This window comes from Hakea prostrata, chromosome 6, assembly GCF_041222555.1.
Source record: "Hakea prostrata isolate BN-2017 chromosome 6, UWA_Hpros_2, whole genome shotgun sequence".
In the NCBI taxonomy this organism is placed as follows: domain Eukaryota; kingdom Viridiplantae; phylum Streptophyta; class Magnoliopsida; order Proteales; family Proteaceae; genus Hakea; species Hakea prostrata.
This window is the reverse complement of record NC_142605.1, coordinates 21,690,520-21,808,170: the sequence shown is the minus strand read 5'-3', so window position 1 is coordinate 21,808,170 and position 117,651 is coordinate 21,690,520. Positions and strand designations below refer to the sequence as shown.

Below are 117,651 nucleotides of genomic sequence, written 5' to 3'. Positions count from 1 at the left end.
TTTTAACTAAAGGAAACTAATAATCAGAATTTTGAAGATAAGAGAAATGCTAACACAAAAAAAAATATATTTTTCTTTCCACAAGTCTTTCATTCTATTTATAAGGGATGACAAAACATATATAATCAATATGTCCATTTGGAACAATATGCCCATTTAAAACAATATATCAAATGAATGGAGGACACTTGAATCATTGTATCATTTTGAATCAATATGTCTATTCCAATCAATGTACCTATTAAAGAAGAGGTACATATATACATATGTTTTTTAAACTCGAAAGGTATATTGAACCAATATGACTAATTGAATCAAATTTATTTATCTTTTTTTGTTTAATCAAAACATTAATACTAACAATCCTCCACATTTACCCAAAAAAAACCCTTCAAAGAAACCTAAATGTGATGACAGAAGAACAATGCATCAAGATAGGTAGCTTTTGCTTTGAACCTTCTTTAATGAAAACCTATTGGAGTCACTTAACTAGTCGATCAACTATGACTGGAATTGCCAGTTGTTTATGTCAGCCTAAACAATAGATCTCATATAGAGCTCTTCCAATTATATATTTTTTTTGTTGGGTTCATCTTTTTGGTCCTAAACTTCTTAGAATTTATGTATGCTTTAGAAAATTTTGCCTTTAAAAGTTCTCTAAAGTCGACCAACTTTTTCATGCATGTAGGTGCATTTTTATCAGAATTATCCTATAATACTTCATTTAATGTTTCAAATTATATGGTCATTGAGCTATAGGAATAATTAATTGCATAAAGTACACGAAACTAGTGTAAGTAGCATTGATGCATCTTAAGAATGGAAAATAATGCTCAAACTAGAATTTGCATTGTCCCATTGACTTTAGTTAATGGGATCTCCAATTGCTAAATTAGGTTTCTACCTTAGAATCTCTTTATTTATGTTAAAGCTTTAAACTAGATTCCCCTCAATACACAATTTACTTGTTCTCTAGACAAGCCTTTTGTTAGCAGATCCACAATATTTTTATTTGACTTTACAAAGTCGATGGAAATACACCGTTTAAGAGCAACTGTCTCATGGAATTATGTTTACGATCAATGTGTCTAGATTTACAATTATACATCATGTTTTGTAGTCTTGCAATAGCCGCCAGATTATCACAATGTATGCAAATTGCAGGCATTGGTTTTTGCCAAAAGGAACATCCTCCAAAAAATGCCGAAGCCACTCTGCTTCTTCGCCAACTTTATCTAAAACAATAAATTTAGATTCCATTTTTTGAACATGCTATCAGAGTCTGCTTTGAGGATTTCCTTGATACTGCGGCTCCTCTTAGTGGGAATACATATTCATTAATTGATTTTGATTCCTCAGAATCTGAAATCCAATTGGTATTACTATATCCGTCTAATACAGTTTGATATTTATTATACTGTAAAACATAACTTTGAGTCCTATTCAATACCCAATATTCTCAATAAAGCATTCCAATATTCGTAGACTTGAATTGCTTGTATGTCAATTCAGTTTGCCAACCGCAAATGCAATATTTGGTCTAGTGCAATTCATGATATACATGAGTCTACCTATTTTGATTAACACTTTTTTCAATATTCTTATGCAGAGGTAGGTGTGATAAAAATGAATTATTTGCATAATTAGTACCAAATGCTTTAAATTTCTCTATTACCTTCTTAATTTATGAGATTGTGTTAATGCTAGCCCATCAAAATTCTTTAATTTTTAATGCCAAATATAATATTAGCAACACCTAGATCTTTTATCTCGAAATTCTTCTCAAAGATATTGTTGGTGTGCTTAATAATTTTTATATTATTACCAAAAATCAGCATATCATCAAAATATAAACAAATGAGTACATAACCATTTGAAGTAGATTTGATGTATACACATTTATCAAACTTGTTAATTCTAAAACCATGGTTCTTCATAACTTGATCTAGTTTCTCATGCCATTGTTTAGGAGCTCGTTTAAGTCTATACAATAATATGACAAGTTTACAAACTTTGTGTTCTTATCCTTTAACATTGAATTTTTTAGGTTATTTCATATATATTTTTTTTCAAAATACCATTTAAGAAAGCAATTTGAACATCCATTTGATGTACTTGCAAGCCATATAATGAAGTTATGGCAACTAACATGCTTACTGATGTTATTCTAGTTATTGGTGAATAAATATCAAAATAGTCTAAACCTTATTTTTGTCTAAATTCCTTAGCTACCAATCTCACTTTATACCAATCAATTGAAGCATCAACTTTACGCTTTATATTGAAAATTTGCTTGCATCCAATTAATTTATTTTCCGTAGGAAGATCAACCAATTCTTAAGTATGATTATTTAGGATAAAAGCAATTTCATTGTCTACAGGTTCTTTCCAAAATGGAGTATTTGAAGTTGATATTACCTCAATAAATGTTTGAGGTTTACCTTCTAACATGTATGTTAGATAGTCAATTCAGAATGACTTAATAGTCTTAACCCTTTTACTCTTTTAAGATTCAGACTCTTCTACCTTAACATTCACTATCATCAAATATAGATTCACTCGATCTTTTATGAGATGACACTTATTTATCTTGAGATGATTTCTATTTATTTCCTTTTAGAAAATATTTATACTTAAGAATTCAACATCTCTCGATTCTAAGATTGTATTGGCATGAACTTCTGCATTTTCAAATTTATGAATTAAAAATCTATATGCACTACTATTTTGTGCAGCCAATAAAAATACAATCAACTATTTTTGCTCATAAACGAACTTGTTTAGGAAGAGGTATTGCAGCCTTTGCAAGACATCCCAACACTTTCAAGTAGTTATATGATGGAGTCCTCATTTTTCATAATTCATATGGTATTTTACATATTTTCCTGTGATGTATTTTATTAAGAATGTAATTAGCAGATATTACCACTTCCCCACAAGTTTTAAGGTAAACCAGAACTTATAAGCAAGACATCAATCATTTCTTTTAAAGTTTTGTTCTTCCTTTCAGCAATTTCATTTTGTTGTAGACTATAAGGAGCGGTTGTTTGGTGTATTATCCCAAACTCTCACACCTTTTGAAGTTTAAAAGAATCATATTCTCTTCCTCTATAGGACCTCAAAACTTTGATCTTTTTATTAAGTACTTTATTTTTATATTCAATAAATATATTTATGGCCTCATACTTGCTATTTAATAAAGATACATAACAAAATTGAGTACAAGGGGTTGTATGGTAACGATTCTGGCACACTTATTCTGTGCCATTTGCCCACTTTGCCACAGAAGTCAACAAAAACTGAAATGAGGGGCATCGACGTCATTATGAACATAAAACAAAGAGCAACTCCTTCGCCATTTCTCACACTCACAACGGTAGGAAGAAGTTGAACGAAAGCAACTAGCGTGCTCTGGCCATCGAGTTCTGAGAAGATCTACAACTTGAATGAGAATGAAAGCCACTAGGTTTTGAAAAACCCTGATCGTTCATGCTCTTACCATGGAGTTCTGAGAAGATGCAACCTTGATCAAAACCCTAATCAAGTTTCACATGCAAATCAAATGATTTGAGATCTGCAAATTGAGTTTCACCTGCAATCCTAGATCTGCAAATCGAAAGCTTCTGTCTTCATACTTGTTTGGGCAAGTTCGTTTGGATCTCCTCCTCTTTCCATATTTGAGATCTTTGAGGAAGAAAGCGAGAGGTGCGTATGGGGTTCTTCTTCCATCTCTTTCTTTGGTTTTTGTTTCTCTTCTTATGTGCGTATGAGGTGCGCAGGAGACGCGTTTCTTCATCCCTCTCTCTTTCTCGTTGTGTTTTCTCTAGAAGTTACCTTTATTCAGTCTTTCGCGCTTGTTACCATTCTTATACTTCTTCCTCCCTATCTAAGATTTTGTAGGTGCATCTATTTCCACTAACCCAACAGTGGGATTCTTCAAGCCGAATCAAGAACTGCAATTCAAGGTGTTTATTCCCCATTATTTCTCTCACTCTGTTATTATTCTTCAAGTGTGTTTTTCTATTTGTGCATGTTGATTATGAAAGTAGTATTAAATCTATATTAAGTTTTTGTTCTTTGATGATCTATCGTTTCATTTTTGTTGATGCCCTTGTTTAATGCATTTTGTGTGTTTCAGTGCGTGGCAAGTTATGTTTACAGAAACCGCTTTTAGGATAACTCATCTCCAAGCATAGTCTCTTTATAGCTTAGCTACTTACAATTGATGGTTTGCGTGTGCTAAGCTTCTCATTCTTGGTACTGTTAGAAAGAGTGACAATACTGGGGATACAAGAAGGTGTTGTGTTTTTGTAGGTTTTTCAGTCTATTGCTGTCATTAGTTCTATATATATTATTTGTGGTGTGCTGGATGTATTGGATAGAAATGAAGAGTCAAGGAATTTGAGTTGGGTGAAAGATTTTGTCAGGGGATTGGTTTGGGTGTCATCGACTATTTCCTTGATTTTTCGGACGATCAGATGGGCGGGAGTTCTTGTTATTTTATGGTGGATCTCCTTCTCATTACTGGGGATTGCACTGAATGTGGAAGTGTGGCATTTTACCAGAATCAAGTCTCTTCCTGGATAGATTTAGAAACATATTTTAGATTGATAAGAATTGTAAATAAGGTTCTGGTAGGCACTGGTCAAACCATTAAAAGCAACCATAGCAGAATAAGGAGTAAGAGAAGTGATCTATAAAGGGCTTAAAACTTTTAAACGGATGAAAGTACAAGTTTGATCTTACCTTGGTTCTCAAGACATCATAAGCACCACTACCACGTTTATATCAGCACTTGAGGGAGGGATGACAGAATATAGCAAGTAAGAGAGTGATTCCCACTAGTTTCTATTGATGGATTCTCCATCATTCAAAAGAATTGCTATAGGCCAAATTTTCTCTCTACCTGCTTCTCCCCATTACAAGTAATAGTTTGATAAATGAAATATTATGAATGTCCCTGTACGCAATTGAGAAATAAAAGATGTTCTTCTTGTTCCCCTCAAAAAGAAAAAGGAAATTTGAAACCACAGATTCATGCAATGAGATGGCTAACTCTCTAGAACATGCACAACATTTTTTTAATACCAATTTGATGATAATATGAACCACAAGAATAGATTGAAAATATAGATTGGTTGGATGTAGACATGTATGATGTTGTTGGAAGGTAAAATGATCAAAATCATCCAAGTCTAATAAGACTTGGTGTTTTTACTTGAGTCATGATAAACTCAATGAGTTCAATCATTCTGTCAAAATACTATAGAATCAAATTACTTTGTAATTGAGTAAAAATTGATAAATCTACATTATAAAACAATAGGAAAACCTTAATTCCTTCAACCACCTTTTAGTACATATGCTATAAGAGCTAGAAAACGCCCTAGTACATATGCTCAAGAATTGAAAACTCTTGTTCCAGCAGGATTGTTAACAGAAGCTGAGATCCATAATATACAAATCATACTTCACAACAGATGATATACATGCTTAAAGAAAAATTACTTTTGTTAGTTTTATCGACTTCTTAGAAATTACAATTTAATCTTCCGTGGACTAACCACTTCAAATTTCCAATTATTGTTCTTAACAAACTCTATAATTTGTTTGTAACAAACCAAACTCCACTTTCCTATCTAATTGAATTACATCTCTCACATCCCGATTGAATTCAAATTGTACATATCCTGATGTAACTGAATCACTATTCTACTCTGCTCTGTTTCTGTTATAAATACTCATTGCTGCCCAGTATTTTGTGTAAGCATCTCATATTTGTTGGTTTTTGCTTCTTCTTTTTATTTTTGCTGGAATTTCTATTCGGTAACACTGAATCTTGATGGAGAAATATGGAGGGACATCACCTGCCAAGAAATGGTAATTGTTAAAGATGTTGATTAATTTGAAGTCTCATGAAAACCTTCGGTCTGGAATTTCGTTCGTTGACACTTCAAAAAGTGCATTAAGTGCGTTGGGGTCATAGTTGCAGCTAATGTTTCTGCTTTCGCTGTGTCGTTAGCTGGCTACTATTTTCATGGAAAACCGATGATGGGAATTGCGTTTTACCTTTGGAGTCATAAGGCCAGCTTGGGTTTGGTTTATTAATGTGGGAGCTCAAGTTGTGTCCTTTGGCATGGTCATTGGTTTCCAGTCTTTCGTTCTCCATCTGCTTAAAGGTCATATCAGCTCCGTCATCCTCAGCAAAGAAGTTGCTTAAAGCCTCAAAGACAATATATACATGGAAAAGTGAATAATATGTATGAATCCCTTACAAGAATCTGCTGGATATTCTAGTCTATTAGTATTGAGTTTCCTGCCACATTTCGATCATAAGTGTGTTGGTTTGAATTGTGGAAAATCAACTTCAGTGAAATTGCTTCAAGCAGAACAAAGTACAAGAGGAAGTTCAATCTACAATGTCACATAGGATGCTAGAGTTGCCAAAATATCAGCTATCGAGCAACCCTGAAGCTTACCCTTGAAAGGATCATAGAGAATACACAAGCCATTCACCTCATGTCATATAGTACTCCATGGGAAATATTTGCACTATGTATGAATTGAACAAGCATATTTACTTATTTTTAATTATTTTATACTTATATTTTTAAATATTTTATTAAAAAAATGTACCCATTTTGGCACAGAAGTTGTACATACCATACAAGATTCTGTGCCAAGATGAGCCAGAGAAACGTGCCCATCTGTATCAAACCATACAAGATTATGGCAATGATTCTGTGCCAAATTTGCCCACTTCAGCATAGAAGCATAAAAAGTGGATTCTATGTTGAAGTGGGAATTTTGGCACAGAATGCTGAACTGGGAATTTTAGCACAAAAATGATGAAACACTTATTTCCTCTTATACTTTACACAAATTTTAAATTACATAAATCACTATGGATTAATTGTGGAGGCTCAATTTATTTTGTCAATTGGATTAAAATATTTTTTTAGCTAATTTTGCTTCAACACAAATCTCACATTTGTATTCAATACTCAAGTTAAACTTTGGAATTTTATAGTGTCATAATTTACATGTCCTAATCTACAATGTCACATAAAAGGAGAAACAATCATGTAAGCTAAAGAATTTTATTTATTGATAACAATTTTTTTAGATACATGAACTTGTGGTCTACATTGACAACGACAACATTTGCCTTAAATAAATCATTACATAAATACAATTTTCCTACATACATACATCCTCTAGAGATCACAAACTTATCAGATTGAAAAATCATTATAAACCCCTTTCTTACTAAGTATGGGACCCAAAAAGAGTTTCTTTTGAATCTTACGTATATACAAGACATTCAATAAAGTAAACTATTTTTTATGTGAACTTCAAGACCATTTTTCTTCTTCTAACAATATACTGAGTTTAAGCTCGCCACATACAATTGCTCATTTTCTTTTGCTTTCTCATAATTTGAAAATCAATTATTGCCTACACAAATATGATTTGTAGTACACCTGTGTCAATCCACCGGTCCTTAGTGTTAGTAACTAAGGACACTTTAGATACAACTATAGCAGCAATAATTTTAGTGTCTTCCTGTTTAGTGAGGTTCACTTTTTTTTTATAGATTTGCCCTTATATTGTCTTTTATGCTCGTAGCAATTGTAGGCTCTATAGTCTAGTTTATGACAGACATAACGGTTTCCTTGAAACATCTTATTCTGCTCTCTTTGTTTATTTTTAACTTGATCAAAACTTTTCATTTTGTTATTAATTTTGACATTATAAGCTTCAATAATATTAGCCTTTAGTTCCTTAGAGAAACTTATTGCCCTTCTATTGTCTTCTTCAATTGTCAACTAATAATAAATCTTCAAGAATCATTTCTTTCCATTTGTGCTTCAAATAATTTTTGAAAATCTAACCAGCCTAAAGGAAGATTCTCAATTATGGCAGTCACTTGGAAAGCTTCATTCGATGACATACCCTCTGCAAATATATCATTTAAAATAATTTTCAATTCTTAAACTTGATAAACTATGGATTTTATAATCCATCATTTTGAAGTCAAGAAATTTGGCAACCACTTGTTTCTTGGTGCCAATATCCTTGGTCTTATATTTCTTTTCCAAGGACTCCTACAATTATTTAAAAGTAAAAATGTTATAATAAACATTGTTTAATGAACTTCCCAAACAATTCAGTATGTAATTTCAGCATAGGAAATCTCTGTGTTTCAAAGTCTCCACCATGTCAATCTTTGTGACCTCTTCTGATGCAATAATTGGACACATCTTCAACAAATATTTCACCAATTTTAAAGTGGTCAAATAGAAAAATTTATCTTGTTGCCACTGTTTGAATCTAATTAATACCATTAAATTTTATAGCTTTCAGTTGGTGTAATAGGAGGTGGTACTATTAATGTTAACATTGCTTGTTGAACAATTCCACTAGAAACATAACTAAATACCGTAAGATCTATATTTAATGAAATATTATTCCCAGGTCCTGCATTTCTACTAAAACCCGCACCACCAATTGTGGTCTCATTATTTGCCACATTAGCATTAAGAACATCCATAGGATCATCATCACTAATAATGTCCTTGGTGGCATTTTGAACATCAGAAAATTGTCAAACGTTTTCACTACCTTTATTTAGAGTGCAAACACAATAACTGATAGTCTTAATATCGTTGTAATGATAATACAATTTGCACTCAAGAGAGATATAAAGCTCAATTAAATTAAAATAAATTAATTTACAAAATAAATGAAGAGAGCTACATATTAAACTAAATTTCCTTAAGACGAACGCTCCACCTCGACTATAGAATCATTTGTTTTTGTACATTCTTTGAGCCTTTCCTTTCATATTCTATCAATGATAGCATCCCTTCCATTGGCTTCGTCTTCGGGTAAAGAAGGTAAGGAGCGGCCTCTTACATTAGGCTCCATTTTAGATAGGTTATTGCCTATGGTATTAGTAAATTGATGAACTTCGCTCCCAATACGCAAATCTTTGAACCAATTTGAGTAATACTTAAACAAATTAGATTCAATCGAACTTGATAAAACTCACCGCACTTGAAAATTAAAGAAAATAATTAATTTCTAGACTTTAACAAAAGGAAAATAATAGTCATAATTTTCAAGAGGAGAAATGCCAACATCAAAAGATTTTTTTTCTTTCTTTCCCGCTAGTCCTTCATTTTATTTGTAGATATGAGAAAACATATATGAACCAATATGTCTATTTGAAACAATGTCCCTATTTGAAAGCAATATGTTCAATTAACGAAAGACATTTGAATCAATATGTCTATTCCAAATTTCAAATCAATGTACTCATTAAAGAAGACGTACATATACACGTATATCTGTTAAACTTGAAAGACATTGAACCAATTTGACTATTTGAATTTTTTTTTAAAATTTTTTAAATAAAAACTTTAAATACTAACACTGCTTACACGCATACAAATAATATTCATGGATACTCAACTAACAATATGAACGAAAAAAATACTCAATAAAAGATTTCCATAGTCAGTTATAAATTTGGTTTGAAAAGTGGGTTGTTTACATAATCTACTTTTTTTGTTATTCGTGAATGAATTGATGAGGAAAGTGGTTTGTTAAAATGGTTCGCTCTTTTGTTATTTAAGAATAAATTGGTCAGAAAAGTGGGTTGAAAACAACTTTTGTAAAATATGTGAGACATATTCTTTTGGATGAAGAGAAACATGATAAGATGGTCATGACGACAATTGTCTCTTGACACCCCTCTTGTCGGCCTAATTAGGAAATATTTCTAAAATTGGTTTACGAAAACTCTTCCAAACTGAGAGTGGTCTTCTTGCACAGAAACATGTAAAAATTGTTTTTTGCAAGAACTAGATGAAAACATTACCAAAACCATACTTTCATTTTCAAATTGATTATTCACAAATAAATAGATTATAAATATGAATTTATAAGTTATATAAATATAAAAAAATAGATTATAAATAATTCTAGACAGAGATAAACTGGTAAATTAATTATATCATATTTGTGAAGGAACAAGATTCTGATCCAACGGGTTGTATTCAATAGCTTCTAGATTTCTTTTTTATGCGGAGATTTATTTATTTATTTTTGGATGTAGAACATTTGGGCTTTTGGTTAAGAGAGAGGGTAGTGAGCATCTGTGTCATCGGAGTCCCCTTGATACCCTGAGTTATAAATTTCTAATTTATTTCGCTCTTCTTCCTCTTTTGAAATCTCTTTCTCTCTCTCCGTTCGTTAAAAGCTTGAGCAGAATCAAAAGGCTATCGATTCTCCAAGTAGGCCATGGATCTAGATCTCTGGATTTCTAAAGTCAAAGAAGGGCAGCATTTGATGGAAGATGAGCTTCAGCTTCTATGCGAATACGTAAGCAGTTCTTCTTCAATTCATCTAACGAAGTAGGGATTATGTTCTGTGATAATTAGTGGTTTGTCAGCGTCTGTTACGACAGAATTAGGGTTTGCAAAGTTGCTGGACATGTTCTGTTTTGCGAAATTAGGGATTTCATCGCCTTCGTTTCCTTGGATGTACCTTTAACTTACTTTAAATTTCGTTTTCGTAGTTTATTATTTCATTATTATTATTTTTCGATCGGCGACATTGGGTTGAAGTGAAGCTTATTTGTGAACTCTGTTGGGGGAATGCAAATGACACTGATTTGCTCTCCTGCCGCCTAGTATTTTCTGTTTAAGAGAAACACGTTCTATAATTTCGTTCTTTTAATAATAAGTAAAAATCAGTATATGTGGTTGGGGCATAAAAGCAGTGATTAGGAGGATAAACATACTAGCATTCTCAATGAATAGAGATGTTAGTTGTGTTGTGACAGTTCTTACGTTACTGATTACACAACACCTTTAAATCCATAAAAGGTTGTTTAATATGTAAGGTTTAGTTGTGTGGAGTCCCCCCGCCCTCCCCCAAAAAAAAAAAAAAATGAAAAAAATAGTGGTAATATTATAATACTTCCCTGGGCAAGCATTCTGAAATTTTCTAATCAGATGAAAAAAGTACAACTGTGCCTGCTTGCCTGATAACCAAAACAATGCTTTTTGACTGGACGAGTTGGAACAATCCCAAGTCGGAGGACAAGTTTGAAGGGAGATTCTCAATGAAAAAACTAAGATAGACAGAATTGGCGGTTGAAAATTTCTAGGCTTTCGGATGCCTCATTAAGTAGCTAAGGAACATTGTTCAATTCCTGGAGGGTATGATCAATTCTTCCACTGGTTAGCTGAAAAAATTGTCTGTTTGTCAGTTCCTAATTTTCTGTTGAGTATGATAATTAGTTCCCATGTTATTTGATCTTTTACCAAATCCGCAGGGATTGCATTTTGGTTTTTACGTAGCTTTTCTTTGCCCCCCCCATTCTGATCTGCAATGGTTAGAAGTTTTACATTGATTCTTAACCCATCTATATGAGGTTGACTACATGAACCCGTGCTCTCCCATCACTTCTTTTTGAAGTCCTACATGATACAAGTACAACACCAATAACATAACCTTATCCCAACTAATTGATGTTGATTACTTGGATACTTGCCCTCCAATCAGTTCTATTTGAAGTTGCATGTGGTTCAGGGCCAAAGCAATGCATGCCTTTCCTCGCCCTTCTCCTTGTTACATTTTAGGTCTATCACTTGCTCTTTTAGTTTCTTCTCTGTGAATCAAATCACTTGTCCATATTGGAGTGCAAAGATCTCTGTTGAATATTGATATGCTATGCCATCTCAAATGATTTTCTTGTAGCTTTTCATCTATTGAGCTACTCCCGTCTTAGCTCTAATATGGCCATTCCTTATGCTATCTTACCTAGTTAAGCCACTAGTTTTTTTCAACACCCTCATATCTGCTACTAGTAGTTCATCTATTTGATGCTTCTTAGTTGCCCAACATTCACACATAACGGTAACTGATTGTATGACAGTTCTTTAAAATGTTTCTTTTAAGTTTTAAAGGATGAAAAGCTTTCATGCAGTCCTAGGTTGGAATAGTCAAAGACAAACCAGGAGTCAGTCCAAGATCTAATCTCAAAAGAGTGACTTGGTCAGGCTTAAACTAATGGAAAAGTTGATTTTAGTGTTAGGATATGCTGTTATGATTAAGGCTAGTAGATGTATGGATGCCATCTGGTGAAGGTTAATGCTAAGAAATAACAAGCCTTAGGTTGCTGGACAGAATCAGAAGTGGGGAATGGTGGATTAATGATACTTAGGCTTAGGCTGAGAGAAGATGGATGGTGTAAGACATCATGAACCTAGAGAACAATGGAAAATCAAATAGGTTAGGGATGGGGTGAAACATCATAATTTGTCAGGACAAAAATTACCTCCAGCCTCAACCATAGAATCAAATTCAAGTAAAGCAGTAATGGGGAGCTTCAAAAGAGAACTAAAAGAAACCAACTGGGCTTCCTGCAGCATGCTTTCAAAGCAATCCTGTTTTGGTGATGAATCTGCATCAAGTTTATTGATGCTTGATAATAAGAATGAAATGAAGTAAAAATGTAATCACTGCAGACTGAATTGTGTATGTTGGGTTGTATGGCATTCAACTTCTTCAAGAAATACTATCCACCTACCAAAGTCATCATCTTGACCCTGTAAACCTGTTAGAATCCTTGGCTACTAAGTTACGATGCAGTCTTTAAAAAGGAATAACATGGTTTTAAAAATTGCCTTTCATCGTTATTAGGTTGTTGCATGGAATTACTTTTTCTGCTGTTGACAGTTGTGTGCTGTACTTAACAGGTCAAAGAGATACTCATTGAGGAATCAAATGTGCAGCCTGTCAATAGTCCGGTCACTGTTTGTGGGGACATCCACGGGCAGTTCCATGATCTCATGAAACTATTCCAGACAGGAGGTCATGTACCAGAGACAAATTACATTTTTATGGTAAATTCTAGATGCTTTGTTATAGCTCATCTGCTCATGTTCTGGTGAATTATGCTGTTTTTCTCTATATATCATGTTTCCAATTTGTTTTTTTTTTGGGGTAAATCAGTGTTTTCAAAATCTGTGGATTAATTCTTTAAAGTTCCTTGTAGGGTGACTTTGTTGACCGTGGATACAACAGTCTAGAAGTTTTCACTATTCTTTTGCTTCTTAAGGCGAGGTAATGTTACATGTACATGTATTTGGTGGATTTGTATTTATTAGTTAAAGTGATTTTCCTCATGCATTTCTTTCTATGCAAATCTGCTGATAATAATATTGACACATTTCTTTTGCTTTTTTTCACGAGTCATTTGCCCATTCTGTAGAATGTATTTATTTACTGCTTACTGTAGGTGAAGTTGATTTAAGAGTTTATAAGTTTTTCACTTTTTATCATTCTTTTCTTTTGTATGTTAGGTGGTTATGATATTTGGTTGTGTCTATAATCTGCTCTTACTTACCCAACCATGATTTATGCTTGTAACTCTCAGTTTCAAAAGAGTGAGATTAGATAGCACTGGAGTTTAAAGTATCCCATAACTTGATGAGTGCTGACCAAATTTCCACCTGAATACATGTTTTCAATGTCAGCTATGCCATTAAACTTGAGAAAACCTATGTATAAGCCAGAACAAGCACTATATAAATCATTTATGCTCACATGTACTTATTTATGACAAATTTCATTTAAGTAATTCATTTAATACTATTTAGGGAAAATTTCAGACACCCCAAAAATAATTGGTAAAAAGCAGACACATCACAAGTATGCCATATTGGCAAATGCCCCGTTGCCTGTTAGAACCCTGAATTGGTTAGGAAAAAAGATGGAAACACCCTTAGTAGTATCTAATTAATGAAGGCAAAATCACAATTATGCCCTAATCTATATCTTATAACATTAGAAAAACCAATATACCCTCCTAATTTCCCTTTTCTTCAACATCAGAAATCACGATCTCCCTCTTTTGTTTCTCTTCTCTTCCATTTCTTTGTTCTTGAATCTTCACCATTTTAAATACTTTGAGACTGCTCACCTTTACATGCTTTGGAATCTGAGATCTTATGGAGTGCTTGTTCTTTGTCTCCTTCCATACATTTCTGGTTACTGAATTGGTAAGCAGAACAGAAGACGGGGGAAAATGGAAACAAAGTTATAGAAGAAGAAGAAGAGAACAAGAAGAAGAAGAAGAAGAAGAAGAAGAAGAAGAAGAAGAGAACAAGTAGAAGGAGATTCAGATTTGGGAAGTGGGGTTTTTGCAGTGGTTTTTAGTTATTGCTTTTTTTTTGTTGGTGGGTAGGCCAGTTTTATGTGTTTTCAGAATAACATGGCACACATGGCTTCTTGTTAAGGAAAAATTTAATGAGGATATATACTGCCCAAATGTTAAAATTTTGTTTTCTCTGAATATTTCCTTGTGAAATAAAGATCAAGAGCAAAGAAATCAAGAGTTTAAAGTAGTTCTTCCTCTTTCTGGCTATTGCCCTGGTGGAATTGATGCGGGTCCAACTCCATTCCCTTTGAAATCAACTTAGGGTTGATAGATGTGGTGTTGGACCTTTGTTCAGCAAGTTAATGTGGTCATGGGCCAATTCTATGGTCCATAAGTTCAGTGTTTAGGTCAAGTACAAAAATATGGTTTTATTCTAGTTTAATTGGTTTAATTGTATATTCTGCCCAACTTAAGTTATAAGGACAGAATAGTTTTTTTGTGTTCTATTTTGGTTGAAGTTTTTATTCAGGCTAGGATACGATAAGGAGTCCTTTTATAACCAGAGTCCTCTTTGAATTTGGATTAGTTTAGGAAGTTTCTAAGTCATAATTTCAGGACTTCTTTTGTAAGGCTATAAATAATGCCCTGGGCATGTAACAGATGATAGATTTCAGACTACAATTAATAAAGAGTGTCTTGTTGCCTAGTGGCAAAGTGTTTGTAGAGCTTCTCATCAGTGGTAAGGGACCTCCAAATGATCGAGTAAGCAACCTAGGGTTTTCCATTTGAAGAATTCTCCTTTTGACAGTGCTTGTAGCGTGTCTCCACTTCTTTCCATCTCCATCACACTCCATGACAAGGCTTGTGACAGGTAACAAGTCAGCACTCTGGCATTTTAGAAATTAGGAACTGAGTCACTTGTGTGACCTGTATTTGAGAACTTAGTTTCCCAACAATGGAATGATGCCATATACCTCAACAACCTCCCCCTGGGGGGGGGGTGTTGGGGGAATCAAATTTCCTCTTGTTTTTTGAAGTTTCTAATCATCCATAACAGATGGAGGTTGCCTCTTACCTTCTCTACTGGGTGAGGGTTTTTGCAAATTTTGGGTGTATTTTGATTGGTTACTGATTCTTTTTGTGCTTCACTGGGGCTTATGGAGGGGAAAGAATAGGAAATTTTAAAGAAAGCGGTGATAAATGCCTGATATTTGTAGGTTGGTAGTCTTGATATTAGTGGGCTGCTAGATATGCCCGCTCCTATTGATGATAATATAAGTACTTTAATGTATATTCTGCTCATTTGTGAGGTACTACTGCCTTTTTTGTCTCTTTCAGTATATTTTTTGGAAGAAGTTCTTGATGGGTGATGTGTGTGCCCTGTGCCCAGACATTTTTTTTTGGGTGCAGGGGTGGGGGTGCGGTGAGAAGACCACCCTGCCCATGAAAGGTGGTCTTTATTGTTCTCTTGATGCCTCTGCATGCACTTCCATTTGCTCCAATGCAGGGATTATGCTCTCTCTCCTTATCTCTGTCTGTGAATTCTTGGTTGCTTATAGATATGATTATCTGTTTTTGTTTTGAGACATTCATTAACTAATAAGTCACTACATTTCTATGTTCTGATCTTGGTGCTTCTTTATAGGTACCCGGCTAACATTACCCTTTTGCGTGGAAATCATGAAAGCAGACAACTAACTCAGGTATATTCTCATGTAATATTGGAATCGAAAGTTAAGGTTGTTTTGTTGAGCAAATGTTTTATAGGATACCTTAAAGGTACTTGTTGGGAGGCTTGCAAGGACTGGCTACCAGACTTGCTTGAAATGGGCCTATACATGATGATGGGATGAGATTTAGTATTTGGTTGCTCCTGATTTTTGTAGGCCTAGTTAGTTTAAGTTGGTTCATCCTGGTATTCAGAATAACATTCTTTCAGTATATTGGAGTCAATTGAGACAGGTTCTGATTTAGGGTGCATTAGTAATTGGTTCAGTGTATTGGGAAGATAGTCTTTAAATTTCAATTCATCAAAGACTTTCCTACTTTGTTTGTAGCCTCACTTACTTTTCCTCTTATTAGATAGCTTCATTGGCTTTTGCTTCATTAGACTAGACTGTTCTCAATGTCTGGCTTATCTCTGAGATCAGGTCTGACTTGGGCCTGTAGGTCATGTAGGATTTCTTTTGGTAGCTGCCTGTGAATTGAGCACCTTCCCCCCTACCCCCTTTTTTTTTCTGGGGTCTGATTTTGGTCTGCTATAATGTATAAGCTTTTTGTTGATAAGCTTTGTTTCTTACTTTGACAAATCTAGGTCCGAACTTTGAGGGGTAGTGATTTTCCTGCATAACCTGACAACTACCTTTTACTCTGGTCTGGTCATGCAATAACACTTAACTGGTTGGACCAGCATGACTAAGTTTGGAAGCCCAAGCCCAGACAGAAATGTTCCAACCAGGTTCTTTGGTCTACAAGGGCTGTTAGTAGTTAGTTAATCTTATAGTCTTTTATTTGTTTGAGTTGCATATGCAGGAGTAGGCTGCTTAGTTATTGTTGAATTGCAAGTTTTTTTTTTTAACACTTTCAGAGCTAATTGATGGTCTTCTTATTTTCCTTTATATAATTGCATTACCCAGCATTAGACACATAATTGAATAGAAGACTGAATTGGGTTGTGCTCTGCTCGCGTGTATGGTTGTCTGTTTCATCCTTTCCACCCTGCAAGTTTCTTCTCAGATTTCCACTCTCCTCTGTTAGGCCCTCCACCACTCTCCCCTCTCTCATCCCTATTAGTATCTTCCTTTTCTTACTTTTCCTCTTCGGCTAGGAAACTGCCAGAAAAGGATTGCTGGAAAGCTCTTTTGGTCGGCTTCCTTTCAGTGACTTGAACCCCAACTATTGTAGTGGTTGTCATCATCGAAACTCAGTGATCAAACTCCTCCTCCTTGTATTGCGGCCTCTCCATGTCATTGGAGTGCCATTACTGATTATTGTCTATATGTTGAAGATGATTTGGTCTTTGCGTACTTCCCTGGGACATTTCTCCATATATTCGTTATTTATTTAGTTCTTATTTCTTATTAGTATTTTCTTGGAATCAACTTATGTCATCCATGTTGGTATGTTCAAAAAGTTTGTTTTCCCCTATACACCTCTAGTGTTCTGTATCACCACTTTGTTCCTTCTTTTTCTCTTTTGGTTTAATTCTAAGTTTTCCCTTGTCGCCAACACATTTATATGCTTACAGTTGAAATTTTGTTAATTTTAGCACTTCCACTTCTCCATAGTGAACTGGAATAGGTTTTCTGGACAGGGTCACCACCAATTTGGAGATTCTATTGATTTCTTTACCGGCCTGGCCAATTCCCAGTAGCTCATTTCCTATGAAGGTGAGACTGATCCAAATAATTGACACCCTTACTGACCTTATCGGTACCTTTGCAGCAACCACAATTGTCAGTTCCTAACTATTATGACATCCATGCTTGCTGCGGTTGATTGACTGGTGGCTTCTGATAAAGGAAAGAATCCCATGTAATCTGCAGATTCTTTCAACTCCATCCCACAAGCTTTATATCAAGTTGACCTCCACCATCACTACCACCACCAGCACAGTGTGGAGTTGGTCGATAAATTGATACTATTCATGGAGTTGAAAGAGGCCCAAAGCTGGACATTCTTTAATTTGTGGGGATAACTCAGAGCAGTAGATTAGCAGAGATATTTTCCTTGATCATGAGAAAAAGGTTGAGAAAATCTGATCGAAATTGCTTGTTGACAAGGTACAGGAGTAAGTCAGTAACACAGTAGTTGATGTTTCCAAAGGTGGAAGAGTTATAAGCTTGGAGGGCTGTCTTGGTATTATGGAGCTTGTAAGCAAAAGCAATAACGGGGGTAGGAGAATTGATGACCAGACTGGGAAGTGGGTGAGACATGAGAGTGAGTTGTTAACATATCAGAGAATTTGAAAGGTCTGACGTCAAAGGAAGTAAAAGAAATTTGAAGGTGAAGATGCAAGTACAAAAAATTGATGTTTGAATCTCAGGCACATCTCTAGTTCTTTGTATCAAATACATCTCAGGCACATCTCTAGTTCTTTGTATCAAATACAACTAGAGGTCTAATTGGCTGCAAAAAAGGAATATAATTAATTAATGGTGCAGTACTCTGATTGTTGAGAGGGTTATGGAAGCTTCTCCTGGAGTTAATTCCATGGTTACCAGATGACAACTTTATCAAATTTACCACTGGCTTATGGTGAATATGATATATATGCCAGTATATTATCTATATTTTTACTAGATTTATGCGTTTCCGTAATGAATGCTTTGGGCTTAGGGTAAGTGCTGAAGTGCTAATAATTCTGTCTTGGTAGGTTTATGGTTTCTATGATGAATGCCAGAGGAAGTATGGAAATGCTAATGCATGGCGGTATTGCACTGATGTTTTTGACTACCTTACCCTCTCGGCAATTATAGATGGAACAGTATGGCCCTTTCCTTTTAGTTTTAGCTATATATTATTGAGTTGTATCAGTGGTCTTTTTTCCCCCCCTTCCAAAATGATCATATTAATTTTCTTTTGGAGCTTTAGGTGCTTTGTGTCCATGGTGGTTTGTCGCCTGATGTCAGAACAGTGGATCAGGTGAGTCTGCCTCTACTAAATGTATTGACAATTGTAAATTTATTTAATGCATTGTCTTCATCATTGTAACGATTTCTTTGCCTTTCTGGTTGCAAGATTAGAGTCTTCAGACTAAATGAACCCTGGAATAAAAGCTTTAGGAGGTGTCCCGCCATATACTGGCAGACCTCCCTTAGTGCTGCACCATTTTGTCTTATTGGTAAAAATTTGTCCAGTCCATCTAGCCATGAGCAACTCAATGACCACAAAATTCAAATAATCATGTTGGTTAACGTGTGTTAATAAAATTTTGATTTACTCTTCATTTCTTACAGAACTTAAAATCTGCTTCATGCCAATATTTGGCTGTTTCATGGAGGTGGTGTTCATTGTTTTGGTGGCAATGGCCACAACCACCATCTCAGGCTATGAAATAATGGTTCCTTACAAAATAACCAGTTGGACCTATTTCTGTTTGTATCCTTGTGTCCGTTGAGAGTAACGAATGGATGCAAAAACCCATGCATGAACAACCCCTTCCACTCTATCCCTTGGGTAAAAGAACCACACAGAAATGTAAACATATTCACATGCTTTATTATTGAAGTCTTCTCATATTATTTGGGCGTTGTGGGGATCATCCTTTTTAAGGCTGCATAACAGTGCATCATGTAATGATGTATTCTGGTTACACTATTTATTTCAAAAACGAAAAGAAATTCTTTTGACATTATTTGGTGTACAATTAGATGCATGCATGAACAAAAGTGGTGCCATTGTGTTGGTTTTGGTGGTTAGGGTATGATGGGACAGTTGGAAATCAAACAACACCGAACTGAGTGATACCTAAATCAATAAGCACACCAAATGAAATTGGTAAAAAAACCCGATAAGAGGTTATGAGATGTAGCTATAGGCTGAAGGTTTCACCTTAAACTAAGGACCAATGCTGCTAGGAAACTCCAAAAAGAAAAAAGGGAAAATTTCCCAGATTTATTGATTTTGAAAAATATTGACCTAATAAGATGTTTTTAGAAAAGTTTTACTTAATGGATTTTATTTTTGAAAAGAATTACCAAATCCCTAATTTAGTGCTAATCCAACCAATATTTTACTCTGAACAACCCAAGTTAGCATCCTTTTTAGAGAACCCCCGCTCCCTAATTTATTTCCTAAATATTAGTTACACAATCCAATTCGTAATTTGGTGAAAGCATTTTTTAACAACGAATGAATTTAGACCATTTGTTGGCAATTGAGATGAATTGCTGGATGATGATTCATCTGTTAATGAAATTCTTAGTTGTCTATAACTTTGAATTATTGGTTCGTATGGAGAACAATGCAAGTGGTGTGCTTTGAGAGCAACAAAAGAAAGATAGGAAATCATAACATTGGCATGGGTGATGTTAAAAGATAACTTAAGGAATGTCATTTGAATAACAATTACATCAAATTATATCAATGGAGACCATTTTTCGTTCTTTTAAATAAAAAAAGAAAACTATAGGATTCGTGAGAATTACCCAAAAAAAAAAAAAAAAAAAAGAAGAAAAAGAGAAAAAAAAGAGTCGTGAGAAATTATTAAAAATGTTTAATCTTTTTTGATAACTTACTCCTAAAAAATAGTTACTAGTATTCACAATTAATATTTTTTAATAATGTGCTCTAATTATTTTAATAATGTACTCCCCTAAAAATTCATTTTTAATATTTCTCACGACTTTTTCTTTCTTTGTTTTCTTTTTCTTTTTCTTTGTCTCCATTTTTTTTTTCGGGTTATTTTTTTGTTGTTGTTTTGATAATTCTCACGACTCTCTAGTTTTATGTTTTTATTTAAAAGAATGAAGACTGATTTGCATTAATATAATTTGATGTAATTGTTATTCAAATGACATTGCTTATGTTATCTTTTAACATCACTTTTGTTAATATTATGATTCTTTATCAATTTTTTGTTGCTTTCAAAGCAAGCCACTTTGCATTGTTCTCTTTAAGGTTTATAGTCTATAGTCTAATAAGAATTTCATTAGTAGAGGAATCATTATCAAACAATTCATCTCCATTGCCAACAAATTGTCTAAATCCATTCACTATTCAAAAATGCTTCACAAAATTAGGAATTAAATTGTGTAACTAACTTTTAGGAGTTAGGGAAAAAGAAAGTTCTCTTAAAAGCTAAAAAACAATTACTAAATTTATATGTATAATTTTTTTTTTACTAGGAGGGTAGTTTAGAGTAAAATATTGGTTGCACAGGGAAAATTAGCACTAAATTAGGGATTTGGTAATTCTTTTCAAAAATAAAATCCATTTGAGTACAACCTTTTTTAAGAACTTCTTATTAGGTAAATATTTTTCAAAATTAGTAGATCCAGGAAATTTTCCCAAGAAATAAAAATGAACTAGATGAGGGAGAATTTGGTTAATATTACGGTTTGCTGCTTTTAGTGTTTTCGAATTAAGGAATAAGATGAAACTAGGCTTGAGTGCTTAGAATGATGGCGATGTATTGATGCAACAATATATAAGATTGGAAAATGTAACATAGTCATTAACTTCTAATATAACAAATCAAAGTTCAAAGTTTAACAACCAAATTATCAAAACAACTAAACAACCTTACTGGGAGACAAAATGTAACTCAGACGCCTGCTGAATAAATAACTAAGGCATTATGCATTCACTTCCAGTTGATAACCAAGAAAAGTAACATAAAAAACCCAATATCAGAATCTCAGAGAAGAAATGCTATTTCAGAATCATAGAGATGTGATATTGGGTTTATTGTTGGTAGCCAAAAATGTGATGTACTAATATTGGGTTAAACGTAGTATTATTATTTCAGAATCTCAAAGAAAAATACAAAATTTTTTTTTTTTTTGGGGGGGGGAGATTAAAAAGAAAGCGCCAATAAAGCGGTGGTTGGGCAACCAAAGTGCCCGCTTGGATGCTTAAGCGACGCTTTAAGTGACAGAGCTACTGCTTTATTGACTAAAAAAAAGTGATGGTCGCTTTGACTGGGCAGGGACTACCCGGATGCTTAAGTGGTTGCTTAAGTGACGTCTTGACAACTACAGTTTTAATTTCTGGTTAGAGGAAGAACTCTTTTAATTCTGCTAACATAGTCAAGGACAGAATATTCTTTGCAGTTTTATTTCATTTATCTATTTATCAGTTTAGGTTTTGAACTTTATAAGGGGCTTCTATGTTTTAGAAGCCTGTTCAGTTTTAAGTGCCCTAGTCTACCTCAGTATGTCTAATAGGTTTTTGGGTCCTTTTTCTCTTAGGAGTTTGTTTCCTAGTCGTCCTCTAAGTTGTAAGGGTGTTTAGCAGGAAGAATACAATTATGGAGAGTTTATGCAATTTCTAGCTTTGGCCTTCTAGTTTGTTCCCTTTGTGGAAGATTGATGTGGTTTTTGAAGTCCAGGACTGTTATTGGGATTGGTGATTGCAATCCAGCCTTGGGATCCTAGGTGTAACCTTGGTGGTCATAGTCCAAGAATATTGTTTTAGGCTGTGGATTCTGCCTGCGATCTCCATCCTCAGTTCTTCTATTGAAGCACAGCAAGTTTACTACATCACAGCTCCGTCCTACCTTCTTTTCCCCTTCTTTTTCTTTTTCTGTTTGTTCTTAAGCCCAAAGTCTGGCTGAACCTTTTGCCCTCTAGATTCAAGCTCATGACTTCTGATTTAACCATCGGTTTTGTTCCACGGGGCAGCCACAGCCTGCTTCCATAAACCCTTGGGTTCAATCCTAGTTTGAAGCCTTATAACTAGCCAATTTCAAGATACAACAATTTTCTGGAATGTTCTTACTCCCTAAAACCCAAAATCAAGAATCCAGATGTAGTTTATCTATTAGTTTATCACCATACTTGGAAGATCACCCTATGCCATTACTTACAATCTGTCCAAGTTTCTGCCCATTCGAACACCAACAGATGACGCCTATGGACCGTCGATCCCTAACTCTGAGGTTTCATCCCACCCCCATGCCAAGATTCCTCTCCCCTCCTATAGGTCAAATTTCATCCTCACAATCCATGAGGATTTGTTTCCTATAAATTATTGGAATCCCTGCGACTATTATTTCTCTACTTGAAACAACCCACTAGCATGTTTGTCAAGGTGACAAGGCGACCAAACCGATTGGGGTTCCGCTTAGGCAATTAGGTGACAAAGCAGCGCCTAGGTGGCAATAAGGCGACCAAAGTGGTTGGGTCAAAATTTTTCAATACATTTACTACTTTTAAACTACTTTCCAATACAACTACTTTCTATATTAAGCTAAACAAATATTCAATAGTCACATTCATAAAAAAAAAGAAGCATTCAAGAATCATAATTATGAAAAATTATTCGAAAAAATAACACAAACATAAGTTCATTTCATCAAACCATGGTTGTCAAAGCATCCACCTAGACATTTACTGATTCATTGATTCTTGATGTTGAGTATGGCTCATGTTTCACATTCTGTTGCTGATGGGTATGGGTAGGTTCTATGTCACTTTGAGCCTTGGAGTTCCTTTGTAGATTGGGCGTCAATGAAGCGCTTCAAAATAAGGCTAGGTTGAAAAACCGCCACTTTGCTGCCTAGGCTGACGCTTTGACAACCATGCCCACTCAACTTTATCCCATAGACCCAATAACCGTTATTGCAAGAATCCCTCTCTTGAGCACATTTTGGTTGATTTTTGACAAGATTTTGGTTGTCTGGGCTACATCACCAATGCAGCAGGCATGCACTGCATGGTTGTTAAAGTGTTCGCTTATGCCCAGGTGCGTAGGCCCATTTTTGGGTCAAGGTGACCTGGTGTTGCCTTGGTTTTTGTTGCCCTCTATTGCTTCGCCTCACCTTGTTGCCTTGACAACCATGATAGCGGTAGATCAAAGATGTAGGCTGATTCCATAGTCAACTGTAGGAACTAGAGTTTGAACCATGGGATTCCTCTAGGGACTTCAATGGCCATATAATATGCTGGACTTAAAACACCAGCAGCGCCTACTCAGCTAGAGATTTCACAATCAATTGCTCAGCAAATAACAGAAACTTGAACCTTTCATTCTTGCAAGCCAATGGGGTGTAAAATAGAGGCAAATCAGCCTTAACAAGAAAGTTCTAACACTAACAGGTCTTGATTAACTGAAATTAAAACAAACTAAAAGTCTACCTGAGAAATTACTGATTAAATAAACTTAATTTTTGTACTAACTTTGTACACATGTTTGAGGTCAACGGGTGATGTAACCCAAGGTTTAGGTTAGATCTTCCAGGACCCTCTCTAATAAGAACCAGCAAATAATGAGCTGTCCAAGGATTAGAATATAGTTTGAGGGTTGACAAGGAAATCTTCTTGAGATATTGGGAGCCTTTGGGATAGCTAACAATTATTGGATACCTTATGGGATGGCTTGAGTGGGAGAAAAGGACTATTGTTTATGTATCTTAGATTGTGGGAATACCCAAAGATCCTAGGGAATGAATTAGGGTTAATTCGGACTAATAAAGGTAAGGTAATGGGAAAGGGAGAAGTTTAGTCAAATAATTTGGAGATAAAAGGAAAGAATGTTGGCTGTTATAGGCAAGTTGGGAAAGGAAAATATCTTGGATAAGGGAGGGCGAAATAGGGGATCTTGTGGCAAGAGGGGATGGATTATTGATTGGATCTTGAAGAATTCTTGGATCTTGGAATTCTTCAAGATCCATGATCTTTCTTCTTCTTTTCTTTCTCTTTCTGTTTCTGTTTTGCTGCAAGATAAAGGAAACAAACAAAATTAGAGAAACAGAATAGGGGGAGAGAGGGGCTGCTGCAAGAAAGAAGAAAAGTGGAACTGCAGAAAATTCTGCAATCCAAGAAGAAGCTGCGATGGATCTTGGGTTTCCTGTTTGCAGGAATCAAGAAAGAAAGATAGGGGAAGAAGGGCAATGGGGGTTTGCTGCTGCCCCAAAGGAGAAAAGAGAGGGGGAGGAGCTTGTGCAAGGTTTAGGGGAGGTGTGGAGAGTCAGGTTTGTACTTGGATAGGAGGACTTTAGGCTGCTGAGATGCTTGACTATAGCTGCTATCGTAGGCTTGAAGGTGATGAAGAATTGCAGGAATTATTCACACACAGCCGTGGGATTCCTCCTAGGAACCCATGACTCCACTCTTTCTTTCAAAATCTGATTTTATTTAATAACTCCAGTAGTAAGAGGGGCTATTTATAGCCTTACAACTTAAAGCTTATTTGGACTCAACTTGGATTCTAATTAACAAACTTGAACTCTAACTAATTACTTAGACTTGGACATTAACTTGGGAATCCAATTACGATTATAATTCACTGTAAAAGACAACACCAATCAAAAGGAATCTCCAAACAATCTTGCAAAAATAAATAGGTAATTATCCAGAAGGAATCTTTTTTGAATTAGATTCCAGCTGGGACTCTAGACTAGACTAGGACTCTGTCATATCTCATACAATACTAACCCAAATGAAAAAGTAAATGTAGATCCATGACCCTTGGATCAAGGGGATTCCAACCAGACCCCTATTAAGCCCTAAAAGGGTTTAAAAATGACAAAAATACCCCTGGGGTATTCAGCCAGTTTTAAAGTGGGCCTTTTGGGGCCCAATTATTTGTGGGGGGGGGGGACCTTGGTTACACTAACAGGGGAGACCCATTACTAAGTGAACCTATGGAAAAAAGTCCCATAGCTCTATATGATGAACCCTAGGTTTATTCCACTAATTAAAACCTCACTTGGGTGCTGGTTCATTTGGCTATACTGAAAGATCTTTTTTATTTTTTTAATCACTAATAACAGTTTTATCAGTTTTTCTTTTTGGGTAGAAAGTTTTATCATAATGTCTATGCACAACGATGTTATAGCTACAACACGGAGAAATATATAAACCTGAAAAGGCAGGAACAGTTTAGAGAGATTCTTTCACCCTCATTCTTAACTTCTTCCTCTTTCACTGAAACAAAACCTTAAAAAACCAGTTTTGTCCAATGTTCATATGCAGATCAGTGACTGAGGGCCACCACAGCTTCTTGCACCAATGGCTGTGTAATATACACAAAGTGATCAGCTTCTGTCTCTACTTGCTCCTAGCACTGATTCCCATTCTTTCCTTCCCTCATCTCCTTCACAAACCCAACAAACTTCCTCCAATTATCTTCATGGAACAACTGAGGATTCATTCTCAGATATGTGAAAGCACAAATCCCTTGTTCTCCTCCTTTCTTGCCTCTATTGTCACCAAGATTCAAAGATGGCTCGTGTAGTATCTGCTCGTGAGCATACTCATCATATTGAGGTAAAGCGTTCTCTCCTGCAAGTGGTACATTAGCCTCTCTAATTGCCAAAGACACTTGTGGAATGAGCTTCTCAGGGGCACACATAGCGTCTTGGGGCTGCTCATGGTCGCGCATCTCGATGCCGGTGAAGTTGAAAATTTCACCGTGGCGTGCCAACATCCTTGCGATGGGTATGTTGCCGTCTTTGTAGCAGGCGTTGTAGTACCCTACGGTGAGCTTTGGTGCGTGGGATCGGGTTCCATAGTGCCGATGGATGCCAACGATTTTAACAGAGGTCTTGACACCTGTGTCTCTGAAGGTTGATTGGGCTAATGACAATATCCGCTCTCCGTGGTTCAAAAGTATTTGTGAATACCAAGAGAGGAAGAATTGGGTGTTTTCAGGCCAATTGTTGTAGTGACCTACATCTGAGGGCCCTCTGTTCCCACACACTGGTTTTTCGATAGACTCAATTGCAACTTCCAAGCTACTGAGCATGTACTTGCCGTAGCACTGGAAAGCTCCAATTCTTGGGAATTTCTAGGGGTCCCATTAAGCTCCCCGGCTGGTCCCATCCCAACTTGTATCTCGACGATCGTGTCACCCAAAAGGTGTTGGAAATTATCCCCGAAAGCATGCATGAACTCGGAATAGCACTGGACAGGTGTGTGGCCCTTGAAGACAAGAAGGGTATCATAGTTGAGAGAAATGTACTCATAATTCCTTCCCCATTGATCCATGTTTGCGAGGTCCTCATCTTTGTTCATCTCCTTCACAACCCACTTTGGTAACGGAATCGTGCAAGAGTCACCAACGTTGCCACCGCATTGGTGGAAGGACATAAAGGTATGGACCTTGAGACCGTGTTTGTCGGCCATCTCAAGTAACTCGGTGTAGCCACCCTAGTTGTATGACCCGGGCGATTCTCTTTCCACCAAACCCCACCACACATCCATCATTATCCCTTCCACCCCGACGCTCTTTAGCGCCAGCAAACTAGTGTTCATGGCTTTCCTCCTATTAACACCGTTACTCATTGTAGTGGTATCTAATGGCATCATAACGTAAACTTGAACTCCGTTACCTTTAACCCCCTTCGTCAACGGCACAACTCCACCTTCCATATATTCCCTCACCTCCTCCTCCATTTCCAAATACGCCGATTCAGTTTGATCCGCCACCAAAGCTTGACACACTGCCGACAAATCCGGTGTCATCGTTCCAATCACATTAAAGGTAACGGAGTTCCAGTTTACGTTATGATGCCATCTCTATGCTTTGTTTCTTGATTCGGCAAGTTGCACCCATTTAATCTCAACAGACTTACAGTGGCGACAAAGCTTCCATCTCTATGCTTTGTTTCTTGATTCGGCAATTGAGTTTGGATGGCTGAGACTTCCACACAACCCCGTTGGACGTCAGTTTCCAACGGGATTGGCATCTTGGTGAGGGAACCAATCTGATGGGTTCTATTCAACGATGCCATCCCTGGAGGAGGTGGTTCTAAGAGATGGGAAAAGGAGAGAGACAGAGATAGAATTGGAAAGAAAGGGACTTTTCTCTTTCCCGGTTGTTATTGTTTTCCGCTGGTTGCAGTTATAAATGTTGCGAAGTTTCGAAAGATCTTTTTTCTTGAAAGCTCTTTAATTGGCTTTTCATTATCTCCCTTGATTTCAACATTAATGAGAAGATTTATAGGTGCGAGGGGAATTGTTAGCAATCAGTATTAGGTTATGAGCAAAAACGGCTTCTAACAATGTTTCCATAGATCTCCTTGGTCACTGCATATAACAAGTTGGGTAACTAAATGAATTTGATAGTAGAAAGTTATAATAGTAGCAAGAAGAGGTGGTTGAAGGGACTGCTAAGAAAGCTGCAACTTGCTTAAGCGAGTTAAGCTGCAACTTCCTTAAGCGAGTGGTGTAAACCCAGGTTTAGGGTTAGGGTTTCTAAGATGAATTCCCTAGAATTTAGGGTTCCCAGAATCTTCCAGCAAAGTAATTGTCAAATCTAGGTGTGAAGGATAATATTGTTAAATATTGTGGGATGAAGAATGAGATAAAATTGGGATTAAATGGGTAGGGTTTAAAGGACAAGATTTGGTTTAACAAAACTGAATGGGATGATAGGAAAAAAGTTAGGGTTTTATCAAATTCCCATGGGAAGAATTTGGGAAACTAAAATTTTTCCTAGGGTTGATAGGAAAAAATAATGAGATAATCTGGATCAAGATGGGTTGATTCTTGGAGATCTTGGAAGAGAAACCTTCAGCCTTGGTCAATCTTTTCAAATCTTTCTTTTCTTTTCTTTTCTTTTTTCCTTCTTTATTTTGTTTCTTCCTTCTCCCATGGGAATTATTTGGGAAACTAAAATTTTCCCTAAGGTTGATAGGAAAAAAGAATTAGATAATCTGGATCAAGATGGGTTGGTTTTTGGAGATCTTGGAAGAGGAACCTTGAAACTTGGGCACTCAATTCAATTCTTTCTTCCTCTATTTTTTTCTTCTTTCTTTCTTTGTCTTCTATTTCCTTGTTCTGCCTCATGAAAGAAAAGACGGGGGCCAAGAGGCTTAGGGAGGGGAAGGCGGGGTGCTGTGGGGTTGGGGAGGGGTAGGGGTAGGTAGGGGATGGGCTAGGGGGTCGGTAGGGGGTAGAGGAGGGGATTGAGAGTGTTGTGGGGGTCTAGGGAGGTTGCTGCAGCAGGGGAAGGGGGTGGGAAAGCCTGCACAGAACAGGGAGGGTGGGGAATGCCCTTGTGGGGGTTAGGGGAGGTGAGGGAGGGGGTGGGGGAATGCTGCAATGGTAGGGAAGAAGGGGGGAAGGGCTGGGATGGCTTCACTTACTCGGAAACTTGTTAGACACCTGTTGGAACTGTTGAAGAAGAGTGCTAGACAGAGTTTCTGATCTTGAAGAAGAAAGCTTGACTGAAAAATCTGCTGTGCCCCTCCCTAAACAGGAAACACGGTCTTCCAAACTCAATATTCTTTATTCAATAATCAAACTTAATTTACAAAGGAGGAGTGGGCCTTAATTTATAGCCCTACTGAAAGAACTTAACACCAGGTGAGAGTTCTTTATAGATTAGGATCCCACCACAATAATCATAACCATTGAAAAGAAATACGAAAGATCCCAGGGTCCCTAATGGACACATGCTGAGATAAAAGTTTAAAAACTTAAAACTCTAATAAGCACATGCTAAATTCTGTTTAATTAAAACTCTAATTGACACGTGTGCTAGAGTTTAAAAGAATTAAGGACTCAACTACCAACTCAAACCAAGACTCTTTAACCAAATTGAACAGAGTTAAACTAGAATCTAATACCATCAACTAATTGGGGCTGAAAATGCCTAAAATACCCCTTGTAGAGAGTTTTGCCAGCCTAGGGAGGCTTCCTAGGGGCATCTTGTGGGCCCCACTTAGGGTTTCAACCAAGGGGCAACATCATAGTCACATCAGCGAGTCTTTTCCCTTCATGATAGCTTTTTATAGTTAAAGGGTTAGAATCTAATGGAATAGAAACTTCTTAATTCTACTGGCACTAAATTGTAAAGTTAATAAATAGAAACAAAAACTTGCCTAGAGTAAACATTCACTAAGCATGAATACGTAACTTATTGAACTTAATGTTGCCCTAACATTGCAAGAGTCAGTAGCTCCTAGATACCTATAGTGCTAGCCACTAGGAATATTAAAGCCTCACTCGTTCCTCGACCGCAAGATCCACAACTGATTCAGCCTGACCAAAGCTGGATTGAACTGACTGTTTGACATGCTTAGATGCGTGCTGCTATATTTTTTGTTCATATTTTATACAAGTAGCTTACACTCTTGGAAATTTTCTGATTTAGTCTTTTTCGCTTCTCTTCTGGCAGATTAGAGTGATTGAACGAAATTGTGAGATTCCTCATGAAGGACCCTTCTGTGACTTAATGTGGAGTGACCCTGAGGAGATTGAAACATGGGCTGTCAGTCCCCGTGGTGCTGGTTGGCTTTTTGGGTCCAGGGTCACCTCTGAGGTAAATTAGAATTACCTCATGAACCTTGTATTGCATTTTTCGCTGAAGTACATTAACCCTTTTCTGCAGTTCAATCACATAAACAACCTAGATCTGGTTTGTCGGGCCCACCAGCTGGTACAAGAAGGCTTAAAATACATGTTCCAAGATAAAGGCCTTGTAACCGTGAGTCATTTATTTTCTACTTAGAATGCTATAGTGCACTCTGGGAGCCCCACTCCTTGTAAATGCTTCTGATTTCCTTTTTGTGCCTACTGAGGCATTTAGTTCTTTGCTTCTGTTGCAGGTGTGGTCTGCACCAAATTATTGCTACCGTTGTGGGAATGTAGCATCTATATTGAGCTTCAACGAGAACATGGTAATATACTAAAGAACTCCTTAATAGCGTGCTTTTATCAAAATTTAAGGCATTGGATTCTTTGTGGTGATATTGATGTGATAACTCGGGTGTTTGCTTATGGTTGGTGTTTTTATATACAAAAGGTGTTTAAGGTATCTGAAAGTTTTAAGTCCAAAATCCTAGATTGGTAATAGTTTAAAGTTTAATTTTCCAATTGATTGTTGGTATAAAGATATATGGAGGGAACAATTACTGAGGCAGTGGACTATCTTGGTAAGTGAACTATCTGTATTTAAAAAGAGGTGTTTCCTACTCTGATCATTATCTGGACTGGTTCTGAATCTTCTGCGCACAGCTAATTATAACTTTATGAGCTTTTTGAATATCTGATTGGCCTAGAGTTTTTGGTTATAAGAAATGTTTCACATTTGATACATTTGCACACCTCATTGTCAGAGTTGCTATGAGAATAGGTTACTACATAAATATGAGGTAGATTGAGTAATCTTGCCTTTAATTGGAACCCACCCACGTGAAGCTTGAAGTTGTCTTAATCTTTCTTTTTAAACATAGAAAGTCAAGTTCTTCACTAATTGTCTTCACTTTTGTTGACTTCAATAGGAGAGAGAGGTGAAGTTTTTCACTGAAACTGAAGAGAACAACCAGATGAGGGGCCCTAGGACGGGAGTACCGTATTTCTTATGAGCAAGGAAGTTTCTACTGTCAGATGTAAAATTATTTCAAAAGTTTGTTGATTCATTGCTGTCAAATGCGGGGAGAAAAGAGAAATATTATAGTGAAGAAGGAGCCTTCAATGCATCAACTTGCAATAGATCTTTATTTTTACGGCTTGTTATTTGCCAGAGCAGCTTTGGACCTGCCTGCCTATTTTGATATGGTTGTTGTATATTAAAGACTAGTCTTTTGTTGTTCTTAGTTGCTTACCTAGTTTCTTTCCGATCCATTTCTCTCTCTCCTACACAGGTCAGTTTCCCATGCTAGACTGATTCTGCTGACTGCTGCAGAATTCATGTGTTCAGCTCTATGAAATGTAAAGATTCTTTTAGTTAACTTTCTGATTTGTCAGTACAATTTAATTTTCTACTTTTTATTTGTTTATGGAGGTAGGGAGGGCGGGTGGAATGCTCCTCAACTGTATTGGGTCTCACCATCAAAGGATGGGAGGCTTATTGATATTCAAACGCCTTGTTAGACATTTTATTGGTTGCACCTGAAATCAATCAGAATGTATCGGTATACTGAGGTATCACACTACCTGATGTCTACAGTGCAAAAATACCGTATCGCATGGTAATGTAACACTTTAGTTATTATTATGCCTACAAGTCAGCAGATGTGAGATCCCTTCCTTTTTATTTATTTATTTAGAATTCTGGGGTGGTTATGTTTCTTCTGATGTTCAGGTACACTCCTAACACTGATGAGAGGGAAGACTTCCTCCTGAATGTGAATGTATAGTGGAGAGAGCATTGAGGGATGGTTATCCTCTACCCTCAAGGTAAGGGATGCCTCTGGTTGGAATGTGGCTTCTGGGGGGGGGGGGGGGGTGGTTTAACCATCCTTGCTGCATGACTTGTTAGTTTGTTGATTAGCAGGCACAATTCTTATTGCTTCCCTCCAGGATTCTTCCCATGAGTGTGAGTTCCCTGGTGAGGATAAGCTTATCCGTGAATTCTGCATCTAACAGGAAGGGTTCTTCATATTCTCCTGCAATGTCTGTGGCTGCAGGTGAAGGGGTTTCAGGGGTTTTAGGAGTTGATGTTGGGGATTAGCATGGAGTTTGATCAGGAATAACCACGGGTGGTGATGGTATTTTCCTTCTTGGGTTAGGATTCTCCATGCTTGTTAGAGGAAAAGTTGATAGGGATGGCAGAAATAGATGTTAGGCTTTAGAAAAGACATCCAGATGGATGGAAATTATCTCGCCTATTCATGGCGGAAGAAGGAAAAAAAAATGAGTAAGCTGTCACTGGAATCTGTTCTTTCTTCTTCTTCTTATTTATTTTATTAAATTGGTAGTTTTTTATATATTTATTCTTATATTAGAAAGTATGAACTTTACATATATTGCATGGAGAATCGAACCCAAGATTTTCACTAAGAGGTGCTAGTAATTACCGATTGAGCAATCATTTGATGGTAAAAGTTTAAATTCTTTGTGGGGCAATCAGAAGGGTCGAATCCTTGCTGAGGCATATTAATAACCCCATCCCCAGAATAGCTATATTTTTATGTCAGTTATAGTGACTGGGGTCTACAGGCTCAAGGAGGATGGGATAGAGAAAGGGAAAGGTTAGCCGTATCCGTATAGAGGTAACGATTGAGATTAATAGAGTGATTTTGCCAAATAAAATCCAAAGATGATACGGTAACTGAATATTGAGTTATAAGCAAATATCAAGGTCTCATGCATATGTTTAAAGTCATTATGTACTCAATACCATAAAATTGGTTCCCCATGGACTGGCTTTGGTTTTATAGCAAAAGCAAGCCTTAATACTACTTAAAAGTTCCTCAATTTGTCTTCTAGTTATTAAGTTCAAACCATGGAAATTGAAAATTAAATAAAAGGTCATTTTTTCTATGAAATTTACTTATTTTTACAGTCTTAAGTAAACACTATTTTTCAAAAGATAGAAATGACTAGTTTCATAGTTGGAAACCTTGTAAAAGTATGAGATTCACAACTCTGACCACGAGTAAAGCGAAGCTTACATCTTCATCCTTTTATCTCCCTTCTCAAAATCGTAAGAGAACTTGTAACAAGTTTGCTGATTTGCTCCTAGTAGTGTCTTAGATACCTAAACTTTTTTTGAGTGGAAGACACAACAAAATTGCTTCCAACTTGCAATATAACGGAGGGTTGCAATAAAAAGGTCAGCCCCTCTAAAATGAAATTTCATGGTTGGAAACCTTGTAAAACCAAACAAGTTAGTGAAACAAAGATTTGCTTTTGCAGGCGTGCCCATGGCCTCTTGGTCTACCTCCACTACATATTGTTGAATATGAAATTGTGCAAAGTAATGAACAAGGACATTTCTAACACTAGCATAGCATTTAGGAGCAAGGAGAGATACTAATATCAAAGAAGGATTTTTGTAGTCCATTGCAAAGTTGGATACTAATATAATGAAGGGTCAATACAAAATCGCCAAGAACCATCTTGTTTCCTTACCAACAATACTAGATTGTAGTACTTGGTCTAATAATGCTCTGCTCCAACATTTCCTTAGCCAAACTCTATTTCCTGTTTCTGAAAAAAAGGATATTGACATGGTTTCACAAACACATGTTTACTATCTGGTAACAAAGGAATCTGGTGATCGATGTCTCTTGGAGGAGGTAAAGCATAAATGCTTTGAAACACCTGTGGAAACTCTTCTTGCCATGAAGGGCAATCTTCACCTTCACATTTCCAAACCTCTCCATCAGCCACCACATCCTCGACAACTTGAATATGTAGCAACAAACCCTTGCCATGAGATTGGTGCGATGCCTTTAGTCATTTTCTTTGCACCCACCGGTTTAGCATTAGTAACTCCTAATCCTTCCAACTTCATCTCAACCCCTTTAACTGTAAAAGTCATTAGTATATTCTTAAAACACCAAACCACTGGACCAAGAGTTTTGAGCCATTGAGCGCCAAGAACCATATCACAACCCTCTAATGGAATAAAGAAAAAAAATTAGATGTAAAATGATAATCCTATAATTGACTGGAACTGCCCAACAACAACTTGAGCTTGTAAGTTTTTCACCATTGGCAACTATGATGTGCAACAGCTTTTTCTTTTCCACCTCTCGCCCTGTCATCCGACTCCACTAGTTGCCTAAAAAATTATGGGTTGAGCTAGTGTCAATGAGTACTGTTAACCAAGAAGTGCCCAATTTGGCTTTGACTTGCATAGTCTGTGGAGCTGTAAATTCTGCTACGGCATGGAGATAAATCTCCAAATCTTCTTTCATGAATTCTGCAAGAACCCTTTCTTTGCACCACTGATATCCTCATCATCATCAACTATTTCAATCTAGAAGAGCTTCTTGCAATTATGATTGAAAGAACATCACTCATCACAATGAAAACAAAGACCTTGCTCCTTACGTTTCAAGATTTCTTGAGGAGAGAACTTAAGTAGAGTCATCGAACTCATCTTCGCATCTTCGCTAACTAAACAGACTTCTCATCCTTGGTTTCTTAAAACCAAGATTGGTTTAGAGTCTTTCTTCCCTTCAAAAAACTTTGATTCATGAATCCTAGCCAAACTAATTGCAAAACTCAAAGAAGTTGGTCGCTAAACCTTGACATCCGCCCACAAGCCATCCTTGAGGTCACTGATGAACAATGAAGCTTCATGGGTCTCAGATAATGCTCTAACTCTGCTCAGAAGACGTTCAAACTGACTTTGATACTTTCGGACATATCCAATTTGTCGTAGCTTAGACAACACTCCAAATGCATCATCATATGATGTTGTACCAAATCTATCCATTAACCCTCGTTTGAGGTCTAGCCAAGTTATTGCCTAGTTCATCGCCTTCTTTCTTTGAAACCAAGTTTGAGCATCTTTCTCCAAATGAAGAAGCCAAATGAACCCAATCAAATTCCTCTGTCCCATGAAACTCAATGAATTGTTCTACATAGAAAGTCCAAGAAGTCGAATCATGCACCCCATCATATTTTGGAAAATCAAGTTTCATGAATCTTGACAAGAAAGAACCCTATGACAAAGTCTTTGTTCTTCCCAAAGAAAAATTGGACTCTGATCAGAATTTGGTTTCGATCTGCGCAAATCTTCCTTTGCCTTCAACATCTTCAAAACGCCCGTCAGTTGCATCAACATTTGATCTTGTGTTAGATGTAACTTCTGGTTATCAGACGCCATCTTTTGGTTCTCCATAAGGCTGCAACAGGGTCGAGCTGGGCCGGGCTTTTGCAATCCCAAGCCCAACCATATATATTATAATCTAAGTCCATTCTCACCCTGACCCTAATTTAGGGCCAACAATTATTGTCCTTGACCCTAAGCCCTACAGGGCCAAGCCAAACCCATTCCCACCCTGATTGGCCCTATCCCTGGCCTTGATTGGCCTTATCCCTAGCTTCCATTGGCCCTATCCCTGGCCTTGACCCTGATTGGCCATATCCTTATCTCTGTTCCTAATTCGTTGAGATCAAGTATCAATGACAAAATAAGGACCAGGATTAGGGACAATCAGGGCCAAGGTTAGGGCCAAAAATCAAGGACAAGTCAGGACATGCCCGACGAACCAAAGAGTAATCCTAGGCCCGCCCTTGGCCAAAAATATTTTGGCCCTGACCTACCCTCAGGGCTAGAATATTTTGGCCCTGACCCGTCCTCAGGGCCAAAATCTTGAGCCCAAGCCCTATTCGGGCTCAGGGCTGGTCAGGGCCACACTTGCACCCCTAGTTCTCTATAACCACGGATTCCATCTATTGTTTAAGTTGCTGAAAATGTTGATCATCGACCAACTCTAATACCAATGGTCCAACCAACTTTTCACTATGTAACCAAGAATTATGGGTCTTGCATCATGATAAAGGCAATAAGAGAAACATTTTCCCCCCCTACTTGGGACCATAAGGGAAGAATTATAGGACCTACACGCCCTAAACCTAACATTCCAACAATTCCATTTTTTGGGGGGTCAAATCCAGCAATTCCATTCGGTTGGACAATCCTATAGTTGCTATTTTGTAAGGCATATTGCAAGAATAAATTGTGGTAGGATTTCAAGCCTACAAAACTAGAAGGAAAACATAAAGTCTTTCTTAAATTTTCCCCACTATTGAGGGTCCAGAGGTAGAATGATGTCATATTCTAAATCCACAAGATAATGATTGAAAGCATTCCTGGATTGGAGTTCGGCAGGTTGGGTCACATGTGGAATAAAGCAAATTTTGAGAACTTTTTCATATGGAAAATTGGACTGCGATAGGTTGAAACAAGGATTACATTTTCATAGTGAACCCATGTTGTCTTACTTCCATTGTCCATCATCAAGAAATAAGGTAATCCTTTCCCATAAAATGACGCTGTATTCCTTTGGGTTACAAAGTAAGCACTTAAATGCCAATGATGGGTTAGTAAAGCGGTTAAAGGCCCAACTTCCCTAGGGGAGGTCTTGGGTTCGCATCCATCGGCATTAATTATATAAAAACTGCCTTGAGGATGTAATCGTGGTGCGTACAAGCTGGCCTGGATGCCTCATATCCACCAAAAAAAAAAAAAAAAAAAAAAAAATTATATATAACAAAAGTGGATGATGCTTTAGTAAAGCGGTTAAAGGCCCAACTTCCCTAGGGGAGGTCTTAGGTTCGCATCCATTCGCCGGCATTAAATATATAAAAGCTCCCTTCAGGATGTAATTGTGGTGTGCGCAAGCTCGCCCAAATGAACCTCATATCCAAAAAAAAGAAAAGAAAAGTAAGCACCAGAATTATCGATATTTTGTTTTGTTTTTTTGATTTTTATGCTATTCTTGCAAGCAATTTTTAGGCGATTTCTATTCTGATTCTATAGCAAAATCTTTAGAATCAATGGACAGTCTTACCAATTCTATCCCAATGATTTAAGACTTAAAGGGTAATGTGCTAAATGTAATTATTAGGAGGAGAATCTACATAGAATAACTTCTGAAAATAATTCAAATTAGGAAGTCATTTTATATAAAATCTTCAAAATTAATAAGCAATCTTACCAATTATATTCTAGGGATTTAATCCTCAAAAGTCAACATGCCAAATGTGGTTAGGGAAGAGTATATACATGAAATAATCTTTGGAAACAATTTAAATTATAAATGAATTTTGTAATAGAATCTTCAAAGTGAATGGATAATCATTCCAATCATGTCCGAATGATGTAGGCCTAGAAGTATATGTTAAATGTGGCTAGGTAGGAGAATTTAAATGGAATAATTTATAGGAAATAATTCAAATTTATTACATGTTTGCATCAAATTAGGATGTGAATCAAATTTACCAAAATTATAGACAAAAAATACCCCCAAAACTGGGGCTAAATTTTCCGAGGGGCAAGTAGTAGCCATGCATTTGAGAAGAGAGGAATTAGAGACAATAAAATCTTCATGAAAGCCATTTAAGGTTTTCGATGAAAAAAAATGTCAAGATTGGATTTTATTTCCTTATTTTAGGATCTGGGGACACCAATTTAACCTCAAAACCTGGAGGGAACTCTATAAATCTCACCCAGTTGGCCATGACATTCCACACTCTCTCAAAGAATAGCTTAAATGGCTTTCATGAAAGCTTTGTTATCACTAATTTCTCTCCTCTCAAATGCACTGCTACTATTTGCCATTGTTGAAAGTTCCAAACCTATTACTCTGAATCTCATTCATCCGTTCTCCCCCGACTCACCTTTCTATCCAGGAAACTTAACAGATGCAGAGAAGACCATTCTACTTACTCAACGTAGAGAGTTTCCTATGCATCATCTGTTCTCAACCAGGAGAGGAAGTGTCAGGAATGGTAGCGATCAGGTTGATGATATAGTGCCACCAGTGAAGTATTCTGGTTTTTACTTTGTAGTTCAAATGAATATAGGGAAATTTGCAGGGAACGCGTTACCTTATTTCTTAATGCTTGACACTGGAAGTGAAATAACTTGGATTCAATGTGAAGGATGCAATCCATGTTTCCCCCTAGCACAGCGTAATTACCCATATAAATCTTCTGTTACTTATACGTCCATTCCATGTGGTGATCCAACCTGCCCAACTCCAATCGGGGAATGTTATGAATCGACTGACTGTGGATTTGATATACAATATGGACTAGATGAGCGTGATGGCCCTTCAACACTTGGAAAAGTTGTGAGAGAGACTTTACAGTTTGTGTCTAGTTTTGGTGGCTTGGAATCCTACCACGATTTATTTTTGGGTTGTGCCTTACAGAATAGAAACCACAACTTTCTACAACCTAATCAAATTGCTGGAATTTTAGGGTTAGGGCTTGGAGGACCTGGAACTCTTCCCATTTGGGCCCAAGTAGGCAAGAAACGCTTCTCTTATTGCCTCAGTCTCCAGCCAGGATTTAGTTCTCGGTTATACGTTGGAGGTGAAACGATGGAAGGACCACAACTTCAAAGAACACCATTGCTAGGAGGAGAGAACCCTTCACTATACTATTTGAACTTACAGGATATTAGTATCCAAAATGTTCGCCTTGGAATACAAAAATCCTTCTTTGGAGATTGTTTTATTGATGTAGGAGCACCAACATCTAGAATTGCTGCTGATGCTTATGGTCAAGTCAGAGCTGGCATTATTCGGTACTTTGCACAATTTCGTATTCAACCATATGGAAGTACAGGTAGACCAAGAGGAGTGCCTACAGAACCAGATCTTTGTTTCCCTAACCCACCTGGTTTTACAAGATCTCCAACTATGACGTTTCATTTTGCAGGGGCAGACCTTGTTTTGCAATCGAGTAGTGTACTTCAAAGTGGGAATAATTTTATATGTATTATACCCATTTCAGGCCAAGATACAGCAATAGGAGCTTATCAGCAAACTCAATATAAATTCTCCTATGATTTTGAGTTGGGAGATAGAAGCCGAGGAGAAATAGGTGAGCTTCGCTTTGCTCCCGAGGCAAATTGTGAATCTCTTGCTAATTAGGATCCTAGTTGAGATTAGGAATATGTTGAATGCTTCCTCAGCTTGAAGAATGGACATGCAAAAAAGTAGTTTGTATTCACAAGTTAAAAATAAATAATTTCAATAAATGACCATTGATTCTTATATTTGCGTGGCTGTGATATTTGCTTTGATGCCATTTGCTAAGGACAATCCTGATTGATCCAACTCACATTGAAACATCTTAATGGTTTATTGCTTATTGTGGATATCTGCTTCAATGAAGTTAAATTTACCAATTATTTGTATTCCTGTATTGGTTTTGCAATTCAGTTGATGAAGGTGTCGAAAACAGAAATGAATCATAAGGGGGAAGAGAGAGAGAGAGAATCATGCCGAAATGGGCGAGAGAAGGCGGAGACAAGAGAGAGACAGAACATATTGGCAAGTGTGGATTGGATTTCCTATTCTTAGAAGAGATATGCCGATATTATACTGTGATATCCTAACTTTAGAATGAGATTTTTTTTCCCGGATGAAGAAGCAACAACTACTATTAAAAATAAGGAAGTATGTAGTTTCAGCTACTTAAAAGATGATTTTGACTATTTGAAACTGTGATTTTATTGTGGTTTACTTTCAATACTTTCAAATTTCTTGTAATCATAGTTTAGCAACTCCTTTTGTATTTTCTTTCATATAATGACAAGTTCTCTCGCAACGAATATATGTGGAAGCTTTCTCTAAGGACGTAAGGTATTCATGGCCAAAACTAGTTAATTGTTTGTGTTTGTTTTTGTTATTTGAAATTTAACAAAACGTTAGAGTGGGTGGGTTTCGGAATTAGAATTCTTATAAATAGAAAGAAGAATAAAATGGTCTTTATGCATTAAAATCTAACATGCAGCGACTTTTGAAGCATAGTTAGTAAGAGGTTGTATGGCAATGATTCTGTACCAATTTGCCGAATTCGTCACTGAATGAACTTTTTATGCTTTTGTGCCAATTTGGACAAATTGGGCACATAATAGGGACTTTAATCTTGTATGGTTGGCATAAAATGGGCACATAATCTTTTATGACATGTATAAAATGGGCACACTTTTTTTTTTTTTTTTTAATAAAACCAAAAGAAAACTAAGCTAAATACAAATACCACTTAAGAACATAAAAAACAAAGGAAAGATCACCAAAGACTTCATCTATTTATAGACAAATGGTATTCATTATTTGTCAAGATGTTGGAGGAAACAACTTCATAATGCTTGAGAACATCCTCAAGAAGGTTGCATAGGAAGCCGAAGACCTCCCAAGAAGGCACAAAAATACAAAGGGAAGAACCCCTTTGGGGGCTCTTCAACTCGATCAAACTCTGAGGGGAGTAGGAGAACATAGTCATCAGGGATATCGCAAAACTCCCTCACCACCAAAGATTAGGAAGCTTAAGGTCACAAGGGTAAAAATCAAGGCCCGAGAAACTCCTATTGTAGTCAATGTGAGAAGGGGTTCTTGCTTTATTCAGCTCTTCACGGAACTCCTCCTCTGAGAGTGAATCCCTATCAAGTTTTGGGGGCCAACGACCCCTAGATGTAGTGGGTCAGTAAAGTGGAGGACGAGGCGAAGAATGCCTTGGGAATGGCTTTAAAGCAAGTCGGAGAAGGTTGATCAATCATTTCCTCCTCTTGGCGGTGAGAAGGAGGGGAGTGCATGGGCGAGGAAGGCTCAAGACCAATCAGATAGAGGCCGAGGTCAAAGAGTAGAGGATCTTGACTAACGGGATCCTCCCTAGCTAGACTTATAGATGCTCTTAAAACTTATTGAGAATCTGCATTGTTGGGAAGGTCCCCTTCACTAGAAAAATATGTGGAGTGTGTTCGGGAAAAGGGCCCAGATACTTCACTAGCATGGGCTTCCTGAGGGGAGGACAGGTGAGAAATTTCCTTGCCTTTCATCGACCTATCCATAGGGTTACCCTAAAGAGGAAAAGTTAAAGAAAGGAAATCAAAGAGGGTTATAGGAAACTTACTGGTTGAAGAACTAGTTGAAAGAGTAAAGTCATTCGGGCAAACAGAGAGACTTGGGAGCGATGGGGAGTAAACGGATCGGATTCGGATTTGATAGTAGTAATACCATATCCGCATCCTATTATATTGGACGGATTCGGATAATATCTTACCGGTTTTTGAACGGATTTAGTCGGATTCAGATGATAATCAGATAATTATTTTCTTAAGTAAATTCTTCCAAATGGGTATGAATACAAGTTTTCGACTACCCTGTTGACACCTTTACCATTTTATTTGTGAGGGTTACATTTGAAATTTAAGAATTTAGTAACTTTGGTATTTATTTTAGTAGAGAATCTAGAAAAATAGTCACATATCTCAAGTAAAAGGTCTACAAAAAATAAGAAAATAAATTCAAATAAGTAATTTAATTGGATGGATCATAATCGGTAAGAAAGGGGTAACCATATCAGCATCCTATTAATAATTGGACATATTCGGATACCCCTAAACGGATGCGGATGCGAATTCAGAAGCGGTTTCGGTTATCCATGTACACCCCTAGCGATGACTGCAGTTTTGAAAAAAAAATGACAGCCCCTACCACCTCTATTAAAAGTGAGGGTAAGAAGAGGAATGGTCGCGATCTAATGGCTTAGGATCAAAGGATGCAATGGTTGAGATTAAACAACCTTTGGATTCCTCAAGTTGTAACAAAGAGAAACCATTACATTGAATCGACGTAATGTTTGAGAACTAATAAGCGTAACACTCAAAGACGATCATTGGAGAAGGGACCTTTGAGTTTCTTGAGTAACACTTGCCCGGGGGGCTTCCGAGAAAGGCTTAAGTCAAATTGATGCAAAAGAAGCATTCCACACGTTCAAGATGTCGATCTCATGGAATAGGGGGCTCTGTAGTGGAAGGTAGTCAACCCGAGAGCCCTCTCAGGGAGAATCACCAGCAACCCCCTCGAGACCTATAGACATCCCATCGGGAAGGAACAGGTGACCCCTCCAGGAACATACAAAGCACCCACTCGGGATAATTTGAAGAACCCCTCAGAGAACCCCGTAAACATTCCCTCAGGAAGTTGGAGAATATCTTCCCTGGAGGATCCCTCAGGAATCACTTGGGATAGGCTCAGGCATTGTGAGAACGCCCATCACCACATTCAAAGATGGGCATAAAGAAAGACTAAGTTAAAAGGGTTAGTTAGAGATAACCACCCACCATGCGCACTCCGAAACGTGGGAAAGTGGCTCATGGAGTAACGACTCCATTAGAGTCCCACTAAGAAGATGAACATACTTCCTAAGGCATCTCGCCCCACTCTTCAATTAGTGGGCGAGATCAACGGAAAGGCCACCTCGAGGTAATCACTATATAAACTCCATCATAAGATTGGCGAGGCATGAGACTTTACTCGTTGTCATTCTCTATGATCTAAGAACTCTCTCAAAGCCTTCTATTGTTGAGCCTAGACTAACTTGAGTGTCGGAGGTGGTCCCCTGACCAACACTAGGTCGGGCCACTCTAAATTCTTTTGTGAGCGTAGGTCGCTTTGAAGAAGCCCTTAAGAGGTCATCAAACTATCCGGGTGACGTTAAGAAGGTCTAGATGCAACAGTAAGACTGAAATTCCTGGTAAATAGTCAGTAGCCCAATTCCCCTCGCTATCCTTAAGAGCCAAAGCACGGTTAATTGAAAACGTACTATTTGCTGTATGGACTAATTAATTGATGTTGGTATCAATACCCAAACTTACTAACCATGCGATGTGACTGATAAATTGATTGATTTTCTTTTATGGTAACTTAGAAATGGGGCTGAAATTATTCCTTTTATATATCACATTAAATGCTTTCATTTATTTTTATTTCTTTTTATCAATGTAAAAAGTTTCTTGCCAAATCCTTCAACTATGCATTTACTTTCACTTTTTTTTCTTTATTTTTGGTATGGACGCATTTAATTTTAGGATTGTATCTGTATTTTTAGATCTTTGGGCACCTGCCAACCTCAAGTTCTGAACAGATTCACAGTTATAAATCTCATCTTCTAGGCCTTGACATTTCATGTTTTTTTTCGCAGAACAGCTTAAATGGCTGCTTTCATGAAGATTTTATTATCTCTAATTCCTCTCTTCTCAAATGCATTGCTACTACTTGCCGCTGTTGAAAATCCCAAAGCCATTACTCTAGAGCTCATTCATCCATTCTCTCCCCACTCACCTTTCTATCCTGGAAACTTGACAAATGCAGAAAAGGTTGATCTACTTACTCAGGACCAAGAGGCTTTTATGCATCATCTATTCTCGAATGGTAACAGTGAGGTTGATGACATAAATGCAAAAGGGAAATTCTCTGGTTTTTACTTCGTAGCCCAAGTGAATATAGGATCATTTTCTGGTTCTGGGTTACCTTATTTCTTGCTAATGGACACTGGAAGTGATATAACATGGGTTCAGTGTGAAAGATGCAATCCTTGCTTCAGCATGTCACGACCCAATTTTCCATATGAAAATTCCCAAAGTTTTAGGCCTATTCGATGTGGTGACCCAACCTGCCCAACTCCAAGACAGCAATGCTTTCAATCATCCTCTTGTGGATTCAAAGTCCAATATCAATCTAGACCTGGATCACAATCAGTGGAACCCTCAACAGCTGGAAAAATTATAAGGGAGACTTTACATTTCCCTTCTAGTTCTCGAGGCATGGAAACCTACCCCAATTTGTTCTTTGGTTGTGCCTTACAAAACCAAAACTACGCGTTTTCACGACGTAATGAAATTGCTGGAGTTTTAGGTTTAGGGCATGGAGGCCCTGGAAGCTCTGGAATTCTTCCCTTATGGGCGCAAGTAGGGAAAAAACGTTTCTCTTATTGCCTTCATCTGGAAGCAAGAGTTGGTACTTCTCGGTTATATATTGGAGGTGGAAAGATGGTGTTACCACTAATGCAGAAAACACCATTGATAGCAGGACCTAACCCTTCACAATACTATTTGATCTTACATGATATTGCCATCCAAAATGTTCCTGTTGGACTTCAGAGATCTGACTTTGGGGATTCTACCATTGATGTAGGAGCTTCTACAACTTCACTTGCACATAATGCTTATGTTCGTGTGAGAGCTAGCATTGTTCGTTACTTTGCACAGTTTCATATTCAACCATATGGTAGTCAGTAGACCAAGAGGTGTGCCTACAGAACCAGATCTTTGTTTCCCTAACCCGCGAGGTTTTACGCGGACTCCAGCTATGGCGTTTTATCTTGGAGGGGCTGACCTTGTTGTGGTACCTTCCATTGTATTTGAAACTGGAGACAACTATATTTGTCTATTACTTAAATCAGGCACGAAGACAAGGATAGGAGCATATCAACAAACTCGTTACATGTTTTCCTATGATTTTGAGGAGGGAGATATAAGACGAGGTGAAATAGGTGAGCTTCGCTTCGCTCCATTTTCTGCTCAGAGATGTGAATCTCTTGCTTAGGATTGCATTTGAGATTGGGAGCTGGATAGATATGTCTCTTCATCATGATGTCAACATGCAAAATCAGTCATTTGTGTCTTTTGGAAGACAGTTCTAGTTAGTAGAGAGCGAAAATAAATAAATTTCATGACCATTGCTCATTTCAGTTTCTATAAATTCGAATTTAATAACCAAAGACTAGATTGAGAAATGTTTTAGTCGTAATTTTTTTTTAATTTGTTATCGAAAAAAAAGAGGTAAAGAAAGAAAGAAGAAGAAAACTACTTATTGAGTTTCCACATAGGCATGGAAACATGATATCTCATTATAATTCAATATTCAGGGATTGTATGGTAAAGTTTTTGTTTATTTTTCTTTTTTAGATCAAAATTAGTTTTTCGTATTTTTATGTATTTTCACTATTTCTCATTGTTTTTTTTTTTTTGGTAAGAACTATTTCTCATTGTTACTAGGTGTAAAATCCTGTGTGGTTGGAAACTATAGCTATCATCTCCATGCTGGTCAAAGAGAAGATGTTGTTGCTCGACAAAGACAGAAGAAGGCCTTTTCCAAAATGAAACTCTTATATAAACGAAATGATCTACCCATAAGTGGTATCCCATGCTTTTCATTGTAAATCTATTCATAAAAAAATTACAAAGACATACAAAGATGTTTTTATTCTTTAACTTTTCTTGCAGTCTCTCAAGGGTTGGTTAATTTCCCAAACGGAAACTATTAGTGATGGGAAAGAAAAATGTTTCTTTAACCGAAGGTAAAAGAAGAACGAAACTTTGAAATTTTAGGATTTTAAAGGAGATTAAATTTTGATGTCAAACTGACAAGAATGCCCCAATTAGAAGGGGGTGTTTTTTGGCCTTTGAGCAAGGACCGACTGAAAGATTCACCCAACACTTGAAGGGTAACACATATATAATTCACATATAATTACAATTTTACCTCTGTATAAGTAATTGACCCAAAACACATTCCAATTACAAATATAGCTACACTACAATTTTATGGACCACAGAATGCAATATAAACACAAACCCACTAGTCTCTATCTTGGATTGAATTTTACAAACCACCTTGAAGAAAACCATTGTTGGTGTCTAATCTACAATTACCCATATGTATGTATCAGTCACACCATGCAACATGGCCCACATTCCCTCCAGGGATGTCTTTCTTGACAGCCATTACTTAAACCAATATGGCCCACACACCCCACCTCGAGTGTCCCATATAGCTCATCACAACTGTATAATATATGATGTGGCTCCACCTCTCCTATTGTTGCAGCTTGCTTTGAAAAATCACGTTCACCTACCAAATTTGAAGCTAAAATCACATGCTTCTTCCAGATTTTTGCTTATTCAATGCTTGAACAACCCATTGCTTGAACCAGAGCTCCACTTGTTTCAACACTCACTGCAAGTCTGTATAGTTTACTTGATTTGTACCCATTGTACCTATTATCAACCTAAGTAATATATATGTTTGTTGGTCTCCGTACTAAATCACAAGCAATGCTAGCGGAACAAAATCTCCTTGATTTGTTTTTCCACTGAGTTCAAAAAGCCAAAAACTTAGAAATGCTTAATCTCATACAAAAAACCTTCACACAAAATCCTATAGAAAACAATTTATACGAAACAAATTCAATGAAAACAATTTTTTTTTCCTTTTTGTTTTTTCTCCACTGGAATTCTTTTCTCATGGGTTTCACGTTTCACCCAACTCAATGATAGCTCATTTATTTAGGAAAAAAGTTAAAAGACAAAACTTCAAACTAAAAAACAACCAACCTCCACATCCTTCTTAGGGGTGTTAACGGACCAGTTGGGTTTAGGGCTAGCCTTGAACCCCAAACCTTAGACATTGAAATTGAAACACAATCCCTAACTCTGACAAGGCCCTACCCTCCCGGCCATCCTCATTAACCCTGATAGGGTCAGGTTGGCCCTGATTAACCTTGTCCCTTATCCTAATTTTTAATTTTGGAGGGTTAATTAATAATTACTAATTCTAACTGTGAAAATACATTTAGATTTTGTGGGATATTGAGATTGTTACATGCAAAAAAAGAAGGGATCATTGGATTGTTACTTGAAGCCCTTTAAAATTTAAACATAACTTTAATTAAATTAAACTAACACAGGGTCATGTTGGGCTAGGCTTGGTTGGCCCAAGGGCTAAACCCAACTCGACCAGACACTGGCATGGCTGGATATTTTGCAACCCAAGCCCGCCTTTTGGGTTGAAAAGACCAGGCTGAGACCGGGTCAACTTCAGGACTAGTTTGGGCCAATCCGAGTCAACAGGGTTTTAGTAACACCCATATTCCTTTTGCATAGCCACGGTTGACCTTTTTTTTTTCTTTCTTTCTTTTCACTTCTCACATCATGTTTTTCCCTTTTAATCCTCTTTCGTCGGATCCACCACCGTGAGCTCCTTGGATTTTGCTTCAATCTTGCGCATTTAATGCGCAGGATGGTCAAGCGGGCCGTCCAATCAAGTTGGAGAAGATTGTGGCTGTTGCTCCATTATGGCGGTTCGGAGAGCTCTTGTTTAGTATCTTTCTTATACTTAGTTTCATCCAAAGAATCCGTCAACTAGGTATTGTTTTCCCCTTTCTCATTTTGCCATAGTGAATCAGTTTTTTTTTGACTAAAATGCTGGCTACAGTAGGTGCATTCTTACAAGTATTCACTATTTGCTCTAGGCTTCTTTTTGATGTGTATCGATGAAGCATTTGATCGTTAGAAGATGATCTTTTCAAGGGTGTTGTTTTTCTTGATTTTTCTTTTTTAACTTGTGGTTGAAAGTTAAGGGATTCCTTGAATAAAATCTATTTTGTGTAAAAACTGCATTTTTTGTGTTTTCTTCAGTTTATGTGGTTTAATGCAAGTGTTTGATTATCTTTGCGAAGGTGTTAAAGTTACATTGATGATGCTTTGAAGAATTTCCATTATGCAACAAGTAGAAGATGTGTTCAAAAATTGAATATGAGACCTCCGAGACAACGAACCTCGCTTATTAGTTCTGTTGTGCTTTGTTTGTTGCGCAATAACCTTTCATTTTTTTCTTCCCAAAATTAATAGTAAGATGTCTTCAGGAAGTAATGATCAATCTGTTCTTAGAAAACCCAGATCAATTGTGAAAAGGGTAGTTCCCATACCTCAAAATGAAGGAGATGGGGCTGTTGTTACAAGAAGCATTGAAAGGTTTTAATTCCTTTTCATGTTGTTCTTCTGTTTTCCTGCACTTTTAGGTTCTGGGTCTCTTCTGGTTGCTAACTATGACAATTGTTTGTGTGAGTTATTGGTTTCAGTATTCAATTGAATTATTTTGATCTCCATTCCTCTTGTTGGATGATTTTATTGGTAGGTTTTGTGTTTTCGGTTGGTTTTTGTAATAGGTCAATTGTTAGTTAAAAAAAAGACAGAATCTTATCATGGTATCGGTTTTGCAATTTCTCCTCCTGCTGGATTCCCTGATCATCCCCATAGAGGTTTGAGAACTCCATCCACTGGTGTTGATTGTCCTTTTCTTTGTTGGGTTCATTAATATTTGTTCTTCATTTCTAATTACTAATTGAGTTTATGCTCTTTTAAATTTTGAGAATGGCATATACATAAGTAAGTAAATAAGAATTTAATGAAAAGTATACGATAAGAATTCCTAATGCTTCGTATCTGCCCAATGAGACTTCAGCTAACAACAATCAGAGAACTAACATTATCAAGGAGGAAAGATCTAAAACTACCAAGGAGAACTTGATCCCTTGATCTGCTTGCCTTTGATTTAATAAGGCAAGCAGATCAAAATTAATAAGCAAGCTTACCAAATATTCAAGGGATTTAATCCTCAAAAGTCAACATGCCAAATGTGGTTAGGGAAGAGTATATACATGAAATAATCTATGGAAACAATTTAAATTATAGATGAATTTTGTAATAGAATCTTCAAAGTGAATGGATAATCATTCCAATCATGTCCGAATGATGTAGACCTCAGAAGGTCCATGTTAAACGTGGCTAAGTAGGAGAATTTTAATGGAAGAATTTATAGGAAATAATTCAAATTTATCACATGTTTGCATCAAATTAGCATAAGAATCAAGTTTACCAAAATTATTGACAAAAAATACCCCAAAACTGGAGCGAAATTTTCGAACTGGGGGCAAATAGTAGCCATACATTTGAGAAGAGAGGAATTAGAGACAATAAAATCTTCATGAAAGCCATTTAAGGTTTTCTATGAAAAAAAAAATGTCAATGCAAATGAGATTTAATCTCTAGTTAGAAAACTAGAGATTAATTAGGTGCCCAAAGATCTAAAAATATAAATTGGATCTTGAATTAAATGTTTTCTCACCAAAAATAAATAAAAAGTAAAAATAAATGCAAAATTGATGGATTTGGCAAGAAATTTCTCACATTGGTAAGGAAAAAAAATAAAAATGAATGAAAGCATTTAATGTGATATATAAAAGGAAAAATTTAAAGTCAGCCCGTTGAGTTACCCTCTAAAATTATACAAATATTCATTAACTCATCGAATACTTTAATTATACTTCTACCCCAAAAAAAAAAAAAAAAAAAATTTACATTTAATTTGATGTCCCACATAGAAAATTTGGTAAGAATGGATTTTATTTCCTTATTTTGGGATCTGGGGACACCAATTTAACCTCAAAATCTGGAGGGAACAATATAAATCTCACCCAGTTGGCCATGACATTCCACACTCTCTCAAAGAATAGCTTAAATGGCTTTCATGAAGGCTTTGTTATCACTAATTTCTCTCCTCTCAAATGCACTGCTACTATTTGCCATTGTTGAAAGTTCCAAACCTATTACTCTGAATCTCATTCATCCGTTCTCCCCCGACTCACCTTTCTATCCAGGAAACTTAACAGATGCAGAGAAGACCATTCTACTTACTCAACGTAGAGAGTTTCCTATGCATCATCTGTTCTCAACCAGGAGAGGAAGTGTCAGGAATGGTAGCAATCAGGTTGATGATATAGTGCCACCAGTGAAGTATTCTGGTTTTTACTTTGTAGTTCAAATGAATATAGGGAAATTTGCAGGGAACGCGTTACCTTATTTCTTAATGCTTGACACTGGAAGTGAAATAACTTGGGTTCAATGTGAAGGATGCAATCCATGTTTCCCCCTAGCACAGCGTAATTACCCATATAAATCTTCTCTTACTTATACGTCCATTCCATGTGGTGATCCAACCTGCCCAACTCCAATCGGGGAATGTTATGAATCGACTGACTGTGGATTTGATATACAATATGGACTAGATGAGCGTGATGGCCCTTCAACACTTGGAAAAGTTGTGAGAGAGACTTTACAGTTTGTGTCTAGTTTTGGTGGCTTGGAATCCTACCACAATTTATTTTTGGGTTGTGCCTTACAGAATAGAAACCACGACTTTGTACAACCTAATCAAATTGCTGGAATTTTAGGGTTAGGGCGTGGAGGACCTGGAACTCTTCCCATTTGGGCCCAAGTAGGCAAGAAACGCTTCTCTTATTGCCTCAGTCGCCTAGCAGGATTTAGTTCTCGGTTATACATTGGAGGTGAAACGATGGCAGGACCACCACAACTTCAAAAAACACCATTGCTAGGAGGAGAGAACCCTTCACTATACTATTTGGACTTACAGGATATTAGTATCCAAAATGTTCGCCTTGGAATACAAAAATCCTTCTTTGGAGATTGTTTTATTGATGTAGGAGCACCAATATCTAGAATTGCTGCTGATGCTTATGGTCAAGTCAGAGCTGGCATTGTTCGGTACTTTGCACAATTTCATATTCAACCATATGGAAGTACAGATAGACCAAGAGGAGTGCCTCCAGTAGATCTTTGTTTCCCTAACCCACCTGGTTTTACAAGATCTCCAACTATGACGTTTCATTTTGCAGGGGCAGACCTTGTTTTGCAACCGAGTAGTGTACTTCAAAGTGGAAGTAATTTTATATGTTTTGTACCCATGTCAGGCCAAGAGACAGCAATAGGAGCTTATCAGCAAACTCAATATAAATTCTCCTATGATTTTGAGTTGGGAGATAGAAGCCGAGGAGAAATAGGTGAGCTTCGCTTTGCTCCCCAGGAAAATTGTGAATCTCTTGATTAGGATCCTAGTTGAGATGATCAGGAATATGTTGAATGCTTCCTCAGCTTGAAGAATGGACATGCAAAATATATCACTTCTCTCTTCTAAAAAAGTAGTTTGTATTCACAAGTTAAAAATAAATAAAATCAATAAATGACCATTGATTCTCATTTGCAATCCGTAATTTGATAATAATCCTGATTGATCCAACTCACATTGAAACATCTTATAGGTTTATTGCTTATTGTGGATATCTGCTTCAATGAAGTTAAATTTACCAATTATTTGTATTCCTGTATTGGTTTTGCAATTCAGTTGATCAAGGTGTCGAAAACAAAAATGAATCATAAGGGGGGGGGGGTGAAGAGAGAGAGAATCATGCCGAAATGGGTGAGAGAAGGCGGAGACAAGAGAGAGACAGAACATATTGGCAGGTGTGGATTGGATTTCCTATTCTTAGAAGAGATATGCCGAATATTATACTGTGATCTCCTAACTTTAGAATGAGATTTTTTTTTTCCCGGATGAAGAAGCAACAGCTACTATTAAAAATAAGGAAGTATGTAGTTCAGCTATTTAAAAGATGATTTTGAATATATGAAACTGTGATTTTATTGTGGTTTACTTTTAATACTTTCAAATTTCTTGTAATCATAGTTTAGCAATTCTTTTTGTATTTTCTTTCATATAATGACAAGTTCTCTCACAACGAATATATGTGAAAGCTTTCTCTAAGGACGTAAGGTATTCATGGCAAAAACTAGTTAATTGTTTGTGTTTGTTTTTGTTATTTGAAATTTAACAAAACGTTAGAGTGGGTAGGTTTCGGAATTAGAATTCTTATAAATAGAAAGAAGAATAAAATGGTCTTTATGCATTAAAATCTAACATGCAGCGACTTCTGAAGCATAGTTAGTAAGAGGTTGTATGGCAATGATTCTGTACCAATTTGCCGAATTCGTCACTGAATGAACTTTTTATGCTTTTGTGCCAATTTGGACAAATTGGGCACATAATAGGGACTTTAATCTTGTATGGTTGGCACAAAATGGGCACATTTTTTTTTTTTTTTAAAATAAAACTAAAAGAAAATTAAGCTAAATACAAATACCACTTAAGAACATAAAAAACAATGGAAAGATCACCAAAGACTTCATCTATTTATAGACAAATGGTATTCATTATTTGTCAAGAAGAAAATTAACAGCATGAATCCTGATAATGTTGGAGGAAACAACTTCATAATGCTTGAGAACATCCTCAAGAAGGTTGCATAGGAAGCCGAAGACCTCCCAAGAAGGCACAAAAATACAAAGGGAGGAACCCCTTTGGGGGCTCTTCAACTCGATCAAACTCTGAGGGGAGTAGGAGAACATAGTCATCAGGGATATCGCAAAACTCCCTCACCACCAAAGATTAGGAAGCTTAAGGTCACAAGGGTAAAAGTCAGGGCCCGAGAAACTCCTATTGTAGTCAATGTGAGAAGGGGTTCTTGCTTTATTCAGCTCTTCACGGAACTCCTCCTCTGAGAGTGAATCCCTATCAAGTTTTGGGGGCCAACGACCCCTAGATGTAGTGGGTCAGTAAAGTGGAGGACAAGGTGAAGAATGCCTTCGGGGAATGGCTTTAAAGCAAGTCGGAGAAGGTTGATCAATCATTTCCTCCTCTTGGCGGTGAGAAGGAGGGGAGTGCATGGGCGAGGAAGGCTCAAGACCAATCAGATAGAGGCCGAGGTCAGAGAGTAGAGGATCTTGACTAACGGGATCCTCCCTAGCTAGACTTATAGATGCTCTTAAAACTTATTGAGAATCTGCATTGTTGGGAAGGTCCCCTTCACTAGAAAAATATGTGGAGTGTGTTCAGGAAAAGGGCCCCGATACTTCACTAGCATGGGCTTTCTAAGGGGAGGACAAGTGAGAAATTTCCTTGCCTTTCTTCGACCTATCCATAGGGTTACCCTAAAGAGGAAAAGTTAAAGAAAGGAAATCAAAGAGGGTTATAGGAAACTTATTGGTTGAAGAACTAGTTGAAAAGAGTAAAGTCAGTCGGGCAAACAAAGAGTCTTGGGAGCGATGGGGTGTAAACGAATCGGATTCGGATCGGATAGTAGTAATACCATATCCGCATCCTATTATATCAGACGGATTTAGATAATATCCTATCGGTTTTTGGATGGATTTAGTCGGATTCGGATGATAATCGGATAATTATTTTCTTAAGTAAATTCTTCCAAATGGGTATGAATACAAGCTTTCGACTACCCTGTTAACACCTTTACCATTTTATTTGTGAGGGTTACATTTGAAATTTAAGAATTTAGTAACTTTGGTATTTATTTTAGTAGAGAATCTAGAAAAATAGTCACATATCTCAAGTAAAAGGTCTATAAAAATAAAAAAATAAATCCAAATAAGTAAGTTAATCGGATAATTTTATTGGACGGATAATAACCGGTAAGAAAGGGGTAACCATATCCGCATCCTATTAGTAATCGGACGGATTCGGATACCCCTAAATGGATGCTGATGTGAATTCGGAAGCGGTTTTGGTTATCCATTTACACCCCTAGCAATGACTGCAGTTTCGAAAAAAAAGACAGCCCCTACCACCTGTATTAAAAGTGAGGGTAAGAAGAGGAATGGTCGCGATCTAACGGCTTAGGATCAAAGGATGCAACGGTTGAGATTAAACAACCTTTGGATTCCTCAAGTTGTAACAAAGAGAAACCATTACATTGAATCGACGTAACAATTTGAGAACTAATAAGCGTAACACTTGAAGATGATTATTGGAGAAGGGACCTTTGAGTTTCTTGAGTAACACTTGCCTGGGGGGCTCCCAAGAAAGGCTTAAATTAGATTGATGCAAAAGAAGCATTCCACACGTTCAAGAACTCGATCTCATGGAATAGGGGGCTCTGTAGTGGAGGGTAGTCAACACGAGAGCCCTCTCAGGGAGAATCACCAGCAACCCCTCGAGACCTATAGACATCCCATCGGGAAGGAACAGATGACCCCTCCGGGAACATACAAAGCACCCACTCGGGATAATTTGAAGAACCCCTCGGAGAACCCCGTAAATATTCCCTCAAGAAGTTGGAGAATATCTTCCTTGGAGGATCCCTCAGGAATCACTTGGGATAGGCTCAGGCAGTGTGAGGATGCCCATCACCACATTCGAAGAAGGGCATAAAGAAAGACTAAGTTAAAAGGGTTAGTTAGAGATAACCACCCACCATGCCCACTCCGAAACATGGGGAAGTGGCTCACTCCGAAATGTGGGGAAGTGGCTCATGGAGTAACGACTCCATTAGAGTCCCACTAAGAAGATGAACATACTTCCTAAGGTATCTCGCCCCACCCTTCAATTAGTGGGCGAGATCAATGGAAAGGCCACCTCGAGGTAATCACTATATATCCATCATAAGATTGGCGAGGTATGAGACTTTACTTGTTGTCATTCTCTATGATCTGAGAACCCTCTCAGAGCCTTATACTGTTGAGCCCAAACTAACTTGAGTGTCAGAGGTGGTCCCCCGACCAACACTAGGTTGGGCCGCTCTAAATTCTTTTGTGAGTGCAAGTCACGTTGAAGAAGCCCTTAGGAGCGACCAACTATCCGGGTGACGTTAAGAAGTAGAGCTGCAACTGAGCCAGGCTGGGCCGGGCTTTTGCAATCCCAAGCCCAGCCCTAATGGTATAATTTGAGCCCATTCTGTCCCTGGCCCTAGTTCAGGGCCAATGATTATTGTCCCTGGCCCTAAGCCCTACAGGGCCAAGCCAAGCCCATTCCGCCCTAATTGGGCCGGGTCGGGATGGGTTGGCCCTGATTGGCTCTATCCCTGGCCCTAATTGGCCCTATCCCTGGCCCTGATTGGCCCTGTCCCTGGCCCTGATTGGCTCAGGCCCTAATTGGCCTTGTCCCTAGCTTTAATTGGCCATATCTTTGGTCGTAAATATCAAATGTAAGACATGTAGTAATTAAAATACATATTAAAGTAATTAAATTCTTAAATTCCAAACTCAGTTCTGGAAAATAAAATAATAAAGATGTCAACAAATAATCCAAAACTTATATTCAATATGTATTTAACTATTTATACCCTAGATTTTAGAGAAATAGAGAAATCCAAATTTCTAGGGTTTTTTAGTTTGCTATTCGATGAAAATTATGGTTATTCAAGGGAAAAAGAAAAAGATTTATCTTAATTCTCAATTAATTTCTAACTTCTAAGACAATGGTCAAACTTCATTCCAAATTTCCAATTTGTCTTTCCCCCAAGTTTCTCTCTCTCTCTCTCTCTCTCTCTCTCTCTCTCTCTCTCTCTCTCTCTCTCTCTTTCTTTTATTCTGTTTTTTCCTTTGGTTTTTCTTCAGTAGCAAAGAGTTAAAATTATTCATGAAGTAGAATAAGTAGAGAGAATAATTGTAATCAAATTTAGGCATATTTGAAAGTCAAGTCAATTATAGAGAATGTCACACAAACTCTTTTTGTAAACTTAGAAACATCAAAGATTCAGAATTCAAAAGGAATCTAATAAATGAAAATTTTATCTTCAAAGTCAAGGACTTAAGCCGTAGGTAGGTATGTTTTCATTCACAACTGTTCAATAAATTGATATCTTTATTCAATACAAAAAAATTCATATTCAAAACCTTGTTAACAAGTAAATCGACGATAATTTAGTATTCAACAAAAAAAAAGTATTTTTTTCATAGTTAAAGAAAATGATGTTTTAGTTACAAACATAGCTATATGTTTTTAATAATTTTTTTTTGAAATATCACAGTAGATTTGTTAGATATTTATGATGGGAAGTTGGGGGTATAGATTTGTTAGATATTAATTCTTTATGTAATAGTTTTTATTCTTTATAATATATTATCTTGCCTTAGTCAAAAAAACAAAATCAATATTTTAATTGAACTAAAAATGGCTTTGTTGGAAAAATAAAAATTACCTTAAAAATAATATAAAAAGTGAATTTATAGTCTAATATGATCGCAATGACTAAATGTCAAAATCAAGACTCATATCAATGTTAGTATGAAGATCAGGATAAAAATCTAGTACCGTAGTACATGATCATCGTCAAATTAATATTAAGATTAGAGCCAAAATTAGGATCAGGATCAGGGCCAAAATCAAATAGATGCTTATTACATTGGTAATGAGGTTATAATTTATTTTTATTAATTTTTTACAAAACATGATCATGTTTATAAAATTTGACATGTGTCAAATATCCACCCATATGTATTACAATTAATTCCTCTCCATGTGGGTGGAGGGTCCAGAGTCTTTAGACTCAAGTCAGGGCCAAGGTCAAGGTCAGGATCAGGGCTAATATCAGGGCCAAGATTAGGGCCATGATCAGGGCCAAGATCAGGGTTATGATCAGGGCCAAGATCAGGGCCAAGATCGGTGCTAGGGCCAGAGAGTAATCCCAGGCCCGCCCTTGGCCCTAGTTCAGGGCCAGAATATTTTGGCCCTAACCCGCCCTTAGGGCCAAAATCTTTAGCCCAAGCCCTATTCGGGCTTAGGGCGGCGGGTCAGGGTCGCCAGGGCCAAACTTGCACCCCTATTAAGAAGGTCTAGATTGAAATTCGTGGTAAATAGTCAAAAGCCAAAACACGGTTAATTGAAAACGTACTATTTGCTGTATAAATAATTAATTGATGTGACTGATAAATTGATTGAATTTCTTTTATGGTAACTTAGAAATGGGGCTGAAACTATTCCTTTTATATATCACATTAAATGCTTTCATTTATTTTTATTTTTTTTCTTATCAATGTAAAAAGTTTCTTGCCAAATCCTTCAACTATGCATTTAATTTAACTTTTTTTCTTTATTTTTGGTATGGACGCATTTAATTTCAGGATTGTATTTGTATTTTTAGATATTTGGGCACCCGCCGACCTCAAGTTCTGAACCGATTCACAGTTATAAATCTCATCTTCTAGGCCTTGACATTTCATGCTTTTCTCACAGAACAGCTTAAATGGCTGCTTTCATGAAGATTTTATTATCTCTAATTCCTCTCTTCTCAAATGCATTGCTACTACTTGCCGCTGTTGAAAATCCCAAAGCCATTACTCTAGAGCTCATTCATCCATTCTCTCCCCACTCACCTTTCTATCCAGGAAACTTGACAAATTCAGAAAAGGTTGATCTACTTACTCAGGACCAAGAGGCTTTTATGCATCATCTATTCTCGAATGGTAACAGTGAGGTTGATGACATAAATGCAAAAGGGAAATTCTCTGGTTTTTACTTCGTAGCCCAAGTGAATATAGGGTCATTTTCTGGTTCTGGGTTACCTTATTTCTTGCTAATGGACACTGGAAGTGATATAACATGGGTTCAGTGTGAAAGATGCAATCCTTGCTTCAGCATGTCACGACCCAATTTTCCATATGAAAATTCCCAAAGTTTTAGGCCTATTCGATGTGGTGACCCAACCTGCCCAACTCCAAGACAGCAATGCTTTCAATCATCCTCTTGTGGATTCAAAGTCCAATATCAATCTAGACCTGGATCACAATCAGTGGAACCCTCAACTGCTGGAAAAATTATAAGGGAGACTTTACATTTCCCTTCTAGTTCTCGAGGCATGGAAACCTACCCCAATTTGTTCTTTGGTTGTGCCTTACAAAACCAAAACTACGTGTTTCCACGACGTAATGAAATTGCTGGAGTTTTAGGTTTAGGGCATGGAGGCCCTGGAAGCTCTGGAATTCTTCCCTTATGGGCGCAAGTAGGGAAAAAACGTTTCTCTTATTGCCTTCATCTGGAAGCAAGAGTTGGTACTTCTCGGTTATATATTGGAGGTGGAAAGATGGTGTTACCACTAATGCAGAAAACACCATTGATAGCAGGACCTAACCCTTCACAATACTATTTGATCTTACATGATATTGCCATCCAAAATGTTCCTGTTGGACTTCAGAGATCCGACTTTGGGGATTCTACCATTGACGTAGGAGCTTCTACAACTTCACTTGCACATAATGCTTATGTTCGTGTGAGAGCTAGCATTGTTCGCTACTTTGCACAGTTTCATATTCAACCATATGGTAGTCATGGTAGACCAAGAGGTGTGCCTACAGAACCAGATCTTTGTTTCCCTAACCCGCGAGGTTTTACGCGGACTCCAGCTATGGCGTTTTATCTTGGAGGAGCTGACCTTGTTGTGGTACCTTCCGTTGTATTTGAAACTGGAGACAACTATATTTGTCTGTTACTTAAATCAGGCACGAAGACAAGGATAGGAGCATATCAACAAACTCGTTACATGTTTTCCTATGATTTTGAGGAGGGAGATAGAAGACGAGGTGAAATAGGTGAGCTTCGCTTCGCTCCATTTTCTGCTCAGAGATGTGAATCTCTTGCTTAGGATCGCATTTGAGATTGGGAGCTCGATAGATAGGTCTCTTCATCATGATGTCAACATGCAAAATCAGTCATTTGTGTCTTTTGGAAGACAGTTCTAGTTAGTAGAGAGCGAAAATAAATAAATTTCATGACCATTGCTCATTTCAGTTTCTATAAATTCGAATTTAATTACCAAATACTAGATTGAGAAATGTTTTGGTCGTAATTTTCTCTTTCTTATTTTTTTCTTATCGGAGACATTCGATTAAATTGGAATGATATGGAGAAGATTAGCATGGTCCATACACATGGATGACATGGATACATGAAAAAAATAATCCAAATATTTAAGTGTGTATTAGTGCTTGATTTGATTATAAAATCAGAGTTGCCCCTTGGAATCAATTTTATAATACTGACCACACATTGAGTTTCTTGCGAAAAGAAAAAAAAAAAAAAAAAAAGAAAAGAAAAGAAAGAAAGAAGAAGAGAACTACATATTGAGTTTCCACGTAGGCATGGAAACATGATATCTGATTATAATTCAATATTCAGGGATTGTATGGTAAAGTTTTTGTTTATTTTTTTTAGATCAAAAATAGTTTTTCCTATTTTTATGTATTTTTACTATTTCTCATTGTTTCTAGGTAGGGGTGTCAATTTATAGCCCGAACCGTTAAAATCAATTGCACCGGCCCGTTATAGCCAAACCGAACCTTAATGGGCTGTAATTGAGCTGAGGATTGTGGAGCCCGCACCAATCCGAAACCGAACCGCAACCCGTTATAACCCGTTTTACAACTCGTTTTGTAATTTTTCATTAAATAGTATTTGAATCATTATATTACCATTAGGTAGTTGGTATAGACAATTAAAAAAATTAAGCATGAATTCAAAGATCAAATAGTCATTTTACTACTTAATATCTAGGTTCTTGATTTCTATAAAATGAATGTATTTTTTTTTAATGGAAATTGACCAATAGCAACTTTGCTTTCCATATAATTTCCCTTTTGTTGTAGGATGCTCAATTGTTTCTTTTTGTTCTTTTTCTTACAAACCATAAACCGTTAGTCAACTTGAATCTAAACCGTTATCCAAAATTGTTAGTTAGCCCGAACCCAAACCGCACAAAACTGTAACCGGCCCTAAACCGTTATTTTGCTAATGGGCCATGTTTGGGCTAAGTGTTTTTCAACCTGAAACCGTTAGGCCCAGCCCGAAACCGCACTGTCGACACCCCTATTTCTAGGTGTAAAATCATGTGTGGTTGGAAACTATAGCTATCATCTCCATGCTGGTCAAAGAGAAGATGTTGTTGCTCGACAAAGACAAAAGAAGGCCTTTTCCAAAATGAAACTCTTATATAAACAAAATGATCTACCGAGAGGTAGTATCCGATGCTTTTCATTGTAAATCTATGCATAAAAAAATTACAAAGACATACAAATATATTTTTATCCTTTAATTTTTCATGCAGTCTTTCAAGATAGGGTTGGTAGAGTTGTAAGATCCATACTTCTCAAGTGAGAGGTCATACTTCTCAGTAGAAAGGTCATGGGTTCGACCCTTGCGGACGAGACAAAGCTCTCTCTGAGAATGTAATCAAGGTGCGAACAAGTTGGCCCGGATGACCCTCATATACAAAAAAAAAAAAAAAAAAAAGTTCTTTTAAAATAAGGTAAAAGAAGAATGAAACTTTGAATTTTTAGGATTTCAAAGAAGGTTAAATTTTGATGTCAAATTGACAAGAAAGTCCCGATTAGAAGGGAGTGTTTCTTGGACTTCGAACAAGCACTGACTGAAAGATTCACCCAACACTTGAAGAGAAGCAACGAGTCAAGAATTATCAAGAACTTATAGATGGCTTACAAGGTCCATCTCTTAGTTCAACCTTAACTAGTTTTAAAGTTCTTTTTGCAGTACATCAACAAGTGTCATAAACCCATTCAAAGTTCTTTTGGTAGTCCATCAACAAGTGCCATAAACCCACCTAAAGTTCAATTCTCCTTTAGATAGAGGGGTTTTATCTCTTAACGTGATCTTGTCTTCACTTCTCTGTTATTCTTTACTCACTTTACCTCTATTGCTCACTAAACGAATAAGGGGATGTGTTCTTCTTAATCACCCTTATTTTATTAACTCTCTCTACCTCTTCCTCTGACGCACATTGAGTCTTATTTTCATTTCCTTAGTTTAAATTGCTCAATTCCTCAATCTTCTCTCTCTCACCCATGCATTTTCGTTTCTTAATAAGGTCTCTTGTATCATTGGCCCTTATATAATTAACTCATTTCATTGAATCAAACCAACTAAACAGTTTCAAAACCATTCCTACCTTAAATCGTGTTTAAACTACCATTATATTGGGGATAGAAGAACAACCACGAAGAAGAACACAAACAAAACATACTCAAGGAACTTAATGGGGTTCAAGAAGATTGCCTACATCCACTCGAGAGAAGAATTTCACTATATCATGAAAAACTCGCCACTCTCACACCTTACAAAGTGTTTTCCTTTGCTTACCCCTATTACTTGGATTATCCATAGAGACTATTTATGAGGAAACCCAAAATCCTAATTCACATATAATTACAAATTTACCCTTGTATAAGTAATTGACTCAAAACACGTTCCAATTACAAATATAGCTAACACTATAATTTTATGGTCCCGCAGAATACAAGATATACACAAACCCACTAATCTCTATCTTGGATTGAATTTTACAAACCACCTTGAAGAAAACCATTTTTGGTGTCTAATCTACAATTACCCGTTTGTATGTATCAGTCACTCCATGCAACATGGCCCACATTCCCTCAAGGGATGTCTTTCTTGACTACCATTACTTAAACCAATATGGCCACACCCCCCATCTCGGGTATCCCATATAGTCTCCTATTGTTGCAGCTTGCCTTCACAAAAGTCACGCGATCATGCTTTTCATTTCACTCCACCGCCCCCCCCCCCCCCCCCCCCCCCCCCCCCCCCCCCTAAAGCCCCCCCCCCTTTTTTTGTTGCGGCTGGCTTTGAGGGCCTCACTTACCAAATTTGAAGCTAAAATCACATGCTTCTTTTCAGATTTTCCCTTATTCGACACTTGAACAACCCTTTGCTTGATTTTGAACCAGAGCTCCACCTATTTCAACACTCACTGTAGGTCTACAGTTTACTTGATTTGTGCCCGTCATATCTATTATCAACCTAAATAGTATGTTTGTTGGTCTCAATACTAAATCACAAGCAATGCCAGCAGAACAAAATCTCCTTGATTTGTTGTTTCCATTGAGTTCAAAAAACCCAAAAACTTAGAGAATGCTTAATCTCATACAAAAAACCTTCACACAAAATCCTATAGAAAACAATTTATATGAAACAAATTCAATGAAAACAAAAATAGTTTTTGCTTTCTTTTTTGTTTTTCCTCCACCGGTATTCTTTTCTCATGGGTTTTACGTTCCACCCAACTCAATGATAGCTCATTTGTTTAGATAAAAAAGTTAAAAAGACAAAACTTCAAACTAAAAAACAACCAACCTCCACATCCTTCTTAGGGGTGTCAATGGACCAGTTGGGCCAGGCTAGCCTTGAAACTCAAACCTTAGACACTGAAATTGAAACACAATCCCTACCCAACTCTGTTGAGGCCCCACCTACCTGGCCGTCTTGATTAACCCTGATAGGTTGGGTTGGCCCTGATTAACCTTGTCCCTTATTCTAATTTTTAATTTTGGAGAGTTAATTAATAATTACTAATTCTAACTGTGAAAATATATTTAGGTTTTTAGGGTTAGTGGGATATTGAGATTGTTACTCACAAAAAATAAGGGATCATTGGATTGTTACTTGAAGCCATTTTAAATTTTAAACATAACTGTAATTAAATTAAACTAACACAGGGTCATGTTGGGCTAGGCTTGGTTGGCCCAAGGGCTAAACCCAACCTGACCGGACACTGTCAGGGCTGGATATTTTGCAACCCAAGCCTGCCTTTTGGGTTGAAAAAACCAAGCTGAGATCAAGTCAACATCAAGACAAGTTTGGGCCAATCCAAGTCAATAGGGTTTTAGTAACACCCCTATTCCTTTTGCGTAGCCACTTTTGACCTTTTTTTTCTTTCTCACTTCTCACATCATGTTTTTCCTTTTTTATCCTCTTTCATTGGATCCACCACCGTGAGCTCCCTAGATTTTGCTTCAGTCTTGCACATTTAATGCATATGATGGTCAAATGGGCCATCCAATCAAGTTGGAGAAGATCATGGCCGTTGCTCCATTTTCAAGAGGTAAAATGCGGTTTTCTATGTAAACCGAGCAATTTACTGGTACAAACCGTTGGACAGTCTATGAACCTTGGTTTATACGTTTTCAAATCCCGATTCAAAACTTGTGTTTTCAAAATCATTTTCAAAATATACATTTTCCAAAGACGTTTGAAAAACACAAAACCAAATGGGGTATCATTTCGGTTTTGAAGCAAATTCGGGATTTCAAAAGAAGCTCTAAAGCAAAAGAAGAAGAAGAAAAAGCTTGAAGAAGCTCTGAAGAATATCAGTGCAAGGGAATGTTTGTCCCCTCTCCTTCCATCAATCTCATCTGTTTCTACTTTATGTTAGGGTTTTGATCATCTTTTTCCGGAGATTAGAATCCTATTTGAAGCTCGTTGGATCGATATTTGCCGTTCGTGTCGGAGAGCTCTTGTTTAGTATCTTTCTCATACTTGGTTTCATCCAAAGAATCCGTCAACTAAGTTTTGTTTTCCCCTTTCTCGTTTTGCCATAAAAAATCAATTTTTTCTGACTAAAATGCTGGCTACAGTAGGCTCATTCTTACGAGTATTTACTATTTGCTTTGGGCTTACCAAATGTTGGAACTCAATGTGAACTATAAACAAAATATTATGAGATCTATTAGTAATGGTGCACATAAAACTGAAAACTAATTAATTAACAAGTTATATATATGAGATATATTACTCATCTCCTCTATTTGAAATTTTACCTGCACCCATATGTACAGCTACACGGGCATATGCATGTGGAATTTTACTAATCGCATCGAATGCTTTTGTTTTTTTACCTTCTTTTATCAATGTGAGAAGTTTTGTCACTTTGTTAAACTAAGCATTTACTTTTTACTTTTTTATTTTTATTTTTGGTAATAAGCATTTAATTTTTCAGTTTCCATTTATATTTTGGTTTTTTTTTTCCTTTTTCTTTTTTGGGGTATGCTATTTGGGCATCTTTGGGCACCCATATATATAATCTTAATTTGTAGCCAAAAATCTCATCTCCTAGGTTGACATTCCATTATTTTTCATAGGGTAGCTTAAATGGCTTTCATGAAGACTTTCGTTATGCCCAGTTTCTCTCCCCTCAAATGCATTACTGCCTATCTCAGCTGAAAGTTTCAATACAAATTACCCTAAAGGCTCATCCACCCAATTATCTCTTCGAAGGTATTGACCAATTATTGAGCAACACAATTTGCATGGGAGCTCCATATTTTCAGCAAAGTAGGGATCTCCTTGCATAGAAATACATATTAGACTCTTCAATACTGATTTGGTTTCACAACCACAAAAGATTCAAGCCTGGCTCAACCCAATTCAGCCATCTCCTCTCTCCCCTCCTCATTGGGTTCTGTCAGCAATGGACATTCGTCATTTTAGTACAAACTTCAACATAAAAGCAACTTACAATATTTATTTAATTACCAGATGAGTTAATGGATCCATTTATTTGAAGCTCATATAAATGGGCTTTGCTCTTTTAATTCTAAGATTCAAGGATCCCTCAAGATAAGCTCTGTATGAAACATGCAATGAACAACTGAAGCTTCTTCTAGCTCTGGTTTCTCCGACAATGATTAAGCACTGGCACCAGGGTTCCTTGTGATGGGCAAGTTTCCATCATAATTACCTTTGATAACATCTGGTTTCCTCACTACCCGAGGTCCCATTGGTACCTTTCCAGATTTCGGGCGAATGTCCTGCACACAGTATAAAATTTAGAAAATATACTATCTATCTATCTAGCTCTCGAGATAGAGAGAGGGGGATAGAGAGAGAGAGATATATAGAGAGAGAGAGAGAGAGAGAGAGAGAGAGAGAGAGAGAGAGAGGAGAGAGAGGCAATATGTTCAATCATGTAGCGATGACTGGAATCATCTTCGGATACGCAATCAAGTTGTTCTCTGCATGCATGATGCAATTAAATTGATCAAAACCAGGTGATCCTCATGCTATGACTCGTTTGGCTGAAAGCATTAATGCCTCACATAACGAAGGAATTCCATGGCACAAGCAGCAGGTACTGTTTCAAGTGGCCTCCCAGTACATAGCAGGCTCTGATCAAGTCCCGGGAGGTTTAGTTTTCACACGAAACTGCCCATGGTCAGGACCCCCTTCTCTTGCCACTTTATTAGTGGCTACTGCTCAAGATTACTTTCCCTATCTGGGCAGAAATAAAATCCTATCAAATTTACCTAATTTTTTTCATGTATTTGGTGGGGGGGAGAGTTGAGGGTTGTGGCTCAAAGGCCTTGCTTCTTGTTTCAACCGCATTTAAGGTCAACATCTAAGACCTTCCTAAGAGGGAAGCTGATCTGTGCCAGTATGGCAACATGCTGTGTAGGAACTAGGAAGAACCAAGGGGTGATCATATTTCCAGTGAAGCCAATTTAATAAAGCTGGAGGAATGCTGCAGTTTATCTTAGTTTGATATTTGAAAAGGTCTGTAGGACATTAACCATCAGAGTTCAGAAGAATATTGAAAATTGACATTATCCTTCCATTAGCTAGCAAGTTTATGAAATGGGCAAAATTAGAAACCTGATCAAATATAGCTGTTGGAACAGCAAACGTTGCACAGGCATTTGGAGAATCAACTATTCCTGAAATCCTTCCTTCACAGGGGCATGCTGATAACAGAATGTAGACCTGATAGATTTTTTCATCAAGGTTAGCACAATAACACAATTCTTATGGTTATGGTTTGGTTCAGAGCTTAGACCTGTTCTCTAGAATATCCAAACTTAGAGATATAGTGAATGGCATTGAGTACTGCACGCTTAAATGCAACACTTGCATCAAGATAATGTTGCTTCCCACTCTCATCGACACTGACACCCTCAAATACCAACCATTCCGAGAATCTTGGTTCAACTGGGCCAATCTCAAAGATTGGATTTACATGAAGAGGAGTTGGTCCCATTGGTGTAAGGTACTCACGCATTCCACCCCGTATGATTTCACATCTGATAGCAAGATAATTTGTCTGTTGATTAGCTCTAAGAATATAAAGCAAAATAGACGCATAATTTTCATAATAACATGAAAAATGGCACAGATACAGTTCAAATATATTAATGGAGAAACATGGTCTTTTAGGTTTTATTGCTGATAAATTTTAGGCAAACTCACAGATTTTTTGAAATTTTGTCATTTTAGAGAAGTTGAAAATTCAAATCTCCATGACATGGTAACAGCTTAGATGTTTTTATTCAGAAAAAAGTTTTTAAGTATTCACTGCATATTGATAGAAGTTTTAGTAATAAGGTAAGGAAAGTACTTGAGCTCTAGAAATCCATTCATCTCTATTGCTCCACAGAATGAAACTTCACCATCACCCTGGGAAAAGTGCATGTCACCGGCGCTAAGATTTGCTCCATCTACAAATACTGGAAGGTATATTTTTGAACCTGTGCTGAGATTCTTGATATCACAGTTTCCTCCATTTTCTCTTCCAGGAATTGTCCTTGCAGCCTCCTTTGCTATCTTCTCCCATTCTGGTGTTCCATCGTCAATCTGCACATGGCTTTCTAATGATCAGATTGTCCTTGGCAATGAACATTTTGTAGTAATACCCAGTGAAATCATACCTTTCCAAGAAGGCAGGCTTCTCGGTTGGGCAGGCCAGCAAATGGTCTTTGGTGCAGGACCCCGGTCAGTGTCATAGACTTGTGGCCATTTTCTTGAATTTCTCTTTCCCTTTCATTCCATATGTCTAGGAGTTCCTTTGATGGTGCTGTGCCAATAAGTCCAGGGTGAATAATACCAGGAAATCGAACACCTGCCAAGAAGAAAAGATTGCTGGAGTGTCATAATATCTGACACATACTGAACTACCATGAAACACAACAGGGGATTTCAAGCCAAAACCTTAAAGGATATTCAGTGAAGATGACCTATGGTTGTGGTAAAACACCTCCAAGGTCACATAAATAAGGATGCTTAGATGGATGAGTGGAAAAACTAGGAAGGACAAGGTAATGAATGATCATATTCTAGGAGTAACTCCAATAAATGATAAGTTACGAGAATGTGGTGCTGCCAAGTCCAATAGAGGCCTGTGGATGCTGCCATTCAGAGAAGCAGTTTAATCCAAATCGAAGAAATTAGAAGAAATAGGGGCAAACCCAAGATAACCTTAAGAGAGTGGTGAGAAAGGATGTGCATAGCTTAGGCCTTCTATCTAGCATAACCTCAAATACAAGGAAGACAAGAATCTATGTATCCGACCTCTTTTAGTTGGGAAAGAGCTTGTTGTTGTTCTTATCCAAGATCAAGGTCAGATACACACTTTGGCTATTTTTATTTTATTTATTTATTTATTTACTTCTTGAAAAAATAATAGCATGTAAATTTAAGGGAAATGGGAAAAATATAGAGGATACCTGGTATCTGAGGAGAATAGCAATATATTCCTTCAAAGTACCAAATAGCTTTGGTTGCAGCTGGGAAGTGATCAGTCAGAAAACTACCCCCATGTTCTCTGTCATATGTTGCTGTATAACCCCATTCAGATCCAGGAAGAGGACCCAAGTTACAGATTTCAACTGCAAGAAGATCGCCTGGCTTAGCTGCAACACCTTCTTTGTCCAATACTCGAATGGGTCCGCTGAGATAGTGTGCCTAAACCAGTATCATACAAACTGACTTGAATATTGTAAAAACATCAAGGTTGATCTAAGAACTACAATTATTGTACCTTAGAGATAAGATAATGGCATAACAGCATAACTATGAAAATGGGCCAATCAAATTTAGTTTCTTCTTTTCTTTTTTGGTGTTTAAGGACTGACTAGAGGTATACTTGGTTATAGATATACAGAGCAGGAGCTTGCACAAGCTGAGGTTCAGTGCTAGTAGCTCTCACACAACTGAATTTTTCTCACACTTGAATGAACTGCCCCCACAGATTTGTGTGCTGAGGCTAGGAGGGTAACTTTGGGAGTCTTGGTTCCCCCGCTATAGATCTTTCATTCAAAAGCTTTCCCGATTAATCAAAATCAAATTATGCTCACTTTACAGTTGCTGCTATGCTAATAGTTGAAAATTTTGCAGGAAAAAAAGGCTCAATACTTACAGTAAAAAGATTTGCGGTTTTTATGTCAAGGACACTGTCATTGTCTCCAACTGCTCCTCCATTACAGTCTAGCATCTCAACTCTAAAAATTTCACCTTCTGTAACATCTACAACAGAAGGTATGTCTGGGTGCCACCGGTTGTGAAGAGGTACCTTCTGTTCATTTGGCTTCTTTGTCAAATCAATTGGAACTACTAGCCTTGGAGTAGTAGGAGCCATTCCTAAACCAGTGGTAAGATGAAGGTGAGGAATGAGGAACGAAGATACCTGAGACAGTCTTATAGATCCATTATGGTTAATTGTAAATAGGAAGATGACAAAGTAAAATAGCAGATTTTTTTCACTGGTCCCCACCAAATTTCCCATTAAAGACAATTTTTCTTGACAATTTTCATGACTCCCACTAACCTTCATAATCAATCCTTCAAAAACTCTGTTTCATATCAATTTCCAACAGTGCATGCTGCATGTATACAATCTAAGAGTGACTATTGTTGATCTGATCATCAATTATCTTCCATCCAGACCCATGCAACTTAGTGTATTAATATATTTTCTTCATAATCTAATGATCAGTTAAACTGAATGAGTGTTGAAACTATACTGTGTCACAGTGTTAGATTTTCTCACTCCATAATTATATATACTCTTTCCTTTTCATCCCCAAAATCTAAGTCCATACTGATCTGAAATTATGTCATTCAAGATTTTTCCAAAGCCTCAGGACATGGACCCTCCAGCTCAGAGACCCCTTAGTAGGAAGCTTGAGGTCCACTAAGATTTTCTTATCATTTCTACATCCTGCCAAATAATTGACATGAATCATGAAAGATTCTAGATGAGGATGTTTTGTCTCTGTTAGAAAATAATTCTCAGTGGACTTGTTCAGTGGATGCTTATTCTTCTAGAGTTTCTTTATCTTTTCTTTAGAGTCTCCACAAGTAACATGGGCTGCTTGAGGAGCTTATTTCTCCCTATGTCAAAGCTTGGAAAGAAAGAATGTAAAACCTAGCAAAGGTTTATTGGCCGAAACTTTTATCTCCAGAAATATAAACCAACCAAAGGGTGGTTATAAAAAACCAACAACTCCAAAAAAAGGAAATCAAAGTTCGAATCTCATATTTATTCACACCATGCTTTCGTGGGAAGCACAGTAGATGAGCGGATTCAGTGAGCACACCTCCCATTATGTTGTATAGGATTTCATTGATGTCCACTGTGATTGTCCTGGGGTTTCAAGAATCAAAAGAGCAAACCAATTAAGAAAAAACAGTTCAAAACGAGAATTAATTGGCACCGAAGGATAAAACCCCAGTTGAATACAGAGAAAGAACAATTAATAGAACGTGTCGAAAGTTTTTTTTTTTTTTTTTTCAAGGGTCGTTTCACTGCAAAATGGCCGGCATCCAATTGCTCCATTTCGAAAGGACTTTACCCGACAACATTAAGAGATTAGTGGAGTTTTTTTCCCCTCGTTAGCACCACTCTGTCCATTTCTGTAATTTAGGCGTTATTTTACTTTGCATGGAGGACTTCTTTTTCTTGACAATTATCATGGTTCCTACTTCCCACTAACCTTTCCATATTAGTCCTTCCAAAACTCTGTTTCATATAAATTTCCAACAGTTCATGGAGGGAATAATGTTGTTCTTATCCTCTAACCCAACTCATGCAACAGTTCAGTGTGCTCTTACTAGTAAGTTTGAGACCCACAAAGATTCTCCTATGATAACCTTCTATGCCATCATACCAAAGAAAAGACACCAAAAGCATCTTAGGTGGATTTCTACTATGGATTCTTGTTCTCTTATCTGAAATAGCCAAGTCAGAAATGGAGGGGATCAGGATTACATATATGAACAAATTGATGACTAGCAGCCCTTTTGGCATGAATTCTCGTTCTCATTTTATCATAAATTTTTTTTTTGGTTGAATCTTATTTCATTCCGTTAAAAGAAAAATCTTATTTCATTTAAAAAAATTTTTTGTGCAAGATCACTTCGAAAAAGCTTGGATCCTGCACATTTAATGCGCAGGATCATCAAGCCGGGGAAATTGGCGCCTTGAAATCAATCGGTTTCGAGATCTGTTTCGAAATTTCGATCCCACCGCCCAAGGTGAATGGCTTGATGGTCATACGCATTTATTGCACAGGACCAAGGTGAATGGCTTGATGGTCATACGCATTTATTGCACAGGACCCAAGCAATGTTGAAGATCTGATCAAAGCCCAATTCAGACAGCGACCTTGCTTGGGTCCTGCGCAATAAATGCGCAAGACCATCAAACCATTCACCTTGGGCGGTAGGATCAGAATTGGGTAGTAGTCGGTTAGGGTTTTTAGATTAACAACATCTCGTTTTTTGTTAGGTTTTCGGGTTCATTTGTGAATTTGATTATTACTGAGGTAGTCTTTTGTAAATTTCAAAATTTATTTTAACTGAACTGATGCAGTTACCATAGTACCCATTCTTTTCACCGTTGATTAAAATTTGACAGGTGCCGAGAAAATGCAACCTGCACGGAGGATGTCCGTGCAGCCGGACAACTTTGCCCTTGTTCTTTGAAACCGTTCTCTCTCTACTCTACTCCGAGCGACTGAAGGATCTCCCATCTCCTTCTCTTCCTCCTGTGGCTTAAACCCTACTTTCGGATTCAGGGTTCAAAGAGATCATCATCTCATGGGTTGGTTTCAGGCTTCAAGGAAATCATCTTGCGGCTGGGTTCTCGGCGGATTGGTTTGATACTTGTAAGTTACGTCTCAAGTTGTAGCATTTTCTACTCACTGCTCATAACTTTTTTTTTCCGATATATATTCTTAATTAGATCGAAAAACTGTTCCGCTCTAGAAGATTATGAATTTTACTTAGTGTCAGATTTTGCCTTTTTCATTTGGATCATTGGGTTGGACAGAGCAAGGTTTTATGGTTATTTTTGTAGAAAATCTGGATGTAGAATATCTATAAAATTTTGGAAGCATGCATCCCAACGTCAGTTATTTAGTCTTCATTAATCTGGGCAAATAAAACTTCCATGAACCAAACTAGAGTTTGCACATTTATTCTCTCTCCGTGAATCTATTTCATGGTATTCATAGCATGGTTTGAGATATCAGTGTCGGATTACCTGTATTTGGTGATCGAACACGTTATCGATAGCCACCAATCTGGATCCTTGGACAATACCATTGATGGAAAGGTATGCATAAGAGGTAAACATGTCGAGAAGCTGTTTTTGTAGAAAAAACTAAAGGCACTTCTGTATGATACAGGTGTTCTGTTACTCATCCATATCAGTGTATTGTTCATTTTAGGATGGCTGATACCTGATTCAGTCAGTGAGCTAAATTCATGATTTCACTGATGAACTTTTAAGGGCAATTATTTTTGCAAAGACATGACTTCAAGCATGTCAGGGGCTAGACCAATACTGATGGGATCACCATTAACCGGGTCACCAACACAGCATCAATCGTTGAACCGAGTAATTCAGATTTGTATTTTCACATAGAACTAAGAACATCCCTTCTGAATACTATATTGGAATTTGTATAGTACCTCAATCATACATCACTAGAATAAGGGCTGCTCTAATTGTTCTTAGCTTTTCTTCATAAATTCTGCACTCATCTGTACATGCTTTCTAGTTGTAATTTTAACTCCCCCCCCCCCCCCCCAAAAAAAAAAAAAAAAACTTCTTTCCTCTTGCTTCTTTAGATCTTAATTTCAAGTGTTTCTCCATTTCCTATCTCTTTCTCTCTCTCTCTCTCTCTCTCTCTCTCTCTCTCACATAGGAAAAGAAAAACAGATCAAGTGGATGTTCCATGGATTTATATACTGATTTACATATCATTCTGGTTGTTAAAATGGAAACTGTTCAATAAACTGTGTAAATACTTAAGAACATTCCAGTTGACGCATGCTAATTTTTGGCATCTTTGAAAATATGGTACGATAAGAAGATCTGTCATTCTTTCTGAATTAGATTCCAACGTATTTTCTTTTCTAGACTTTCTAAAGGTGTTTGACACTGTGCCAGTTATCTGGAATTTGTTTATGTAGCAATTTATATCAGTGATAACAAGATGGTGATGTTGTTGGTCCATTTCCTTTGATGTTCTTCTCTATGTACTTGGTGGTCTAGGCTCTCTAGGGCATTTCCAATTTAGCTGACCAATATAGAAAGAGACCTGTGTGTGGGTTTGTATTTTTAATCTAATTTGTGACTCTGTAGGTGGTTGATTTTCTACAGGTCTAGTTGGGTTCAGCTAACAGTATGGTTCTTTGGGGCTAGAGATTGTTGCTTCATATAGGATTGTGCTAAAGTTGGTTGTTTCCTTAACTGAAGAATGTACATCTAACTTAAATCTTCGTGTTTGTAACATTCTCCATTGTTATTCTCTATTGTTTCATTATTTCCTCAAAATTTTGTAATGGTGGGTGACTGGGTTTTAGCAACATTGTTGCAGTCATACTAGCATCATTGTTGTTGTCATATATGTGTGATCAAATGCATAAGGCTCTTCAATTTCTAGATTGTACTCACCAAACCATGGTTCAATTGCTCCTTGTTTCAGTTGGCATTTTTTATAGTCTAGAAAGATGGTATCACTCTATGTAAATCCAAACTCACTTTTTGTTGGGCATGAATCTCTCTGTTACATAGATTTGATTAAATCTTGTGTTTGCATGAAGAACTTTTTATTCTCTGTTGCTCTAGGTGATAACTGGCCAAGTATTATTTCTGTTCTCCAAGTACCATTTTCTGACACCTTGCCATCGAAATGAATTTTTCCTTAGCATTAGCCATTTCCTTTTGGTTACCCTGCAAATATGTAGGGTTAAATAGTTTTTTCTAGCATTCCAGGTAGATTTCAAGCATAGGAAATATGAATTGATTAGAAGTAGCTCCAAGAGATTTAACCTGTGAAATTATGTTTTTGTGTTTCTCATCCTGTGTTCTTATTTATTCATTACCCATGAAGATAAAATTTCTGGTATCATATTTATTTACTTTTTCTATAGAGATGCTTGTGATATTAAAGAAGAGGAATAATTGGAAACTTGATGCAAAAAGCACCATATCAGTCATTCTCAAAAAAATGGAAAAAGAATGGAGAGAAAAATCCTCTTATTGTTTGTCTACATTCGTCTTTTTACAACAATTGTACCTCTAACTTCTCACTGGTCTAATATTCAACTTTTTCTCTTAGCTATTTGTTGCTGGCATTGTTATTTTAGGGATTGAGCATGGTGGAGAAGGGTGAGGGGGATATCAGAAATTGGTGTTTGATGCCTGGTGCACTGAGTAGTTTTTGCACATTTATCTGTTTCGCTCTCTTAAATAGCAATTGGTGATCTATTCTATCTCTTGTTTCGGACTTGGTCTTTGAACTCAAGAGGCTTGGGTTATGATTTTGGAAAAAATTAACATCTAAAGGAAGCTACTTAGGGTTTTTTTGGTATCAATTCTCATTCTCAATTTTTTTTTTTTTTTTTTTTTAATGTGTTTGGTGTTCATTATGATCCTATTTTATTTAAAAGAATAGGAAAATTCCTAGAATCCATAATATACTTCGTAGTCTATTATGAATTCTGGATTAGAATTTCATTGTATTCAATTATGCGCAAATCACTTTAAAATACACAATCTTTTATAAAAAGTGAAAACCCTATCGTTCCCTCATTATTTCCTTCTTACACCGCCGCTCATGGCTTCTGTTGCTCCAGATTTTCTCAATCTTTTTTTATGGCTTCTCCTTTGTTCAGGATCTCTCCTTTATTATTGAGAAGGGTTGACATGGCTTCTCCTTTATTCATTCTCAATATGGACATGCAATTCTGTAAATGTGAACCTACAGTTCCAGATGTAAGTTTTTTTCCCTCTTTGTTTTGAAATATAGTTCTGGATTTCACCAATTATCAATTAGGACTAGTTTAAGAACTTGAATTAGATTTGATTCGTTTCAATCCTTTTAAGATGACTTTTGGATCAAAATTGTAAGGAAGTCTGTTTCTGGAGTTGCTATCTGTTTCACTTTCCGGATGATGAGTGACTCAACCAATGTGCTCTTACTTGGAAGAAGCGTAAGTGAGACAGTTGTTGCAGATGCACTACTGAGACAGGTTTCAGCTGCTAAAGGAAGAGTTATTACCATGCAGTTTGCATCCAGTAGTCTTTGGAAGTATGAAAGCTGCGGCTGATTTAACTGGTCGGAGCTGGTATATTCACAATGATTTACTGAAATTGAACAATATTTTTCGTCCATTTTTCCTTTTGTTTCTTCCTTGCTGTGGGTTGTTCAGCTTGAATGTTGTGAAAATACCAAATATGTGTCTGTCGAGTATGGATTAATTATTTGTCAATGCTTCATATTCAAAGGATCGATTGCAGATTTTGTCTGTGAAGCTCCCTCCCAATTTCTCTCGTGGAGAACCAAAATCTCCATTGCTTCAAGTTTTAGGAATTTGTCCCTATCCTTTCTATTTTTTCACCTCCCTGCACTCGAGATTGTGGCTTGTTCCTGTGGAGTTCTCATCAGAAAATGAATGTTGTGAAAGGATACATGATATTGAAAGTGAAAGGAAAGCCATGTTACTCGTGTGCTTGTCATCTGTTTGTCTAAAGTCTTGAGTGAATTCAGATTTTGAAAAAAATGAAAGTGCTTAACTTGAAGGTAAGCAATTGAAAATATTTTTCATTTGTCTTGACATAACAAACTTATTTTTCATTTCATAATCTATTTTGGACAAAGTTACCAAATCATTTTTCATTTTTCACTAAGAATGGATTCTTATATTCATTTATTTTAAATAAGCAAAATAGAGAATGATAATTGATACCAAAAAGAGCCTTAATATATAAAGTTAGTTCTAATTTCTATTATATCCAGTTATTTTGACAACTATTTTTTAAGCACCATAAATGAAGTGTCTTTCTTCCTCTACATAACATCCATATGTGATTCACCTTGTAGCTTGTTCAACATACAAGGAAGCGGAAATAGTCTTCTTATTAGTAGCAATTGTTGAAAGGCAAAGACGGGGAAGCGTGGGATTGTTATAAAGCAACATGTTTGCCACTGTAGTTCGATATTTTGCAAAGAAACCAAAGCCGGAGATGAAACCGATAGAGCTGAAGACTCCACTGGAGCAAACACAGACCATCACCCGGGTGATATTTGACATCTTGAAGGAGCATGGTCCTCTCACCATTTCTGATACTTGGGAACGTGTTAAGGTACGCTATATAGATGGACCTTTTATTCACTACTACACACATTTTCTGTTTTCCTGATTTTGATCTCTTTGGCTTTAACTCCAAATTATAGAGTAGATAATATTAAACTCTGTTATGGTTGTTGCTTTGGTGGTTTGCGACGTTTAGAGTTTCTAATGATTTGATATGTAATATTTAGTCAAAATGTGAAATACTGCTGGGCATATAGATTTTTCAATTAAGCTCCATGACGTTGTTATTTGCGTGTAACTCAAGTTGATTGTGGTCCATGGATGTTCCTTCTATTGTGTATGCACTTCATATTGTCAAATATGTTAAAATGAAATGGTTGTAGGTGTGAGAGATCTAAAATCTGTACTCCAAAATATAGGGATTCAGAACTTTTGAGGATGGCAATGAATAAATTCTGAAATCTCAATTTGTAAAATGTATAGTATAATAAATATTCTTGTAATATGCATAGGGCTAATTAGTAGAGTGGGTTCATTACCTCTTTCCCCTGTGCTTCCATAACTCCCTCTACTCCGTCTTTTTTCTTCTCCATGCCCCCCCCCCCCTTTTTTTCTCTCTTCTTTCAAGCTCCTCCTCTTGGGATTGCCATGCCAACATCAAACTTATGTTTGGCTCCTGTTCTGGTAGATCCTGTAAATTATGTTGCAATGCTTCTCCCATAATAGCATTCCATTCAAATTTGATGGTTTACAACCCTTCCACACCACCCATTCTCTTTTCCCAGTTCAGCAAAGTTAATGAAAGCTGCTGCGACTGCAAAATATTCTATAGGATGAACCCTGATGATTCATTAGGTAGGATGACAACTCTTGCCTAAAGAAATCATCTTACTGTAGTACTTGATCTTGCTTTTTTGGTTTTTATATTTTTCAATTTTGTTTTTACTCATTTCTTCTTAATCCTCAGGATGTTGGCTTGAGAGGATTGACAAGCAAACGGCACATGAAAATAGTGTTGAGATGGATGAGGGAAAGGCAGAAGCTTCGGCTAATTTGCAACCATGTGGGGCCTCATAAACAATTCCTCTATACAACCTGGTTCACGAAGTCCAATTTTAAGCCCTTAAAACCAAAAAGTGATTCCCAAGAGCCATAGCTGCCTGGGACCATAAATTGCTAATGGTGAATCTTGGTATCTTCGCATCTGTGGCCAATTGAATCCTCAATTTGACCCCAAAAAAAAGGGGGGATGGGATCCTCATGTTATGAAGCTTTGGATGCGTGGAGGCTGGTGGTTGCATGAGAACTCATTGACATTGGATTGGTGTGTTAATCCACTCTGGAATTATGCCATCTGACTTCATTCCTGTACATATAGATTATCTGTCTGGTTTTTTCCATCCTGATAATAGTGATACTTTGTGTTTAAAGCGTGTAAACAAAATTCATTCTTGTGGGTTGAACTATTCATATTTGTTTATTTACTATTGAGGTTATAACCCTAAGAAAGGCTAAATTGTGCATCCTCATCTGATACTTTTATGTCTCTCAATTTGTTTTTACAAGAAGTCGCACGGATGGGTGAATCGAAGGATCAGGAATTTCTATTGTGAATTTAACATTTAACAGGCTCTGTCTCACTCTCAGGTCCTCTGCACTTTTTCTAAGCATTACTGTTTATTTCTTAGCTTGATTGTTTTACTGTTTCTAGAACTGTAACCCATTAGAAGTTCAAGATTTGAGGTTTCATTCAATTTTTTTCAGATTTGAGCCTTCATGAGCTGGGTTACATAGATTTTGGGCCATGGAGCAGAAGATTTAGGAGGAGAGAATGGGGTAACCCTAAGTTAGCGGTTTGGGAAAGAGTTTGTCGATGGCATCTTTTTGTAAATTTAGAAGTTTAAAGCAAAATAAAAAATTTATGTACCAACACAAGTAAGGTGACCATTAGTTATAAGGTTGTTAAATATATAATAAAGGCAAATAGTATTTGAAAGTGCAAAACATGGCAAAAAATTAGAAATTTTATTTGGAGAGCATGTAATGAATGCCTAGCAACAATTGTTAACTTAAATTCCAAGAAGATTGAAGTGGATGCGTTATATGGTGAATGCAATTTGGAAGAGGAAATAACCTCCCATGTGCTATTACATTTTTCGTTTGTGAAGAGTGTATGGTTTGGTTCTCCCCTCTCTTTGAGAGTCTCGGATGATAAATATAAATCTCTACAAGAATGGATCACTATGTGGATAAAATTCAGCAAGTTGGGTAAGAAAGATGCAGAGATTATGAAGAGTCTTAATTCCTTTATTGCATGGTGGTTATGGAAAGCTAGAAATGATCGTACCATGGGAGAGAAGACCTGGAGACCACAAGAGGTAATCGAGAAGACGGTCTATACCAAGAAAGAATTTTGGGATAACCAGAAAATGGTCAAACCAATTTCAGCTTAGAGGGGTTGTGTGTGAAGAAAATAATTGGCTGCCTTGGGAACTTCCTCCAAATAGTCTTGTAAAAGTAAATACTGATGCACGCATTATGGGTTGAGAAAACAAAGAAGGGTGGTGCAAGCATTATTATTAGAGATGCAGAGGGTAAACCATTGGGTGCTTCATCGTTACCTGGGCATTATAATTCTGCTGAAGAAGGAGAAATTATTGCCTTTAGAGGAGAACTACTGGAGGCGCTGCATGTGGATATGAGTCGATTCTAATTGAATCGGACTGTAAGCAGATAATCAAGTATCTTGAGGGTGAGATACAACCACCAATGACATTGAAGCCCTTGATCCAAGATATCCACTATTTAATGGATAACTTTGTGCACTGTTTCCTGCTTATATTCTTAAGAGTTCTAATATAATTGCAGATCTCTTAGCCAAGAAGGCCCTTTTGGTTTCGGGCCCGAAAGAATGGTCAATTTCCACTAAATGGTTGGTGGAACTTTGTTCACCCCACTTCCCGCCGGCTTTGAATAAGATTGTTGTTTACCAAAAAATAATAATAATATTTCGAATTATATAATGTGAAGTGGTTAATACAAGCAATGCATGTGAATTAAGTGAATACAAAGAAATGTTTGAAATTGTAATGTTTATTAAAAATGCTAATCACGAGAAGTGTTTTAAAAGCACTTCATTTCTTTTTTATTTTTTCATGGTAATTTAGAACTACTTTGTTCATACATGATGCATGATTTTCTTTTCTTCTTCTTTTTTTGAAAAATTTCAGGGACACTCCAAGATAATTGGTAAAAAAACATAGATACCCCAAAACTATGTCAAATTAGCAAGCACCCCATTTATTCTTTAAAAACATCAATTAGTTAAAAGAAATGACAAATATACTCTTAGTTAGTTGTATTATTCTATGTCTCATACTATAAAGGAAAATTTCAAAACACCTCAAAATATATAGCAAAATTACATACACCAAAGTATATCAAATTGATAGAGATCCCCTAAAATGTCTTTTAAAATGGCACAATAGTATACTCCGTTAGTAAATCTCGTTAATTCATGGTTAACTAATTCATCATTTCTAAATTGCCCTTGATATTTTGTAACTTTACAATATTACTATTAACCTCATGCCTCTAATTTTTCTTTAGAGTATTATAATATTGTCCTTATTGGAATTTTAATCCTAATTCAATAGATACCAACTAATAGCATCTTCTTCCTCAAAAAAAAAAAAAAAAATCATCTCTCTCCCATCAAGAATGAGGAATTGAGGATACTCATCAAAAGCCTGACGTTTTCAACAATTTTGGGATTAGTATATATTTTGGGGTGTTTCTGTCAATTTCATATATTTTTGGGGTGTCTGTGATTTTTTTTATATATTCTAGGGTATTATTGAAAAATTTTCAAATATAAGATAACAAATTGAGGAAGAAGAAAGAAGATATAAGATGAAATTTATGATTCATTTTTTTAGGGCCAACATTGTAAAGCTACAAGAGATTAAGGGTAATATATGAATTATAAAATTATCTAACCATGACTTAATAAAATTTGCTAACCAGAGTGTACTATTGTGAAATATTAAGAGACATTTTGGGTGTCTCTACTAAGTTGATATATTTTTAGGGTATTTGTGCATTTTGCCAATTGTTTTAGGATGTTTTTGAATTTTTTCAGTCTTTTTTAAGAAATACATTTTGCATGATTGAGGATAATAAATAATCATCCAAAATCCTCATGGATGATCAGAATGTTCATGGCTATTGTCTCTAATTATTCTATATACTTAGTTATAATTTAATACAATGATTTTTAATTTTAATTTTGATTTTTTTGAAGAATAAGTTTGATATACTGGAGGCAATTGACAATACAACTAACATATTAAAAACAAATCTTTGGTAAATTTTTATTTCTAATTTCTTAACAAACAAATAAAATTACACTATTATTTTTAATGAGTTGAATTCATATGTTTCAATACACATATTAGGTGCTTATTAGAATGTTCTTTTTATTATGAACTACAATTTTGAATATTATAGTTAGCTGAATAAAGTTACAATTTTGCAATTGTAGAGTAAAGTTGGATAGACACTGTTGTGATATGGATTACTCTGTTAAGATGACCTTTTAATATTTTATTGATATTCCAATTTTGGTTAAAAATTAGATTTTTTTTTTCTTTTTTATCTTCCATGGTAGTTTGTAGTAACTTTTCTTATGCTTCTTTTGATACCAATTGAAAAAAATATTTTGGTATTACAAAAATTAGTTAACATAGGAGAAATTAGTATTGATTATTATTATATTGTAAAATAAAATTACAGTTTTGAGTTATTATTTATTATTTTATGAAATCAAATGATTACGTACCTTTAAAGAAATATAAATATATCTCTTGAGTTCATGCTTTTATATAGTATGATTTTAATGATTTTTTTCCCTAATTTAATGAGAGATTTTTTTATGAATAGGAGAAAGAAGCAAAAATGTTAAATAGGGAGAAGGCTCAATCGATATTGAAGGATAAAATAAAGATTGAAACAAGATCTTGTTCTGGAATCAAATAATCCTAAGAGTGGAAGGTAATTCTTCTTCCTCTTCTTTTTCTTTTATTTATTTATTTATTTATTATTATTATTTTTTTTTTTAATGAAAAATTATTGGGGTCATCTAAACAGTTTCTCATAAAAAAAGGGAGATGAAGAAGTTTATAGTTATGAATGTATTAGAATAGATGCACGAGACACTAAAGAGGAAATAATAAGTTTTTTTTTTTTTGGTAAAAGAGGAAATAAGAAGTTTAAAGAGTGAAAAAAGAGAGTGTAAAAGATTCATTGATATGAGAAATTATTAGAGTTAGATGTACAGTTTCTCAAAAAAAAAAAAAAAAAGAGAGGGAAAGGAAGAAGTTTATACTTTGGGAAGGTGAGTAGTTACATGAGAAATTAAAGAGAAAATGAAAATTTCTCCCTTGGTTTTCTTCAATCGCTTAAATACTTTGTGAATGTGAGTACGTACATGAGAAATTAAATCCGAAATGAGAATTTTAAGGAGGGAGAAGAGAGAGTGTAATAGATTCATTGGTTTTTTATGAGTGTTTAAATAAATCAATATATTTTATAAATTAAAAAAATTGTTAATATTTTAATTAATATATTTAATTGGTTTGGGAGTTGCTCCCATAAATAAGTTAAATGTAAGTCATTCTCTATGAGTTTATGTTTTTATAATAGTAATATGATAATATTCATCTAATGTCTCCTATTAATATGATTTTCATTTGATGTCTCCTATTAGGGATTTATTTTTTCTTTCTTCTTTTTCTTTTCGCACACTTGATTAACTTCAAAATTAAAAACTGTTTGTTTGAGACCAACAACATTCTAATTCTTTATCAACATTCCTTAAAAAATCAGTTGAGAAAGATCTAGAGATTCAAATTAGATTTCAAATCTAGAGATGAGAAAATCTTTAAAATGTAGATGAACATAATTGTGGATGAATCAGGATTCAGCCTAAACAACTATTTGACAAGTGATTTTTGTTGCAAATGCATAGCTTTTTGAAATTATGGCTTTCACTGGCTACAAATCGACATGAAAGTGTGGTTAGCTATGATGGAATGATTGAAACATAAGGATAGGGTAATTCATCCATTTGGTCATTTTGAAGATATTGATTATCATTCAATTAGTGCAAATCAAAATTAAAATGAACCTCTTAAATATTTGTTCTACTGTGCCTCATAGGATTAGCAATGTTATTTATACAAACATGCTGATCTTGTTAGCTATGAGGGATCAGAAAATATGATATAGGTAATTCATCCATTTGGTCATTTTGAAGATATTGATTACATCAATAGAAATGACAATCCATGCAAAAAATCATATATATATATATATATATATATATATATATATATATATATATATATATATATATATATATATATATATATATATATATATATATATATATTCATTTAATAGGATGGGTGTTCCTACATGGGGAGAAAAATTTTCATCTCACATAGTTAGATTCAAAACATTAGTCCAAACTATATTCAAAATCTTCTTTTTTTTAAAAAAAAAATTTGAAAATGTAGGAATTTACATACTCTCTCCCTCACTCATAATAGAATTTTGTTTTTGGATTCCGCATTTGTTATGAATCTGACCATGTGAGTGGGAAATTGAGAATCCAGATTCACCACGACACATGCATACGTAATTATATTATTTATCAACTATTCCAGGAAATTCCTGCAACTAAAATTCTTGTTCATGGTATCTGGTTTGCTAATTTGGGTTAGATGGATTGATTGGTTCTCCTGATAATACCAATTCACCTATAAAATATTCCTTAATTCTCTATAACTTGCTACAACTCGAATAAGAAAGCTTCTACTTTTCAGGTCTTATTTATTCTAACTGCAAAAACCATTTCAAACTTGAATTGCCTCAATATATTCACTGCCATTGAACAACCATCCCAAACATAATATCATCTTTATCCACACTAAAAGCTAAATTCCTTACAGACCCACCAAAAGTTTCTAGATATTAAATGGACAAAGAATCAGAGAAGCATTCATCCCAGAAAAGGAAATTCAAAGAAACTACCTTCACAGTTCTGTAGACTAAGAACCTGCAAGTAGCTAAACCCTGCAGCAACAACAGAGAGATCAGAATCGGTGACACCAGGATAGAACGACCGAGAGGCACAAAGATCTAACTCAACAAGACGAGTGAACCTTGCTGCCATTTTCTGAAGCATCGAGGGACCTGCACGAGAACAGATCTTCTTCCTCTCCATACTCTGCAGCAGAAGCCATCATTAGCAGACCAGCCCAAAAACTTCTTTATCCTTGGTTATTCTCTAACTGCAACAATATCACTCATAGCTCATCGTCTGTGAGCATTTGGTTAATCCAATCTCTACTCAACCTATCAGAATTCTCGCGTTTTGCCATCAGAAATTGAAAACCCAACTTCGACCAGCTGGTTTGGTCTCCAACGGAAAGATTTGAAGCACAAAACTGAGAAGGATTTGGATTCCGTAAAGCACAACTCTAAAGATATTAGTAAGTATACTTTCAAACTGCTGACCTTTGAGATCCTTTTCGGTTGCAAGGTCATACCCAAAAACAAGCAAACATGCACCCCGATGCACAAACAACATATACACACAGCAACCCAGCAATCCACCCACCAAGGCGTACTCTTAGAAGCAGCTACCTATAGGCAGTCTGGAGAATCAAGAAATTGAGATATCTACAATATTATCTAAATGTACAGAACTTCAAATGAAGGAGGAACTATATGAATCTACGTGAGGCATGATCCTCCTTCATGGGTAAATTTGGATGGGAACCATAAGAAAGTAAACAGGATTTACAGAGACCACTCTGGTATAAGAAACCCCTCCCACTACTGCTGTATGTATTGACATGATTTTTGTTGTCAAGATCATCCAACTTTTAAATATGACAGCTAACCCAATGGTATGAAAGAGTTACTAATGCATCCAATCTCTGACGCATAGTTAAAGACTTTTTGCAAGAAAAATAACAACAGACAACAATTACAACATCAACACTAACAAAACACCCCAAAAATGGAATCATGATGGACGCAAGAAGAAACCACAATTAAGCTCAATTGAGCTCCATTTGGTGGGAGCACAACCTTAGAAGATGGACACCCAAATCTCGCTCCTTAGACTTGATTTGGAAAGCCATCTTCTTTGATATTTCTTCTAGATTGCTCCCCCTTCCTCATCCCCCTATTGCCGACATTCCAAGAAATAGGTTAATTGTTAGTTTCTGAGGCCTCAGCTGCATCTCATCTCCCCCTCTTGAGCTCCTTGCTCGTCCCCCCCCCCCCTTTTTTAACCTCTTTGTAATGTTCTCTTGTTGGGCTGCCTGTTGCTTTTAATATATTATTTATTCGTCCAAAAAAAAAAAGTTCAATTGATGAAGTCAAGAAAGTTTGGTCAAATATATTTTCCACTCCCAAGTTGAAAAGACTAGGATACATAGAACAAACCAGAATCATGATGGAAACAAGAACAAACCACAATTAAGTTCAATTGATGAAGTCAAGAAAGTCTGGTCAAATACTTTTTCCACTACCAAATTGGAATGATTAGAATAAATAGAAGCCCAGCTGAAATATTCAAATAATTTTACAGCTCAAGTCAAATCACATCTTTGATAAATGTAGACCACAACAAGATTCCCAGCTCAAGGCATCACCAACTTAATAAATCAGTTGAAGCTAGGAAAAGAGGGACATACCAGTTGTCATAGAGCTATGAGAATAAGCAGTATCCAATATTAAATATTTTGAATAAACAGTGATAAGGCGGGAAGGAAACCAATAGGAAGTAACTAGTAAGGCCATTCTCCTGCAAGATTTCAAATAACATCCACCTGATGGCTCTGTGTTAAATCAGGTAGCATACCTCTATCAGCTCCGATGCAATGTATTTGCAAGATCCAAATCCAGTATCAAAGCAAACTATTCTGGCAACAGTAATCATGTGCCTCTCTTTGATCTCCCCTCATGCTTTGAGTTGGTTAAAAAGCAATGTAGTTGGGCTGTCAGTTCAGTTAGCTACACAACTTCTCTCTGGTGCTGAAGATCACCAACTTTAACTTTTCCATTCCTCATCTACTGCGGGGTGCACCCAAACTCCTAAGTAGGCAATTTCATTGGCTTACAAGGACAAGGAATCTCATATTATTATTCTCTTGGGAAAAGAACCACAGATGTTGGACAAGATGAAAGGTCAGTTGAAATTGAAGATTTAATGTGGTGTAGGTTCAAGAGAAGAAAAAGAAGATATCGAAGAAATAGGAAGGAGAGAATAATCTATGAGACGAAAAAAGATGTGGTAAAAATAGACAGTAGGAGAGAATAATGTGTGAGAGGGAAGACGGACAGGGAAAAGTCAGAACATAATCTTTGACTTCAAATACCAGATGGAAAAAGCATGAGGGAGAAGCAAGGGAGATTTAGAAAAATATTTTATGTGCCTAGGATCTCAAGCGACTCAATAACCAAGCTCTTTTTGTGGTAAAGACTCAATAACCAAGTTTACAAATGGAAAAGAAGGCAACAACTGAAAACAAATAAAGACTAAGCAATACTAAAAGACTCCTAGGTATTCTAAAGAGTTTCAGGGTTGTGGATCCCAATTCAATCCACCATGCAGCGGGGTCAACTTGGCCAGCATAGAGGCTACACAAGGAGGCCAACTGATGTTTGGTTGGCCATGCAGGGGCTGGATTGGGGCTCTCCCAGCTTGCCCACAGTTTCTAGTCTTGGGCTGAAAATGCCCTGCATTACCTCCACACTCTTCTTCATGTACGTCTGTGCGTGGTGTTTTCTCCATTTTTCCTTCTTTTGGAGGGAGGTCAGGGGGTGTTTTGTGAGGTGCAAACAAACATGTATGCAATCAATATGATGCCTTGCTAACTGTGGGCTTCTGAAATCCTTTTAGTCACTTCAGAAGCAACTGAATACTTGTTGTTATCATAGCATGCTGTCATAAAGGCTAGACAAGTTATGCGGTCCACTTTCTGGTTTTTATCCAGCAATCTATGGAAGAATGACGCTGCCATGTCTACCATCTTCTCACTACAAAGTTTTCTGATTAAAGTATTGACAGTGCGAATCCAGGACTTCTTGTCCAACTTGTCTACGATAGCCATAGCAGTGGCAGTCTCATTCTTCTTGCAATACTCATAAGATAAAGTGAGGCGAGTAACTTCACAAGGAGAAAGTCCCTTATCTATCATAGCATTATAAAGCTTCTGAGCCTCCTCCAATTTGGACTCCTTGCAAAGCCCACTTATTAGAGCACCATAAGTGATAGAATCAGCAGGACACCCAGCCTCAGTCATCTTCTGAAAGACTTTCAAAGCAGAGCTGGCATTTCTATCTCTAAAGTACCCAGAGATCATGGATGCATAAGTTTGCTTGCTTGGTAGCAGGCCATGTGCAACAGCTTCCTCAAACAGCCTCTCACTATCTTGCATTCTTCTTTGCCGGCAAAATGCTGCAATTAATGAGGTGTATGTATGCATATCAGGCTGGAGGCCTCCTGTTACCAACTTGTAAAACAACTGCAAAGCCCGGGTAAGCTCACCCTGCCTGCAATGTTCATTAATGAGGATAGTATATGTGACCTTATCTGGTTGCAATCCATAGGCATAGCTTGCCTGAAGCAGATCATGTGCCTCCTGAACTCTTCCCTTCTTGTAGAGGCCATCGATAATTGCATTATATGTACTAATGTTGGGGGTGCAATTTTCATTAACCATTTTATCTAGCAGCTCATAAGCTCGACTCACATTCCCTACTTTGCAATGCCCATCAATCAAAGTTGTGTACGTGTTGGTGTTTGGTACCAATCCTTGTTCTTGCATCCTAGCAAACAACATCTCCGCCCGGTTTAACTTCTTCTCCTTGCAATAGCCACTGATCATGGCAGTGTATGTTTGCACATTTGGTTTATAGTTATTGCTCCGAATGAGCTTCAGAAACAGCCTAAATGCCTTCTCTATCCAACCTTTCTTGCAGAGCCCATCGATCAATGCTGTGTGAGTATATACATTTGGCCTACAACCTTCCCTTCCCATCTGCTCTAAAACTTCAAATGCTTGCTTAATATTTCCTCTCTTGCACAAACCATTAATTAAAGCTGTATAATTGATCACATTCAATGCAAACCCCAGTTCATGCATCTTTTGCAAGAGCCCGGATATCTTATTTGCATCACCATTGTTGCAGAATGCATCAATGACCAAGGTACAGGTCACATTATCTATCACAAAGCCTGCAGCCATCATGTCTCTTAGCCACTTCTCCACCTTAGAGACATTACTGATCCTGCAAAAACCTACAATAATTGACTTGAAACTACAAGCATTTGGGGAGGACCCTCTCTTATACATTTCCACAAACACGTTCTCCGCAAGTTCTACTTGGCCTAATTCCACGGCTAGCGTTAGGATAAAGTTCAAGGTGTGAACGTTAGGAGGCAAGCCCTGGTTTTGCATCTCAATAACCATATCGACAGCTTCCTTCAACTTCCCAACTTCAGCAAAGCTTTTCACCATACACCTCATCACTTCGTGGGCTCTCTCAGAATTGCCTAGATGGATCAATGAAGCAGCAGTGGTTATATATAAGCGCATGAATTGACGAAACTTCGAGAGGCTGATAGCCCAATAGAAGAAACTCAACGCCACCATCGAACCATCCGTGTCGGCGAGAGAGGCAACAATCGTAAGAGACTGTCCGTGGGTCAAAAGAGACTCATCGATTTTAAGAGGCAATGGAGAAGACATTGCTCTTCTCTGGCCTTGTTGGTGATAAGCTTCACGAACGCGAAAGCAGATCGTACTAACTCCAATTTGGGATGGAACGGTCGAAGCCCATGAAAGATCTTGAGTGTCATTGAAATCCTCGATGCAGGGAAGTGATGATTGAGGATATTGGAGACATGTATGGAAAGGTTTGTTATCATTGTTGGCAGTTGAATAGCTAAATTGGCGACTGTGAAATGAAAGACAGAAGCCACTTTTCCCTACTGTCCAGGAAGAACGACGAAGATAACGATGAAAGGGCTGAAGGCAGAGAGAACGAAAAAAAGGAACTACCATGGCACCATTATCATAGAACAGAATCTCTCCGCTTTTCCATGGGAAATCGTTTATATTATATATCCTTTTTTATTTCTTTTAATGTAGATTACTTCTCACTGATGCCTTATGGTCTCTCTCTCACCTACCACCTGGTCCACCAGACCAACACAAGTGCGTTAGAGCTAGAGAGACCGGTATGAACTGTTGTTGCTTCTTACCTTGAGCCTCTCTCACCTACCTACCACCACACCAACAAAGTTCTGAACCACTCTCACTAAAATCTCCATTTGCTTCTACTCTGTTGTTGTTTCTTCATCTCTCTGGGTTTCTTGGCCTGCAACCATGTCTTCCATCAAAGACCCTCGAGTTATCTCCTGCAAAGGTAATGAAATGTCGACCCATTTCTCAATTGTGATCTGTTTGATTCATTAGATGCTTAGAATTTTGAAGTCTTTTATGGTTCTTTTGTAGCTGCGGTTGCTTGGGGACCTGGAGAGCCTCTAGTTTTAGAGGAGGTGGACCTTGATCCTCCGCTTCCAATGGAGATTCGTATAAAGGTCGTCTGCACCTCACTTTGCCGGAGTGACATTACACAATGGGAATCTAAGGTTCCGACTCTTGACTCATTAATTCTGCTACTGTTCGTCTTTGTTTAAATGAGCTGAAGAACGATTCATGGTTCTATTCATTCCCCCCACCCCCCAAAAAAAAAAAAGAAGAAAATCAAAGGCTTGGGGGAAGATATTCTACTTTGTCCACGTTGACCATTGGGTGTTCGGGAAATGTGGATTGATCAGGGATGCAGCAAAATGTTTCAAAATGTACTCAAACCTCCTGTGCATGTCTGTATTCCACTATAATCCCCTGGTAGTCTATGAGCTTGTCAATACTTAAAGAGTGCCTTGTTTGCGTTAACTTAAAAGGCAAACTAAGTTAAGATGAACTTTACAGGTGAATAGACGACCTTTATCCAACAGCCCTATCTCAATTGCTAGATGACACTTGGTGGAGTGTGTGTGCTATGTCCTTGGTGAAGGCATGCCTAGATGCTATTATGTAATAACAGTAAACTACTTGGAAACTACTTAGACACTACAATCCCTTAATATAGAGATCCTTCAACCAGAATGTATACACTCTTAATGTTCTTGTAGTTTTTTTTATTTTTTATTTTTTTTTTTTTGGATGAATAAATAATTAAATAAGAAACGAAATGCCGAACTTCAAGAAAGATCCAAGAGGGAGGGGGAGGATCTGAGAGAAGATTGGAATTGGGAGCTGAGCCCCCAGGAGACAACAATGAGCCTGTTCTTTGGGGAATCCACAACAATGAGCTTGTTCTTTGGGGAATCAACAACCGGGGGGTGGGGAATAGAGATAAGCCTAGAGGAAACATCAAAGTGGATAGTGTTCCAAATCAAGTCTAGAGAGCGGGATTTGGAAGTCCAATGCCTGAGATTACTCTCCCACCATAGATGGTGGACCATGACACAAAAGACAAGCTTACCAATCCGGTCACAAATAGAGGTAACCTGAAAAGTTACTAAAAACCCAAGACCAATCATGATCAAACCCAAATGTTTCTTGTAGTTCTTGTAATTTGTATCATCTGGCTAGACATCTTCTTCAACATTCTTGATGCATTACTGAAAAAGCTGCTAAAAGAATAGCCTGTCAATAGGGATGATTGCCTATCTCTAAAAAAGTGGCAGTTACACCTATATGTTTTGCCATATAAATCTCCTTTCATTTTCTGGAACTGTCAAATTCCTAACCTAATGTTTCTCTTCTTATAGGCACAAGCTCCCTTATTTCCTCGGATATTTGGCCATGAAGCGTCGGGGTATGTTCTACTATTTCTCCTTTTCCTCTCTTTGGACTAGTCCTTTCTTTTTCTTTTCTTTTTTTTTTTTTTTTTTTTTTTTTTTTTTTTTGGGGGGGGGGGCGGGAAGGGGGTTTGGTTACAAAAATCCCAACATGGGGGGAGAAAGCAAGGAATGTACACTGAAGAGAAAAGGAAAAAAAGGGAGGTGACAACTAACTAGATGACAATAGGAGAGGGGTGGTTACAAAAATCCCAACAAGGGGGAGAAAAGCAAGGAATGTACACAAAGAGAAAGGAAAAAAGGGGAGGTTACAACTGACTAGACAACAATAGGGGAGAGCCTAAACCACAGGTAATGACAGTCAACCTGTTCACTGGGGTGCCCAAAACTGGGTATGGGGTGGCTCTGAAGCCTAGCAGAGATGTCAAAGCAGACAGTCAACCAAATCCAGTCTAGAGATATGAAGTTGGAAGTCCATTTTCTAAGGTTCTATTCCCACCAAAGGTAAGAGATTGTAACACCAAACACCAACTTTCCCTCTTTAGACAAGTTATATCCAAATGTTAGACATACATAACTAGGCAGATTCTCATACTTGATGAGATGCTTTGAATTTGATATGTCATGTGGCTAAACTGGTCTGGATCTTCTATGGCATGTGGTAAATCTCATTGCTTATCTGGAGCATTCAGTTGATGATTTTCTTAATTTAACTGAGCACAGCATGCAAAGTCACTATGAGATGATTGATCATTACCCAGTTACAATGGTCATAGTTGTCATGGCGCTATGCTTGTCAAGGTGTCTGGGATGCCTTGTCACAACCAAAGTGCTTGGATGCCTAGGCAACAACACCTTGACAACTATGATGGAGGTGGACCGAAAATTAGCATGGAGGTTTCTGAGGAATTCAAGGGATGGAGGAGATGTAAAATGGATTTTGCAACCAATTAAATTTTGTCATCAACCTGGTTCAATTGGAAGACCAGCTGCAGGCCTATATCAGTAACTTGGGAGTGAAATACCCTCAGGTTGACAGTATTAGCAGCAACAACAAGTCAACAGCTCTCAAAAGCAAGGCTCCTTCAGCCCTTGGATTTAGCTCTCAGCAGCTAGGTTCCCTAGACCCTAGGTTTTTAGCTTTCCAGCAAAGCCTAGCCCTTCTTGTCACTCATGAGAGGACAATGGAATAAGCTTAAAGCAAAGCTTTGTTAATCAGTGTAATTTATTAGATTTTGGAAGGGGGGAGGGGTTGCTGAATACAGCCTTACATATTTATATTGCTGCCGTACTTGCTCTACTAGCTACATAAAATATACAAACTACTACTCCTTAAAATAGTATCCAACTTCTACAACTACTAGGCTTTGTAATCCAGCCACACACATGAATACTAGACTAGAAACTAACTTTACTGGGAATATAGAACTGATTTCCAGCTCTAAAATTGAAACAAACTAATGGTAACTAGGACCTAACTAAAAATAGAAACAAATAGTTCCTAACTTCCGCACAGGTAGACAAAATTGACCCTTCTAAAAATCTTCACCTGTTCTAGTCTTGGGACCCACAAGATCATCCAGTGTCATTCACTGTAAGGCAAACTAAGAGCTGTGTAGGTCTCTTTATGGCCATTCTAGAAGACCAGCTGGGCTGATTTGACATGGTGCAGTTGGTCCAATTGAAAGCCAGTTCAGTTTTCCTTGGATTCTACTTGATACCAAATATGACCTTGGTTAGAAGCTGTTAGAGGGCTAGGATACAAGTAACCGCATCTTCCTTTGGTTGTTCTTCTTCTAACTTGCTGAGCTATGCCTCTTTCTCATGAGTCATGATCTCATTCCAACCCCCCCCCCCCCCCCCCCCCAAAAAAAAAAAAAAATCCCCCTTTACTTGTGCATTCCTCTCTTCTCTTCCCCTTTGGGACTTTGGGTAATGATATCTTCATTCATCCAAAAAAAAAGAAAAAAAAACTGTGGAACTGAATGCTGCTCTGGAAATTCACAGAATTGTTGAAAGCATTGGAGAAGGAGTGACTGAATTTAAGGAAGGTGACCATGTGCTTACATTGTTCAGTGGAGAATGCATGACATGTAGACATTGTAAATCTGATAAAAGTAACATGTGTCAAGTATTGGGGCTTGAAAGGAAAGGTTTGATGCACAGTGATCAGAAAACCCGTTTCTCAATAGGAGGGAAGCCTATCTATCACTATTGTGCTGTTTCGAGTTTTAGTGAATACACCGTAGTGCACTCAGGGTGTGCTGTCAAAGTCAGCTTAACAGCTCCACTTGAGAAAATATGCCTGCTTAGTTGTGGAGTTGCTGCAGGTAAGTTACTTTGTATAAGATACTTTTTCCTTATATTATCAGTAGAGGGTCAGATAGTTGCTATTTTATTTCATTTTTCCTTTCCCATCTTGCTTTTTGTATTTTAATATTCTGACAATAATTTAATTGGACCATTCACAACATTATTGCAGTTCTGCTCATTGAAGCATTATTACCAATTATCCAGAGGGACATCTTCCTTTTTTTTTTTTGCTTTGTTGGGTCTTTGGAGGATGGTTGGTGGGGGTAGGAGACGGAGAGAGTATATCTGAAATGGGGGGGTACTGCATTGTTAGAGGACTGTGGTTTAGGTTGGGGGGGGGGGACGTTTACACTTCCACACAACACCATTCCTGGTGGTCTCTCCCATTATTGGGGGTATGTATGGAGAAGAGAAAGCAGGTAGGGTTTAGGGTTTATTGGCTGTTTTATTGAGGTAGGAGTTCAAATTGCTGAATTTCAGTTGGAGAGCTTGGGTAATTGATTGCTATTTGAGTGGTTTAGGTGGCATCATGATGGAGATTGGCACATTCGGAATGATTCTTGGTTCCACAATTCAGATGGGTTAGATTTGGGGATATAGGTCAGTATTTGTGGATATGCGTTGAAATAGGGATCAGATAACCAGGTTGGGAATATAGATTGATTGGGTTTATATGTGTTATTCACTGCATAACTATCTTGTTTGGGCTTTATAGAGATTAAAACTCCTTTATTTTATTCATAGAAATACAATATTATGGATTAACATATTTCTTTCTAAAAAACATTTAGAAAAAAAAATATAAGAGATAATTAGAGAGAAGATACTGGGTATTGGCCCCATAAACAGAACCACAAGGAATCCCAACTACTAGTACATGGTATGCTTGTGAACATACTTCTAGTTCCATTTTATGTAAATGTACTTCATATTGCCCCCTTGTGTTCTCAGTTTTTTCCATATTAAAGTGATCCATGTAGCTAACCCAATTTTTTGGGATAAGGCTGAGTTATTATCATTGTTGTACATTGTACTTGCCATTGCGCCATCTACAGAATTACAAAGAATCACAACTAGTAGTAGAAAAGTAAGGCTAGCTGGTGCTATGATAATACAAATCACTCTCATTATCAAGGTACATTGGTAATTTCCGTGGAAATGTAGCTCTAGTCTTTATTTTCCTTTTTATGCTTGCATTTTACTTATTGATCACTCAAATTGTGATTATTTATGAAAGAAATACAAAGTCCATATGGATCACTTTTTTTTTTCCCTCAAAAGAGAAGTCCAAAAGTAAACATTTATTCATGGCTTTCCATAGTCTTTTTTACTTTTATCACTATTTTAATAGGTCTAGGTGCAGCTTGGAAGGTTGCAGATATATCAGAAGAATCAAATGTAGTAATTTTTGGCCTTGGTACTGTAGGTCTTTCTGTAAGTATTCATCAGCTCAGCGTGATATTTTTAAGCTGTTTTCTGGAGAGCTCCAACTCTATTGACCTGATTTTGATGAATGTTCTTTGGTGTACATCAATGCAAATAGATTGCTCAAGGTGCTAAATTAAGGGGGGCACGTCGAATAATTGGTGTGGATACCAATTCTGACAAGCATGAAATAGGTAACTTTGGTCCATGTTTGTTTGCTTCGCCTTATATACTTAATGCAACTGAAGAGTTGTAGTTTTTTTAAAGCAGTGCCTCTCTTCTTGGTGCAGGGAAGGCTTTTGGGATAACGGATTTTATCAATCCAGATGATTGTAAAGAACCTGTTTCCCAGGTACTTCCCTTCCATCAAAAGCTATGCAACAGAATACACATTTTAATTTCATCATGAATGTAATGGGAGGACAAAAGGGGATGACAAATAAAAGATGCACATGGTAATGCAATAAATAATAATGCAAGCATTGACTTTATTGAAATTAAAAGTGCTCAGGCTGTTGGAATCATGTGATTCAGAGGTTGAGAAACCAATTTTAGGTGTGTGATATCATCCTATTTTTCCAACTTTGTTAATTATTTATTCCATCTCTGGGATCATAATGTCTTGAGTCATTAATTGCACTAGCCTCTGCCAGAATGATGTGGTTGCATTGGTTAAAAGTGAGACGTTCATGATATTTCTTTTCAGGTTGTTAAAAATATTACTGGTGGAGGTGCCGACTATTCTTTTGAGTGTGTTGGTGACACTAGCGTGGTTACTACAGCATTGCAATCATGTTCTGATGTAATCTTATTTTCCACCTCTGAACTTCTTTTATGTATTTTATCTCTGAACAATCTTTAGAAGTTAAAAGACTATAAATTTTTTTTTTTTTTTGTCTTCTTTTATCTCCAGGGTTGGGGTTTGACTGTAACTCTTGGTGTGCCAAAAGTGAAACCCGAAGTCACAGCTCATTATGGATTACTGCTTTCAGGAAGAACCTTAAAAGGCTCCCTATTTGGGGGGTGGAAACCCAAATCTGATCTTCCATCTCTAGTGGACATGTATTTAAGGAAGGTAAGACTTACTGCACCAACTATTCATTGGTTCAGAAGCATGGTGGATCTATTTATGTTTTTGTTGTGTTCCTATATGTTATTTTCAGAAGTGAACTGAAAATGGTATTCTCAATTCTTTACTTTGGTAGAAAAACCATATTCCATCTCTTGAGTGTTATTAGCAAGTCTTATCTATAGGGGCGGGCCTTGGCACAATGGTTGGTGGACCGCAGTTGTAGCCTGAGGTCAAGGCATCAGACAGCCTCTAGCAAATATTGCTGGGGTAAGGCTGTGTAGAAAAAATGCCCCCCCCCCCCCCCAACCCAGAGTCTGCTTGTGTGGAAGCCTTCTAGGTTTCCCCATTTAGTAATTCTCATCGTCAGTTAATTATGGGTAGTATTGTAATTAGTTGCTTTATATATGTCCTTATTGGTAGTTGCACCTTCAGTAGTTATTTGAGATACACTAGAGGTATTGACTAGGTATTCTATTTCTATTTCTAGCCAATAGCCTGTCTCTTCACTCTCTTCAGTGTCTCCCTTGTCTCTCTCTTTTTTGTTTGCTGATTTACTAGATTAATATTATTATATGCTACCAAAGCCAAACTAATCAGCCACCTAGCTTCAATTACTATTTTTATTATCTACTAGAGATTTCCCCATGGGTTTTACTGCATAGGCTGAAATACTTAAAACCCTATGTTAAAATATAGGAAATAAACTAGGGGATTCCCTACAACCGTGAATCCATGGAGTTAATTACAAGACTCAAGTTTTATCAAGCTAAGTACTAGCAGTACTCTGTTTTCTAAACTAATTTTTTGGCCACATTCAGTTTTGCCCCATATTTTTGCATGTGGCCAGCAGATGAAGTTTTGGGGGATTGTAGGCTTTTCTTGTAAGGCCCTTTCATCCATCTGTGAGGTTATGTCCCAAATCTATTGAAGAATATTATCCCATATCCCTGCACACCGAGTGGACCGATTTATCGCTAGTGCTGGTGGTAGGCATAAATCATTGGCACAACATAGACATACAAATGCAACAGTAAGTGCCTTTCAGGTATAGGATGAAGAAAACTACTAGAGATTTATTTTGCCAAACACAACTGGTTGTGAACCATTGAGGAAACTCAACATATCAACATTGGACAGGGTTGTTGTGAACCATTGAGGAAACTCAACATATCAACATTGGACAGAGTTGCTCATGTATTATTCTGTACCAGACCTAGTTGAAGTTTACAAAGTCTAGTGCTGCTGTCCATACAATGATTACTTAGGTTATTAGTAGGTCCTTTCCTCATTTTCTGATTAAATATTTGTCATTGTTGCAATTTTCTGTATGCAGGAAATCCAAATTGATCAGTTTATCACACACAATCTACAATTTGAGGACATAAATAAGGCTTTTGACCTAATGATGCAAGGGAAGTGTTTACGGTGTGTGATACACATGCCACATTAAATTTTGTGAAGGTATGGATGGATCTAATAGCGTACATAAACAAGGGATGTTGAGTGTATGTTTTTTCTTTCTTTTTCGGATGAATGAATACATGATTCTTTTTCCCCTTTTGTTTGCAATCTGTTGATGTCAACTTTTGAAGTAATGTAGTTATGCAAAAAAGATGATAATTGACTGTAAAATTTTTGGGGAACAGGAATGCTACCTGATAGTGTAGCCTTGCATCCATTGAGAAGAATTCATGATTTTAGTGTTCCACCCATTTCGAAATAAAAAAATATATATCATCCATGTATATTGCCCTGCTTGTGTTCTTCTTCTTCACCCCTATGCTGGTGTAGGGACTACGCAATCAGGCAGCCAATCTATTATCTTTAAATTATTACTCACATTTCCTACATTTTGTGGTACATCTGTTTTTTTAATTCCATGTTTTTTGGTGGAAATTATCTTTTGTATAGAAGATATCAGAATGCCTGTAAGACTAGTTTTTCTTTTTGGTAAACCTTAAATCCTTGATTTCTGTATATTTTTCAGTTTGCAAAGGAATATGACCAGTTTTTTGTTCTTTAAATAGGTTCTACTGCAGTCCCTGAGCGAGGATGATAATGCCAGCAGGTGGTTCTGGGAGATACTTCCTATATTTTGCATTTGCTCTTCAGTTTCTGTTTTGATTCCTGTGAATTTCCTTCAGAAGTCAAGGTCTGATATGTTTGTTAACTCACTGTTTTGCAGTGAGGGCAGACTCTGGTACTCTTATAGAATCTGAGCCTTGTGATCTCTTTTCTTCAGATAATTGTTAGTTTTACCTCTGTTTTCATAGAAAATTAGGTTAGTAATAGAACATATAGGAATAGCTGACCTCATTATCTTTTTCCCTACCCTCACAAGTGTTTTTAGTTGAAGTGAGGGAATAGCAAGATAAGAGAATATAAATTCATTCAAGGGAATCGTATGAAAGGGCTACACTGACAGTGGAGACACCTCCCTCTTTGCCATTGACAAATCCAAGCATATCTATAAGTGTCATGCACTACATCCCGAAAATGTCAAAGTTTTGATCTAAAGAAGAAATTGAGTTCTGAAGTTCGGACTTTGCTTCAGTCCTGCACATTTAATGCGTAGAATGGTTAAGCAAAGCATTTTGGGCTGTTAGATTGAAATTTTGGTCGAAATTTAATTTTGACCAAGATTTCAAATCTGACGGTCCGAAATCTCGCTTGACGGTTAATGCGTATGACCCAAAGCAAAATTACTGAAGTTCCAGGCAATTCAAACAACTCAGAGAGATTAACTTGGAGCTCTACCAAATTCAGAAAGAAGTTTTCTGCTTTCCCTTTCAAGTGCATCAGTTTTTAGGTGTATTTGGCCAATGGTAAGGTTAATCATTAAACCCTTGTTCTTGTAGATTGACTCTTGAGTCTAGTAGGAGGTACTGTAAAGATTTGCATGGCATTTTACTGCATATGAATTTCATATTTGACATGAGCTTATGGTAGAGTGGAAGCTGTGCTGGATAGGAGATGGCAGAGGGTAGAGGTCAGGGCAAAGGGTTGCTGCAGGGGTAGGAGAAGCTATAAGGAGGGAGGGGGAGTTTGTGGGCTTCACATGAGAGAGAGAGAGTGAGAGTTGTGTGAGGGGTTGTAATAATCACAATGAGGATGTATACAACAAAATATTGTTTAAGGGTGATGTGTGAGGAGTTGCAATACTCATAATGAAGGTGATAGGATGAAGTGGGGTGGAGAAGGGAATCAGGATTGACTACCCTCAATGGTAGAGGATACCACTACCCCTAACATCCCCTCCACGACACATATGAAAGGGGGGACCCACCTCTGAACATTGATATGGAGGACTTCCCCATAAATGTGTATGGTGGTGGGGATCAAGGTACTATTATCCGAACCAAATTCAAATGAGGGTGATGTGTATCTTATGTTATATTTTGGAAAATGAATGGCACCTATTGTGTGTTATGGCATGTATATGTGGCTAGACACAGCCAAGCATGAAATGAAATGCACACCCTTGTTGAACATTTAGTTGTAATTATTCGTCGCAAATCTTTGACTATACACAAATATGTGGGAGTTAGTTTATTACATTTTGAGTGATCATTTGAAAATAAAAAATGGTATATGTCATACCTCAAATATGTCTAACATGGTCAAAATCTCTATTCATCTTTTCACATTTATTTCCCCCACTATTTGATGAATTATATTTTTTTTTCAATACTATCCCAATAGATTGGCCAATATATAATGGACATTGAGAAAGGGAAATTAGGGAAGACCGAAAGAATAATTTGAAAAGGTCTAGCCATACGTTGGTGGCTTTGTTACTATTCTATTTTTGAAAGCTAGGGTCAGTGAGGTAACCAATGATGTATTCACTAGGAGAAGATCCATTAATAATCATTCAATCTATTTGTCATCTTAGGAATAAATAGAGTATAGTACAATGTCTATTTAAATTTAATCCTCAAGCCATATTTACCAATCATTTCTCGTTAATCCAATTGGTGCTATTTTCTCACTTTCTGATTAAAATTAATCTTGTCATAACTCAATCCATTGGATTGGAATCAATATGACCTCACAGGAGTTACCAAACAGCCCATGAAATTGCATGCACCTGCTTATCCCCATGATTTCAATTCGAGATAAAAATGTTTCTAGAAGGTTTCTATTCATAAAAATTGGTCAGCGATTAGGTAATCCATGTGTTAGGTTTTCTTCTTTTATTTTTATTTTTTTTAAAATTGAAATTCATTTTAATACAAATTTAAAACTCTTGATGTTATATGTGTCACGTTTGAATCTATAACATGGAATGACACGGCTTTCTCGACATTTTTGAAAGAAAATGCATGAAAAGAACTTTGAGATTCCATGCCAAACGGTTCCTTTGCACGCATGGCAACCTTAAAAACGCTTCCCTACTTTTCTTACGTTAAACTACTCGTGTGGTTTTAGTCTTTTAGATTATGCATGCGTGAAAGGCAAGAGCTTCCATGACAAAACCACTTAATTCCTTAAACTCATCAATCATAGGTTATTAAAGTCAAACAAAACAACCTCTTATATACTATAGATTGAAATAGAATCAGGTTTTCAGTTGGGTTTCTCTATATATTGTTTCTGGGATTGGATAACATTTGTAAGAGAGGAAGGATCTTTGTAAGGTGAAGAGTGCTGGCATAGAAAGTTTTTCCAAAGATGTAGTTTTCAAACCAACATTCCTTGCATGGTTTTTTTGCATTATGTGTATGATTCATTTGAAGTTTTTCTCATAAGGTTTGAAGCATTAGTATCGGGTCAGGTGATTTTACGAGACATATTGTCTTGTATTGAGTATTGTATAATCCAATACATGCCCTTTAAGAAAAAAGAAGACATATCAACTTGCATGCGCTGCCCTTGTTACTAAGACAAGAGCAGATCTAACTAGCAATGGCAGATCGAGTTCAACCAAAAATACATCCAGTAATCAATCAGGAAAAGCCATGGACAGCGCCTTCAGTGCCGGAGGTGGAGCAACATCCACCACCGGAACTACGCCGGTGGATGATTCCGGGGATACAACCACTAAAGAAAAGAAGTTGCTGTTGCAGGTGCCTTTGCTGGACAGCTTCCCTTCTCATACTTCTAGTGATCATCATTGGAGTTGTGTTGGGCATTCTCTTTCTAGTTTTCCATCCAAAAATTCCATCATACACCTTTGATCATGTAACCATCAGTAACTACTCTATAAACCCAGATTCAAGCCTCTCTGGTAGTTTTATAATCAGATTCAAGTTATATAACCCCAACAAGAAAATAGGAATATACTATGAAGAAGGAAGCAATCTAACTGCATGGTACACAAACACAAAGATTTGTGAAGGGTCTTTGCCAGTATTCTATCAAGGTCACCAGAATACAACTATTCTTGATGTTCAGTTAACTGGTGAAGTTCAAGATGGAACTACTCTTCTGGAGGAATTGTTTCAGCAACAACAAAATGGTAGCATTCCATTGATTGTTGATGCTGAAGTTCCATTCAAGATTAAGCTTGGGAAACTGAAGCTGATGAAGATGAAGGTCCATCTAAGGTGCAATGAGGTGCTGAATAGCATGATTCAGAATAATATGTTTAGTGTTAAAACTAGCAGTTGTAAATTGAAATTACTGCTATAAGGCTTCAAATTTTTTTTTTTTTCTTCTCTTCTGTTCATTCTTTCCATATTTGTTCTGTCATGGTTCTTCGTTTATTGGGAATTGTAAGACAAGCTTATGTATACTTGCATGCCACTCATTTGTATAGGTTCATGTATATAGTATTCAATTCAATATTATTGTTATTACTAGTTATACATGTTTTCCATTCATGTATTGTATGTAGCAGTGCAAGTTTAGCCAAGATAGTCGAAACCCACCTTAACCACCCTAAAAGAAAAAAGGTTCAGGTTAGAGGGTTTAGCCCTGATTCAATGCAGAGCTGTTCTAGTGGTTGAAACCAATACCTCTTAGTGAAGCGGTCGTAGTTTCGATTCTTGCCTGAGGCATATTAATATCCCCATCCCCGACTTAATAAAGCTCCTTTGTACCAAAAAAAAAAAAAAAAATTTTAGCCCTGAGGCCAAATCAAGTCGTCCAAGTTAAAGATTTTAGCCCTAAGGCGAAATCAAGTCTGGGTTAGGGTGATCGTACGTTAGGGTGTGTTGAGTGTTTTACATGATCCAACCTATTCTAATTATCATCGTATAAAATATTTTGGGATAATTACTATTGGCCCCCTGTACTTTGATTTTAACTATTGACCCGACTTTCAAAATTACTAATCCAACCTTCAACTTTGTCTATAATTACTTTGCCCCCACCGTTGTTCCGTTGTTCGTGATGTGGCTTTTATTTTCTCAAACCCCAATCCCTTTCTTATCTCTTTTTTTTTCCTTTTGTCGTTCGGCGTTTATTCGGGAACTTAATCCGTTTTTCTTTTATAAAATAAAAACAAAAATACAAATAAAAAGATGATTGAATAAACTCAATAGCCGGGGGTCTTCCTCTTGCTTCCCTTTCTTGGTTTGTGGGTGGCCATCGTTTGTTTTGTCTTTCTTTTCTTGGTTTGGGTTTGCTTTATTGGTTTTATTGGTGTCGCTTTGTTTCTTTTAATGAGGGCTTGCTTATATTCCTTCGGCCTTCCCGTGGGGGGGCCGTTTTGGGGTTTTATTGTTTCCTGGGATTATCCCAATATTTTTGGTAAACATAGGGTACTAAGATATAATTATACATTGTTTATTATTTTGTCATTAAAATCAAATTCAAGGTCAAGATTAAATCAAATTAGAATATTAAAGGCAAAGGTCAGGGTCAGGTTTTAAAAAATTGCCCCACTTGGCCATTTCGCAGCCCTAATTTAATGTAGTTAGTATATTTTAATCTTTCATTTTTTGTTCTCTGGAATTTTTTTTTATTTTCCTGGTTGACAATCCTCTCAACTCATTTATTTGGGCTAGTATGATCTCCTCACGCTTTGAATTGTCTTTAGTAATATTTCCTGGTTATCAAAGCATGAGGAAAATGAGAATGTATTAATTATTTTTTTAATTAACTTTGAAAAGGAATGAAACTATATTTGATAATCAGGGATTAACGGTGTTGTCTTGTCATTAAGAATTTAAGATAAAGAATCAATTTGAAGGGAAGCTATGATGTATTCGATCATCATAAATAAGATTATCAATTAATTCATGTATATGTTATTCAAAACAGATTTAGTATGGGTCCACCTTCAATTGTTGAAATCAAACTTGATCATGAACTTGGAATGAGTGTTTCTAGTAATTCTTGAAAATTCATTAGCAAAAATTCTTCCCAATCTCAAGGTAGACCAGCTTCGTTTTCAGTTCTAGTTGCAAATTCAAAATATGTAATGCGTGGTAAAACATATTGTCGAATCCTGGTTGTTTCCAACTAGCAAATTTTTTTTGTCCAAAACTAAAATTGACAATGTTTCGGCGATATCTTGCCAAAAATTGCCGATTCGCTAAATATTACCGAATTTCTCTAGAATTTCGGCGATATAAACCGAATTTTCAACCTATTTTTCATGAATATCTCTCTTCTATTTTTTGCATTCTTGCCATATTTTCCTTCGATCTTTGACATATAGCATTATATATCGCTTCATTCTTGACGGATATAGCATTGTTTGCGAAGTTAAATCGAAATTTCACACAGATCTAGAAGTTTTATAGAGTTTTTTCATTTGAATACCAATTTAGATTAGGTTTTAGGCAAAACCAACAATTTCAATGTGTTTGTTGGCATCAAATTAGGCTAGACATCAAATTTAGGTCCAAAATGGGAGGTCAAAATTTGGCTAAAACTTGCCAATATTTCGCCCAAAATATCGGTGAACAATTTCAATGTGTTTGTTTCTTTTTTTTTTTTCTTCTTCTTCTTCTTTTTTTGGAACAAGAAAACCTAAATCATTTGTGTAGTGTGGCTGTTATTTGTTTTTTCTTTTGTATTTTTTAAACAATAGGCACTTTGACACAGTTTCAAACCCACTTTGCTCAAAAAATAAAAAATAAAAGACAACAACAATTATCTCTTAAAAAGGTGAAGAACACCATCTTACAGCAGGGCATTCTTGTCTTTTTAACATGAAAATATACCTCCTACTTTAAAACCCTAAAAACTAAAGTTTCTTTAGGGTTTCACATTTTCTTTTTTCTTTTCCTTTTTCTTCTTTTTTTTCTTTTTTTTTTTTTTTCTTTTTCCTTTCTTTTTTAGTTGTTTTTTCTTGGGAGGGGGATTATAGCAAATGGCTTTGATCTATATAATCATACATAATTTCAACACCTAAAAATGATTTTTCTTTTTCCTATGTACCATACATGATTTCAACATTTAAAAGATTGAATTGGTATCTTATACCCCCAATAAATAAGAGAATTATATTTTCCTCACACCCTTACTATCATATGTTTAAGAATGGGACTCACTTGCATCTATATTATTAATACTTAAATATGATATCTCTTAAATATGTGATAGAAAAGTATAAAGAAGTATACTCATCTACTCGCCAGACAAAATGATTCAAAATCGTAAGAACCAGTGAAATTACGTAAAACAAAATACAAGTCATTCCCTTCATTTCCTTTGTCAATATTTACTTGGTCATGGGTGATGTGATGATTTTGACAGTTAAAATCATAAAGAAAAATTTTCTCAAAAAAATCACAATTCAGTAGGCAATGAACATCATAATGCAAATATACAAATCCACGTGTCCATCATCCATGCCGTGACGTGTAACCTTGGCATTGACGCAGACCTGAATCTAGATGAAGGAAAGAAGAAGCAAAGTTTGAAACTTCCTTTTTTCTTTTTTTTTTTCTTTTCCTGCCCAAAAGTTTGAAACTTTTATGTAGCAACAGTTCCCTTCACATGAAGCCTTTCATCACTATTGTTTTTTCTAGCTAAACAACCCTTATGGTACGTTAGGATTTAAGTGGGGAAAGCAAGACCTTCACAGCATAAAACTACTTCATGAACCCCAACAGTCAAACATGGCAGCTCAAACTTATTATAAAGTCTATCAGAGAAATCAACAGAAGAAAAAGTATATAATCCTATAAAGAAGAGCCACCAAGGTGGAATGTTATAAATATATAATGCACCACCCTTCTTATATTAGCTTTGCAGCAGTGAAAATAGGAATTTCTTCTAGCTAGCTACCTCAACCTCTAATGGCAGATCAAGGACATCCAAGAGTACACCCAGTTGTGGATCCTGAAGTCCCGGCGACGGCGCCTTTAGTGCCGGAGGGGGCGACGTCCGATAAAGGCGACCCGGCGGAGCAACACCTTCCTCCTCTCCCCCGGCGGATGTTTCCGGTGATGCAACAACCAGCACCACCAAAGAAGAGAAGATGTTGTAGTAGTTGTTGCAGGTGTTTGTGTTGGACAGTAAGCATTCTCATACTCATAGTGATTATTATTGCAGCTGTGGTTGGAATTCTCTATCTAGTCTTCCAACCAAAGATTCCATCATACACCATAGATCGTTTAACCATCACTGAATTCTCCATGAACAGTACAAATTCAAGTCTTTCTGCTAAATTTATTATCAGGCTCAAGACCTATAACCCCAACAAGAAAATTGGAATTTATTATGTAGATGGAAGCAATCTTACTGCTTGGCACACAACCACAAAGCTCTGTGAAGGTTCTTTGCCAGTATTTTATCAAGGTCACCAGAATACAACTATTCTTGATGTTGAATTAACTGGTGAAGTTCAAGATGGAACTACTCTTCTGCAACAATTATATCAGGAACAACAATCTGGAAGTATTCCATTGATTCTTGATGCTAAGGTTCCAATCAAATTGAAAGTTGGGAAACTGAAACTGATGAAGATGAAGCCCCATATAAGGTGTGATGTGGTAGTTGATAGCCTTACTTCGAATAGTTCGATTAAAATTAAAAGTAGTAACTGCAAATTGAAACTCAAGCTCTGAGTTCTTTCTTTCTTTGTTCATCATTATTATTTTTCCTATTTATTCTATCATGGGATATTAGATTAGAGGGAATTTTTATTTTCCCCAGAGGAAGAGGAGGTTAGGTATGCATCCCTTTCTTTCATTTACTTATGTATACATTTTTTTCAATTTATTGTCGTTATTATAGTAATCTATTTGATTCAGGCTTTACGTGTGAGGAATCACAGAAGCTTCAAACATTAATGCAACGTCTTAAATCAAAATCTTTAACGTGTCTAATCCACTAAACTTAATTAAATATATCACAAGTTCACAACTGAACACTTCAGATGAATTGAGTCGCTATGATTTTCTTATTTTATTATCCATGCCTTTCTTGCCTTTTTCTTTTCTTTTTTTAATGACCATTATAATATCATTAATTTCCAGTAGAAATATTCGATTGTCTGTTTTTAGGGTAATGAAGAGTTCTCATTAACAAAACGTGATAATCCCTCAGTCTATTTCATATTAATCATTCAAATGTTCAAATATTTGACCAAAAAGAAAGCCGTTGATGGGAAACAAAGACTTAAATGCAACCAGAACTTTTTTTTTGGTCAAATTGCAACCAGAACACATGGGAATGAGGTGGGTGTAAGGCCAGAACACATGGGAATATGGGACCAATGTAAAGTCTTCTTCTTCTTTTTTTTGTAACATTTTTTTGGTAGATGTGTGTCATGTGTCCCAATATCACATCATATGGTTGAAATTCATTTATAAATCACATCAAAGAGTTGATTGATGTTACTGATAAATGAATTTCAACCATTTGATGTGTCATGATGTAATGTTGGGACGCATGACACACATCTACTAAAAAATGGATGGTCATTTTTGATAGTTTACAAAAATGTGATAAGGAATAGACCTCATAAATTTCCTGGGGAATATGGGAATGAGCAGGGTGTAAATAGTTTACCAAACTTCGTTCCCGAATTTGCATCTACATTCGGTTAAAGGTATCTGAATCAAATTTTTTTATTTTTTATTTTGGGTTGATATATGAGGTTCATCCGGCTAGCTTGTGTGCACCTCGATTACATCCTCAAGAGGGAGCTTTGTCGTCCGCAAAGGTCAAACTCATGACCTCTCCACTAAAAAGTATGAATCATACCACTCTATCGAATCCATTGATTACTAATAGAAGCCTTTCATATTGATTATCATGCATCCAATAAAATTATCCAATTCAATTTCTCTTATTTGTATAAATTTTTTACTTAATTTGATAAAACTACCGCAGATGCTAAATCTAATGGTCACAAACAAAATAGTAATGATGTCATCTAGAAAAATATACTTAAGAAAACAAATAACGAACTATCATCTGAATTGGACTAAATCCGTCAAAAAACCAACGGAATATTATTTGAATCTATTTGAATATAATAAAATGTGGATATGCTATTATCACTATCCAATCTGTTTACACTCTTACAGGGGACACCCCCTCCCCCCCCCCCCCCCCCTCTTTTTCGAATGAATGAAATTCACATGGAAACACTGAAAAAATGAAACAACCACACAGAGGGAATTATATGAATCAATTAAATAAAAAAGAAAAATATAACATCGAGCAAATTACATATACACTCTCGGCGAAGTATTATATCTATACCTCCTAGAATTTATTCTATTATATTTACATCCTTTATATTTCAAATTGTATTCAAGTGCATCCCTACTGTCGAAATAATAAGATAAATGGACAACTCAAAAGCTACAGTGCTATAATGCTGTCAGAAATATTTTTCAGTTTTCTCACAATTATATAAAGATTCAACAAAGTAAATATGTCTTTATCATTTACCTAAAGGTGTTAGACACAAGAAATGTTTGTAATAAAATAAGTTCTAAGAGGCATAAACATACCAGGGTTGTAATGTGTAATTTGAAAGAGAACCCTAGTTGAGCCAAAATGTCCATAACCAATCTGACAATATAACCTAAAAGACTACACAGCCTCACTAAGGCACATTGATCTGTCCATAAAATGACAATTACAGGAAAAGAAAGGATCAAAGCAGCACGTTATTCCAATCATCCATTTGCAAAGCCAGATTTCCACCTCTAGTACCAAATTAGATCATGCTTTCAAAACAGTTTTTCTATATATCCATGAAATGAGTCATAGAAGGCATCTTTCAGAGTACCTTCTTTGAGAACCGTATCTTCAACCCACTCCAGCTCCTGAGTCCTGTTGCTGCTGTATGCAATTGTAACCCAAGGCATAGCTGCCTACACTTCAAGAAGTGACCACAAGGAAGACAATGTAATAGCAACTTATGGCTCAAGCCCTTGATTCTACTTGATTCCATTAATTGACGCAGCCCATGAAGCCTGTGAATCATTCACCCATCAACGCACGTGGCCTGTGCGGTACTGTTGACAATGGCATGCAAGTCTGTGAAATGGCTCTCACAAAACCCATATTTGCAGTCAAAGTTGGAGCATGAAAATAATCTCCTGTCCCAAAAACAATCTTATTCTTCAATGCGATTTTTCTGGTAGTTGGAAGGCCCATCATGCGTGCTGAAGGGTGATCAGGCACAACTCTGCACAGTTATGGGAGCAGTTAAGAGTGAAGGCATTAAGCATGAAGATACACTAGGTATGATGGATTCAATTAATAGCATTCATACTGCCATATCAACTCATTTCCAAAGAACCTCAGAACACAAATCAGCACAGTTAATCCTTCTAGAACTATTATCATTGAAAACACATTCTCACCACACACACACAAATATATGTTCTTGCATGCCCACCATACACTGACCAGTGACTGTCCATTGTCCCTCTGTTCTGATTCTTCAAAGCTCTATTTCTGCCAGGAAAGTTGAAATTAAACAACAGGACGGGACCTTGGGGGCCTAAGTATCCACAAAATGTGTATCCCGTCCAATCTGCCATGTGCCCAATTGCACCAAAGTTTGCCATTTTATTATTTATATTGAGCAGAGGTTATTGATTTCTTCCTTGAGACAAACAAAAGAAAGTGGAAACCAAAGTCTGATTTCAATACCAATTCTAATTTATCAAGTTGGCACTCAAAAGCCCTTTGAATCAAGTAAAATACAACCAGTGGCTTTTATAATTGGAGAATTTTTTGAAAGTGATAAGACCTATGAGAGCAAACAACAGAACCCCAATTTATGAAATGGCAACAGGTCACACAGTTAGTTGAGCTCACTGAATCTTAAATTATCAAAACTGTAAATTCTACATTCTTTCAATGGACTTGGACATGTGGCACTCAGGAACCACTCTGTTTTTCAAAATTGTTCTACTTGAGCAAATAATAGCATAACATTTTTATTTCATTTTTCACTAGTAAGAGATATTCAAAGAGGTTCTCCAAGAGTTAATAGTCCCTCTTACTAGTTACCACGTAGAATGAGGAAAGTGCAATTTTACCAACTAATTTCAGAAAATTGAAAAAAACTAAGATTTTCTCAGCCTAACCTTGCTAATTTCAAAATCAATCAGAGTATATATAAGAGAAACAGAGAGAGAGAGATGGAAATGAACATACAGTAAGCATTTAAGAAAGTGATCAGCTCTCCCCTTCTCATTAGGCCCCCCACACATTGATAGAAGCTCCTGGAACTCTGAATGGACACTTCTACATATAATACATATCTTTCCAGAGATAACGTCTTTAAGTTCCACAAGTATTGGATTTTGAATTTCGGACTTCACCTGTCAGATTGTTAAGATAGATTTTAGTCAAACTTGACAGATTCGGCTGACAACATAACGAATAGTATTACAATCAGAAAAGCTAAAAGAAGTACTATATACACGCAGCATTCGAGAGTGATCTGCGTGTATATGAGAGAGAGAGAGAGAGAGAGAGAGAGAGAGAGAGAGAGAGAGAGAGAGAGAGAGAGAGAGAGAGAGAGAGAGAGAGAGAGAATGGTATTGTTTTTTGATTTCTGAACCAGATAAACACTCTGTAATCCATATTGTGAATCAGAAAGAAACCTACAAAGCCCCCATGGGTAGTGATGAATCAACTGATAACACAGGGCCTCAGTCACTGCCCCCGCCATGGCTACAAAAGAAGAAAAAAAATTCTAGTAGAGCAATTTGAAGCCTGTCCTAACTAGAATTGAGTGCCCAACTGCAATGGTACCTGAACCAACAACCAATATGATCCTCCCAGAACTATCTAATTGTACAAGGACTAGGACTGAACACAATCAGCACCAAAGTTCAGCTTATCTGTGTTCTCAGGCAAGAGGTCAATGGTATAACACCCATCAAAGAAAAACACTGAACTCTGGCTAATCTTAACCCATAGCATCCATTGGAAAAAAGAAAGAGAACATCTGGACATCTCAATTATGGATGCCTTGTGAACTATCAGTTGCATGATTGTGTCAAGATGCAAGCATAACACGAAATAATTTGACCCACAAGCATGACATGAAAAAGAAACCCTGACTAAACATAACACCGCATTTTATTTTTGAAAAATGGGCCATTTTCCTTAAAGCCTGAAAAAGAGCACATGTGCATGATGCTCCCACCACTGTGGGTTCTGGAGAGGGCAAATATGTTGTGCCACTTCTGCAAGCTTGAGAAGACAGAAAACCAGGACAACAAAAACTGACACAATGATGAAAATGATAAAACAAGGGAAAGTTATCCAATAAAAGGACAAATACAGGTTAGATGGGTAGATGTTGATTTTACAGGCTCGACATGAAAAAGGAAAAGGGCACAACAATTTTACTGACTCACAAGATCTTGAGGGAATTCACAACTAACACCTTCAAAGGTTAAAATAAGCACAAGTTTCAGACTAGCTATTTTACCTGTGCAACTACAAATTCAGAGTTGCTCTTAAACCGCTTCTTTAACTCACTCTCTGGGGTTGCTAGTAATTTACCTGTACCACCATTGCTAATTCCAGATACAACAGCAATCAAAGCCGTTGTATCAAAATTTATGAGTTCCCCACCCATTAAAGCCTCTGGTGTGGCAAAATCCATATTTAATGAGATATACTTTATTCCTGATATTAAAGAACCGAATGCATCATCAAGAACCACGTTACTTTGATATTTTGGCAGCTTCAGTGTAGCAGTTCCGGGAAGTGAGTCTTCGAGCCCAGGCTCTAAGCTGGAAACAGTTTTTTCGAAGCCATCAACCTTTATTTGAAAAACACTTGCCCCTTGGAATGATCTTGCATGTAACTTGACCCAATCACCCTCTAATTCCTCCGTAATATCAGATTCAAAAATAGAGAACTCTTTCCCAAACTCAATTGCTCCAAATTCATCTCCAACCTTCTGAGAAAGAACCTTGTCAAGTCCATTGGCAAAGAAGAGAACAATTGAGGATGGTTTTAACGTCTGAGATGAGAGAGCAGCTTCAAGAACCTGCTCTATGCGCATTCTTAAGCCTTTATTCTTGTGAGATCCATACCACGAAATGTACTTTGGGTTCCGATCCGACACAACAAACCAGACTGGATTACTATCAATTGTACACACTATATCAACATGGACACCCTTCAAAGGAAAACACTTTTTCTCACCACTTTTGGAGGTTGGAGTAATAGGCTTGCATACACGTGACACTCCCGTAATAAATGTCTGCTGAAGAATATGAACAACTGACTCAAGGTACCCAATGTTCACACTGCAAATACAGCAAAAAGATGAAAGGTCACCTTTAGAGCACTATGCGAGAATGTAAAATCCAAAAGGCAACTGGATTTATGAAATTTCAAGTTCAATTCAGGGGGCATGGATGAAGTACTAATGTTTCATGGGCATTGTGCAAGTTGTTTTGTAGGTACTTCCCAACAAAAATTGAGTATGAACAGATACTCAACAATAAAGAACAAATGGAGTAAAGAAATTTTTCTAAAAATAGAAAACCATAGTTGTCCATGCAACAACCACCTTATTGCAAGGCCACATACACTGTTTTTTATTGGTATGAACTGGGTTCTGTCCCTTATTTATGTCAAAAATCATTTACTTAAGATATCAGTCACAAATAAGAAAATGCCTCCTATTTGAGTTCAATAAAACAAATCAAATTTTAAAGGATAAAAGTCACCTCCCAATTCAAGAACAAAAACTGAATTTTCAGTAGGAGGATCAACTTTTTAATGCTGAGTCTTTTCTCAAATCTACAAATTTCATAAATCTTAATATGGTAAAACATTGATAAAAATCAAAATCAAAAGTATGGTACAATATTCATTTCTTTAGATATCTAGAAAAATAATTTCATTTAGAGCAATTTTAATAGCTTTATGCACACCAAGCAATTTTGATTTGCTGGAAAGATGGTTTTGTGCACCAACTATTACAAAAAGTAGTGTCAAAAGACTCAAAACAAAATCGTCGTAACAATCAAACTTATTCAAGAACAAGAACATAACTCTAAGTCAAGAGTAGTTTAAATTACTTAGAGATGACGTCATAATTTCTAAAAACTGCACAAACTATACTTGTCAAGGCAATCTTAAGTTTGTTGAAAAACCAATCTTGTGCTTCACTTAATACAAAAAATCTCATGTAAAAATAAAAATAAGTTGACCAGTCAAAATTCTTAGAGAGCAAGAACCATTCTGTGACTTGAAAGCGGTTTAATAACTTATACATAATATCGTATTTTCATGAACAGGACAAGCTATAAAATTCCTTGATTATGCAATTCAATTGTACAATATAACCTATGCAATTCAATTGTACAATATAACCTCAGAATCATCTGGGTTCAAACACTCATACGTGCCCGGGATAGTAATGAGGACAATAAATACAGTTCAGAAAGGAACTCATAACAGGGGGAGAAGGAAAAGACAAGCAAAGAACATGTGGAATTTACCACCCAATCAATGGATTCCTACAACCATATCTTCCCCTCTCCGCAGGAATCAAGCAGCATAATTTCTTATTTAGATTATATTTAAGCAATTATTAAAACTCAGAATGATGCAACAAATGAATAATGGCAGACAAAATAAGAAAAATGGTTTATAAGGGCAAAACTTTCAACTCTTCCTATCATAAGTCCTATACTTACATTCTTAAGAGGGTAAAAGCAATAGTGTGGCCTTAATTGAATGACTTGGAATTACTCAACAAGTCTCTTGTTGCATCCTGAAGAATTTTGTACAATGGTCAGCCGAAAGTCAAATGTTGAGTTACTAAACTGACTTGGACACACATCATTTATTGGCATTGATCCACAGCTGAAAATGAACTATGTCCCAGCAATTGCAGGCACAGAGACCTAGGAAACCCCTTGCTTACACCTTTGCCCTCATCACTAATACCTCAATGGAAATAACAGAACTGTTAGCTCGAAACCTCAATGAATGTAGATATGGCATCTACATAGCATCTACTATCAGGTCACTGCCAACCCCATGTACAATGCCGTCGACCCCACTTCACTAATGGGTGATAGGATACACTGAAATGCATCTGCAACATAGGGAATTCATTCAAGCAGTATGAATTGGTAGTCAATTGTCAGTTAAACCCTGGGTTGTAAATTAATAAAGGAGAAGTCGTCTTCTTTAGCTAACTAACAGTTTCGGATTCTTCAAGCAAGTGAGCAACTACCCTATGTTTTATTATGAGGCCATGGTTCATTAGGATTTCGCCAGAACTGTGTAGAAAGTTGGACTCATTTGCAAGGAGCTTCAAATATAATATCCAAGAATGTTGCAAAAGAAAAGAAGAAGGCAGAAGCAAAAAAGATTTTTTTTTTTTTTTTTTTTGAGGGGGGGGGGGGTGTTGTTGATTCTTACCAAATAGGACCCGTGAAATTAAGAGAATCAGAAGACAGACGAGAGAGGAACTTGAGCTCGGAATTCACTAATCTAAGCAGAGTTTGCTTGCAGGAATTCGTAATCTTCGAGAGGGGTAAGCTTCGAATTCGATCTTCGACTGCTCTGCATCTCTTCTTTTCACTTTCAATGCGCTCCGGATTTGAGTCGGTACTGTAACTTTCGGAACCCTTCATCTCGCTTTCAGTAAATCACCATGGCATAAGTGGCGATCTTAATCAAAAACGGTATAGCAGTTGCCCAAGGAAAGAACACAAATTCCTACATAAGTGACGTTCTTAATCTGAAAAACGGTATAGCGGTTGCCCCAGGAAAGAACACAAATTCCTACATGTTGGCTCCATCCTCTGCGGGTCGATGCCATATGTTAGAAAAATCCAATCGAATGGTCATCCCAATATTGACCTGTAAGCGTCTGCAAACTGTTGACCGTTGGATTAGATTTTTCTGAACACACAGAACGACGAGCAACAGAGGATCAGGATCCCTCCACTATAATTTCTTTATCATATTTCATTTTGGATTTTGGCCTGGTTGGGGAGGCAAGAACGGCTTGGGAAGTTCGACTTGAACTTGGGCTCTAGAGTGGGAGCTCGACTGAGAGAGCTACAAGGAACTCTGATGCGAGAATGGAGACTTCTACTTGAACGACTACGCCAGCAAGGAATCCGACGGGAGGCGCTGCACAATCAGGTACGATTCTTCTTTTCTTTTCTGTTCGCACTTTCTCTGTTCGTCATCGTCTTCTTCGGTTCACTGCTTCGCTTCTTCTGTATCTTTCTTTTTCCTATTGTCTTCCTTCTCTGATTTCTGATTCGAGAGTTCTCCTATCTCTTTTTCCTGCTGCTGCTGGAAAACAGGGGCAAGGTTGGGGGTTGATAGGATTGCAGAGGAGAAAGAAAGGAGTGCAAGGGCTGTCGCTGAACGAAAGTGGGTTTGGTGATTTCATTTCTACCAGATGCTGCGCCTTTACATGCTAAATTATTTTGCTGCATAGATCTTCTTTAATTTCTCGGATACTTTTCTCCTATTGAACAATAAATTTATTACGGCTGATCTCCAAAATGGTTACATTGTTATGCTTTTCTATTGATTTAAATCATGATTGCTATCCAACAATTCTGTCTTTTCTACAGGTGTGTAGGAGAAAAAGATGGAATGGGCTTTTGTACATAGAACTTGGGAAAAATGGGTTTCTAGTAATGTTGGTTCATCTGGTGAGCAAGTTGAGTAATGCTAATGACCACTTACCTTTCATGAACAAACAAATAAGTATCTTAAAAACTTGTAGGTGAACCACTGAAGGCAGCTTTGCTTCTTAACTACGACCCAACTGGACCTTCTCGCTTGCTTTCTGTCATGTAAGAGACTCTCAAACTTCCTATACTTCCAGTCACTTGTATAGAGCTTTCTAGCATCATTTTTTATTTTTAATTTGATATGTGCATTTAAAGTTACATTTACCCTGCAAGCGAGACCCTATTTTCAGTTCTCTGTAAGTGCAGCATCAAAAGGAAACACAATTAAACAACATGGATTATGATTGAAATTTTGACTGTCATTAGAAATTAGGTACTACATAAAAGATAGCATTTGGGTTATTGATTGTTTCTGTTTTTTTCTTTTTCTTTTTTAATAAGTAATGTCCAAAATAAATTCTTCAAAAAAAATGATTCTCCTTCCCATTTCCCAAAATATCATGGACATGTTTGGAAGATGATTTAGGGCCTGTTTGGTTACATGTGAAATCCCTGGATTCACAAATGGGAGATTTATACCTGTTTGGTTGTGTGAATCTCTGAATTCATGAAATCTAGAAATTCATCTTTTTACACTAAAAATCCAGATTTATGTAATCTGTAGATTTATGGGTATAAGGTGAAATCCAGAGATTTCATCACTACTATAAAAGTGTTAAACATTCGAACCATGACAGCATAAATGTTTTTTTAGGATGAACTATAGATTTCATTCCAAACATTCAGGTTAACCTAACAATTAATTTTATGAACCATGACTCCATAGATTTGAAATCTCTAGATTTTTGAATCATTAGACTCAAGTAACCAAACAGGCCCTTATAAGCATTCGATATTCAACAACAAACTCTGCCTTATCCCAATTTAATGGAGTGGCATCATGTTTCCAAATAAAATCAGGAACAGAGTTCTGAACAGAAAAGGGAATAAAAGATGGCAAATAAAAAAAAATCAGAAATCTGGAAAATTAAGAATGAAGGATCAAAGCAAGAGAAATGACTACTAGATGGAAATAAAAATTAATGAGGCCCAGCTTTAGCTATTTGGAAAAATCTCAGCTAGATGGAGTCTGCTAAGCCTCCAAAAGTTTGTATCCAAAGCATAGTATTTAGTCTCTGTTTGGAAGGGCCATTTCAGCCATGTCGAAATTACACCAAAACATTCGAATTTTTTTTGAGTTTTGCTTGGCATTTGGGGGTGTAAAATGCCAAATTTTATTACAAAGCTGCATTGGAAATTCTAGGGAAAAAAATTTTAGCAAACTTTTGGTCTGGCCAAAATGGCATCCGGAATGAGATTTAACATTATGACACTAACCCATGATTACTACTAAGATAATATTTACTAACCTACACATACATGACAGACAGGTAACAGACTACTAGAAAATGATAAACTGGTCCATAAACAGGATCAGACATGTGGGAAAGCATAATGATTGGAACTAGAAGTGAAACACCTTCAGATCATGAAATTAGAACATTAACAACAGAGTATTTAACAAGAAGAATAGAATAGCAGTTGAAAAATAAGACATTATTTTATCAGCTTCCAAATAAGAGAAAAGTTTTAAGATGAAAGACCAATTATCAACTAAGATCTCCATTGTCAGCTTCAAAGAAATTTATTTCATGTGTCATTTTATCAGTTATGGAAGAATATATGTACAGCTTGATTATGAAACACAATGAAGTTTAATTTGGTCTTGCTGGCAGAGCAGAGCAGCATGGAATGAAAGCAAAGGCTTCTGAGTTGAGCCCATTACTTGACTTTCTCAAGCGCAACAATTTCCAGACTGAATGCTTTTTTATTGGTCCAAATGCTTGTGAGTTCCTGTGCTTTATATCTGGACAAAATGTAGTATTTGTGGCTCATCTAAATTTGTTATTAGATACATAAATAAATCATTCTGTCAAGCTTGCTATGTGCTCTATTGTATCAACAGTTCCCAAACGTCAAATTCATGTCCTGAGAAGTATACAGGACTGCAAGACATCAGCTGACTAGTGAAGTTCCATACTGGTTACTTCTCAATATTACTTAATTTAATTATTGAATTTCCTGCACACATACTTTGGTACCTACTTTTTTTCTGTAGAGTATTCAGGTGGAATCCTAGATTTTTGCACATTGATGTGTGCTTCTTCTGTGTGTCCACTGAAACCCTTTGGGCACCAGTTCCAGTGTAAATATGATGATCATAGATAATGCCATACAGCAGATCCAGGGACAGGTCCAAATTCTTGCCAAGTTATTTTACCCAGGATGGTCACATGCTAGAACAATACTTTCTGGATTCGAAGACTGAAATTTTAGAAATAGTTAAAAACAATGGTAGATCTGGGCCAACATCAAGAAGGGCCCTGGATGTTTCCTTGACATCAATGAGAATCGAAAGGAAAAATGCCGATACATGGGGCAGTATATGATTAAATTTTGCCATGAAATTTGGCACTTGGCCAATCCACATGGTACTTTGTTTTAGCTCCACAAGTAAGATTTGGGCATCCTTGATGAACCAGATCTAAGTCCTGGTGCTAGCAAAACTATGTTATATGAATTCTCAGTCAACAACTGGTAGGAAAGACTTTCTAGACACCATGTGCACTGATAACAAGGTGTCAACTCTAATATTGTTATCTGTAAGTTTGTTATGCTTCATGTAGTGTGTACGAGCATGTAAGTTTCAATTCTAATCCTCGAATTAGGTTGCCATGGTCATCCTACAAGAATACCACAAGTATACAATTGGCTTACAAGACCTAATTCATGACCAAGAAGGCCTAAGTGTTCATCCTTACTCTCATTCCTTGTGGCTGTTCAATCATTACTATTATCATGCAAAAAGAAGTAAATATATGCATATCAGGACATGAAAGGCAAGAGTCTGAATGAACAATAATGATGGATGTTGGACTCTTGCAATCTGCTTGGGGAACTCTATTATTAGGTTGACATCCACATGCTCACTACAGGCATCATTGGCAGCATCCATGCCAGGCTAGACCTCCCATCAGGAACTGTAACTCTCAGAGCTTGATCAGGAGAAAGTGGGGAAAAAGTGTGTTGGACTTGCTCTGTTGCCTTCTTTTACAACACAAATGCACTTGGCATGCGCTGCATTGTTAGTTGTCATAGTATTAGAAACCTCCTGCTATGAAGAAGGTTTCATAAATACTTTATGTGAGCCACCAATACTGTTTTCTCAGACATAGGTTTGGTTAGATTTTCTATCCAGACTATAGGAATGACAAACGACAGGAAGAACCACGTTTGGGTTCAAATGCTGGGAACAAATGAAAGATCCTCATCCTAGTATTTTTGGTTTCTTTAATCATGAGATTGTCTGAACAAATCTTCCTCAGTCCTAGACCACATGAGCATGTGATTTAATCACTTCCTAAAGTGCAACACTTCTCTGAGATGCTCCAATACTAGAAGCCATAAATTGGTTTACGATTGCCAGTTGAAGGAGGAAATCAGCAGTCTTCTCCACCTTAGAGAAATAAAGTGGAGATACCATACTAAATCAGACTTTCTCTGATGCAAAGTGGATTCTCAAATGCAGGAGTCATGTTTTAATGGCCTGAACACAGTTGCATTTATTTAAATTAATGGACCCTGAAAGAACAGAGAGTGGCAAGAGATAGGAGGAAGGATGATATTTGTCAGGTGACACCTTCCATTTGAAGGTACCACCAATGAATTGGCCATGAACCATAGCTTGGCAGCTTGGGTCTAGGGTGTTATGATAATGGACAGGATCTCTACACTACCATTTATTTCACAACAATATGCTTTTATGGTCATTGATGCAATCTTCATGATCTTTCTCACCTGAGGAAGATGAATTATACACAGATGTTAAGGCCATCATTTTTTTAATTTCAGCTGTAAATGGCAATTAAGTTTTTATGCTACACAGATTTAAGCCCATAGTCTCTAATATCTGCTGGAAGTGACACTGGACAGTGAGTGATCAGAGTTGGTTGTTATCATGATCTGATCAACAAATAAAATTAGTCTTCAAATGGCTGGTCTATTGTCACCCCTTTTTTGTTCTCTCCTTTGTTAGAATAACTGCTTGCTCAAATTTTGCTTGGAAGAATGCATATAATTGATATTTTGATGGTGATCTAGTGTTTGCATTAAGTATGTTCAGCCCTGGTTGGGGTCAAGATTCACTGTCATGATATATTTTCCCAAGTTTATTTTACATGGCTTTTCTTCAAACCATTGGATGGAATCTTGATGGCAGATATGGTGACATCAATTCACGAGAACGGGTTCTGTGCAAGGTGTGTAAACACATCAAAGCAAGCTGGTGAAGGTGTTATTGTTATGCAGACAATGGCATATATATTGGTTGCATTGTAAGTACTGAAGAAGTGTTGCATTTATACAATTTTGAAAGTTGTCTAAAGATGACCATCATTGCCATATGAAAATTTGCTTACACTTTGTCATGCAAGGTATGAAGGCTCAATTGGTGCTGCATCCCGTGCAATGGTAGCTGTTGATCAGTTTGCCTGGCAACTATCTCGTCGAAATCTTTAATTTCTCACCCTGTTAAGTTGGAGAATCAGATCTTTGCATGAATGCTGTATGAAGAGACAATTGGAAATCCTTCTCAGTTTGTGTCTAGGCTCCTTAGTTCTATTCGGTATTTCTCCTTTTCTTCATGGAGGCTCTATATACCACCTGCAGCCTTTTGTTTTTCAGGATATTGAACAGAATCTTGTAAATGATCTATTTTATTATAAACAAAGAGAGAATTTTTGCCTTCTTCCTCTCAGTCTTTCCCTTTGAGATTTACCTCTACTTCAATGTTCTAACTTCAAATATTAGCTTCTTGTTTCTATGTGCAATCTTCCTTGAATTTTCACTATCAAATATATTTTTAGGCTTTTGATAAAATTTGCTTCCAAAATTGAAAACAATATGGGTTTTTAAATTCTTATGGGTAGAATGCTAGATTCCATCAATACTCCTTTGTAAAATTGTTTCACTTAAGAGATTTCATGAATACTCTTATGTTTCAAATCCTGGATTCATTAAATGGTGATTTATACTTGTTTGGTTTTAAAACATTCTTGGATTCATGAAATCCATGGATTTCACTTTTTTTGTCAAAAAATATGAAATAAGTCATTT

The 117,651-nt window shown here is 36.8% G+C and overlaps 11 protein-coding genes, 1 non-coding gene and 3 pseudogenes across 16 annotated transcripts; 11 read left to right on the top strand and 4 right to left on the bottom strand.

Annotated features, from left to right (window-relative positions):
* The first annotated feature begins 10,128 nt into the window (after positions 1-10,128).
* Positions 10,129-31,310, top strand: LOC149012600 (phytochrome-associated serine/threonine-protein phosphatase). The gene is made up of 10 exons (XM_089158019.1): positions 10,129-10,389; positions 12,774-12,920; positions 13,073-13,140; positions 15,822-15,879; positions 18,552-18,662; positions 18,770-18,820; positions 29,966-30,109; positions 30,179-30,274; positions 30,396-30,467; positions 31,071-31,310. Exons 1-10 carry the CDS (start codon positions 10,309-10,311, stop codon positions 31,152-31,154), a joined length of 912 nt encoding a protein of 303 aa, XP_089014145.1. The 5' UTR covers positions 10,129-10,308; the 3' UTR covers positions 31,155-31,310.
* LOC149012601 (beta-amylase 1, chloroplastic pseudogene) lies at positions 25,817-27,575 on the bottom strand (annotated as a pseudogene).
* A 6,435-nt stretch (positions 31,311-37,745) lies between the features above and the next one.
* LOC149012599 (aspartic proteinase nepenthesin-1-like) lies at positions 37,746-39,134 on the top strand. Its single transcript, XM_089157633.1, has one exon. It carries the CDS (start codon positions 37,746-37,748, stop codon positions 39,132-39,134), a length of 1,389 nt encoding a protein of 462 aa, XP_089013759.1.
* Positions 39,135-43,201: 4,067 nt separating this feature from the next.
* LOC149012598 (putative aspartic protease At2g35615) lies at positions 43,202-44,287 on the top strand. The gene has a single exon (XM_089157632.1). The coding sequence runs from the start codon at positions 43,202-43,204 to the stop codon at positions 44,285-44,287; it is 1,086 nt and encodes a 361-aa protein (XP_089013758.1).
* Positions 44,288-49,349: 5,062 nt separating this feature from the next.
* Positions 49,350-50,735, top strand: LOC149012597 (aspartic proteinase nepenthesin-1-like). Its single transcript, XM_089157631.1, has one exon. The coding sequence runs from the start codon at positions 49,350-49,352 to the stop codon at positions 50,733-50,735; it is 1,386 nt and encodes a 461-aa protein (XP_089013757.1).
* Positions 50,736-56,718: 5,983 nt separating this feature from the next.
* On the top strand, positions 56,719-58,113 carry LOC149012596 (putative aspartic protease At2g35615). The gene has a single exon (XM_089157630.1). It carries the CDS (start codon positions 56,719-56,721, stop codon positions 58,111-58,113), a length of 1,395 nt encoding a protein of 464 aa, XP_089013756.1.
* Positions 58,114-58,334: 221 nt separating this feature from the next.
* LOC149012595 (U6 spliceosomal RNA) lies at positions 58,335-58,440 on the top strand. Its single transcript, XR_016174248.1, has one exon. It is a non-coding gene; the product is annotated as a U6 spliceosomal RNA (small nuclear RNA).
* Positions 58,441-63,608: 5,168 nt separating this feature from the next.
* LOC149012594 (uncharacterized) lies at positions 63,609-67,695 on the bottom strand. Its single transcript, XM_089158874.1, has 7 exons — positions 67,465-67,695; positions 66,773-67,010; positions 65,978-66,168; positions 65,668-65,903; positions 65,110-65,353; positions 64,929-65,036; positions 63,609-64,087 (listed from the first exon to the last, which is right to left on the bottom strand). Exons 1-7 carry the CDS (start codon positions 67,681-67,683, stop codon positions 63,965-63,967), a joined length of 1,359 nt encoding a protein of 452 aa, XP_089015000.1. The 5' UTR covers positions 67,684-67,695; the 3' UTR covers positions 63,609-63,964.
* Positions 67,696-69,974: 2,279 nt separating this feature from the next.
* Positions 69,975-76,726, top strand: LOC149012593 (thiamine-phosphate synthase). 4 transcript variants are annotated; one of them, XM_089159662.1, is made up of 4 exons: positions 69,975-70,213; positions 73,233-73,332; positions 74,441-74,703; positions 75,622-76,726. In XM_089159662.1, exons 3-4 carry the CDS (start codon positions 74,536-74,538, stop codon positions 75,808-75,810), a joined length of 357 nt encoding a protein of 118 aa, XP_089015788.1. In that variant the 5' UTR covers positions 69,975-70,213; positions 73,233-73,332; positions 74,441-74,535; the 3' UTR covers positions 75,811-76,726. The 4 variants fall into 4 exon arrangements, with proteins under 4 accessions (XP_089015788.1, XP_089015790.1, XP_089015791.1 ...); XM_089159664.1 differs by having other exon boundaries at positions 73,233-73,685; XM_089159665.1 differs by lacking the exon at positions 73,233-73,332.
* Positions 76,727-83,211: 6,485 nt separating this feature from the next.
* On the bottom strand, positions 83,212-86,800 carry LOC149012592 (Pentatricopeptide repeat (PPR-like) superfamily protein). Its single transcript, XM_089158456.1, has one exon. It carries the CDS (start codon positions 86,798-86,800, stop codon positions 84,605-84,607), a length of 2,196 nt encoding a protein of 731 aa, XP_089014582.1. The 3' UTR covers positions 83,212-84,604.
* Positions 86,801-87,078: 278 nt separating this feature from the next.
* Positions 87,079-95,832, top strand: LOC149012591 (GroES-like zinc-binding dehydrogenase family protein). Its single transcript, XM_089158457.1, has 11 exons — positions 87,079-87,164; positions 87,254-87,390; positions 88,579-88,625; positions 90,616-90,938; positions 92,273-92,355; positions 92,465-92,540; positions 92,637-92,698; positions 93,053-93,148; positions 93,260-93,421; positions 94,752-94,879; positions 95,446-95,832. The coding sequence occupies exons 1-10, from the start codon at positions 87,125-87,127 to the stop codon at positions 94,866-94,868; spliced, it is 1,143 nt and encodes a 380-aa protein (XP_089014583.1). The 5' UTR covers positions 87,079-87,124; the 3' UTR covers positions 94,869-94,879; positions 95,446-95,832.
* Positions 95,833-98,052: 2,220 nt separating this feature from the next.
* Positions 98,053-99,180, top strand: LOC149012590 (NDR1/HIN1-like protein 6 pseudogene; annotated as a pseudogene).
* Positions 99,181-102,493: 3,313 nt separating this feature from the next.
* LOC149012589 (NDR1/HIN1-like protein 6 pseudogene) lies at positions 102,494-103,890 on the top strand (annotated as a pseudogene).
* Positions 103,891-105,455: 1,565 nt separating this feature from the next.
* On the bottom strand, positions 105,456-111,654 carry LOC149012588 (uncharacterized). The gene is made up of 4 exons (XM_089158827.1): positions 111,200-111,654; positions 108,237-109,065; positions 106,949-107,115; positions 105,456-105,968 (listed from the first exon to the last, which is right to left on the bottom strand). Exons 1-4 carry the CDS (start codon positions 111,412-111,414, stop codon positions 105,761-105,763), a joined length of 1,419 nt encoding a protein of 472 aa, XP_089014953.1. The 5' UTR covers positions 111,415-111,654; the 3' UTR covers positions 105,456-105,760.
* A 102-nt stretch (positions 111,655-111,756) lies between these two features.
* Positions 111,757-117,414, top strand: LOC149012587 (Profilin family protein). Of its 2 annotated transcripts, none has more exons than XM_089158829.1 (7): positions 111,757-111,931; positions 112,099-112,168; positions 112,375-112,455; positions 112,530-112,599; positions 114,213-114,322; positions 116,756-116,870; positions 116,978-117,414. In XM_089158829.1, the coding sequence occupies exons 3-7, from the start codon at positions 112,392-112,394 to the stop codon at positions 117,015-117,017; spliced, it is 399 nt and encodes a 132-aa protein (XP_089014955.1). In that variant the 5' UTR covers positions 111,757-111,931; positions 112,099-112,168; positions 112,375-112,391; the 3' UTR covers positions 117,018-117,414. The 2 variants fall into 2 exon arrangements, with proteins under 2 accessions (XP_089014955.1, XP_089014954.1); XM_089158828.1 differs by having other exon boundaries at positions 111,758-111,931; positions 116,970-117,408.
* The last annotated feature ends 237 nt before the right edge of the window (positions 117,415-117,651 follow it).

Coding starts and splice junctions, on each gene's coding strand:
- LOC149012596 (XM_089157630.1), top strand. CDS start 56,719: ATGGCTGCTTTCATGAAGATTTTATTATCTCTAATTCCTCTCTTCTCA.
- LOC149012588 (XM_089158827.1), bottom strand. CDS start 111,414: ATGAAGGGTTCCGAAAGTTACAGTACCGACTCAAATCCGGAGCGCATT. Junction 109,066..111,199: donor AATTTCACGGGTCCTATTTG/GTAAGAATCAAC, acceptor CTGTATTTGCAG/TGTGAACATTGGGTACCTTG. Junction 105,969..106,948: donor CACTTTCTTAAATGCTTACT/GTATGTTCATTT, acceptor ATAACTGTGCAG/AGTTGTGCCTGATCACCCTT.
- LOC149012594 (XM_089158874.1), bottom strand. CDS start 67,683: ATGGCTCCTACTACTCCAAGGCTAGTAGTTCCAATTGATTTGACAAAG. Junction 67,011..67,464: donor AAACCGCAAATCTTTTTACT/GTAAGTATTGAG, acceptor ATACTGGTTTAG/GCACACTATCTCAGCGGACC. Junction 66,169..66,772: donor CTATTCTCCTCAGATACCAG/GTATCCTCTATA, acceptor TCTTCTTGGCAG/GTGTTCGATTTCCTGGTATT.
- LOC149012587 (XM_089158828.1), top strand. CDS start 112,392: ATGGAATGGGCTTTTGTACATAGAACTTGGGAAAAATGGGTTTCTAGT. Junction 112,600..114,212: donor TCTCGCTTGCTTTCTGTCAT/GTAAGAGACTCT, acceptor TCTTGCTGGCAG/AGCAGAGCAGCATGGAATGA. Junction 114,323..116,755: donor TTTTATTGGTCCAAATGCTT/GTGAGTTCCTGT, acceptor TCTTGATGGCAG/ATATGGTGACATCAATTCAC.
- LOC149012591 (XM_089158457.1), top strand. CDS start 87,125: ATGTCTTCCATCAAAGACCCTCGAGTTATCTCCTGCAAAG. Junction 88,626..90,615: donor TTTGGCCATGAAGCGTCGGG/GTATGTTCTACT, acceptor GGAAATTCACAG/AATTGTTGAAAGCATTGGAG. Junction 90,939..92,272: donor TAGTTGTGGAGTTGCTGCAG/GTAAGTTACTTT, acceptor CTATTTTAATAG/GTCTAGGTGCAGCTTGGAAG.
- LOC149012597 (XM_089157631.1), top strand. CDS start 49,350: ATGGCTTTCATGAAGGCTTTGTTATCACTAATTTCTCTCCTCTCAAAT.
- LOC149012593 (XM_089159665.1), top strand. CDS start 74,536: ATGTTTGCCACTGTAGTTCGATATTTTGCAAAGAAACCAAAGCCGGAG. Junction 74,704..75,621: donor ATACTTGGGAACGTGTTAAG/GTACGCTATATA, acceptor CTTAATCCTCAG/GATGTTGGCTTGAGAGGATT.
- LOC149012599 (XM_089157633.1), top strand. CDS start 37,746: ATGGCTTTCATGAAAGCTTTGTTATCACTAATTTCTCTCCTCTCAAAT.
- LOC149012598 (XM_089157632.1), top strand. CDS start 43,202: ATGGCTGCTTTCATGAAGATTTTATTATCTCTAATTCCTCTCTTCTCA.
- LOC149012592 (XM_089158456.1), bottom strand. CDS start 86,800: ATGGTAGTTCCTTTTTTTCGTTCTCTCTGCCTTCAGCCCTTTCATCGT.
- LOC149012600 (XM_089158019.1), top strand. CDS start 10,309: ATGGATCTAGATCTCTGGATTTCTAAAGTCAAAGAAGGGCAGCATTTG. Junction 10,390..12,773: donor TTCAGCTTCTATGCGAATAC/GTAAGCAGTTCT, acceptor TGTACTTAACAG/GTCAAAGAGATACTCATTGA. Junction 18,821..29,965: donor ATGTCAGAACAGTGGATCAG/GTGAGTCTGCCT, acceptor CTCTTCTGGCAG/ATTAGAGTGATTGAACGAAA.